The 137,445-nt window shown below is 60.9% G+C and overlaps 2 protein-coding genes across 6 annotated transcripts; one reads left to right on the forward strand and one right to left on the reverse strand.

Annotated features, from left to right (window-relative positions):
- The first annotated feature begins 7,585 nt into the window (after positions 1-7,585).
- IMPDH1 (inosine monophosphate dehydrogenase 1) lies at positions 7,586-93,694 on the forward strand. Of its 5 annotated transcripts, none has more exons than XM_045027201.1 (15): positions 7,680-7,699; positions 50,357-50,455; positions 60,467-60,515; positions 66,173-66,274; positions 66,490-66,564; positions 73,922-74,128; positions 74,989-75,076; positions 75,729-75,928; positions 76,475-76,565; positions 77,554-77,658; positions 78,023-78,166; positions 80,103-80,247; positions 80,441-80,584; positions 81,276-81,359; positions 92,460-93,694. In XM_045027201.1, the coding sequence occupies exons 2-15, from the start codon at positions 50,358-50,360 to the stop codon at positions 92,479-92,481; spliced, it is 1,554 nt and encodes a 517-aa protein (XP_044883136.1). In that variant the 5' UTR covers positions 7,680-7,699; position 50,357; the 3' UTR covers positions 92,482-93,694. The 5 variants fall into 5 exon arrangements, with proteins under 5 accessions (XP_044883151.1, XP_044883136.1, XP_044883143.1 ...); XM_045027208.1 differs by having other exon boundaries at positions 77,563-77,658; XM_045027223.1 differs by lacking the exon at positions 7,680-7,699 and adding an exon at positions 49,518-49,621.
- A 150-nt stretch (positions 93,695-93,844) lies between these two features.
- LOC123375876 (transmembrane protein 53-A-like) lies at positions 93,845-101,945 on the reverse strand. The gene is made up of 3 exons (XM_045027244.1): positions 101,896-101,945; positions 95,820-96,458; positions 93,845-94,912 (listed from the first exon to the last, which is right to left on the reverse strand). Exons 2-3 carry the CDS (start codon positions 96,409-96,411, stop codon positions 94,548-94,550), a joined length of 957 nt encoding a protein of 318 aa, XP_044883179.1. The 5' UTR covers positions 96,412-96,458; positions 101,896-101,945; the 3' UTR covers positions 93,845-94,547.
- Between the last annotated feature and the right edge of the window lie 35,500 nt (positions 101,946-137,445).

Genomic DNA, 137,445 nt, shown 5'->3' on the forward strand with positions numbered 1-137,445 from the left:
TGAGCTCTGCAGCCTGTGGGCAAACACAGGCACTGGGCCGAGTGCCCTGCCAGGCAGCCAGGGGCCCCTCTGCCCCCAGCCTGGGGGGCTCTGGGAACAGGATCCTGCCTGGCTGCTGCCAGCGCTGCCTCCCGACCCCGCCCTGGCAGCTGGAGCGGTGAGAAGGCTGCGGGGGCGGCAGGGCCGGGGCCGGGCAGGGAGGGCAGTTCTGGAGATAGTGGTGCTTGTTTGCACATTGCTGGCATTCCTACTGCCCCGGACTCAGCCGCAGCTGCTCAGGGCAGCTCCCGCTGCAGAAGGCTGGGCAGGGGCCAGCTCGGCCTGGGGGTGTCGGGAGCACAGGCCGAGGGGTTTCATGCACAGTGTTCGCTCTGCAGCTCGTTCAGCCGTTTCTGGGCAGGAGGGTCTCAGCGAGCCGGGCTCTGTGGCCTCCAGGTGGGATCACCACCCAGGGACCCTGCCCCTCCGGCCTGGGCATCACTGCGCGATGGGAGCGTCTTGGGACGCAGCGGCAAAGAGCCAAGTGAGACGATGCCGAGCAGGAGTCCGCGATGAGCGAAGCCAAGGACGAGGCGCAGCCAGCACCATGCTGCCTGGCCTGGTCACACCCTGGGGCCCGCAGGATTTAACGCTGTGGGTTTATGTGAGCCCTGAGTCACTTCTCCTCCAGAGGCTAACAGCCTACTACTGCTATCAGCTCCTGGTGTTCTTCCAGTGATCGTGGGCAGTGCTGCAGGTCCTGGGTTCAAAGTCTGCTAATGCCCTGGGCATCCTGACAGGATGGATTGCACCCTCAGCAAGTTCACAGATGATGCTAAGCTGGGGGGAGAGGTAGCTACGCTGGAGGGTAGGGATAGGGTCCAGAGTGAGCTAGACAAATTGGAGGATTGGGACAAAAGAAATCTGATGAGGTTCAACAAGGACAAATGCAGAGTCCTGCACTTAGGACGGAAGAATCCCATGCACTGCTACAGGCTAGGCACCGAATGGCTAAGCAGCAGTTCTGCAAAAAAGCACCTTGGGGGTTACAGTGGACGAGAAGCTGGATATGAGTCAGCAGTGTGTCCTTGTTGCCAAGAAGGCCAATGGCATATTGGGCTGCATTAGTAGGAGCATTGCCGGCAGATTGAGGGAAGCGATTATTCCCCTCTATTCGGCACTGGAGAGGCCACATCTGGAGTATTGTGTCCAGTTTTGGGCCCCCCACTACAGAAGGGATGTGGACAAATTGGGGAGAGTCCAGTGAAGGGCAACAAAAATGATTAGGGGGCTGGAGCACATGACTTATGAGGAGAGGCTGAGGGAACTGGGATTGTTTAGCCTGCAGAAGAGAGAATGAGGGGGGATTTGATAGCTGCTTTCAACTACCTGAAAGGGGGTTCCAAAGAGGATGGATCTAGACTGTTCTCAGTGGTAGAAGATGACAGAAGAAGGCGTAATGGTCTCAAGTTGCAGTGGGGGAGGTTTAGGTTGGATATTTGGAAAAACTTTTTCACTCAGAGAGTGGTGAAACACTGGAATGGGTTACCTGGGGAGGTGGTGGAATCTCCATCCCTAGAGGTTTTTAAGGTCAGGCTTGACAGAGCCCTGGCTGGGATGATTTAGTTGGGGATTGGTCCTGCTTTGAGCAGGGGGTTGGACTAGACACCTCCTGAGGTCCCTTCCAACCCTGAGATTCTGTGATTCTAATACATTCTTAATTGTTTTAAGGCAAAAAGTTTTCTGGAAAGGGCTTTTTCCTCGTTATTTTACCATTTCCCTGCAGTCCACGGAGGGCAGGGACTGGCCTGTTCGCAGGGCAGGGCCCCAAATGTTGAACTCCTGGTCAGGGGAGAGAGCCCAGCCATGGTCACATGTGGGACCCACCACCGCCTGCCCCAAGGAATAAGGTGCCCGGGACCTTGGAGAGACGGGCAGATGAGATCATGGGGAGAAATCTGAATGCACGACAAGGCTGTGTTGGCGCTCAGACCTCCCAGCGATGGGGCCTTGGAAATACCAGTGAGAGGGGCATGGGCAGAGGTGGGGGTGAGACCCTGACTGGGATAGCAGGGGGCTGTGGGTCAGGACTGAGGGGCAGCAGCAGCGCTGTGCGTGGAGGGAGGCCGGAACCTGTGGGGAGATGGGTCCCAGGGCCTGGCTTGGGGCCTTTGGCAGACCTGGGCGGCAGAACCTGCCCGTCACTCGGCTTTTCAAGAGCAACAAACCCCCTTATTTTAAGGGATCTGCACCCCCGGCCCACGCGAAGCAGGGGGCCCTTCCCTCCCTAACGCTGCGGGCCCTGGGCAGGCCAAGGCGTGGCCGTTCTCCCACACCCTCAGCGTCCCTCCCGCTCAGCGAGCTGGCCCTGGCGAGCGGTCCCCACAGGTACGCACTCTGCTCACGCACCTGCCCCGGTAACCGCAACACACCACACACCCAGCAGGCAGCATAACCCCCACCTGCCACCCCCTCAACACACACCTACCACGCAACACGCACAACATACCCCCACCCCCACCTGCCACCCCCTCAACACACACCTAACACGCACAATATACAAACCACCCCCACCCGCCACCCCCCTCAACACACACCTACCACGCAACACGCACAACATACCCCCACCCCCACCCGCCACCCCCCTCAACACACACCTACCACGCAACACGCACAACATACCCCCACCCCCACCTGCCACCCCCTCAACACACACCTACCACGCAACACGCACAACATACCCCCACCCCCACCTGCAACCCCCTCAACACACACCTACCATGCAACACGCACAACATACCCCCACCCCCACCCGCCACCCCCTCAACACACACCTACCACGCAACACGCACAACATACCCCCACCCTCCCCCCCCTCAACACACACCTACCACGCAACACGCACAACATACCCCCACCCCCACCTTCCAACACCCTCAACACACACCTACCACGCAACACGCACAACATTCCCCCAGCCGAACCTGCCACCCCCTCAACACACACCTACCACGCAACACGCACAACATATCCCCACCCCCACCCACCACCCCCCTCAACACACACCTACCACGCAACACGCACAACATACCCCCACCCCCACCTACCACTCCCCACAACACACACCTACCACGCAACACGCACAACATACCCCCACCCCCACCTGCCACTCCCCACAACACACACCTACCACGCAACACGCACAACATACCCCCACCCCCACCCGCCACCCCCTCAACACAAACCTACCACGCAACATGCACAACATACCCCCACCCCCACCCACCACCCCCCTCAACACACACCTACCACGCAACACGCACAACATACCCCCACCCCCACCTACCACCCCCGTCAACGCACACCTACCACACAACACGCACAACATACCCCCACCTACCACCCCCCTCAACACACATCTACCACGCAATACACACAACATACCCCCACACCCACCTACCACCCCCTCAACACACACCTACCACGCAACATACCACCTACCACCCCTCTCAACACACACCTACCACGCAATACACACAACATACCCCCACCCCCACCTACCACCCCAACACACACCTACCACGCAACACACACAACATACCCCCACCCCCACCTGCCACCCCCTCAACACACACCTACCACGCAACACGCACAACATACCATCTACCACCCCTCTCAACACACACCTACCACGCAATACGCACAACATACCCCCACCCCCACCTACCACCCCCTCAACACACACCTACCACGCAACACGCACAACATACCCCCACCTACCACCCCTCTCAACACACACCTACCACGCAACACACACAACATACTCCCACTCCCCCCTCAACGCACACCTACCACGCAACATGCACAACATACCCCCACCCCCACCTACCACACCCCCCAACACACACCTACCACACAACACACACAGGTAGGGTCTCTAGGCTGGTGGCTCAGGTGGGATCTCTGGGTGAGGCAGGTGGCTCAGTCTGGGGTCTCTGGGCCAGGCTGGTGGCTCAGGTGGGGTCTCTGGGCAGGTGGCTCAGGGGGGGTCTCTGGGACAGGCCGGTGGCTCAGGCTGGTCTCCGGGCAGGTGGCTCAGTTGGGGTCTCTGGGCCGGTGGCTCAGGGGGGTCTCTGGGCTGGGCCAGTGGCTCAGTCGGGGTCTCTGGGCCAGGCCGGTGGCTCAGGGGGGTCTCTGGGCTGGGCCAGTGGCTCAGTCGGGGTCTCTGGGCCAGGCCGGTGGCTCAGGCTGGTCTCTGGGCAGGTGGCTCAGTTGGGGTCTCTGGGCCAGGCCGGTGGCTCAGGCTGGTCTCTGGGCAGGTGGCTCAGTCGGGGTCTCTGGGCCAGGCTGGTGGCTCAGTCGGGGTCTCTGGGACAGGATTTGGTTTCCGGGAGAGGTTAAACAGTAACTTGCCAGGGCCGATGTTGTTGTTGACTGTCCCAGCAGGATTAGCTCAAGGATCCCAAACAACGGCCTATCTCGGCTGCAGTGTAAACTGTGACCTTGGGCTGAGCCAGCGGCTGGGCCGGGAGGGACTCTCTGAATCCCAGAGCCTGGGGCAGAGACCACCAGAGCCGCCTGCACTACGGACAGAACTAACCCAGGGTCTGGCCACTCGCGCCCGCAATGCCCAGTCCTGACTCCTGGCCTGACTCCCACAGGTGAACTAGGCCCCTCCACCCTTAGTGCCGCCCTCCAGTTCGGATTGGATGCAGGAACCTTCTTCACTTCCTGTCCCAAAGTGGCTGTAGCGCTGCTGAGCCTCAGCCAGCGCCCCCAGCCTGCCCAGCAGCTGCACTTCAGGGGCAGGCGCAGATTGCTGCAGGCTCACCCCTGGCGCTGGGCCGGCGTGTGCCACTTGACTTTGCTGGCAGCCTGATCCGAGTCTGTGCAGCCCCGCCGGGGCCGAGACCAGCCTCCCGGAGAGCCCTGTCGCAGTGACGGGCTGGGACTGTGGGACGCTGCAGCTCAGTTCTGTGGGGAGGGCACTTGGCTGGCGGCCCCAGGAGACAGGGCGGCTCCATCTTTGCCGTTGGGCTGATTCCTCGTGGCAATAACGGCAGCGAAGGCGCTGGCAGAGCAGCCGCCCCGGGAGATGTGGGTGAGGGCAAAGCCATGAGCCCCACCCATCCACAGCCCCAGAACGGCACATGCTGGAGCCACCGCCTGGGAGCCTCCCCCGACAGACTTCACCAGCCGTTCACTTGTCAGCCCACCGGGGTGGGAGCCGCGTGTCTGTGCCAGGGGTGGCACCGCGGGGCCTGGGCCGCAGGGGCACTTGGCCACTACGGCACCTTAGCCAATAATCAGTGCGGTACATGGCGCTCGCCTGCTCCCCGAGAGACTAGCCAATGAACTGGTGCTGGCAAAGCGCCGACAGGTCCTGCTTGGAGCCGGTACAAGCAGAGTGGCAGGGCTGGGTGTGGAGTACAGTATTCGAGATGGGAGTTACGGGCCCGACCAGCCGGGGATGTCTGTGTCTGTCTGTCTGAACGAATCGCTCTGGCCTATTATTGTTCAGAGACCTCACCCAGGATCGGGCCCCTTCGTGCCGCATGCTGCCAGGAGAGACAGGCTGTGCCCAAATGTAAATGGACAAAGGGTGGGAGGCCCGGAGAGGGGCGGGGACTGGGCCAAGGCCACCCAGCAGGGCGGGCCAGGACTCCTGCATCCCCTCCCAGTGCCCTCCCGGCTGGGCCATGCTGCTCTCTAGCTAGTGTGTCCTGTTTGCTCCGGTGCCCTCCGTCATCACAGCATCTCCCGCAACCAGCAGCCTCGTCGCCCGTCCATTCTGCAGGCGGGGCACCACCCCCCAGCTCCTCGTTGGTGTGAATCGGGGCCACCAGGGGCCCGGGCTGGGCTGGGGGGTAGCAGGGCAGGGCTCCGCAAACACCCTTCCCCATAGCTCGGAGGGCGGAGCTCCATGTGCACCCCAGCAGGGAGACCTCGCGGGTGGGCTGAGGCAATGGAATTGATCGGTTTGATGGAGCCAAAACGTGTCAGCAGAGGGCAGCTGCCTCTCCCTGCTCTTGGCAGGCTCCGGGGCGGCACAGAAATCGAGTTGGTTCTCAATGAATGGGAGGCGCCTCCTCCAGGGAGGAGTGCGGAGGGCAGTTATGCCACGTGTGCTCTCACCCCAAGGGGATTAGCTCTGGGAAAGGCCTGGCCCGCTGAGCGGTGCAGGCTGCAGGGGCTGAGTGCCAGGGCTCCTAGTTCTGTTCCCAGCTCTGGGAGGGGAGTGGGGTCTAGTGGTTAGAGCAGGGGGCTGGGGGCCAGGACTCCTGCATTCCAGTCCCATCTCTGGAAGGGCTGCGGGATCCAGGCGTTTGAGAAGTGGACAGGGGGTGTAAGGACTCCTGAGTTCTATTCCCAGCTCTCATTGACTTGCCCTGTGATTTGGGGCAACTCACATAACCGCTCTGTGCCTCAGTTTCTCCATATTTAAAACGGCGCTAGGCCGTGTGGGTGGGGCACCAGACTGCCACGTTGAGTTCTATTCCTGGCTCTGACACTGGCCTGCTGGGAGAGGCCGTAGCCGGTCACGTGCCATGCCCGTGACTCAGTTTCCCTCGCTGTCAGTGCAGGGTGAGAGCCCGGATCCCCGGAGGGCTCCGAGGGGAACAGGCTCTACAGGTGCCCGCGTAACCCGCCGCCCCAGCAGGAGCCCCACCGGCGGGCAGCGCAGCCGGCTCTTGCGCTCCAGTGGGGCAGCCCCTCCCTGGGCTCGGCCGGTGTCTCTGCCGCGCTGCTGGAGCAGGACCCCCGAGGCTTTCACGGGGATCGCCTGGGAAATAGACGGGGAGTCCCGGGGGTCTTTCAAATGCGTGAACTCGCCTCTGCCAAGCGGCCCCGCTCTCCCCCTCCCCTCCCCTCCCCCTTCGGCCCGCCCGTCTGCGGCCCCGTCCCCCGCTTTGCCCAGGGCTGGGGCTCCCCCCGCGCCGCTCTCCCGGGCTCAGCGTGGGTGGAGACCGCCCGACCCGGGTGTGCAAAGCGGGGAGGGAGGAGGTGGCGATGGCGGAGTGTAAATCCCCTGGCTCCACGCGCCCTGGACACTCCCAGCTGCGTCCCGGACCTGCCGAGCAGCTGCTGCGGGGTGAAGAAGGAGCTGCCGGGCCGGGCCATGTGCGCCGTTGGGGCCCGGGGCTCTCCCCGCACTGTGGTGGGGGCTGATCGCCGCCCTGTGCCCGGGGACTGAGGACTTGGCACCGGCCCAGACACCCCTCCTCCCCCCGGCAGGAGCTCCCGGGACGCGGAGCCCGGAGCCTGCTGCTTCCCGGGACCGTGCGCCCTGCCGCATCCCTGCGCGCCCCTCCTGGGTTCCCGTGCGCCCTGCGCGCCCCTGCTCGGTTCCCGTGCGCCCTGCGCGTCCCTGCTCGGTTCCCGTGCGCCCCTGCTCGGTTCCCGTGCGCCCTGCGCGCCCCTGCTCGGTTCCCGTGCGCCCCTCCCCGCCAGGCTCCTGCCCGGTGCCCAGTCCCCGCCTGAGCGCTCCCGGGGCCATGGAGGGGCAGCAGCCGCAGCCCGGGAGCCCGTGCCCCGGCCGGGAGCCCCCGCACTACGATTACCGGCTGATCGTGGGGGACCTGCGGGAGCCAGCGCCGCCCGGGCAGCGGCTGCGGCGCCCGGGGACCATGAACGGCTGCGCCCCGCTGCACGCGGGACACGAGACGGCGGCACAGAGGTACAGCGCCCGCCTGCTACAGGCCGGCTACGAGCCGGAGAGGTGAGGGGAGCCGGCTCGGGACGGTGGGGAGGGGCCGGGGGTGCAGACCGGGGCAGGAGCAGAGGCGCTCGGGGCTCTGTCCAGGGAGTCTGTGGTGGGGGGGGGGGGAGGGGTCCCTGCAGCGGGGAGGGGCAGGGCGACCCTGCCCTGGGGGCGGGAGCTCCGTCTCCCCTGTTAAAGTCAGAGGTCAGGTTTCCCAGGGGGGGGGGCAGGATTTCTGCTCTGTTCGCCCCTGCTCAGCCCTGTCCCCCAGGTGGCGGAGATCCGGTGGGGGGCGCAGTCTGCAGCAAGGAGGGGGCAGCTTGGGTCTGGGAAGCACCTGTTGCTGGAGAGGAGCAGCTGTGCCCTGGAAGGGGAGCAGTGTCAGCTTGTGCCTGTCCTGGGAAGAGCAGTGGGGGCTGGGCTAGAGCCCTGGCCTGGCTCTGGGTGGGGGGAACCTCCTGCTGCCCCCCCCCCGCCCTCTGGTGCCCCCTTGGCCAGCCCTGGTTTGCTCCTGAGAGGAGGTTTCTGGGCCCCAGGGTACATGATCACTGCCAGGGAAGATTTACCTGCCCCAGGCCCCCGTCCCTGCAGTGTGACCCTGGGGTCTCACCCAGAGACACTCCCCTGAAATGGGCCTTCACGCGTACCCCAGTATGAGCTGCTGGCTGCCCCGAGGGCTTGGAACCCAAAGGGCCCTTTCCTGGCCCAGGGGCCCAGCACACCTGGCTGCAGCTGAGGCAAGAGGCAGACCCTGGGGGCTGACTCCTCAGGACTCCAGTAGGGCTGCTCAGACCGTTCTGAGATGGGCTTGTGGGTCGGGCTGGTAAAGGTTTGCCATGGTGCTGGATTTACTCCCGCTGCACGTTCTGATGGAGACATTCGCTCCTGGCAGAATCAGGGTAGCCCTCCTTGGGCCTGGGTTCCAGACGGGCGAACTGGTCAGTCTCGCCAAGGAATTGTAAATGGGGCTTTGTCATCCTGTGCGGTGTTTTCAGTGGGGTCTAGGGTGACCAGACAGCAAGTGTGAAAAATCGGGATGGGGGTGGGGGGTAATAGGAGCCTATATAAGAAAAAGACTCAGAAATCGGGATGGTCCCTATAAAATCGGGACATCTGGTCACCCTAGTGGGGTCCCACAGGGAGCTGTTCTCAGCCCAGGGCTAGTCAATATCGCAGCCATCTGGGAGAGCAAAGGAAGCCAGTGTGGGGAAAGCTGGCAGCTGGCACAGAGGTGACGGGAGCAGTGAACAGGGATGGAGAGGTCAGTTCCACCGAGCGATCAGACTCACTTGAACAATGCGCCTTTAATCCCGTTGGACGTAATTTACGGTCCTACATCAAGGACCCACGGACACAGGTCAGGCTGTCAGGCGGGGGCTGTCGTTTGGAGGGTAGTAACTGACAAGGACTCGGGCTCTGATTGTTAAAGGTGCCTGTGCCTTGCTGTGCTCCACATTGAAATGCCAACTGGATTTAGGAGCCCAATCTCATTTTCAAAAGAGACTTAGGAGCCAAAATCCCATTGACAGTCAAAGCGATTAGGCTCCAAAGTGCCTAAGCCCCTTTTACAAATAAGATGTAGGTTCCTAAATCAGTTAGGCACAGCAAGGCCCAAATACCTCTACAAGCCTGGGGCCTTTGAGGTCCTGGTGGGAGCCAAGTGCCACGGAAGCACAGGCCCGGTGCTGGCACCCAGCTCTGGACCAGTCCACCTGATGCCACGTGAGCTTGAGTTTGCTGGGGGGTGTGGTGGCTGAGACAGCTCACACGGGCAGCGACTAGCAAGCGAGGGTTCCCTGCGCGGACGGTCGGCACCCCTGGGTACCGTGTCCAGTTCTGGTGGCCGCTCCTCCGAAGGGAAGTTGGCCAGTTGGACAGGGTTCAGGACGCTCCAAGAACAGTTCAAGGTCTGGAAACCCTGCTTCCCAGAGAGGGACTTACAGCTCAATCTGTTTAGCTTAACAAAGAGAAGGGGAAGAGGTGACCTGATCACACTCTATAAGTACCTACAGGAGGAAGAGATTTCCGTTGGCAAGGGCTCTAATCTACCCCCGGCGGAACAAGCTGCAGTGGCTGGCAGGGGAGAGAGACAGGTCCAGGGAGAAATAAGGTCCATGCTTGTAACAAAAGCAACGTCCCTCAGGTCATTAACCAATGGGCCAAACTGCAAAGGGGCAGGTGGATTCAGGCGTCTCTTTCGAACAGGCACCTGGTGGGTGCGAGGTGGGACTCAGGGGCGGGTTCTCTGATGATGCAGGAGGTCAGATGGGAACAGTCCCTCCTAGCTTTGGAGAGAGGAGCTGGGGCCGCGAGATCTTTTATTGCGCCAACTTCTGCTGGCGAGAGAGACGAGCTTCCGGGCCCCCCAGAGCTCCTGCAGCCTTCACATCCGTCCCTTGCAGCAGAGAAGCCGCCCCTGGCTCCAGCCTCAGTTTGTCCAGCCAGGGCCCAGCCAGGCTTGTCCCTGGGCGCTAGAGTTCTGTGAAACGTTCTGAGCGCTGGCGCTCCTGGCCCGTCCCCTGGGGACGCCCCGGGCTGGACCCAGCCCTGGGAGGAAGGGTTCCTACGTTGGGTGTGAATATTCCTTTTCCTAACCCGACTGCAGCTTGTCTCCCAGGTCCCACCCTACGCGATTCCTCGTCATCCTTAGCGGGCACCCGGCGTTAGCTGGCGCTTGGCCGAGCTAGCGGATGTGAACGCGTCCTGCCTCCCCACAGTCAGTGCCTGCTGCCTTCCCCCCTCCTGTAGTTCCCTGGGGCTGAGCCCAGGGGGGCTGGCGCTCCCCAGCCTGGCAGCATCACGTGTGCCTGGGCCCAGCTGGTGAAACGCGGCCCAGGGCGAATTTGACCCTCTGTGACAGGAGAGTTTTACACACTTTGCCGGGGACACAGGCCCCGTCTTCCTGGTGCCGTTCCCCGAGCCATGCAGGGAGGGACACAGTCGTCCTGCCCCATGAGCTCTGGGCATGGGGCACAGTCACCCCAGGCTCTGGGGGTGGGGCGTGTCCCCCCCACTCCATCCATGGAGCTCTGGGCATGGGGCACAGTCACCCCAGGCTCTGGGGGTGGGGCGTGTCCCCCCCACTCCATCCATGGGGCTCTGGGCATGGGGCACAGTCACCCCAGGCTCTGGGGGTGGGGTGTGTCCCCCCCACTCCATCCGTGGGGCTCTGGGGGTGGGGCACAGTCACCCCCAGGCTCTGGGGAAGGGGCACGTCCCCCCTACTCCATCCGTGGGGCTCTGGGCGTGGGGCATGTCCCCCCCCCCACTCCATCCGTGGGGCTCTGGGGGTGGGGCGTGGCCCCAGGCTCTGGGGGTGGGGCACAATCCCTCTCATTCCATTCACCAGCTCTGAGGCTGGGGCACAGCCCCCCCCCTTTCGCTCCCCAGCTCTGGGGCTGGACGTGCCCCCCCACCCCCATGCACGTGGCCCAGAGTCCCCTGGCTCAGCATTTGCTGCTGTGTCCCATGACAGGGACGAGCTGATTGGCTGCTCACTCTCCCGACCCCCAGCTACCCTCCGCCTGGTCCCGCCTGGGGGCTGTTGTGCTCAGTCCTCGCCCAGGCGACGCTCCCACTGCAGGCCTGGGACTGGCCTGCGATTCTGGGCCCGATCTCTCCTGCCTGGCACCTCGGGCAGGACCCGCTCCCCCCGGCCTGGCCGCGCTGGTGCGAAGGGCAGCGCACGGCAGGGATCAGCCCGCTGTGGGGGTGGGGTGGGGGTGGGGATGTTCTTCAGGCTGCAGCTCCCCGGTGTTTCATGCCCAGATCAGGCCTGTCCTGGGGTCTCTGTCCCCGGCCCCCAGGCTGCTGTGCCAGGCCCTGGCCCTGCTAAGCTGTAACCGCCCTGAGGCCTGCGGGACTGGCTCAGCGCTGCTCCATTGATGTCAGCGCGGCTGTGCCATGCACGTGCCTGCGTCCCCGCAGGATCTGAGCCCTGAGGGCTCCCCACTGCAGTGCCCAGCTCCCCATCCAGTGCTAGGCCATTGCGGGTCCCTGCGGGGCCCACAGCTGCTCCCCAAAAGGCTTTATTCTCTGCAAGGCACTTCTGGAGAGCGGCTTTCAAATGACACTGCAGGGGAATGGGCTGTGGGAGGATGTTTCTTCATCTCACAAAACTCGGCGCGGTTGGCAGACTCTGCTCAGTGGAGGCAGGGGGCTGGGGGTCAGGAGTGAGGAGCACTGGGAGAGCTGGGTTTGTGGGGAGCCTAGGCTTGGGAGAGCAGGGGGGGTTACATGGGACTGGGGGGCACTGGGGGGAGAGTCCAGGGCTGGAATAGCAAGGGCTGGATTGAGGCATTGGCAGAGCTGGGGGTTCTGGAGGACGGGAATCGCCAGGGGACCCGTGGGGCAGGCGGAGGTGTATTAATAGCTCTGAGTGGTGTGGCCTGCGCCGGGTGCTGTTCCCACCGGCCCCAGGAATTCCCGGCTTTCCCAAAAAGCTGATACGCCAGTGGGGTTCTGGTTTGCAGTGCCGGCGTCTGGAGCCGGATCCTAGGCTCAGCCACATGCGAGCGGCTGCTGTGCGGGTCTGTGGCACGGCGTAGTCCCAGCGAGCTGGGGGGTTATTTTTTGGTTTTTAAGCAAATTCTGCCGTCGTACGTGCGGTGTCGGAGCTGCCGGGTCAGCCACCCACATGCCTGGGCTCTGGTTTCTCTCCTGCCTTCGGCCCCTTCCCTCTGTCTGTGCACTTGTGCCATGAAGCTGTGAGGAACTGGGGCTGGGATTTCGATGCTGCTAGAAATGAATTAAAGGCCTAGGCTAAGCAGCCAGGCTATTTTGATTTAATTTTTTTAAGCAGCATTTGCTGTTCTCCATCTGCTGCTGGCAAGCCAGGCCTGCCGCGACCTCGGGGCAAAGCATTTCCTGGGCAGTTAGTTAGCAGCATTTCTGCCTCAGTGTCCAGGGCTCTTATGTAATCACTTTGAAAAGCCTGATGCCAATTTGAAATGGCCACAGCAGAGCCAGAACCAGGGCCACCCCGGGGGCGGGGGGGCAAGTGGGGCATTTGCCCCAGGCCCCGCGAGCCCTGGCCCAGCGGCGGTCCGGGTCTTTGGCCGGCATTTCGGTGGCGGGGGGCCCTTCAGTGCTGCCGAAAACGCAGAGCAACCGAAGGCCCCCCCCCCCCGCTGAAATGCCGCCGAAGACCCGGAGCGCCGCCGGCTGAGTACAAGCGCCGCAGCTCCCCCACTTTGCTCCAGGCCCCCCGAATCCTCTGGGCCGCCCTGGCCAGAACTGGGCCCGGAGGGGCATCAGGGGCTTTGGCCCCAGGAGGGTCGGTGGGAGGTGGGTTTGACTGGCAGGAATAACAACGCGGCAGGAGTAAGTTCTGTTCGTATTTCGATTTCAGGCAAGTGCATTCTTACAACAACCCCGTCAATTCCCACGTGTCCCTAGCCGCAGGGCCGGACCCGTCGCTGGGTCCCCAAGGGCTATGGGAGCAAAGAGCCGGTTACTAACCCCTGACTGCGGGAATGGGACCCTCTCGCGGAAACCCTCAGCCCAGGGAAGCGTCTCTGGCAATTGGGTTTATTGTTAAAATTCCAACCAAACCAGCCCCTGCTACCCGCCCATGGCAGCCCCCTGCCCTGTTCCCTTGGCCAGGCTGAGTGCGAATTCAATGAGATCGAAACGTTCCTGTGTTTTAAGTGGCCTTGGCTGAGTTTTAGTAGGGAGGGTGAAGTGTGGTTGTTGAGATGAGACGAAGGTCTCCCACGCTGTGGATACACACGGGTACAAGCTCACACACACACACACACACACACACAGACGCTGCCTGTTGCTTGCTGCGGGTTCCCGTGCTGTGGCAGGGCAGGGCCTTGCCACGCGGATCTGCCGGTGTCCCCGTCCATTCGCTCGGCGTGGGATTATCGCTCAGGCAGGCTGGGCCGATGACACGATCACGCTAATCCCGGCTGCTCCCTTCGCTGCTCCTCCTGCCCGGCTGCAGCAGCAGGGACAGACCCAGCGTCCTGCAGGTGGAGGCAGAAATTGCATGACGAGCGAGCGAGAGCAGGGAGGGGGCAGGGCCGTGACCCGTGGTAACTGGGCGCTGACTTGGCAAACCCTCTGTCTCCATTACAGGACAAGCCCGTCCTGCACCGCCCCCCCCAGCCTGCAGCCCCCCCCCCCCCCCAGCCCTGCCTGTGGCCTCCACGTGGGGATGGGCTGGGGAGACACATCCTCATCCCCCCGGCTTGGACACCTGCACCAGGCATCCCCCACTTCCCGTCCCTCTGGTGCTGCGGGTGGTTGAACTCCCCCTTCTCCCCCATCCCCCTGTCTCTCCCACTGCCCACCTCTCTCCCTCCCCCACACATAGTGGCCCTGATCCGGAGCAGGCAGAAATCCGGAGCCAAGTCTGCAGCAGCTGTTGGGCCAGGGGAGCACAAGGGGGCGGCGGTGACCTAAGTTCCCTCTAAGCTGCGCAGCTGCCTATTAAGCCTCAGGGCTGCAGTGGGGAGAGATGCCTCTCCCCCAGCATGGACCTGCCCTGGACTTGCTGCAGCAGGGGGAGAGGCGCCCCTCCCCTGACCCCAACCTAGCCCCGGCACAGACCTGCTGGGGCCGGGGGAGAGACACCTCACCCCTCAGCCCAGGTGCTGCTATGGCTGGGGAGAGAGAGCTGGGGGAGTCCTCTCTCCCTGCCATAGCCCCCGGGCAGCCTGCACCCCAAACCCCTTATCCCCGCCCCCCAGAATCTGCACCTCCAGCTGGAGCCCGCACCCCCTGCACCCCAACTCCCTGCCCCAGCCCAGAGCCTCCTCCTGCACCCCAAACCCCTCATCCCCACCCCCCAGAATCTGCACCCCCAGCTGGAGCCCGCACCCCCTGCACCCCAACTCCCTGCCCCAGCCCAGAGCCTCCTCCTGCACCCCAAACCCCTCATCCCCACCCCCCAGAATCTGCACCCCCAGCTGGAGCCCGCACCCCCTGCACCCCAACTCCCTGCCCCAGCCCAGAGCCTCCTCCTGCACCCCAAACCCCTCATCCCCACCCCCCAGAATCTGCACCCCCAGCTGGAGCCCTCACCCCCTGCACCCCAACTCCCTGCCCCGCCCAGAGCCTCCTCCTGCACCCCAAACCCCTCGTCCCCAACCCCCAGAGTCTGCACCCCCAGCTGGAGCCCGCACCCCCTGCACTCCAACTCCCTGCCCTAGCCCAGAGCCTCCTCCTGCACCCCAAACCCCTCGACCCCAACCCCCAGAGCCTGCACCCCCAGCTGGAGCCCTCACCCCCTGCACCCCAACTCCCTGCCCCAGCCCAGAGCCTCCTCCTGCACCCCAAACCCCTCGTCCCCAACCCCCAGAGCCTGCACCCCCAGCTGGAGCCCTCACCCCCTGCACCCCAACTCCCTGCCCCGCCCAGAGCCTCCTCCTGCACCCCAAACCCCTCGTCCCCGGCCCCCAGAGCCTGCACCCCCAACTGGAGCCCGCACCCCCTGCACCCCAACTCCCTGCCCCGCCCAGAGCCTCCTCCTGCACCCCAAACCCCTCGTCCCTGGCCCTACCCCAGAGTCCGCACCCCCAGCCAGGCCCCTCAGCCCCCCCCACACCAATCCTCTGCCCCAGCCCTGAGCCCCCTCCCACGTTCCGAACCCCTCAGCCCCACCCCCACCACATGAATTTTGTTATGAGCACCAATATGGAGGTGATGTGTCACACAGGGTCGTGTCACAGCTCACCTTCCTATTGCTGCACATAACACAATTCCTTCTGCACATGCGTGCGGAGAATTAGAGGGAACCCCGGTGGTGACAGGTGGGCACAGAGGCCGACCCCCTTCCCAGCACCCTGGTCACGTCCGCCTGCTGAGCCAGGCCAGGATGGCGAGGGTCATGGGTCTGCAGCCACCATGACAGAGCAATTGGGTGTCTCCCTGGCATGCCCCGGGGGCCGGGCAGGCTCCGTGTCCCGCAGCGCGGTGGGAGTGGGGGCTGAGCAGACACTGGCCTGGCTGGCAAGGCTAGCCCCCTGCAGCACATGGGCCCCACGGCTAGTGCCGGCTGGCGCTCTCCTCTCGTGGCCAGGTGGCCGCGGTGGCTGTATTTAAGCTCCGGGTGGCTGAGGCCAACACTGACTATTGGTTATTTCAGTCCCCGGGCCGATGCCCACGACCAGGGCATTGAATTCATCTCCCAGCGTAGATTTTGGTCAGACTCTGTCAAGCCGTTTCCTGAAGCCCCCGTGCCACATCTGCCCCCCTGCCCCCCATTCTCCCAGCACACCCAGTAGGTGAACGCGGGCTGCCCACTGCATGGGGCCCACTGCATTGAGCTGCTTTGTCTCTCTCTCTTCACCCAGAGCGTCTCCCGTCCCTTGGCTGGGGGTTGAAGCCAGACCGGCTGGGCGGGATTTCCAGCATCACTTCCAAGCAGACCCGCTCCACGTTCCCTTCCCTCGAGGGCCCCGCGGCCACCCCAGCACCCCGGAAGCTATTGCAGGGACTGGGCAGGTCTTGCCCTGGGGTTCCCTCGCTCGACCGATAGCTCTTGGCAGGGTCCTCACCCCAAGCCAGCCGGAGCTCCGGGGCATCCCGGGGACTGTGGGGAGACTGGTGGGGGGAGCGGGGCAGGCAGGCAGAGCCGGTCCCGTGCTAAGAGCTGCAGGATACGGGGTGGGGACGGTACTAGAGATGGGTGCCCGCTGCAGAGCTGGCTCATGGGCCCTGCGCTCTGGAAGCACCCAGGGGTTGACCTTTATTGGCCTGGGTCCTCCCTTCGGGTCAGCTCTGGGACTCTCGCTCCAGGTGGGAGCCCCGACCCACTGCCCACTGGGGGGGCACCAGAAACCTTCCCCCTCTCAGCACAGCGCCCCCTAGTGACCACCCAACGAAACCTGCAGCGCACTAGTGCCCCCTGGGGCTGAGCAACGGTCCAGCATGTAAGCGATGATTGACAAGTCCTGGGAACGCAGGAATGGCCAGACTGGGTCCGCCCCGAGCTCCAGCCAGCCCAGGGTCCATCTCCGCAGCATCCCCTGCCACACACTTCAGGCCAGCCTGAGCCTGAGAAGGCGCCAGAATTTACCAATGTACATTGCCAAAGAGCCACAGTAATACATCAGCAGCCCCATCAACTCTCCCACCCCCCCACCCCACTCCCAGCGCCTCCCGCCCACCAGCAGCCCCTCCGATCAGTGCCCTCCCCGCAATCAGCTGTTTCGTGGTGTGCAGGAGGCTCTGGAGGGAGAGGGAGGAGTGAGGACATGGCAGGCTCAGGGGAGGGGTCGGGAAGGGATGGAGTGGGGGAAGGTCCGGTGGCAGAGCCAGGGGCTGAGCAGTGAGCACCCCCTGGCACCTTGGAAAGTTGGCGCCTGTAGCTCCAGCCCTGGAGTCGGTGCCTGTACAAGGAGCTGCATATTAACCTCTGAAGAGCCGCATGTGGCTCCGGAGCCAGGTTGGTCACCCTGCTTCATAGTGATCAGGGCCTGGTAAAACTCTCCTGTGGAGAGAGATTGAAAAGCCTGAGACTGTTGCCTCAGGGAGGAGAGAAATGCCGGGCCCTGGTAAAAGGCTGCCTGGTCTAGGGAATGGAGCGTCTGTCCTCCCATCTCAGCACAAGAACAAGGGGACAGGTGATGGAATTCGAAGGTGGGAAATTCACAGCCGCTGAAACCGAAGACTTTTCACACCACATGCAATTAGCCTGTGGAACTCATTGCCACAGGAAGTCATTGAGGCCAAGAATTTAGTATGTTTCAAAGGGGGATGGGGCATTTATTTGGATGCCAAGAATAGCCAGAGTTAGCCTAGTCGGTGCTAACAATAGAGAGACAAGGTGGGGGAAGGAATATCTTTCATTGGGCCAACATCTGGTGGTGAGAGAGACGAGCTTTCCAGCTACACAGAGCTTGTCTGCAGGCCTGGGAAATGAACTCTACACTACAGCCCTCTTTAGGTATAGTGATATCGCTCAGGAGTGAGAAAGCTGCACCCCTGAGGGACAGAGTCACACCGACCTAACCCCTGTGTAGACAGTGCTAGGTCGCCGGGAGAGCTTCTCCTGTCAACACAGCTACTGCCTCTCGGGCAGGTGGATTAACGAGGCCGATGGGAGAGGCTCTCGGTGTAGGAGCATCTTCACTAGCAGTACAACAGCACAGCTGCATGGGTATAGCGCTGTGTGTGAAGACAAGCCCTTGGGGCACTGGCTGAGGTACCCTGCATGTTGTGGTAGGCATGGGTAGGATACCTGGATCTTGAGAGGTGTGTTGGGGGGGGTGTTAATCAGGTTTTGCATCAGGGTCTGGTGCCTGCCACTCCACGTTGGTGTGTTCTGGTCTGTAGGGATCCTGCTTCTGATGCTGAGCTTGGAGGGGCTGGGGGGTCTTTGAAGGCCAAAAGAGGGGGTCCACGGAGTCCCTGGACAATGCTCTGGAATTGCTCCCCACAAAGCCAGGCAGGACTTTGGGGAGCCTCCTCTCCCTTGGAGCAGCCTGTCTGCAGGGCAAGAAGCTCCCACGGCTTCACCTCCTGGGTCTGTCCTTGGAGCATTCATCATCCTCTGCCCCTCCGTGCGCTGCCCACAGCGAGTCCGCCCAGGCAGGGTCCTGGGGAAGCCACAGGGTCCTGCCCCTCCACTGCGCAGTCAGACGTGACTCTCAGCCAGCCAGTAACACAGAGGTTTATTCGATGACAGGAACAGGGTCTAACACAAAGCTTGTAGGTACAGAGAACGGGACCAGGTCCATTCTGGGGGGCAGTGAGCCAGACCCCCACGTCTGCCCTCACTCCCCGTCCCCAGCCAACTCCAGACTGAAACCCCCTCCAGCCCCTCCTCCTCTGCTCCGTTCCCGGGCCAGGAGGCCACCTGATCTCTTTGTCTCCAACACCTTCAGTTGGCACCTTTGCAGAGGAGGGGCCCAGGCCATCAGTTGCTAGGAGACAGAGTGCCAGGCATTTAGGTGCACTGGCCCCTTGCTCTGCAGCAACCACACACCCTTATTCCACCACCTAGATACTTAAGAACTGCAGAGGGGACACTGAGGCACCAACACAGTATTCAGAGCAAACATTAAGAACATTCCCAGTTCGTCACAGGAGGTTCAGGAAAGATTTCTCTCAGGATGGGGTCCCCCTTGGGTATGGGTGGTAGGTGTTTGACGGTGCCCCATCTGAGTTCCAGCGTGGGGTGTAGGTGACAACTAGGGGTGAGCGGTCGGGGTGATGGGGTTATTTCTGTATTGAAGCAGGTTCTGTCGGGGTATGTGGCTGGCCTGTTCCATGATGTGATCTGCTCCTCTGGGGCAGCGTCCTTGTTGGGTGAAGGCGGTTCTGAGTGTGTTACGCTGTGTACCCCGGACGTTCTCCTCGGAGCGTGTTCTGGCGTATCTGAGGGCCTGGCTGCAGAGCACAGATCTCTCGGGGTGGTTTCGGGGTCTGTGAGGGTGGGTGGGGCGATCCGTGGGTTTCTTGTATGTACTTGTCTGTCGGGTTCCATTGCTGAGCCTCCTCCCTGCCTTTCCCTGCAGGCCTGGGAGGTGTTAACCCCTCGAACGGCCCTCGAGAGCAGGGTCTGTTCACAGCTTGTCTCTAGCAGCGCCGGAGGAAGAGCTCTGTGGAGCTCGACAGCTCGGCTCGCTCCCCAATAGAAGTGGGTCCCTGGAGCCGCCAGGGCTGTGACATCCCTGCAAACAACAGCAGCGCCCCTAGGGGTGCTGAACCTCCTGCCTCGGGGCTTCAGCCAAACGGTATCGGGGCCAGGAGGGGAGCCCACCCCCGGGTGCTCCAGCGGGCGGGTGCCTACCCCCTCCTCAGCAGCGCTGGCGCTGGCCACGGGCACAGACTGGCTCCTGGTCTCGGTGGAGCAGGGCGCTGATCCTGCCTGGTGGTTCCATGGGGGGCTGAGGGGCTCAGGGCTCGGCCCCTGGGCGGGACGAAGGTCTGGTCAGTCCCGCTGCTCTCCCCCATCCCGCTCAGTGTCTCCCCTCCCCAGCTGGAACACAAGGCAGAGCGTGGAGCTGTTTTGTTCTCTCCCCCCTGGGGGGTCATTAGCCAGAGTCAGAGCACAGGCAGCAAGGCCCTCCGGGGAGCCCCCGCCCCGCCCTGCCCAGGGAGCAGACGCGGAGAACCCTGCACACAAACATCTCCGGTGCTGATCCAGGCCAGGCTGCATGAGCTCCCTGCCTGCTGGGGGGAGAGAGGGGGCTGCAAGTGAGGTCCTCTGCCCCCCCCAACCTCCACTGACAGCAGTGTGGCGCTGTCCCCTCCCAGACCATCCCCAGACACCAGCCAGGCCTCCCAGCGCCTGGGGGGGGGGAATGGATGGAGTCCTCGGGCGGGGAACCCCACACACAGGGCTCGTCTCGGGGTAGCAGAGGATGTGATGTATCTCAGCGAGTAAGGCTCTGCCTCAGCCCCATGTGACATCTCCGAAGCAAACCTGGGCAATGTGGACTAGACAAAATGACTGAGGGGGTGTCACGGGTGAAGGAGTGTGATGGAGCAGGGGCTGTCTGTGTGGGGGATGGGAGAGCCGGGGAGGACTTTGGGTGAGGGACAGGTGCTCAGCCTGTAACCTGAGCTAGGCGGGGGGAGGGGAGTCAGCACCTTTGCCCGGGGAGCTGGACAAAGGCAGGGAGCCGGCTGGAGAGGGTTGGGTCAGTTTCGGTTTGGGGCTGGGGGGGTGCAGCGCAGGGAACCCCAAGCTGGGAACTAAGCTCCCTGCACCCCCAGAAGGACCAGATTGAGGGGTCCTGGCTGTAAGTCCTTAGTCTATAAGGTGCCACAGGATTCTTTGTGGCTGTGCCTAGAAGCTCTGCTGTAGCCTGCGTTCCTGTTGTCCAATAAACCTTCTGTTTTAGTGGCTGGCTGAGAGTCACTGTGAGTCCCAGGAAGAGGGGTGCAGAGCCGGACTCCTCCACACTCTGTGACAAGGAGCATAATCAGAGCAGCTATCAGTGAGTCAGGCTGGGAGGCCGTATCCAGCGGGGTCCCACAGGGCTCAGTCCTGGGTCTGGGACCATTCAGTATTTTCATTCATGACTTGGATACTGCAGTGGAGAGTAGGCTGATCAAACGTGCAGATGACACTGAGCTGGGAGGGGCTGGAAGCACTTTGGAGGCCAGGATTAGAATTCACAATGACCTTGACTAATTGGAGAATTGGTCTGAAATCAACAAGAGGAAATTCAATGAAGACAAAGTGCAAAGTACTTCACATAGGAAGGAAGACTCGAACGCAGAACCCCAGCCTGGGGACGGACTGGCTAGGTGGCAGCTCTGCTGAACAGGAGCCGTGTTGTACAGACAAAACTACACAGGATCTTTTCAGGGGGCAAGACAAAGATGCCACATTTATTATGATAACAATTTGATTTATGACCAATAACTAATATCTTAATCCTTATACACACATTATACTTAATACCTATAGACACACACACACACACACACACAGTCTCTCACACACTCACACACACACCCATCAGATGTTCTGCAGCTGCTGCATAGTTCCCAGTCCTGGACATAGCTTGAGTTCGGGGCTTGAGTTTGCAGCTTGGGTTCGGAGCTTGTGGCGGTAACTGGCCAGGAAAGCCGGGCACAAGGACGAGCTGGGTCTCTGTTGGGCCTGCACCGATGCCCTTCCATGTTGGCAGCAGAATGTTACCCTCCAAAGTCTCCCATCTCACCCAGCCTTTTTGTAGGCTTTAGTTTGAATCCAGAGTCTATAGGTCTTGCTGTGTCCCGCTGCCTCTGGGTTTGGTGATCGATCACCCTTCAATTGCAGGCGACTTTCAGCCTGGGACCTGGCTTTGATCTTCCTTCTATTGCACCTTTTCTTTTTAGGGTGGACTCTGCTTACTTTGTTAGGGCTCTTGTCTGCAGCTTCGGCCGGTGGGGTTTGAACTCTGTTTCATCAGGACAGGCTGGGGCTGGAGGTTGTCACTGGGCTCCTCCTCCCCCTCCCCCTAGGCCTAGGGGTGGGAGGTCTCGGGGAGCCCTCAGCGGCCGGCTGACCACTCCCCGCGGGGACAGACACTGGTGCCTGCGCTGCATCTGCCCGGCTGCTTCCCTCAGAGACAGGGACCGGTTCATTCCTGCGATCTCCCTCCTCCAGCCGGGCAATCAGCTGGGCCTTGGTGAGCCTCCCTCTGCGCAGCCCCCTCTGCTTGCACAGCTCCACCAGCTCACACTTGCGCTGCGTGGCATACATCTTCCTGCTGGCCGCTCGCAGGCCGGGGTGCTCGCCGCTCCCCACGGCTTCCAGGGGGACCCCTAGTGCGCCAGCCCTTCTTGAGGTCACCACCTCTCTGCCAGGGTCGAGTGGCAGACTCCTCCGCCCCTGGGACTGCTCGCTGCAATCCCCCGGGGGACCCTGTTACTGCGAGAGCCTTCTCTCTGGTCACACACTCCCAAGGGTTAATCGCCCCCTGAAACCATCTCTCTCTGAATCTTCAGCATGCCTGGTCCCCGTCAATCCCCCTTCATTTTACTGCTCCCCAGTCACTTACTGCAAGAAGCACTGTCCACGGGGTGCAGTAGATCCCACCACTGCCACCAGTTGTCACGGAGTCCCCGGGCGCTGCTCTGGAACTGCTCCCCACCAAGCCAGGCAGGACTTTGGGGAGCCTCCTCTCCCTTGGAGCAGACTGTCTGCAGGGCAAGAAGCTCCCACGGCTTCACCTCCTGGGTCTCTCCTTGGAGCATTCAGCATCCTCTGCCCCTCCGTGTGCTTCCCACAGCGAGTCCACCCAGGCGGGGTCCTGGGGAAGCCACAGGGTCCTGCACCCCCACTTCACAGTGAGACGTGACTCTCAGCCAGCCAGTAACACAGAGGTTTATTTAGATGACAGGAACACAGTCCACAACAGGTCTTGCCGGTACAGACAACAAGACCCCCTTTAGTTAGGTCCATCTGGGGGCCCCAGAGAGGCCACCGCCCCGCTGGGAGGCCTGAGCCTCCTCAGGGCTCCCCTCCATCTTCCAGCCAGCTTCCAAAAACTTCCAACCCCCCCCCCCAGCCCCTCCTCTCTGGGCTGTCTCTTTCCTGGGCCAGGAGGTCACCTGATCTCTTTGTTCACCTTTAGCATCCCCTTGCAGGGGGGAAGGGCCCGGCCATTAGTTGCCAGGCGACAGAGGGTCGGCCAGAGCTGAGGGCCCCCCCCACATTATTCAGAGGGAACATTAAAACCAGTCCCACTCAGGGCCACCCAGAGGGGGGGGCAAAGGGGGCAATTTGCCCCGGGCCCCGGGCTCCGCAGGGGCCCCCAAGAGAACAGCGGAGGCTCCCACCTCCGCCCCTCTCCTGGAGCATCAAGCGCCGAGTCTCCGCCGGGGCCCCTGAGCCCCGCCCCGATCCAAGCCGCGTGGTGAGGGGGCGGGGCTGGGAGCTCCAACGGGGCCTGAGCCCCACCCCGCTCAGAGCGGCGTGGGGAGGGGGCGGGGCAGCTGCCTCCGCTCGGCGTGGAGCTCCCAGCCCCGCCCCCTCCCCACGCGGCTCTGAGCGGGACGGAGCTCAGGCCCCGCCGGCCACACGCTGCGGCTGTCGGGCGAGGCGCTGAGACTCCGGGTGAGGAGGGAGCCCGGGGTAAGAGGCTGGGGCCGGGGCGGGGGGGAAGCGGGACCCGCCGCCGAAGCGCAGCCCGGTCTTCGGCCCGCCGCCGAAGTGCCCCGAAGACCTGCGGCGGGGACACCCCCCCCCGCCGAATTACCGCCGAAGACCGGGCTGCACTTCAGCGGCGGGTCCCGCTTCGGCGGCAATTCGGCGGCGGGGGGTCCCGCCGCGGGTCTTGGGGCACTTCGGCGGCGGGTCCCGGAACAGAAGGGCCCCCCGCCGCCGAAGACCCCAGGCCACCGGAATCCTCTGGGTGGCCCTGGTCCCACTTCGCCACAAGCAGCAAAGGGCTTAATCTGCAGTGGATGCTCCTTAGACCTACCCCAGGGTCAGACATGGCTGATCTGATGCACAGGGGGTTGGATGGGGGCAGGGGGTCCCCATGGGAGCAGTAGGGGATGGAAGGGGGAGCGGGGGGCTGCCCCAGGAGCAGGGTTTGGTTACTGTAGTGTGAATCTGGATCCCCTGGTGCAGGCTGCCAGGCCCAAGGGCTGGGGGCACGTACAGAGCTGGAGTAGGGTGACCAGCTGTCCCGATTTTATAGGGACAGTCCCGATTTTGGGGGCTTTTTCTTATATAGGTTCCTATAACCCCCCACCCCCTGACCCGATTTTTACACCTGCTGTCTGGTCACCCTAAGCTGGAGGGAGCACAGAGCACAGCTAGGAGCCTGCACCAGCCACAGCAGCAGGCTGGCTTCAGCCGGTGCGGGCTGGAGATTGTGGAGACCGGGGGAGGAGTCCGGGTGACACCAGCTGCCCACCAGCTCAGCCGTGGCCACCACCGCCCCGCCCTCCATTTGCCAAATGCACAGCGCCCTCGGGCATCGGGGGTACGCAGCGAGTGGGCCTGGCCCTGCCGTGCGCAGTCAGGCCACTGGAGGGCAGCCTGGCAGTGCTGGAGACGGGGCTCCGTGTCTGCCCTGCCCGAGAGGCGGAGGGAAGGGGGGCCGGGCCGGGAGCGAAGCCAGGCATGGGGTGGGGGCCGGGCACAGCTCAGCCCCTGCGGGATCACTGCGGCCAGGGGGCAGAGTGCCGCCTGGGGATCGGGCGAGAGCCGGCTGGGGACGCTGGCAGCTCACCACGCCCCTCGTCTGCCCGCTGGCGTGTGGCCCTGCTCAGCCCCCTCCCAACAGCCCCTGGCCGTGGCCCCGTGGCTAGCCACCCTGGCCGTGGCCCCGTGGCTAGCCACCCTGGCCTGGATCCTGCAGGGGACACTGTTTGCACTCCCCTGGGGGCTCCCTACATTCAGCCGGAGCCGTCCGGGGCGGAGCTCCAGGGAATATTTTCAAACCTGTGGGAGCCCCAGCCCCTCCTGCAGGGCTGAAGCCAGAGCTCCAGCACCCTGCCCCCCTCACGGGGCAGAAGCCCTGCGTCCCAGCCCCCTGCAGCTGAAGCCCAGAGCCCCAATGGGAGAAGGGCAGGGGGCTCCAGGAAATAATCTCTCTGAATTTAAGCCCTGCTCCTGGATCTTTGCAGGCTTCCCAGATTCCTGCCCCATCGGCCTCACTCTGCCACGCTCCAGCCCGCCCTCAGACTGCTCAGCCCCTCTGTGCCCAGCGGGGCCCTGAGGGCACAGGGCGTCCAAGGGGGTTTCCTGGGACTGCACACACGTCCTGGTCAGTAGCGTAGCTGGCGGGATTCAGCGGAAGCAGCCGCTTCCCCTCAGGCCGGCAGGTGCAGAAGCGGTGCTTGCCGGTCGGCATTGCCAGCCACACGGCCGGAGGAGCCGCGGGGCGGCAGGCCGGCGCTGCCAGCCACACAGCCGGAGGAGCCGCGGGGCGGCAGGCCGGCGTGGAAGCCACACAGCCGGAGGAGCTGCGTGGCAACAGGCCAGCGTGGAAGCCGCATAGCCGGAGGAGCCGCGGGACGGCAGGCCGGCGTGGAAGCCGCATAGCCGGAGGAGCCGCGGGGCGGCAGGCCGGCATGGAAGCCACACGGCCGGAGGAGCCGCGGGGCAACAGGCTGGCGTGGAAGCCGCACAGCCGGAGGAGCCGCGGGGCAACAGGCCGGCATGGAAGCCGCACAGCCGGAGGAGCCGCGGGGCGGCAGGCCGGTGTGGAAGCCGCACAGCCGGAGGAGCCGCGGGGCGGCAGGCCGGCACTGCCAGCCACAAAGCTGGAGGAGCCGCGGGGCGACAGGCCGGCGTGCAAGCCGCACAGCTGGAGGAGCCGCGGGGCGGCAGGCCGGCGTGGAAGCCACACAGCCGGAGGAGCCGCGGGGCGGCAGGCCGGCGTGGAAGCCACACAGCCGGAGGAGCCGCGGGGCGGCAGGCCAGCGCTGCCAGCCACAAAGCTGGAGGAGCCGCGGGGCGACAGGCCGGCGCTGCCAGCCACACAGCCGGAGGAGCCGTGGGGCGGCAGGCCGGCGCTGCCAGCCACAAAGCTGGAGGAGCCGCGGGGCGACAGGCCGGCGCTGCCAGCCGCACAGCCGGAGGAGCCGCGGGGCAATAGGCCGGCGTGGAAGCCGCACAGCCGGAGGAGCCGCGGGGTGACAGGCCAGCGCTGCCAGCCGCACAGCCGGAGGAGCCGCGGGGCGGCAGGCCGGCGCTGCCAGCCGCACAGCCGGAGGAGCCGCGGGGCGGCAGGCCGGCGTGGAAGCCACACAGCCGCAGGAGCCGCGGGGCGGCAGGCCGGCGTGGAAGCCGCACAGCCGGAGGAGCCGCGGGGTGACAGGCCAGCGGTGCCAGCCGCACAGCCGGAGGAGCTGCGGGGCGGCAGGCCGGCGCTGCCAGCCGCACAGCCGGAGGAGCCGCGGGGCGGCAGGCCGGCGCTGCCAGCCACACAGCCGGAGGAGCCGCGGGGCGGCAGGCCGGCGCTGCCAGCCGCACAGCCGGAGGAGCCGCGGGGCGGCAGGCCGGTGCTGCCAGCCGCACAGCCGGAGGAGCTGCGGGGCGGCAGGCCGGAGTGGAAGCCACACAGCCGGAGGAGCCGCGGGGCAGCAGGCCGGCGTGGAAGCCACACGGCCGGAGGAGCCGCGGGGCGACAGGCCGGTGTGGAAGCCACACGGCCGGAGGAGCCGCGGGGCGGCAGGCCGGCGTGGAAGCCACACAGCCGGAGGAGCCGCGGGGCGGCAGGCCCGCGTGGAAGCCACACCTGCCAGCCGGTGCAGGCACAGCCGAGCGCTGGGACAGGAGCTGGGGACAGGCGGCAGCGTAGGAGGGAAGGTGGGGGGGGGGTCCGGTCTGGGGGCGTGGCCAGAGGGGGAGCCAAGCGGGGGGCCTTTTTTATGTTTTTTGCTCCCCCTACGCTGAAAACCTGGCTACGCCACTGGTCCTGGCTGCTCTCACTGCTGGTCCCATCCCCACGCTCCCTGTCTCTGCCAGACCCCTTCCTCCGGCTCACCGGCCCCCAGCAGTGCTGGGAGGCCCCGAGGGCAGCTCTGCCTGGCTGGGCTGGGCTGGGCGAGGGCGTCCCCTCGGGGCAGGCTTTGCCCTCGAGTTTTGCTGCGTCGGGAGCACCTGTGTGAACCTCCCAGACAAGGCTGTTTGCCCAGGAGCCGCGGCTCCCCTGGCAGGCCCGGCCCAGCCTGGGGGTCTGATCGGGTCCTGCTGCTGCCCCCTGGCTCAGCTCCTGCCCTGCGCTGAGAGAAGCCACAAGTGCAGCAAACCTCACACTTGTTTTTTGTGGGCCTGGTTTTCCCCTGGCCGGCCTGTGGGGCTCCCCCGGAACTGGGACCAGGAACTCCTCGGGGGGCCGACCGGCCAGGTGCTGGGCACCCCCATTCGTGTTGCAGCTAGCAGGGCTTGGGGTGCCCATCGACAGGCCCGGGGCTCTGCAGGCTGTGGGAGCCCGACGCTGGGACAAACAGGAGCTCTTGGGAAGATGCTGCCATGGCAGAGCTGAGACCCCCGGCTCATCCCGATCGCCCACACGCCCCCCACCCACGCCAATCCCAGCCCCTCTGCTCCCTGCCCAAGGGGGACGAGGAGCCTGGCACCACCTCAGGCTCGGCAGGGACATGCTGCTCTCCTAGGTGCTGGAACTCGGGGTACCGGGGGGCAGCTGCACCCCCTGGCTTGTCCTGGTTTCCATCATATCCAGTGTTTGCAGTTTGGGTCAACGGCTCTCAGCAGTAGGGTTGTCACCTTTGTCAGGGCTGGTAACTTAACCCCCGAGGTCCCGCCCCTGCCCCGCCTCTTCCGCTAGGCCCCACCCATTCTCCGCCCCTTCCCCACTTCTCCCCCCCACGGCCATGCCCCCGCTCTGCCTCTTCCCCCCCAGATGAAAAAGCCAGACATCAGGGCTTGTCAAATGGCATCCGGACACACATGCCGAAACCCGGACTGGCTGGGTTAAAACTGGTGTCACCCCTACTCAGCCCCCGCTATACACGTTGTTCCCGCTCCAGCAGTTCTTGAGATAACAACCATCGCAACCCAGCCTGATGGGCGGGGAGGTGGAGGGGGGGGTTCCGAGGGCTGTATCTCACGGCCCATCCCGGCTCCCCCCGCCCAGTGGGCGCCTGGGATTCCATCTCCTTGTGGGATTCCAGCATCCCTCTCCAGCCGGGGCCTTGTGAGCTGTAGGGTGGGGGCTGGACCCCTGTGAGGGACACCACTGATGCTTTACCATGGCCCCCGGAGCAGCTAGCTACACTGGCTGGAGACCTGAGCCCCGGGCCCCAACACCTTTCTGTGCCCCCCTGGTTTAGTGCCAGCGTCCTTGCCCTGAGACTCTGGCTGGGCAGGAACCCTGGACGGGATCTGGCTCCGCTGTCTGGTTGCAGACCCGTCCCTCCCCGTCTTTCTGCAGCAGCAGCCTGTGTGTTTTTGGGGGGCGGGGGTCTCCTTATACCGCCTGTGCCCAGGGGCTCACACCAGGTCCGAGTGGACTCTCTGTGCTGACGGAGCTGGGAAGGAGCTGGCCTCTGGGAGGCAGCGCGGGCACCTCCTCCTGTGGGACTGTGGGATTCCTCAGCTCTGCCCGGTGCCCTGCAGCAGGAGCGGCCAGCACCCAGCATCCTGTGTGCTGTTCGGTTTCGGGGGCAGCCCTGGAGGATGTGGTTGGCGGCCTGGTATTAAAATGTCGTGGGGCCTTACTCCATGCCAGTCACCGGGGCTATACCGCCATGCCAGCCAAGCGGCAGGTTTAGTGCGGGCAGTGGGGCAGTGCCAGGGGCGCCAGCCCCCAAGGGCCAGAACAGAGTCCCTCCCTGCCCCGGGGGGAGACTCGGGCCCTGAGCCGCATCCCAGGGCTGCCCAGGGGGGGGGCAAGAGGGGCAATTTGCCCCAGGCCCCGAGCCCCACGGGGGCCCCCACCAGAGTTTTTCGGGGCCCCTGGAGCGGGGTCCCTCACTCGCTCCGGGGGGCCCGGAAAACTCTTGCGGGGCCGGGCGCAGGAGCTTCTGCTGCTCCCGGTCTTCGCCGGCGGGGGGGTCCTTCCGCTCCAGGGCGGAAGGACAACCCGCTGGAGAATTACAGCCGAAGACGGAGCGGGACCCGCCGCCGAAGTTCAGCCCGGTCTTCGGCGGCGGGGGGCCCTTCCGTTCCAGGACCCGCCGCCGAAGAGCCCCGAAGACCCGCGGCGGGGCCCCCCTCCGCCGAAGACCGGGCTGCGCTTCGGTGGCGGGTCCCACTTCGGCGGTAATTCGGCAGCGGGGGGGCCCCCACCGCAGGTCTTCGGGGCACTTCGGCGGCGGGTCCAGGAATGGAAGGGCCCCCCGCCGCCGAAGACCCCAGGCCCCCGGAATCCTCTGGGCAGCCCTGCCGCATCCTGCAGGATTGGTTCCAGGCATGAGGCTGCCAACACGGAGGCGGCGGTGGGTCTGTTTTAGAGAATTGCTGCACAGGTGTGAGTGCTGGATTGGCAGCCCCAGAGACCAATGGCCTCTGGTTATTCCCCAGGCTCGCCACATCCTGCCCCAGAGGAGACCCTCTGGCACTGCTCTCTCTGCTGACCCTGCCAGGTGCATGGGCTGTTTGCATGGCCTGGAACTAGACTGAGACGGGCCCCCCGCCCTGCTCACCAGACGCTCTGGCTCCACTGAGCTTGGCTGCACAGGAAGCAGCGACTCAGGGGACAGGTTGCAGGGACGGCTGCTGGTGACAGCATGCGCCTGAGACAGAGCCCCTGAATTGATGGAAGAGTCCCACTGGCTAGGATCCGGCCCTCGCGTGCACAAGGGGAGTGGGGACTGCGGTGAGGGGATTCAGACCGGGCCACGCAGCAGGTCCCTGCTGGAGCCGGGAATGGAACTCAGGTCGCCTTAATGAGTTTATCCTCCTTGAAAGTGGAGGGCCTGGAACTGGGCATCCCGTCCCCATTGAGGGCGCAGCGCCGGATCACAAGCAGCTGATTACATGCTTGTTAGACGTGCCTCCTGGGGAACAAGCCACGTTTCATGTTGTACCAGTAACGTCCCGCATGATTTACGGCTCCCGACCCGCCGGGCATGTTGCGAAACAGCTGCTGAAATCAGAGAGCACACACACCCCTGGTTCTGGCTGGGTAACTTCTGACCACAGCTTGGGAATGCAAAGGAGGCGTTTGTTTGAGAGCGGAGGCCAGAATGCATCTTGTGCTCCGGACCTGGCAGGAACGCGGTGCTGGCGGACCAGCCCCCGCTGAAATGAACCTTCACTTCCCAGCATGGAAACGCAAGGGGATTTCTGGTGATTCAGATGATAAATCCAAACTGCTGGGCTGCTTGTGCCAACCGAATCATTCCACGTTTCTCAACCTGCTGGCAGTGTGTGTTAAATCTAGCCCCCCTGGGTCACACGTGGCAGTTGGCATGAGAAGAACGTAAGAATGGCCACACTGGGTCAGACCAAAGGTCCCTCTAGCCCAGTATCCTGTCTGCCGACAGCAGCCAATGCCAGGTGCCTCAGAGGGAGTGAACAGAACAGGGATCCATCCCGTCGCCCAGTTCCAGCTGCTGACAGCCAGAGGTTTAGGACACCCAGAGCACGGGGCGGCATTCCTGGCTAATAGCCATTGCTGGACCTGTCCAGTTCTTTTTTGAACCCAGTTATACTTTTGGCCTCACAACATCCCCTGGCGACGAGTTCCACAGGTTGACTGTTGTGTGAAGAAATACGTCCTTCTGCTTGTTTTAAACCTGCTGCCTATTAATGTCATTGGGTGACGCCTGGTTCGTGTGTTATGTGACGGGGTAAATAACACTTCCCTAGTCACTGTCTCCACACCAGTCATGGTTAAGGCTACGTTTTAGTCACGGGTACTTTTAGTAAAAGTCATAGACAGGTCACAGGCAGTAAACTATATACCCCTAACTAAAACTTGGGTGGGGGCTGTGGGTGCTCGGGGGGGTGGTCCAGGGGCGCTGTGGGTGCTGGGGGAGGTGGCCTGGGACCCTGCTGGTGTTCAGGGGGGCTGGGCTGTGGCGTGCAGCCCAGGACCCTGGCTGGTGCTGAGGCAGGAGGGTTGGCAGGGCTGCCAGGGGCTCCCTACCCGGCTCCATGTGTCCCTGTAGCTCCTAGGCAGTGGAGAGGCCAGGGGGCTCCGAGCGCTGCTGCCACCAAAAGCGCCGGCTGCGCGACTCCCATTGGCTGGGAACCACAGCCAATGGGAACTGTGGGGGCAGGGCCTGTGGGCGCGGGCAGCGCGCGGAGGCCCCTGGCCCCTCTACCACCTAGGAGCTGCAGGGCCATGCCAGTGGGAGTCGCAGTAGGGGCTGGAGTCAGGGCCATGCCCAGGAGTGGAGCTGGGGGCAGAGCAGGGTTGGGTGTTGCTCCCTCCCCACGCCCCGTGGGGGTTGGCCCAGGCCCTGCTGTGCCCCCCCAGGGGGCGCTCCCCACAGTTTGGGGAGCTATATTTGGGGGAACAGCTCCAATCGGGCCAATGGGGCCGAATGTGGAAGGGCAAATTCCACACCTGCCTGAGGCTTGCAGTTTGGGGGTCAATGACCCCTGCTCCCCCCCGCCCCAGTTATGCCTGTGGTTTTCAGAGAACTCTCCACAATGACTGCAAAATCTTTCTTGAGCGGTAACAGCTAATTTAGAGCCCATCATTGTATATGTGTCGTTGGGATTGTGTTTTCCAATGTGCATTACTTTGCGTTTATCAACAGTGAATTTCATCTGCCATTTTGTTGCCCAGTCACCAGTTTTGTGAGATCCTTTTGTAGCTCTTCGCAGTCTGCCTGGGACGTAACTATCTTGAGTAGTTTTGTATCATCTGCAAATGTTGCCACCTCACTGTTTACCCCTTTTTCCAGATAATTTATGAATATGTTGAACAGCACATGCACCTGGATGGATGGATGGATGGAGTCTCGTTTTGTTAACAGAGCTGATAAAAAATGGAATATTCCATGGAAGTGTCCATAGGCAGAGACAGGGGGAAGGATTTTGGCCCCATTCTGATTCCTAACGTGTGTCTCAGTCGTGGTTCCAGTCCCCTGCAGAATTAATTTCAGAAATGGGGGGGGGGGGTTAGTGATGCCTTTGGAGTCATTCACAATCAGCACAATAAAACGGGACTCAGCCAATCAGCAAAAGTCAGACAGAAGCAAACTGCAAAGCGATACAGAAACGTAGCAGAACCACCTGGCAGGTTGGGGCTGTTTGTGTTTCTATCAGAAATTTTTGAAAAAAGGAGAAATTTTGAAAAAAATCTGAAATGTTTTAATGAAAAATTCTGGTTGGGGGAAAAAAGTCCCGTTTCGGCTAAAACTGTGTTAATTTGAAAACCTCCCGACCAGCTGTTTGGGGTAAGAAGCCCCCCACGTCTGTGGAGTTGCTCCGTAGGCCTCTAGAGGACTTATGATCTAAATCAGATGCACCCAATGTGGGCTTTACTCTGTTCCAGTGCCCATCCCCTGAGTGTCTGGGCACCACACCTGGGATATGCTGTCAGGCGCCCCCGCACGGTAAAGGCCTTTTCCCCATGAGCTGAGAAGCTGTTACCTCAGGGCAGCCAGGGACACCGGAGTCCAGTTGAGGGCTGCTGTCTTGGTGACGCTAAAGACGCCTTTTCTGGCGAGGGGGATGGAGGAGAGATGGGAGCCAAGCTGCAGCCCTGCAGGGAGGGCTGCCCTCCTCCCTCTAGGGGAAGCAGCCCCGCTGAGGGGTGTGTGAGGAAGGCTGGCCCCCAAGGGGCACCCCAGGGACAGGGCAGGGAGAGGGATTCCATTTGGTTTGGTGGAAAAGTGCTGCGGGGGCCCACCCTGGGGCCTACCTTAGAAATAGGGCAGAATAAAAACCCAAGTGAGGAATGAAAACTCTCCCGAGTGGGTCTGATTTAGCTCGGCCCCTGCCCCCCGCCGGGGGAAAAATGCTGCACCTGGCGAGGCAAAGGAGGTGCCTTGTGCCCATGTGACACGTGTGGTGGCTGGCCCCCAAAGGGGGCATTTCTCTGCAGCTCTGACACCCATCACTGGGTGCCAGGGGCTGGCCCCGTTTCAGGTGCCCATAGCTCCAACCTGGACAGCGTGAGCTGGTCGGCACGTAACCCAGGGCCCCACCCGTGTCCTTATGTGCATCACGCTGCTGCCCGTATGGAGCACGAACGTTGTCTGTGTAGCGTCTAACAATGAGCCTCCTGCTCCCACCCCCAGCCACACGGTGAGGCCGGCTCAGCACATGATGCCTCGACATCTGGAGCCCCACCAAGGCCCCTGGTAAAAATCTACAGAATCATCATTTCAGGGCTGTCACCCACTGTAGTGTGGCTGGGGGGGCTCCTTGAGTGGAGGCTGAGGGGCCTTGGTTCAGTTGGGTTCAGGGAGGTGTGTTGTTTGTGGTCACATTCATGGAGCAACTTTGACACAGGGATGCTTAGGTTTGGGGGCCTTGGTTTTCCTCGGCTCCATGGCACACCCCCAGAACCACTCATTCGAATGTGTATCGGTCAAACAAGCGAAAGAACAAAACGTTAGAACAAGCAGTGTAGTCCGGGACCGTGTGCGATTCGAGGGGCGAGTCAGGGACAGAAAATTAATGGAGGTGTCTACAGAAGCTACAGAATCATAATTTCAAAGGTGTCTCCCTCTGTGGCGTGGCAGGGAGAACTCACTGGCCCCCTGGCTCCCAGCTCCAGGTCCACCAGGTGTTGATAATACGTCGGCGATGGGTCGGGTTGGGTTTTAAACTCCTGATTTTTTTTTTTTTAATGATACATTAATCCAGGCGTGTCAGAGATGCAGCCCTCCCAAAGTGAAGCTGTGGCCCTCGACTGACAGTGCTGTGTGATCGGTTAATGCTCAGAGCACATTTTTTGGATGTTACAGATTGCTCTAAATAGAAGGAGGGCTTCGGGTTGATTTGCCATCATCGGCAAAAATAGAAGTGGTTCAGTGGGACTGATTACAGCTAACTAAAGAGTTGTAACGAGTCATGAAAACTATCGGTATGGAGCCAGAAATGACTGGGATCCACCTGTAAAGGGCATGCACGTAGTTACATACCATGATACGGGTGTTCAAAGTCATTCCCAAAGGGTACAGGGCTTGCGAGACCAGTTCCACGCATCAGTGACCTGTGACACATGATGGAGCGCTGCAATCCCAAGCAATTCAATGAGGTTGAATTGGTGACAAAGCCAGCTTTCGGGCTGGTGTGGCGATCCATGACAATGGTGGTGTTGCTGATGGTCTTTATTTGATCTGCTGGGACAGCTCATTGGCCTTTGCTCCTGGCAGCACTGGAGGACATCGCAAAATGCTTTTTGCTGTAGATTTAACCAGCTCTTGTGCGATGATTGCCCGGAACCTTGCTGAGCTCAGAGGTGTAGAAAAGTCCAACCCTGACAGATGGGAGGAATTTCGAAAAGGAAATTGGGTTGGTCAAAGGTGACCAATTCCCCTCTGGGCACTTGGTTCAGATGAAGCCCAAGGCCATGAGAACAGAGCAATGAAAGTCATTGGGGGGTTGGTGGGCGTAACACAGAATCCAAATGTTCTCGCCCGGTTCCCCCCCCCCCCCCCCCGCCCCTGAACTTCATCGAATTTCAAACAAAACATGTGGCTGGAATTCCTTTCCCAGAAGTAACCGAGCCCCTTCTGGACTCATTAGGGCAGCAGTCCCCAACTTTTGAGGGTGCACCCCCCCTTATTCCTGTCTGCATCCCATTGCCCTCATGCTGGACCTGGGGCCGGGAGCAGAGCCGCGGCTCCAAGGAGGGATGCAGACTGGAGTAAGGGGGCCAAGGTTGGGGCCGCAGCTGGGAGCGGGTCTGGGGCCAGGGGTGGGGCCATGGCCAGGGGCTGAGGCTGGGGGCAGGGCCGGGAGCAGAGCTGCACCAAGGCTGGGGATGGGGCCAGGGACAGGAGACGGGGCCATAGCTGGGGGTGGGACCGGAGCAGAACTGGGGGCAGGGGGAGCTGGGTGGCGCTCCCTCTCCACCCCCCATGGGGACTGACCCGGCCCTGCCACAGCCCCCAGATGTTCCTCCATGCCCCACTATGGGAGCGCACCCCACAGTTTGGGAACCTCTGCATGAGGGGCTGTTAAAGGCCAAGAAGTGGCTGTGGCAGGGCCGGGTCAGTCCCCTTGCTGCAATTTAAGCCCATTGCTTCTTGTCCTGTCCTCAGAGGTGTAAAGTCGTGTGGCCGGGGCTCAACCCTCCCTGGGGAGGAGGGGAGCCACACCGGCCTGTTGTTCGTACTCGGGTCCTGCCCTGTTTCCGCAAGGCTGAGCAACAAAGCACAAAGTCAGTTAGGGGCTCAGGCCCTCTGGAGCAGGGGCTGAGCAACAATACAAGTTAGTATATAGGCCCAGGCCCTGGAGCAGGGCGGGGCAGCAAGCTCAGCTCAGGCCCTTCAGGGGCTGAGCAAACAGACTAGTCTTAATGGCCTCCTCAGGCCAGGGAGAGGGGGAGTCTGCCACCCTGGAGAGGGTGGAAGGGGGGACGCAGGCCCTCCCACTCCACTGCGTCCCAGCCCGGGGCCCTAGCAGCGGCTACCACCGCTGGCGGTCAGTGGGGTCCTAACCGCAACACACTGACATAGGTACCGGTAGATCTGCAGCCTGACTGGGGTCGGCTGCCCCCGGGCCACTTCCAATTTCCCCCTCTGGGCCTACCTGGTCTGTGGCGTCAGCTCCTCCGGGAAGTCCCATAGCTTGGGTTCTTCGCGGCCGGGGCTGGGGGGTAGATCCGGCAGCTCCTCCGGGAAGTCCGGCCAGGCTTGCTCCAGGGGTTCCTCGGGGTAACAGCAAGGGAGAGGGGGGAGTCTCCGGCGGCTCCTCCTCGTAACTGGCGCGGGGAAGCTCCGGTGGCTCCTCCCAGTAGCGGGCGCGGGGAAGCTCTGGCCAGTCAGGGCAACTGCCCTGGGCCCCAGCGGCTTCCCAGTCCCGAGCCCTCTCTGGCAGGTCCGCTCCCGACGGTGGCTGGGCTCTCACTGAGCTCTGACTGCCGGCTTTTATGCTTCCGGGTAGCCGCCTGACCTTCTGAGGGGCGGGCTCACTGCTCTGTAGCCCCGCCCCTTCCGGTGTCCAGCGGGGCTCAACCCTCCCTGGGGAGGAGGGGAGCCACACCGGCCTGGTACAGAGATTAAGAGGAACAATTCTTCTCCCTCCTCCTTGTAACAATCATTGATGTACTTGAAAACTGTTCTCATGTCCCCTCTCAGTCTTCTCCTCTCCAGACTGAACAAAGCCAGTTTTTTCAATCTGCCCTCAGAGGTCATTTTTGTTGCTCTTCTCTAGACTTTCTCCAATTTGTCCACATCTTTCCTGAAATGTGGCCCCCAGAACTGGACACAACACTCCAGGTGAGGCCTAATCGGTGCGGAGCAGAGCGGAAGAATTACTGCTCGTGTCAAAGTTAAATGTCTGCTCCTGCCCCGTCAATATCTATCTACTTAACTGTCCTAGGTCTGTCACGTTTGGCACCACTGTGTTTGTGGGAGAAGGGGCTTTCGAATGATACCCAACTCGACCCATCTCTGATGCCATTGTATTATCAACATTTCTACCACCCAGGGGCCCTGGAGCTGGGGGAGGGGGCAGCACGTCCCCCCCCACCCACAGCACAATGGGTGACACCATTGAAATGGTGATTCTGTAGATTTTTATGAATCAAAGGACACAGACCTTCCCTTTCTTTCCATCCCTTGCCAACAGAATGAGATTTGACTACATTATGCCCCAGGCTATTTGTACTGAATCTGGAATTAGTGATTCTGCAAAACAAACATCATTAAAACCTATTCAAGTCTCTTTCCTTTTCCTTTATCTTTTGTTTAAGCAACAACCTTCCTTTGACAAAAGGGAAAGGGTGAATTTACTGTCTGTCCTGAGGGGTGATGGGTATTCACATCTCCAGGTGGAGATCAGATCGGATGGAAAAGAGGGGGGACATACAGCTTTTGTTGATGTCTTGGGAGCACTGGTCGGCTAGTCGGTCACAAATGGACACTTTGGCTGGCAGGTTGATCACAATACCTGGTGCTCGGACCCTGGTTGGGTCACTTGGTTGGGTCCTTTCTCCTTAGGTGGGGTAGGGTTGTGGTTGCCATGCTGATGTAGTGCCGTGGATTTCTGGATTTGATGAAAAGTGGAGACAGAAGGAGAGACAGGAGAGGAGAGAAGGCGGGGTGAGGGATGGGGCCAACAGGTGTCCGCTCCCCCCTCCCGCTCCCTCCTGCCAGGGGCTGAGGCCTGGATGTCAGGATGATTATCAGGAAGGAAGTGTTCCAGTCTGCTCTGCTCCTTCTGTCTGGGGGGCAGACGGGAGGAGCTGGCATGCAAGCTGGGACGGGAGATGAGATTTTTTTTCAAAATCTCTTTGTAAGGGACCCGAGAAGGGAAAACGTGGGTGGCACAGTTCAGGCCTTGGTTATTTTGTCCACCAAGGAAGCCTAATCACCGCCACAGCAATTATGGTCCATTCATTTTTGGCTCCACATCTGTTTTCACTGAGCGTGATTTCCACAGTGTGAACCAGATCAGCAGGTCCTTCTGGGGGGCCTACGCCAGTTTCTCTGTGTGGCTCCCTGGCACTTCTTCATAATATTCATTGCTGAAAGTAACTCGACCAATTTCCCATGGTTCATTTTCAAGCCAAAAAACAGTTCCTGGTCACTGAGACAGCGTTATGAACTCGCACGTCCTTTTTACACTTTGAGACCCAGGAGTCCCACAGGGTTCATCTCACCAATGCTTCCAATTCAGGGTCAGCTGCAGCTTCTTTCTTCACCTGCTTCATTCCTGGAGCTATCACTGAAAGCCAGTTGCAATGTCACTGCAGCACGCCACTCCTCACTGCCTTGCGGGTTTATGGTCCTCCGTCTGATTTCATGCAGGGATGTCATCAGGAAGGCAGAGGCACAATTGGATTGCAGCTAGCAAGGGATGTGAAGGGTGACAAGAAGGGTTTCTACAGGTATGTTAGCAACAAGGAGAAGGTCACAGAAAGTGTGGGACCTTTAATGAATGGGGGAAGCAACCTAGTGACAGAGGATGTGGAAAAAGCTAATGTACTCAATGCTTGTTTTGCCTCGGTCTTCACAGCCAAGGTCAGCTCCCAGACTGCTGCACTGGGCAGCACAGTATGGGGAGGAAGTGAGCAGCCCTCAGTGGTGAAAGAACAGGTTAAGGACTATTTAGAAAAGCTGGACATGCACAAGTCCATGGGTCCAGACCTAATGCATCTTAGTGTTGTACCAATATAATAAAAACCAGCAGGATCTTATTAAGAGGGATAAGGCAAAGATGCCACATTTATTGTAAATACCATAACAAAACAAAAGACAATGTTTTTCTACTTGTTTCTATTACTAATTATTCCTTATACAAACACACACACACACACACACACACACATATTCATTCACACAATCATTCATTCAGGTTCTGTATAGATGTTATAGTTACCAGCCTAGATGTTGCTCATGCCAAGTTACTGGCCAGGTACCTTGGTCATGAGGATGGAGCCGAGTCTGTGTCAGATGCATCTGATGCTCCTGGAGGCTGGCAGCAGAACCATAGACTCAAAGTCCTTATTCTTTAGAGTCCAGTTTTATAGGGATTTTTCCCTATGTTAGTTGATAGGAGTTGCTTCATTCTGCTGTTGCTAAATCAATCAGCAGATGGCTGGCTCCATTCTGTCAGATGCTTGTTTTTCCTTCCTTTGAGGTGTGGTGGGTCATCTGGTTGATCCCACTTGACACCTTCTTCAGCCAACACTGAATTCTTCAGACTGGTAACTCCCTAACCATTCAGTCACATACATTCTCTATCTTAATCACATCTATTTCACTGTTTCTTTACTTTTTGGGGTGTTACCAATTTATGTGAGACTCCCTGTCTTTTAACAATCAAAGATAAAGTGAGATGAAAACTTACAGAGGGTGGGGGTCTCTATCTATACACTATAACAGCTACTGTTTTGGCTTACTTAGAGTTAATTAAAATGTTTAACAAGTTTTATACAAAGTATTTCTTTGAGCAGGCTTCACACAGACACAGCTGGTGGCTTGCAGGTTAGAATCACAAATTTACTTTTAACATAAACCTTAAGTTATAAAGTATTAATTAACAATAAATCAATAAATCATTTCTCATATAAACCATGTTTAATATAAACCTTCTTTAATATCCCTACATTAGGGTGCTGAGGGAATTGGCTGATGTGATTGCAGAGCCATTGGCCATTATCTTTGAAAACTCGTGGTGATCAGGGGAGGTCCTGGATGATTGGAAAAAGGCAAAAAGGGGGCTGGACTCAATGACCTTTCAAGGTCCCTTCCAGTTCTATGAGATAGAACTATGTGTGTGTGTGTGTATAATATATAGGAAACACTATTTCACTAGGAGGGTGTGAAGCACTGGAATGGGCCAGATCAGATGAGAAACAGTCACATAAAAAGAATCCAACACATCAGAAAAGGGCAGACTAATAAACAGGGACAAGTTTTTAAAGTGCTTGTACACAAATGCTAGAAGTCTAAATAATAAGCTGGGTGAACTAGAGTGCCTGGTGATAAAGGAGGATATTGATGTAATAGGCATCACAGAAACCTGGTGGAGTGAGGACAATCAATGGGACACAATCATTCCAGGGTACAAAATATATCAGAAGGACAGAACAGGTCATGTGGGGGTGGGATGGGGGTGGGGTTGGGGAGTGGCGCTATATGTGAAAGAAAATGTAGAATCAAATGAAGTAAAAATCTTAAGTGAATCCACATGTTCCATTGAATCTCTATGGATAGAAATTTCATGCTCTAATAAGAATATAACATTAGGGATCTATTATCGACCACCTGACCAGGACAGTGATAGTGATGATGAAATGCTAAGGGAGATTAGTGAGGCTATCAAAATTAAGAACTCAATAATAGAGGGGGATTTCAATTATCCCCATATTGACTGGGAACATGTCACCTCAGGACAAAATGCAGAGACAACATTTCTCAATACTTTAAATGACTGCTTCTTGGAGCAGCTGGTACGGGAACCCACAAGGGGAGAGGCAATTCTCAATTTAGTCCTGAGTGGAGCGCAGGAGCTGGTCCAAGAGGTAACTATAACAGGACCACTTGGGAATAGTGACTATAACATAACTTTTAACATTCCTGTGGTGGGAAGAACATCTCAACAGCCCAACACTGTGGCATCTAATTTCAGAAAGGGGAACTATGCAAAAATGAGGGGGTTAGTTAAAGAGAAATTAAAAGGTACAGTGACTAGAGTGAAATCCTTGCAAGCTGCATGGACACTTTTCAAAGACACCATAATAGAGCCCAACTTAAATGTATACCCCAAATTAAAAAACACAATAATAGAACTAAAAAAGAGCCACTGTGGCTTAACAACCACATAAAAGAAGCAGTGAGAGATAAAAGGGCATCTTTTAAAAAGTGGAAGTCAAATCCTAGTGAGGTAAATAGAAAGGAGCATAAACACTGCCAAATTAAGTGTAAAAGTGTAATAAGAAAAGGCAGAAAGGAGTTTGAAGAACGGCTAGCCCAAAACTCAAGAGGTAATAACAAAATGTTTCATCAGAAGCAGGAAGCCTGCTAAACAACCAGTGAGGCCCCTGGACGATCTAGATACAAAAGGAGCGCTTAAAGACGATCAAGTCATTGCGGAGAAATTAAATGGATTCTTTGCTTCAGTCTTCCCGGCTGAGGATGTTAGGGAGATTCCCAAACCTGAGCCATCCTTTGTAGGTGACAAATCTGAGGAACTGTCACAGACTGAAGTGTCACTAGAGGAGGTTTTGGAATTAATTGATAAACCCAACATTAACAAGTCACCGGGACCAGATGGCATTCACCCAAGAGTTCTGAAAGAACTCAAATGTGAAGTTGCGGAACTATTAACTAAGGTTTGTAACCTGTCCTTTAAATCGGCTTTGGTACCCAATAACTGGAAGTTAGCTAAGGTAACGCCAATATTTAAAAAGGGCTCTAGGGGTGATCCCGGCAATTACAGACCGGTAAGTCTAACGTCGGTACCGGGCAAATTAGTTGAAACAATAGTTAAGAATAAAATTGTCAGACACATAGAAAAACATAAACTGTTGAGCAGTAGTCAACATGGTTTCTGTAAAGGGAAATCGTGTCTTACTAATCTATTAGAGTTCTTTGAAGGGGTCAACAAACATGTGGACAAGGGGGATCCAGTGGACATAGTGTACTTGGATTTCCAGAAAGCCTTTGACAAGGTCCCTCACCAAAGGCTCTTACGTAAATTAAGCTGTCATGGGATAAGAGGGAAGGTCCTTTCATGGATTGAGAACTGGTTAAAAGACAGGGAACAAAGGGTAGGAATTAATGGTAAATTCTCAGAATGGAGAGAGGTAACTAGTGGTGTTCCCCAAGGGTCAGTCCTAGGACCAATCCTATTCAATTTATTCATAGATGATCTGGAGAAAGGGGTAAACAGTGAGGTGGCAAAGTTTGCAGATGATACTAAACTGCTCAAGATAGTTAAGACCAAAGCAGATTGTGAAGAACTTCAAAAAGATCTCACAAAACTAAGTGATTGGGCAACAAAATGGCAAATGAAATTTAATGTGGATAAATGTAAAGTAATGCACATTGGAAAAAATAACCCCAACTATACATACAACATGATAGGGGCTAATTTAGCTACAACGAGTCAGGAAAAAGATCTTGGAGTCATCGTGGACAGTTCTCTGAAGATGTCTGCGCAGTGTGCAGAGGCAGTCAAAAAAGCAAACAGGATGTTAGGAATCATTAAAAAGGGGATAGAGAATAAGACGGAGAATATCTTATTGCCCTTATATAAATCCATGGTACGCCCACATCTTGAATACTGTGTACAGCGGTGGTCTCATCTCAAAAAAGATATACACCTCTACCCTGATATAACGCAACCCGATATAAGGCGGGTTCGCATAAAACGCGGTAAAGCTCTGACATGCTGCTCTGAGCAGCGTGTTAAGGATGCCGGGCCAGGCCGGGGCTGAGGGGTTGGATAAGGGGCAGAGGGTCTTGGAGGCAGTCAGGGGCTGTGTGGGGCACTTTTGGGGGCCCACAGTCCCAGAGTGGCCCTGGGGATTAGTGGGGGGCCAGGAGCAGCCCGCTCCGCTTCCCTCGCCCCTGCCCCAGCTGTGTCACTCGGGGGAGGGGGCTTGGGGGAAGGGATCCTCCCCACACTCACCGGCGGTGGGAAGCGGAGCAGCCCAGCCCCAGCCAGCTCCACTCCGCCAGCTCCCAGCCGCAACACTCCACTGCCCACCACAGGTGAGTGCGGGACCTTTCCCCAGCACCCCCCCCCCGCAGGGAGCAGGGGGGTTGGGTGGGGGTGGGGTCCTGGGGGTGAATAGGGACAGGGGTCTCTGAAGGGGGTGGTCAGGGAACAAGGAACAGGGAGGGCCAAAGCAAGTTCGATATAACACGGTCTCACCTCTAACGGGGTGAGGTTTTTGGTCTCGGGAGGACCGCGTTCTACCAGGGCAGAGGTGCACTGGCATTAGAAAAGGTTCAGAGAAGGGCAAGTAAAATGATTAGGGGTTTGGAACGGGTCCTGTAACGAAGTGGGATTGTTCTTAATGTTTTCCCTGAATACTGTGGGGGGGCCTCAGTTTCTGGCCGACCCTCTGTCTCCTGGCAACTAATGGCCGGGGCCTTCCCCCCTGCAAGGGGATGCTAAAGGTGGGGGAGAACAAAGAGGTCAGGTGACCTCCTGGCCCGGGGAAGGAACTGAGCAGAGGAGGAGGGGCTGGAGGGGTTGGCAGTCGGGAGCTGGCTGGGGACGGGGAGTGAGGGCAGACGTGGGGGTTTGCCTAGCTGGGCCCCAGAATGGACCCGGCTGTTTAGACCCTGTTCCTGTCATCTAATAAACCTCTGTGTTACTGGCTGGCTGAGAGTCACGTCTGACTGCGCAGTGGGGGGGCAGGACCCGGTGGCTTCCCCAGGACCCCGCTGGCTGGACTCACTGGGGGAAGCACACGGAGGGGCAGAGGATGCTGAATGCTCCAAGAGGTGAAGCCGTGTGAGCTTCTTGCCCTGCAGACAGGCTGCTCCGAGGGAGAGGAGGCTCCCCAAAGTCCTGCCTGGCTTGGTGGGGAGCAGTTCCAGAGCAGCGCCCAGGAACTCTGTGACAGGTCCCATATGAGGAGAGATTAAAGAGGCTACGACTTTTCAGCTTGGAAAAGAGGAGACTAACGGGGAGATATGATAGAGGTCTATAAAATCATGAGTGATGTGGAGAAAGTGAATAAGGAAAAGTTATTTACTTGTTCCCATAATACAAGAACTAGGGGTCACCAAATGAAATTAATGGGCAGCAGGTTTAAAACAAATCAAAGGAAGTTCTTCTTCACGCAGCACACAGTTAACCTGTGGAACTCCTTGCCTGAGGAGGTTGTGAAGGCTGGACTATAACAGTGTTTAAAAGAGAACTGGATAAATTCATGGAGGTTAAGTCCATTAATGGCTATTAGCCAGCCTGGGTAAGGAATGGTGTCCCTAGCCTCTGTTTGTCAGAGGATGGAGATGGATGGCAGGAGAGAGCTCACTTGATCATTGCCTGTTAGGTTCACTCCCTCTGGGGCACCTGACATTGGCCACTGTCGGTAGACAGGATACTGGGCTGGATGGACCTTTGGTCTGACCCGGTATGGCCGTTCTTACGTTCTTACTGGCTTGCCTAGGGAGGTGGTGGAATCTCCATCCTTATTGTTTTTTAAGGTCCGGCTTGACAAAGCCCTGGCTGGGATGATTTAGTTGGTGTTGGTCCTGCTTTGAGCAGAGGATTGGACTAAATACCTCCTGAGGTCCCTTCCAACCCTGATAGTCCATGATTCTATGATTCCAAGCCATGTGACGGCCCGTTCAGTGTCGTTAGGAGAATCAGATGTTGTGACACCTGGTACCAAAGGCTTTCCCCAAATCCTAATGTGACACCGACCTCTCCCCTCCCACCTGCTGAGTTCGCAATCGTAGTTAGGAAGAAAAAGCAGCCCCGTTTCTGACAGTTGGTGCTGTTGGCAGCCTCTCCCCCGACACAGGCTGCCTAGTGCGCACGGCTCCACAATCAGTGGCTCATTTCCTCTCAAGACTTGTTCGATTATTTCCCTGGGAAAAGAAATTAGCCTTCTAGGCACTAGTGCAGTCTAGGTGACGCTGAATTACAGACTTCTGGGACAGCAATGGTCAGCATCACTCTTCTGATACTACGCGGCTCTTCTGCCTTGGGGACCTCTCCGCTTTCCCAGGACCTGTCAACAAGGAACTGTCAGCAGCGCAATGAGTTTGGTCCATGCAAGTTTTCATACGAACGGCCAGACTGGGTCAGACCAATGGTCCATCTCGCCCAGTTTCCTGCCTCCCGACAGTGGCCAGTGCCAGGTGGCCCAGAGGGAGTGAACAGAACAGGTGTTCCCTTCCTTGATGGCTATTGCTGTAAGGCCAGCCTCCCCTCCTAACTAGCTACGTTTATCTTTACTCTTTCTCATGCTGAAAGTGGGTTTAATGAAGGGTTCAGGGCTGTGATGGGATATACAAACCCCACGCTGACCGGAAAGGGTTAATAAGCTGCTGAGAGCAGGCGAAGGGGTGATTCGATCGCAGTCTGTAAGTATCTACCTGGGGAACGAACCTGTGATAACAGCCTGGCAGAGAAAAGTCCAACAGGATCCAGTGGCTGGAAGTGGAAGTCAGGCAAATCCAGACTGGAATGAGCTGTAACACTTTTACCATTGAGGGTAATTAGCCATTGGAGCAACCTCCCAAGAGGGGCGCTGGATTCTCCCTCATGGGCAACCTTTACATCAGGGTTGGCTGGTTTTTGAACCACTCTGCTCTAGTTCATGCAGGAATTAATTCAGGGAAATCCTGATGTGCCTTGTCCGCCACAGGAAAGCCTAGATTCCAAGGTGTGACGAACTGGGAATGTTCTTAATGTTTTCTCTGAATACTGTGTTGGTGCCTCAGGGTATGGCTACACTTGCAAATTTGCAGCGCTGCAGCAGGGTGTGAAAAAACACCCTCTGCAGCGCTGCAAATTGCAGCGCTACAAAGCGCCAGTGTAGTCAAAGCCCCAGCGCTGGGAGCGTGGCTCCCAGCGCTGTCCGTTATTCCCCACAGGGAGCTGGAGTACGGACAGCGCTGGGAGAGCTCTCTCCCAGCGCTGGGGCTTTGACTACACTTAGCGCTTCAAAGCGCTGCCGCGGGAGCGCTGCCGCGGCAGCGCTTTGAAGCGCTAATGTAGCCATAGCCTCAGTGTCCCCTCTGCAGTTCTTAATATCTAGGTGGTGGAATAAGGGGGTGTGATTGCTGCAGAGGAAGGGGCCATTGCACCTAAATGCCTGGCACTCTGTCTCCTAGCAACTGATGGCCTGGGCCCCTCCTCTGCAAAGGTGCCAGCTGAAGGTGTTGGAGACAAAGAGGTCAGGTGACCTCCTGGCCCAGGGAAGGAGCTGAGCAGAGGACGGGGTTGTTAGTCTGGAGTTGGCTGGGGACGAGGAGTGAAGTGCAGACGTGGGGGTCTGGCTCGCTGGGCCCCAGAATGGACCCGGCTGAGGGGTCCGGTTCGCTGTATCTACAAGCTCTGTTTTAGACCCTGTTCCTGTCATCAAATAAACCTCTGTGTTACTGGCTGGCTGAGAGTCACGTCTGACTGCGCAGTGTGGGTGCAGGACCCTCTGGCTTCCCCAGGACCCCGCCTGGGCGGACTCGCTGTGGGAAGCGCACGGAGGGGCAGAGGATGCTGAATGCTCCAAGGAGAGACCCAGGAGGTGAAGCCGTGTGAGCTTCTTGCCCTGCAGACAGGCTGCTCCAAGGGAGAGGAGGCTCCCCAGAGTCCTGCCTGGCTTGGTGGGAAGCAGTTCCAGAGCAGCGCCCGGTGACTCCATAACACAAGGCCAGAAGGGACCACGGTGATGATCTAATCCAGGGGTCAGCAACCTTTCAGAAGTGCTGTGCCGAGTCTTCATTTATTCACTCTCATTTAAGGTTTCGCGTGCCGGTAATACATTTTAATGGTTTTAGAGGGTCTCTTTCTGTAAGTCTATAATATATAACTAAACTATTGTTGTATGTAAAGTAAAGAAGGTTTTTAAAATGTTTAAGAAGCTTCATTTAAAATTAAATTAAAATCCAGAGCCCCCCCCCCCCCCCCCAGACTGGTGGTCAGGACCCAGGCAGTGTGAGTGCCACTGAAAATCAGCTCACGTGCCGCCTTTGGCACACATGCCATAGGTTGCCAACCCTGATCTAATCTGACCCCCTGCATAATACAGACCATCAGACTTCCCCACAGTAACTCCGAGGGCTGTTAGAAAAACAGCCAGTCTTCTTCTGGAAATTGCCAGCAATGGAGAATCCACCATGGCCCTTGGTAAATTGTTCCAGTGGTTAATGACTCTCACTGTTAAAAATATACACCCGAGTTCCAGGCTGAATTTGTCTAGCTTCAGCTTCCAGCCATTGGATTGTGTTAGACCTTCCTCTGCTAGACTGAAGAGCGTATTGTAAAATGTTTGTTCCCCACATAGGTACTTACAGCCTGAGATCACCTCACCCCTTAACCTTCTCTTTGTTAAGCTCTTGGAGTCTAGCACTATAAAAACCTGTTTTCTAATCCTGTGGGCACCAGAACTGGACACAGGATCCCAGCAGCGGTTGCACCAGTGCCAACTCCTCCTTGACATTTCCTTGTCTATGCATCCCAGGATCGCATTAGCCCTCTGGGCTGCAGCATCACCCGGGGAGCTCATGGTCCTCTGATTATTCACCATGACCCCCAAATCTTTTTCAGAGTTGCTGCTTTCCAAGACAGAGTCCCCCAGCCTGTAGGTGTGGCCTGCATGCCTTGTTCCTAGATGTACACGTTTACATGTAGCCAGATTAAAACACAGATTGCTTTGCTTGTTCCCAGCTTACCAAGTTACCCAGATCACTCAGTATGTGACCAGTTCCCTTCATTATTTACCACTCCCCCAATTTCTGTGTCATCTGCAGACTTTACCAGGGATGATTTTATGTTTTCTTCCAAGTCATTGATAAAAATGTTCAATAGCACAGGGCCAAGAACAGACCCCGGGGGGATCCTACTAGAAACCCACCTGTTCATTGATGCTTTACTTTGTGAGACCTATCCATTAGCCAGCTTCTTGTCCATTTAATGTGGGCCATCTTCATTTTGTATCCTTCTAGTTTTCTAATCAAAATATCATGTGGTACCAAGTCAAACCCTTTACAGAAGTCTAAGCATATTACAGCCACACTATTACCTTTATCAGCCACACCTGTAATCTCATCAAAAAAAGATGTGAAGTTAGTTTGACAGGCTCTATTTTCCATAAGCCCATGCTGGTTTGCATTCATTACATTACCCTGCTTTAATTCTTTATCATCAAGTCCCATATCAGCTGCTCCATTTTCTTGCCCAGGATCAATGTCAGACTGACAGGCCTCTAATTACCTGGGTCATCCAATTTACCCTTTTTTAATATTGGCACAACAGTAGCTTTCTTCCAGTGTTCTGGAATTTCCTCAGTGCTCCAAGCCTTATGAAAAGCATCATTAATGGTCCAGCGAGCTTCTCAGCCAGCTCTTTTAAAACTCCTGGATGCAACTCATCTGGACCTGCTGATTTAAAAATGTCTGATTTAGTAGCTGCTGTTTAACATCCTCCTGAGATACCAGTGGAATGGAAAGAGTGTTATCACCAGCACATGATGAGACTATATCATCCGTTCCGAATACAGAACAGAAATATTCATTGGACGCTTCTGCCTTTTCTGCCTTATTATTGATAATTCTGCCATTTCCCTCTGGTAATGGCCCAATACCATGGTCAGGATTTTTTTTGTTCCTAGCATACCTCAGAAACTCCTTATTGTCCTTCAGTCTCTGGCCAGCAGAGTTAAGGACAATATGTCAGACTAGGTCAGGGGTAGGCAACCTATGGCACGTGTGCCGAAGGCGGCACGCGATCTGATTTTCAGTGGCTCTCACACTGCCCGGGTCCTGGCCACCGGTCCGGGGGGGCTCTGCATTTTAATTTAATTTTAAATGAAGTTTCTTAAACATTTTAAAAACCATTCTTTACTTTACATACAATAGTTTAGTTATATATTATAGACTTATAGAAAGAGACCTTCTAAAAACGTTAACATGTATTACTGGCACCTGAAACTTTCAATTAGAGTGAATAACTGAAGAGTCGACACAGCACTTCTGAAAGGTTGCCGACCCCTGGACTAGGTGATCACAGAGGTCCCATCTGACCTTTTAAACTCTGAATCAGCCCTGCCCCCTACACCTGCAGTAGGTGTCAGGCCTGGCGGGAGAGGCTCAAAGGGGAGAACAATCCTGCTGCGGGTGGTGCCCTGCCTGAACGGGGCAACCACCAAATAAGAGACCTTCTGTTTCCTTACGGCCACCTGGGGAACCCAGCAGTGGTTCGTCTCAATCCCAGAAATGACCCAATCACAAGTGTCTCAGATGCCTGGCTTTTGTCATACGTGCTTTTCACAGGGCTAACCTAGCAGGGAGGGAGGGAGAAGTCTGGGGGAAAGGGGTTGATGGGTTTTGCATTCTGGGGAGGATGCTGAGGCGCAGTTTCATGGGCACAAATAAACATGCCTCACTTGGAAGTGCAAAGAACACCTTGGCACGCACAAAGCGGCTAACAACAGAAAACGGGATTTCGGTGAATGCCAGATCTGCACCCAGGCAGGTACAAGCCCATTCCCAAACCAGGCCCTCTCTGCATCTGTGGCTTTCTAAAAACATTCTAGTTTCAAGGCCTGAGAAAACTCCTTTAATCCCTGCAGAGGACAGTGGGGGCCGGCTGGCAGTGCCAGAATCATGTGAGGGAGTTTTAAAAGAGAGTCAGGAGAGGCGGAAAGGGAAAGGGGCAGATAATTAGAAACAAAGCGAGGGATTCAAACCCTCGTGGTCATCATGGCCAATTAACTGTGTCGAATTCCCCACTGGCAGATGACTGGGACATGTCACATGCACCCAGAACATGCCTCTTGGCCGCTGCACTAAGCCCCTGGGGGTTGCTCTGGTCACTGCGGCTAGGGCAGCACGTTCCTGTCTCCTGGGGGCCCGATCCAGGGGGAGTGAGCCTGTATCCAGCATAGCGCTGTGCCCTTCAGTGGGATTGGCTAGCCCAGATCAGCCCAATGGGATCCTCCTGCTGGTTATAGCTCATCTCCAGCCACGGTTCGAGCCCAGTGTCCAGCTGTGCTGGGTCAGACAAGGGGCCATCTAGTTCTCCAGCACTGGGACGGGTTTGACGTCCACCAGCTGTTCTCTGGGAAGGAAGAGCTGGGCCTAGCCACGGATTCACTGCCAGGCTCCATGGAAAACCAGAGGGTTAGTCATTCCCCCAAGCCCACTGTTAGGCCTAGGTGGGTATTTCTATACTGCAAGCGTTCCCCACAGCAGCAAGTCTCAGTGGAGGCCGGCTCAGGTCTGAGATCGGAGCAGGACTCCGGTAGCAGCCGCGGGGCCAGATGCCGTTGCCGACGTGGCCACAGCCATGCAGGCAGCACCATGTCCCGGCAGGCAGCCCAGTGCAGCGGGCGCTGAGGCGGAAAGGGCCGGGGTAGGGCAGGGTGGTCGGTGCACTGCAGGACGCCCCAGTGCCCGGGTTTATCGGCACAGGTTAGGGAGCCGAGTCCCAGGACAGGAGGAGAGCCCAGGGGTGACCCCTCCGCATGGCCTGGGCAAGGCCTGGCCAAATGCAGCGTTCGGGGGCTGGGGAAGGAGGGGGCTCAGGCCGGGCTGCCTCTGGCCTCGCCATCCCGACCAGCCTGCGAGCCCACGGCAGCCCTCCCTGGCCCTGGGGCAGGCCTGGCCCCCGCTCCTTGGCCAGCTGCCAGCGTGGGCCGGGCTGGTGCCTTCTCCTCCCCCTGGCCCTTCCTCCAGCCGCCTTCTCCCTGCGTCCCTCCCCCGCCCGCCAGCCGCCCGCGTGGAGCGAGCCCGAGCCGCCTGGGGGAGCGGCGGAGCCCCAGGCCGAGCCATGGGCGAGGGGGAGCCCGCGAGGTACCGGCTCGGGCGGCGGCAGAGGAGGGAGGTTGGGGGCGCGGGGCGGCGCCCGTCTGCGCGCAGCAAAGCCCGGCCTGGCTCCCCGCGCCCCGGGCGGCGCAAGGGGCCGGGCCTGTGCAGGCGGAGCGCGGGGACCCCGGGGCCAGGCAGGGGCCGGGGGGCGGCCAGGTGCGCGCCCGGCGCGGGGCGGGGTCCGTGCGCTGCGCCCTGCGCCCTCCCCACGGGGCGCGCCCGGCCCTGCGTGTGCGCCGGGAGCAGCCGCGGAGCCGCGGGTCCGCCCTGCGCTCCGCCCCGCAACGGCCCGGCGGGTCCCGGGCCCGGGCCCGCCCGTTGCAGGCTCCGCGCTTCCCCCGCCGCCAAGGTGCGCGGCGCCCCCGGCTGCAGCCCGAGCGCGGGGTCGGGGCTGGGGCGCGGGGTTCCCTGCAGCGCGCCCGGGGTCGCGGCTCGGGGCTGGGGCTCCCTCCCTGCAGCCTCCGGGGCGGGCCGGGCCGGGCGTGCTCCTCATCCCCGCCCCACCCTGGCAGTGCCCCCGGCGGTACCCAGCCCATGCCTGCAGGAGCCGGACTCCCTGGGCCACCTCCCCCAGGTGCCAGCAGGCCCGGACCCCTGCTCCCCCAGGCTAGTGGCGCTGAGACACGCTCGGTGCCCCCGGGGCTGCTAGCGGGGAGGGTGGCCTCCCTGGCCTGTGCTGGGTGCGTGCCCATGCTAACGGTTCTGCCCCTCTCCCTGCAGCATGGCCGACTACCTGATCAGCGGGGGTACGGGCTACGTCCCCGAGGATGGCCTCACGGCCCAGCAGCTCTTTGCCATCGCCGACGGCCTCACCTACAAGTAAGTGGCTGCGGCCTCTCTCCACTCGGCAGGGGAGTGGGCACACGCTGCCCTGCGGGCAGGCACCGGAGCACTGGGCAGCTGGCGGCGCTGAGGCTGCTGCTGCCCAGCCTGGCTCCGGGGCAGCCAGGGTGGCTCGCACGTGGGATCAGGATGTCCCAGCACCGCACTGGCTCCCTTGCTGAGCGCTGGCCCTGCCGCAGGCTGCTCGAGCCCGCCGGGAAAGGCTCAGTACGGCAACGAAGGCCGGGATGCTCCTCACCCCCACTGGCCTCACTAGAAGGGCCTCTCCTTTCTCCCTGGCTGTCCTGCCACCCTCCCGGTGATTCCTAGGCCGGCTAATGCCCTGCCAACAGGCCGGCTGCTCCAGCAGTACCTGGGTCTCCATGGTTCTGATCCCTTCTGATGCGTTTCAGTACCAGACACAAGTGAATTTTTGTCACATTTGGAACATTTCTATGACTGTCCGGTTTCATAACACCTCTGCTTTATTTGAAACATACCTACATGCTGGCCCTTACCTGTCCCTTCAGGCTTGTGTTAGTGATCTGAACAATCAGATGCAGAGAGAGAGACGCGTGCAGCCTATTTGGGGTGTGTCGTGTGCAGACCCACGCTCCAGAAGTGTGTGGAAAGCAAATATCAAATATATTAGTATAAATGATCTCATGGCTACATAGCATAAAATGTATGGTGCTATTTGTCAATATTTATTTATATATAAATATTTATACAAACCCTGATGTTCATAGAAATGTTTTTTAAATTTAAAAAAAAGCAAATGGTTTTTGTCTAAATCATCCCTGGTAATATTTGCCTCTCCAACCTCATTAAGGCAACTGGAAAGTGAAACTGACTGCAAATAAACATGAGACTTAGAGGTCTGGTTTCTGTCTATGCAAAAAGACCCAGGTGTTATTAATGGTGAAAATTAAATTGGATTTTTTAAAAAATGTGATTAGAAAACCCCCCAAAGGTGCTGGAAGTTGAACCTGCAAATAAATTGCAGATTTGACCAAGGAGGGTAACGTAACCGTGGGCGCAGATTCAGTAGCGCTGGGGATGTTCTCCGTCACGTGGGGTGTTTACAGCAAGAGCCATTGCCGTTCTGCAGTACAAGCTCTGGGCACATCACAAGCTGTTGGGCTGGGCGCAGGGACCGTGGGGAGAGATGCTCTGGCTGGGCTGGGCAGGATGATCAGAACGGTCCCTTCTGGCCTTGACGTCCACGAGCCCGACCATGGCCCTTCGCCAGGCCGAGGTTCAGCCTCTCGTTGGATCCTAGCGGCTAGGTCAGTGCCGGCAGCTGAGCGCTGATACTGCAGGTGGTTCTGCATGGAGACGCTTGCAGGGTCGTGCCCATGGGACCTTCCACCTTTGGCCAGGTGGGTTAGTTGCCCTGTCCTGTAGGGCACTTCTGCGTGTGGCAATGGGGTGGGCCCCAATTCCTGTGTCCAGGGGCAGCTCTACCTTTTTTGCCACCCCAAGCACAGGAGGCAGGCTGCCTTCGGTGGCTTGCCTGCAGGAGGTCCCCGGGCCTGCAGATTTGGCAGCTTGCCTGCGGGAGGTGCCCGGTCCCGTGGCATCGGCGTACCCGCCGCCTAATTGCCACCAAATCTGCGGGACCAGGGACCTCCTGCAGGCACGCCGCCGAAGTCAGCCTGACTGCTGCCCTCACGGCGACCGGCTTGCTGCCCCAGGGACGTGGAGTGCTGGTGCCCGGAGCCGCCACTGCCTGTGTCCCCTCCCGCCCTTTGCTGTGTGAGAACTGCGGGGCAGGGGCTGGCTCTGAGCAGTGCCAAGCACAGTGGGGTGCTGCTCTCGAGGCCTTGCTGTGATGCAGCGCGACGCGGTTGCGGATTTTTAAAAGTAGCGATGCATTAACTTTAGAAACCCAGGGCGCTGTTGCCATGGAAACTCCCCGCTAATAGCACCAGCTAATCCAGTAACACAATCCTGCTGGGAGCCTGCAGCTTGCTGGTGGGAAAGGGCAGCTTTTAAACCACTGGAATCGGTCGCTGGAATTCCTCTGCAGCCTGGGTGTCCTGGTGGGCCCCGAGCCTGTAACGGGAGCTGTGGGAGCAGATCCGAGGGATTGCAGGGTCGGGCCGCAGGGTGTGGACGGAGATGGTCCCTTTTCGGGACCCTTTCGGCCTGGGGGTGTCACTTCTGCTCCTTTCTGTGCATGGGGTCCTGGAGGACAGGGGAATGTTCCTTGGCAGGGCAGTGCCTGCTGGGGGGACTGGGCCTTGGGGGCTGGCATGTCCCCTTTCAGTAGCACTCAGTCCCTCCCCCCAAAGCAGAATCTGTGCAGTGACCGGGGGCGGGGATGGCACACGGGGCCCCCTGGCTCTGCCGTGAGACCCAGCTCTCTCTGATCGATGGTGATTATTTTGCCAACTCATCCTTGTTGGCCAGGAGGCTCTGAGCCCTGGGGAGGGATGGGAGGCCTGGGGTGCATGCCAGGGCGGGTCGCTGTCGGTCACGTCTACTTGTCCGACACCGTCTCTGTGACACTGGGAGTCTCTGGTGTCGCTGGACCCCCTGCCCCTGATCCCTGGGGTAGTTGTGACTGGGGCGGGGTGCCCTATGCCTGCTAGCAGCCCCCCGCGCTAAGGAGGGAGCTGAATGGGGGGCAAGCAGCCAGCATGCGGGAGGGGGGCATTACTGTGGGACACCCTGCGGCCTGTCCTCAGGACAGCACCACGCTTCCGGCCATCTCTGTCTGCTTGCAGCATGCCTGCCCTGTCCCAACCTTCCCCCCCACCCAGGCCCCCGCTGCGGCCGCCTGCGAGTGACACCCTCCCCCCCGGTGACAGCCGAGCCAGCCTGCTCCGGGAAGGGTTCGGAGCCCCCGTCTCACGGGCTGAACAGCGCCGTTGGCGAGCGAGGCCTGGACGCTGGCGTGGGCTCAGTCAGCCAATGGAGGGTCCCTGCCCCCGCGCTGCACGGGTCCCGGCTGCCAGCCTCTCTGTGAAGGGCGTGCGTGCCTGGGATACAGCCACGGGGGCAGCCCTGGAATCAGACTGGGCCCTGCAGCCACCCCCCAGGGGTGGATTAGCCATTGGGCTAGTGGGGCCCATGCACAGGGGCCCCGGCCAATTGGGGGGCCCTGGAAAAATGGACACCCCGTCCCCGCTCCGCGGCCGGAGTGCCAGGCAGGGCGGAGGAGGCTGCAGGCAGAAGGGGTGGAGAGGGGTCCCCACTTGCTCTGGCCCAGGGCCCCACAAACCCCTCAGCTGCCCCCTGGGGTGGGGACGGGCTGCAGCTGTCTGGGTGAAGGGCAGGGCTCTGGGGGGGTTGGTGGGGGCAGCGGGTTGCTCGGTGGCCATGAGCCCTGCCCAGGTTTGTGGAGCGGTGAGGGGCCCGAGTGCGAAGCAGTGAGGGGGGGGGTGAGCGCTCCGGGAGCACGCGCCTGCCTGGGATCGTGTGCAGCGAGCTGGGGGCTGCTGCCCTCCCCCACCCCCCGGTGGCTGCACTTCAGTGCGGGAGGGGTGGGTGGCAAACCCTGGAGACCCCGGGCCGGCGTCTCTCTCAGCGGCAGGCTGAGCAGCCGTGGTGCTCACCCACCAGCTGTACCTGAGCCGCTCCCAGCCGCCTTGCCAGCAGCATCAGCAAACAGCAGGGCTGCCTGCCGCCCTCTGCACCGGAGGGCCGGGGGTTAGTCCCTGGCACCAGGCGCCCGGTCTCGATTCACCGCTGCAGGGCCCGGGCGCTGCCTTCCTCTGCATGGAGACAGGGCTGGGCTGGGCTGGGGAGGGGAGGGGCAGGGGGCTGGTCCCAGCCCTTCGCCTGCCCTTCCTCGTCCTGCAAAGGGGCACAGCCTGGGGCGCGAGGACCCTGGCCCGTGGAGCTGCTGGGGGGGTGAGGCACCAACGTGGCTCTAAGAGGCGTGGAAGCAGGATGCAACATGCCGGGGGGAAGCGAGTCCTGCATCTGCATTGCGGGGTGGGTCGCTGTGTGGGGCAGCCTCAGGATTGCGTCTCTGCGCGACTGTCTCCCGCTTTCTTCTCTTCAAGCCCAGGCTCTGCCCCCACCCGCCCTTGCCCCATGGACACAGCTGGGGCTCGGGGCGGGGCTGGGGGGAGCCTGCTGTGGAATGGGGCCGTTCGGGGGCTCGGACTCTCGCTCGGGAGGTGGAGGGGTGCGAGGGCTCCCAGCACGCTCCTTGCACCTGCTCCCGGCGTATCCGTATCCGCACTGGAGCTGCTGGCGTCGGGGCCAAGACGAAGCCCGTTTGGCCCCTGGGAGGAAGCAGGCAGGATTCCCTCCTTGGCTGGGGACCGCCATGGTGCAGTCAGAGTGCAGCTGCTGATGTGAGAGCCAGAATAGCCCCCAGCTGCCTGCTCGTGTGTCTGCGCCAGGACCGGCCCCGGGGCTCGACTGCTGCATGGCGCTGGCGGGGGGTCGCCTGGCTTCCCTGCCCGTGACTTGGCCCTAGCGCTGGGGCGCAAATAGCCGAGCGCTGGTCCCGACAGCACCTCTCAATCCGCTTTCCGGGGGCCGTGCGTGAGGCTCCTGGCTCCGTTCCTCTGCTCAGCATCCTGCCGGTAGCGCTGTGTTTGCAGCGTCCTGTCGGCCCCCAGCCTGGGGAGATGCGGCATTGCCGGGGCAGGACCCTAGAGCTCTGTAAGGGGCAGGGTGCAGCCTGCTGCCCATGAGCCGTGGCCGGTGGGGGCAGGTGCTCCCGGGGGGGAGACGCCCTTTTGCCTAGGGTGGGCTCTGGCTGGCTGCCCGGGTGTGAGGAGGAACCCGGTAGGGGCGGGGGGGGGGGCGTGAGGAGGGGACGGGGTTTATGGCGTTGTCCGCTGAGGGGCTGCACCTTCCCCTGTTGGCTGGGCAGATCCTGGTGTGTGTGTCAGAGAGAGCAGCACCCGTGCAGCCCCCGCGGGCCCCTCATGCTCAGTCGTGCCTTGTTCTTGGGCAGGGAAGTTTAGAAACTCCCCCACCCCCAGGGTCCCAGCGGGGGCTGTTTGGTGGGTTTCGGAGGAAGAGGCAGGCTGCCCCCGCGTCCCTGTGGGGAGGAGACAGGCTGTTTCGGAGGAGCTGAGGCCCATGGGCTCAGGGAGAGATCTGCGTGGTTGCTCTCTGCAGCCCAGCCGGCCTATTCCCTTCCCGCCAGGCCGCAGCTGTGAACAAGGCAGCTGGGACTGCACCATGCTGAGCAAAGGTCGGTGGGAGGTTTCCTCTCTGACCCAAACCACAGCCCCACGTTCCCGGAACTGCTGCTGTCAGCCAGGCAGCGGCTGGGGCTGTGGAGTGGCGCTACCTGCCGCCAGGGGGTGATGGGGAGAGAGACCCAGCCAGGCTCTGATGGGCAGGTCTGGCAGGATTCCTGTGCATGCAGAAAGCCAGCCTGGCCTAGCCCCCCCTGTCCTCCAGGCCCTGCACCCTGGCCCCCCAGGGCTGAGCCTCTCCTTCCCCGGCGGGGTGCAATGGGCAGCGCCCGGGGCTGGTCAGTTCTGGGTGAGTCACCGAATCGCTCTGGGCCTCGGGTCCCAGCTGTGAACTGGGGGCGAATCCTTCCGTTCCCTGCCCGGTGTCGGGCTCTCGGGGCCGGACAGTCAACAAGGGCTCGTCCGCACTACGGCTGCTTTGCCCGTCCAGCTGTGCCGGCAGAGCCCCCTAGTGGAGACACAGCGTAAGCTAAGCACCTCCCCGCCTGAGGGTTGCATCTACACTGGGGATTGAGCCAGCATAGCCACAGCGGCCAGGGGGTGGGATTCACGCTGCTAGCCGACAGCTGTGCCGGCAGAACAGTGCAGTGTAGACGCGGCTTCACTTAGTCCCGCTGTAGTTACACCAGTGCGGCAGCCCGGCGTGCCGGCGGCTGTACCAGTGTAAAAGTGCCTGCCCCAGTACGGCTGTTCCAGCGTGGAAGGGGCGTAAGTGCTCCTATTAGGGGGCACCAGTGCGGCTCTGGAGCCGCATCTGCGGCAGGGCTTTGGCCGATCAGAAGCGCACCCGGGCCCGAGCTGACATCCCACGACCCTGACGTGCCGCCAGGCCCTCGGCGCAGCAGGGCCCTATCCGGGCGCTGTGTGCGACCCCCATGGCGCTGGGGCGGGGGCGTCTGCTCCCTTCGCTGGGTTGCAGGCTGACTCCTTGTGGCAGGTGTTTCAGAGCTTTCCCCCCAAGCTCTGAATCCCTGGTAATGGGAGATTTGTGGGTGATTCACGGAAGCCTTCAGCCGCCAGGGCTCTGCCAGGCTGCCCCTCCGAAGGCTGGGTTCCAAGTGGGGCGTGGTGGGAATTAATGGCAGGAAATGACCCACTTCCTAGGCCCTGAGCCTGTGGGCACTAGTGGGCAGGGGCAGGGTGGCCGCTGCCCGGTCTCTGTGCTCGTTCGGGGGGTGCCCCGTGGTGTAACTGCAGTCCGGGAACTGAAGCATTATGGTCCTGCAGGCACTGGGGGCGGAGTTAGGGGCGTGCATGCCAGCTCGCTGACGGGCAGCTTTCGGGTGTGGAGTTTCCTGCCCTCTGTGAAGGAGAGGAAGGAAGTGAAGGACGCCCAGGCTCTCGACTGTGTGTGAGCTCCATGGACGAGACTGCTGCTCTGCATAGCATGGGCACTCGGGAGGCTGGCAGACCCTGCTCCCTGCCCCTGCCAGCACACGGCATGGGGAGCGGGTGAGTGCCGGCTCATTCGCTCTCTCTTCCAGCGGAGCCGGTGCTTTGAAAGCTCCTGTTGGCCAAGCCCAGGCAGCAGGTTGGCACCGTTCAGGGAAAGCAGGGCACGGGGCCTGGGTGCTCCCTGGACGTTCGGGGTGATGGAGCCAGGGTGGGGGCCTGCACCCCTGGGCTCCATCACCTCCAGGACTGCGGAGGGGACGACTGAGCCCTTTCCTCTCGAAGCCGCTGGCTCGTAGCTCTGTAAGGTCACTGGTGACTGACAGTGGCCCCTGTCCGTGGGAGCGTGGGCTGTTTTCGGGAGTTCGGGGGGGAGATGAGCATTTGACTGGCCACAGGGTCTCCTGCCACTGGCACGAGGCAAGTCCCATCCCCGCGCAGTGCCTCAGTTTCCCCCATTGGTTGATGTCTGGTTGCAGCACTCTGTCTCTGTGCGGGATGAGTTGGAGGCTCAGGGCTGGTTCCCGGCTAGCGGAGGTCAGTCGCTGTCGATCTAGGTCAGGGCTCAGCACAGACAATTTATTCCTCACTCTGCTCCGAGCCAGTGACCGTGACGAGTTGCTGCTTCCTGGCGCTCCTGTACTACCGCAATTGGGGGGGACCCTGGCTGCTGTGCCTTCCTCCTGGGCGTGGGCGCCCCGGGTGCTCTGCCCTGCTGGGAGGGGCAATTCAGCCCCTGGGCTGCCAACTGACACATGCCAAAGCCAGGGCAGGGTGTGAGGCCTGGCTCCCCAGCGCGTGGCTCCCAGGCACACCCTTAGCAGGAGCACCGTGGCACAACCATGCAAGGAGCGGGCAGGGGCACAGCGGCACCAGCACCCGGGCATCCAGTTACGGGGCTGTGGGGACCGTAAGTTGTGAGTTGCTGGGCGTTGGGCGTTCCTGTTCTCCGCCGGAAGCTTGGCCTTGCTGCAGGACCCTGTCACGGGCGGAGGAGACGGGTGCCTCTCCCTGGCCTTTGGCATCTCGAGATCTTGCTATCTAGGAACACGTCCCCGAACCTGGGAGGCTGGGTGCCGTGGGGTAGGCGGCGCGGCAGGCTGGGCAGCAGGCAGCTGTAGCTATGGGCAGAGGAAGAGATGTCCGGTGTCTGGGATGACGCGGTCTGTGGGCCGAGGGAGGTGCAGAGTGGGACATGGGGTGGGGAGAGGAAGGCACAGCCCCTGTTGGAGATCCCAGAGGAGATGGGCATGACCCACCTGCCGGGGTCGGATGCGCCCGGGACAGCTCGGTGTGTCACTAATTGGACCCGTGTTTGCGTTTTACACATAGCCCTGACCCGGGGAGCTGGGGTGGGGGGTGAGGGCTCTCCCCAGCAAGGGCGCAGGCCGGGGGGGAGGGGGGTCAGACTAGACTGGGGCTCTTAATCTTTTGCCTTCTGAGCCCCCCTCCTCCCCCGCAACATGCAATAAAAGCTCCACGGCCCACGGGTGCCACAGCAGCTGCTTTACTGCCTACAGAAGCCAGGGCCGGCGTTAGGGGGTAGCGAGCGGGGCAGTTGCCTGGGGCCCCACGCCACAGAGGCCCCCACAAAGCTACATTGCTCAGGCTTCGGCTTCAGCCCCAGGCGGTGCGGCTTGTGCTTTCTGCCCTGCCCCGGCGAGTCTGCGTCTGGCGGTGGACCCCCTGAAAGCTGCTCACGGCCCCCTAGGCCCCGGACCCCTGCTTGAGAACACTGGAGTAGCCATCCCCGTCTGGCCTGGGCTCCAGGAATCTCCCTGGGGAGGAGGGGGGGGATGGGATGCTGCCACACTGCGCCCTCACCCACATGGAGAGATCCTGTCCCTCCCCCCATTGGACCCCTGTGCGCTGGGATGGGGCAGGGGCTCCGGCGCCAGGCTGCAGGGGGGCGTCGCTGGCCCCTGGGTGGGATCTGGGTGGCTAGAGAGGTGCTGGGTCCTAGTTTTCGGGGGGGCTGGGGAGGTGTGGGCTCCCCCCCCCCGCTCTGCCCAGGGTTGCTGTTTGCAGCTGCTACAGCTGCTTCTATTTTTAGCAGCTGCCTCCCCCTCCTGCCACATCTGAGCGGGAGCCAGGCAAGCGGGGAGGAGCAGGTGCCTTCCTGTAGCTGGGGAAGGAGGAATTCAAGGGGGCCTGGGCGGAGCCCTGCCCCCCCCAGGTCCCTGCCTCTGGGCTCCGCACCCTGTTGACCCCCAAAGGGGCTGGGGGAGCATGCCCAGGTCCCCTCCCCCCTAGCCGACGGAGGGGCCAGTGGGGTGGCATGTCCCTGGCAGAGCTTCATCCATCCTGGACAGGCTGCAGACGGGCCTGCCCCCCTCCCCCAGCTCAAATGCCGCACTGTGCCGGCTGGCGGCCCCCTGTGTGTCGTGCCCGCTGCATCGCCCCCACTCCCTCCCCGCCCAGCACCCTGGTGCCCCCGATGGCCCTTGTGCCCCTGGCTGGCGCCCGTGAATGCAACTGGCCATTGCCGTGAGGGCTCCAGGCCGTGCATGTCCCCCCCACCCCGGCCTTGCCCACGCAGCCCTGCAGGGATGCTGAGCCCCGGCTCTGCCAGTGGAGTGGGGAGCGCGGCCAGGCCCCCTGCAGCGGGCTAGCCCCGCAGGGGTTTGCATCGGCCCCGCCAAGCCAAGCCCTGCCCGGTTCACAAATAGCCCTGGATTAGCAGCTCAGCCAGGGCAGCTGGGCCTCCGTAATCCTGCCTGCCTGCAGCCGTCCTGCTGTGCCAGCCAAGGGCTTCGTAACCTGCCTGGCTGGCTTCCCAGGGGCCCGGCCCCTCAGCCCTGCCTTAGTGCTGGGCAGGGGCTGCCCCGCTGGGCTGAAAGGGGGGCAGGGTCCTGGTACCTGCCCAGCCCACGTATTCAACCCCTCGCGCCGGCCCTGCTCTGTTTTCTGCCCTGTCCTAGGATGTTTGTTCCTGTAGCTCCAGGGGCCGGAGGTTCGGCCAGCGCCAGCTCTCACGGGGGGTGGGGGGAAGGGTTGGGCAGGGCAGGGCGCTGGCTCGGACAGGGGCGACAGGCGGGACACCGGCTCTATCTGGGGGGGGGGTCAGGCCAGGCGGGGCGCCGGCTCTATCTGGGGGGGGGGGGTCAGGCCAGGCGGGGCGCCGGCTCTATCTGGGGGGGGGTCAGGCCAGGCGGGGCGCCGGCTCTGACGGGAGCAGGCAGACATGGGACGGGAGCTTTTCCCTGCTCGCCGGTCCCCTGCCCATCCTGTAAAGCCATCTGGGGCCTGGCCGTGATCACTGCCACGGCCCCATGCCATGGGGACGGCTTGGGGGGAGCCCAGCCTGCCCTCTCTGTGCAGCTGTGGCTGAGCGTGGGCCGGGCTCCAGGGGCGCGGGGTCCCCGAGGGGTGCGGGGCTGAGTGGGGGCCGCAGGGGAGGCCCAGCTGCCGTGTAATCCTCTCCCCCTCTCTGTTTCTGCAGCGACTTCCTGATCCTCCCAGGCTTCATCGATTTCACGGCGGATGAAGTGGTGAGTCGCGCTCGCCGGGGTGTCCGCTGGGCCGGGTGCTGATGGGTGGCATGCCAGCCCCTTGCACCCTGGGGTGGGCAGTGCCTTGCTGCTGGGCACGGGGCCAGGGCAGCACCAGAGCTGGGGGGTGTTAACATTATGAGCCACCTTCCCCCATGGGCAGGCCCCTCTGCCGTCCGCTCACACTCCCGCTAGGTCTAGGGGGTCCCATTGGGCTGGCGTGCAGCCCCCCAACCCGCCCGTCCGCCTGGGAGCAGGGTCCCTGGGGCCCAGCAGGGATGGTGCGGGGTAGAGCTGAAGGAGGAGACCGGGGAAGTGGTGTCCCCGCCATGGGGCCTGCAGGACAGCCTGGGGCCCGAGACGAGCCCGTTGGGGTTCCCTGCACGGCCGTGGGTCTGGGCTCTGCGCTGCATGGGTGATGCATTTGCCCTGTCCTCCGGCTTTCAGGCCCCTTGCCTGCCTGGCCTAGTGCCTCAGGGAGAGGGGTGTCCTCCAGCACCCAGGCCAGCTTCTCCCTGACCCCGGAAACCTTCGCGACCTGCAGCGCCAGCGCGAGGGGCTGGGGGGATGGGCAGATGCTGTGCCAGCTCTCAGCACTCCCTGGCAGGGAGCTGGGCTGAAATGGGGCCGGTGCCCTGTGCGGGGAGCTGGCCTGGGACTGGGCTCTGAGCAGAGAACTGCGCTGAAATGGGGCCGGTGCCCTGTGCGGGGAGCTGGCCTGGGACTGGGCTCTGAGCAGGGAGCTGGGCTGAAATGGGGCTGGTGCCCTGTGCGGGGAGCTGGCTCGGGGCTGGGCTCTGAGCAGGGAGCTGGGCTGAAATGGGGCCGGTGCCCTGTGCGGGGAGCTGGCTCGGGGCTGGGCTCTGAGCAGGGAGCTGGGCTGAAATGGGGCCGGTGCCCTGTGCGGGGAGCTGGCTCGGGGCTGGGCTCTGAGCAGGGAGCTGGCCCGGGGCTGGGCTCTGAGCAGGGAGCTGGCCTGGGGCTGGGCTCTGAGCAGGGAGCTGGCCCGGGGCTGGGCTCTGAGCAGGGAGCTGGGCTGAAATGGGGCCGGTGCCCTGTGCGGGGAGCTGGCTCGGGGCTGGGCTCTGAGCAGGGAGCTGGGCTGAAATGGGGCTGGTGCCCTGTGCGGGGAGCTGGCCCGGGGCTGGGCTCTGAGCAGAGAACTGCGCTGAAATGGGGCCGGTGCCCTGTGCAGGGAGCTGGGCTCTGAGCAGGGAGCCTGGCACAGGTGCGGGGAAGCCCCCGGCCCGGCACGGTCTGGGCCTGGCTTGACCTTTGCTAGGGCTCCGCTGGAGGTGAGGCAGAGCCATGTGGCCTGGGGCTCGTTTCACGCCTGAGGGCATGTGGCTCCGTTGTGCTTGGGGTGGGGGGGTGACGCGCTCTGGCGCAGCCAGTAACGGCTCTAAGCACCTGCCTGCGCCGTCAGCCTCTCTGGCTTCCCGCGCTCGGGCCTGGCCGTGCCAAGCTGCCCTCGTGTTCCCCGGGCGAGGCCCCTCCCTCACCCAGCCGCACTGGAATTAGCGAGCGGGTAGCTGGTGAAGCAGACGGGTCAGTTATGGGCCTGCCCTTCCCATGCTGTGCCCGCCAGCTTGGGGCCGCAGCTGGAGATACAGAGCCTTGGGGAGCCGCGGCTGTTCTGAATCAGACTGGGAGGGAGTGGGGTGTAGTGGTTAGAGCAGGGGGCTGGGACCCAGGACTCCTGAGTTCTGCCCTGGCACTGTCACAGCGAGTCCCTTCCCCCCCCCCGGGCTGAGGTGACGTCTGGCGGGCAGTAGTGTGGAGTCGAACTGCGGAGCCCAGTGGGGGGAGCCCTAGAAGGGGGCGACTCCAGGAGCCTTAACTCCAGAGCACCACGTCGGGTCTCTGCAGCCTGCGGCTCGAGCCCTGTGACCAGTGACTGCTGCTAGCCGGGGCCAGGGGCCCCCAGGGCTGGACCATAGCCTGGCCCCCTCGTCAGTCTGACCTTAATCCCCCCTAGTACACATGGGTGGGGAGCTGGCAGGCAACCCCATGATGCAGCCACAGGCCGGGGGGTGCTGGGACCCGCTTAGCATGCAGCTTGGCCAGGCAGTGGGGGGGCCTGCCAGCCGGTGCAGATCCCGAGTTACCCCCCCACACGCAGGGTGTTTCCTGGCAGCCGTGGGGCGAGCGGGGGGGCTGTGTCTGATGGACCCCGTCCCGTAGCAAGCTGCAGTGTTGCATGCTGGGAGCGGGAGTCCCTGCAGGGGCCCCACTGGTCTGGCTGGCTGGGGTGGGACCCCCGAGCTGGGTTCCCTGGGGTGCGTCGGAGCCTGGCTGGGCCCCGCGCCCCATTTCCTCTGCAGAGCCAGGCAACAGCTCCCAGCTGGGAACCTAGCTCTGGGAGAGCAGCATCTCAGGGGAATCAGGCTCCCAGCTGGGCTCGGCTAATCTGCTGGGAAGCCCGGGAAGGTCAGGCCTGGGGCTGGGAGGGAAGCAGGGAGGGTGGGAAGGGAAGGCCAGCTGGGGCGGGAGAGCCAGCCTCCGTGAGCTCTCCTAGCACGGGACACGGGCGGCTGGGAGCTGCCCCGTCTGAGCTCCCCCAGGCAGGGGGCAGGGCCCAGCGCGCTCCGAGCTCTCCCAGGGTGGGGGCTGGGTTGGGGGTCGGGACCCAGCGCGCTCTGAGCTCTCCCAGCGTGGGGCTGGGTTGGGGGTCGGGACCCAGCGTGCTCTGAGCTCTCCTAGTACGGGACACAGGCGGCTGGGAGCTGCCCTGTCTGAGCTCCCCCAGGGCAGGGGGCAGGGCCCGGCGCTCTCTGAGCTCTCCCAGGGTGGGGGATGGGTTGGGGGTCGGGGCCCGGCGCTCTCCCAGGGTGGGGGATGGGTTGGGGGTCGGGGCCCGGCGCTCTCCGAGCTCTCCCGGGGTGGGGGCTGGGTTGGGGGTCGGGTCCCGGCGCTCTCCGAGCTCTCCCGGGGTGGGGGCTGGGTTGGGGGTCGGGTCCCGGCGCTCTCCGAGCTCTCCCGGGGTGGGGGCTGGGTTGGGGGTCGGGGCCCGGCGCTCTCTGAGCTCTCCCAGGGTGGGGGATGGGTTGGGGGTCGGGGCCCGGCGCTCTCCCAGGGGGGGGGGTGGGTGGGGGGTCGGGGCCCGGCGCTCTCCGAGCTCTCCCGGGGTGGGGGCTGGGTTGGGGGTCGGGTCCCGGCGCTCTCCGAGCTCTCCCGGGGTGGGGGCTGGGTTGGGGGTCGGGTCCCGGCGCTCTCCGAGCTCTCCCGGGTGGGGGCTGGGTTGGGGGTCGGGGCCCGGCGCTCTCTGAGCTCTCCCAGGGTGGGGGATGGGTTGGGGGTCGGGGCCCGGCGCTCTCCCAGGGTGGGGGATGGGTTGGGGGTCGGGGCCCGGCGCTCTCCGAGCTCTCCCGGGGTGGGGGCTGGGTTGGGGGTCGGGTCCCGGCGCTCTCCGAGCTCTCCCGGGGTGGGGGCTGGGTTGGGGGTCGGGGCCCGGCACGCTCCGAGCTCTCCCGGGGTGGGGGCTGGGTTGGGGGTCGGGGCCCGGCACGCTCCGAGCTCTCCCGGGGTGGGGGCTGGGTTGGGGGTCGGGGCCCGGCACGCTCCGAGCTCTCCCGGGGTGGGGGCTGGGTTGGGGGTCGGGGCCCGGCGCTCTCCGAGCTCTCCCGGGGTGGGGGCTGGGTTGGGGGTCGGGGCCCGGCACGCTCCGAGCTCTCCCAGGGTGGGGGCTGGGTTGGGGGTCGGGGCCCGGCCCTCTCCGAGCTCTCCCGGGGTGGGGGCTGGGTTGGGGGTCGGGGCCCGGCGCGCTCCGAGCTCTCCCAGGGTGGGGGCTGGGTTGGGGGTCGGGGCCCGGCCCTCTCCGAGCTCTCCCGGGGTGGGGGCTGGGTTGGGGGTCGGGGCCCGGCGCTCTCCGAGCTCTCCCGGGGTGGGGGCTGGTTTGGGGGTCGGGGCCCGGCGCTCTCCGAGCTCTCCCGGGGTGGGGGCTGGGTTGGGGGTCGGGGCCCGGCCCTCTCCGAGCTCTCCCGGGGTGGGGGCTGGGTTGGGGGTCGGGGCCCGGCCCTCTCCGAGCTCTCCCGGGGTGGGGGCTGGGTTGGTGGTCAGGGCCCGGCGCTCTCCGAGCTCTCCCAGGGTGGGGTTTGGGATCCAGCACGCTCCGAGCTCTAGGGCCGGGACCCTGTGCACGTGGGACGTGCTTGTATTAGCCACCAGACCGCATGAGCCTCCCTCATGGGTTGCAGAGTGGAGCGGCCGGGCTCCCTTGTGGCTCGGGCAGTGGGGTGGGACCCAGGAGCTCTGGGGTCTAGTCCTGGCACTGCCTCCGTGTTGCCAGGGCCGTGTCCCTTCGGCCTGCGCGCTGTGGTGCGCCCACGGGGAAGTGCTGCGCTCGGCCCAGTGCCTGGCACCGTGCCACCTCCCACTGCCGTGGGCTGCAGGACAGGGTCGGGCGTGGCCCTCGGGTGCTGTGTCCATCACAGGCCCCTGCCATGATGCTGCTCCCCGGCCAGCTCCCTGCTGTGTCACCCGGGGTGGTGGGCTGGCGCTGAGGCGTGCCCAGCAGCTGGCTGGGTGGAGGCATGAAAAGACCCCGTCGCTGGGGAGCTCAGCGCTGGTGGGCCTGGTTGTAGGGCAGGGCCTGAGCTGTCCCTGTGGCGCTCAGCCTGAGGGGGATGGGCTGTGGGGGGCCGGGTGTCCCGTCGAGCCGGCCGGGCGAGCCTGGGGGTGGTGAAGAAATACAGCCATTGGCGCCGTGGGGGGAATGCTGGGGGCCGTACGCTGGGGCCTGCAGAGAAGGAGCCGTGGGGCGGGTGGGAGTGTGGCCTGCTGAGTATGTGGGGCAGGGGCAGGAGGGCTGGGACCCTCTGTGGGGCTGAGCACGGAGCCCCGGGGGAAGAGGGGGCTTGGGGCAGGGCTGCGTCCTAAGGAAGCCCTGTGTGAGCTCCAGGCCCCCATCAGGCCGTATCTAGGGGATAACGCCTGGCGAGCCACAGGCACTAGGGTGGGGGCGTCTCCCCCGTCCGGCCAGGCGCTGCTGGGTAGGAGGGCGGGGCTGCAGCCAGCGCCTGGCCCAGCCTGGGCATCTCCTGGCATCGGGCCTGGCAGCTGGGCAGCCCTGGGCTAGGGCTGGTGTTGGATTCACAGCTCTGCCCCCCCTCCCCTGCCAGGGAGAGTCAGTGCAGGGGGTGGGGGGCTGAGGGGCTCAGGGCTCTGTGTCTCTCCCCCCTCCCCATGGAGAGTCAGGGTGGGAGGGTGGGGGCCGAGGGGCTCGTGGCTCTGCCTCCCCCGGGGAGGGTTAATACGGGTGGGGGCCGAGGGGCTCGTGGCTCTGCCTCCCCCGGGGAGGGTTAATACGGGTGGGGGCCGAGGGGCTCACGGCTCTGCCTCCCCCGGGGAGGGTTAATACGGGTGGGGGCCGAGGGGCTCACGGCTCTGCCTCCCCCGGGGAGGGTTAATACGGGTGGGGGCTGAGGGGCTCACGGCTCTGCCTCCCCCGGGGAGGGTTAATACGGGTGGGGGCTGAGGGGCTCACGGCTCTGCCTCCCCCGGGGAGGGTTAATACGGGTGGGGGCTGAGGGGCTCACGGCTCTGCCTCCCCCGGGGAGGGTTAATACGGGTGGGGGCTGAGGGGCTCACGGCTCTGCCTCCCCCGGGGAGGGTTAATACGGGTGGGGGCTGAGGGGCTCACGGCTCTGTACCCCCAGGACCTGACCTCGGCGCTGACCCGCAAGATCACCCTGAAGACGCCGCTCATCTCGTCGCCCATGGACACGGTCACTGAGTCGGACATGGCGATCGCCATGGCGGTGAGAGCTGGGGCGGGGGGGGGGGGGGTCCACAGCTCTGATGTCAGTGGCCCCGGTTCCCCTCCCTAAGCCTCTCGCTGGAGACTGACCCAGCCCTGAGCGTCAGGCAGCTGGGCTGGGCGCCTCGTGAGCACCCTTCCCCTGCGCCGCCCCCCCACGGGGCACCCCCATTGCTCCGTGGAGCCGGCCGAGGCTGACACGCTCTCTCCCCGCAGCTGATGGGCGGCATCGGGATCATCCACCACAACTGCACCCCGGAGTTCCAGGCCAACGAGGTGCGCAAGGTGAAGGCAAGTACCAGCCGCGCCCTGGGGCAACCCTGGCAGCAGGGGACTGGCTCTGGTCAGACGCGGGGTCCAGCCTGCCCTGCCCCTCCTCGCCCTGCACCTCTGGGGACCCTGGTCCTTTGTGGGCCCCCACCCCAGTGTGCGCGGCGCCCCCGGGGAGCCGTTCCCAGCAGACGCCTGTGCCGGGCCTGAGCATCCAGCTCTGACGGGCTTCCCGGCTGCAGGGAGGTTAGCGCTCCACGGAGGGCGGGGGGGGGGGTCTGAGCCAGGTGGAGACACCTGGTGCTGCCCCCCTTGGGCCTGCTGGGTCGTTCCCAGAGCCCTGGGGCATCCGGGTGGCTGTGGAGGGAGAGATCTGCCCAGCGCCCTGGTGCCAGCAGGCCTGGGGATGGAGCCGTGAGCTCCTGGCACCCGCTGCCTGTGTGCATGCTGTGGGGAGTGCCGGGCTGAGTGAGGTGTCACCCCCCAGGATCGTGGGGCATTAGCAAGGCCAGAGTGCTTGGGATGAACGGGCGTTGGGTGGGGCGCTGTGGGGTACGGTCCCTGGAGAGCAGGGCTGTGCGGGTCAGTGGGGAGATTGGCGCGCCCCGGGGAGCGTAGGGGCAGGGTTGGTTTTCATAACACTGTGACGGGGCGGTTCTGGCGGGACGCAACTGAGAGTGCCAATTCAGGACAAATCGCTCAAACAGGGCAGTCACAGCCCTAGGCTGGGGTTTTTCCACCTCTAAGGCAAACCAAACCAGCCAGACAAAAAGGACTTCGGTCTCACCCCACTGGCTAACCACAAGTCACACAAGCAATTTCCTTAGGCACTCCAGTCTCCCAGTATCACCACCAGTGCACTCGTCCTGGGGATGAATGGTTATGAAAACCAACACCCCAATAAAAGAAAAAGGTTCTCTCGATCCCAAAGGACCAAGCCCCAGACCCAGGTCAATATACACATCAGATCTTACCCACAAATCACGCTGTTGCCAATCCTTTAGAATCTAAAATCTAAAGGTTTATTCATAAAGGGAAAAAGGTAGAGATGAGAGCTAGAATTGGTTAAATGGAATCAATTACATACAGTAATGGCAAAGTTCTTAGTTCAGGCTTGCAGCAGAGATGGCATAAACTGCAGGTTCAAATCAAGTCTCTGGAACATCCCCCGCTGGGATGGGTCATTCAGTCCTTTGTGCAGAGCTTCAGTTTGTAGCAAAGTCCCTCCAGAGGTAAGAAGCAGGACTGAAGACAAGATGGAGATGAGGCATCAGCCTTTTATAGGCTTTTCCAGGTGTAAGAACCTCTTTGTCCTTACTGTGGAAAATTACAGCAAAATGGAGTCTGGAGTCACATGGGCCAGTCCCTGCATACTTCGCTGAGTCATAAGGCGTGCCTGCCTTCTCTCCATGGGTCAATTGTGTAGCTGATAGTCCTTAATGGGCCATCAAGCATGCTAAGCAGAGCTAACACCAACTTGTCTGGGATGTTTCCCAGAAGCACAGCACCAACTTGAAATACAGACAGTATAGAGCCAATATACATAACTTCAGCTAAAAATGATACATGCACCCAGACAGCATAATCCTAACCAGCAACCCATAACCTGGTCTTAGACACCTTATATGACCCCCTTTACCTAAGATTTGGTGCCACTACAGGACCTTGGTTGCAACCCATGTTCTATATGGTCCCAATTTATATCAATAACGTCACAGCCCCAACGCAAAATTGATGCAGGAAGGGATGTCACAAACATCGCTGACTGCATCCCAAGAGCCCCCTTCCTTGGGTCTGTCTCACTACAGCTAGTGTTGGGCTAGAGGCCGTACCAGCGTATAACAGAAATGGTTTATTAAAGTTATGTTCAATAACATGACTGAATCTCTTTACAAACTTAAGGTAGAACTTGGTTTGAACAACAGTGGATTGGATCTGCTTTTGCCTAACAGAAGTCACTGGCTGAAGGGGTGGGCTCTCTGTGCCAACAGCTATTAGCAAAAAGAACAGGAGTACTTGTGGCACCTTAAAGACTAACAAATTTATTTTAGCATGAGCTTTCGTGAGCTGCAGCTCAGTCTTTCTTCTCCCTGCCAGCCAGGTAATTTGCATCAACACAGACACTAGCTTTTAACTTCTTAGCTGCTATGGATTCCAAGGCTGGACTTTGTCTTACAGAGATACCACACAAATCCAAAGGGTCTGAGGGTGAGAGCTGGCTTGCTCTCCCCTGCCTCCTCAAGCATTCAGCCATAAAACTGTTCTGCTCTGAAACACCAGTAACTGAATCTGTCCTCAGATCCTGAAGCACAGACTGCTCACTCACAGAATCAGCATGGAGACATTCCTGTTCCAACACCATTGTCTTTCCAACAAGCTGGCCCCACACAGCCACCTGGTTATAGGGCTGCTCAACTTTCTTAACAGCTTTTACTCCATCTGAGACCTTTTCAAAGCTGCCCACACTGGATCTCTCAAAAGCAAAGTCAGTGGATCCATTCACAACCGAAAATTTCTGGCTGTTAGGAACTAAAACTTTCTTGATTAAATCACTTCCACACCCTTCAGTTGCAGCAAATTGCTTGCACAAATTACCAGGAGGATTCCCTTCCCTAGGAGCTTTTCTAAGCAGCAATTCACCCCTCACAGCAATTCTGTCCTTCCCTGCTTCACTTAGGGCTTGCTCTAAAGGAACACTTTCCTGAGCAACCACAAACTGTTGCTGGGTCTCACTTACATTTAGAATCACCTCTGGCCCATCAGGCAGATTTCTACACAATCCCCTTTCAGGCAAACGTACAGACTTTCTAGATAACAGGTCAGAAGCAGTCTCCTTCCCTTGGCCATGAACAAGTTCAGGAATCTTTTCCTTCTTGCTACAAGTGGTCAAACGGTCAGTAGGTAACACAATTAAATCACCTTTCTGCTCTCCTTGTGCCCTGGCTAGGGTATCACCCTGATCAGACAGAGTTGCTACACCCTTTTCCAGCCACCCATTAGCAACTGGCAAACTACAAGCACCAGAATTGTCTGGTCTCTGGGAATTTGCTATGACACTAACTGGATGCAACCTAGTTACAGTGCCATTCTCCCCAGCAGACACAAACTCAGGACCATTCCCTTCCTAGGCTTTAGCTGTATTTACAACCAACTCCGAGACAACTGAATCACCCTCAACCATCACAGACTGAAAGGCACCTTCTATCTGCTCCACAGACACAGAAGAGCCGGAGACACATTCTCCTTCACCAGACACACAGCTTGGGATCTCATCTCCCTTGTCCCAGCACACAGGGCTGTTCACAGACAACTGCTTGGAGATTGGGGTAACTTCCTCCATAGGCAAGTCAATACCCCTGACAGACACAGGCACATTCCCTTCACTGTCACATTTCTCCACACAGGAAACAGGTAAGGGATAGGGACACTCATTTTCCACTATCCCTCCCTTCCCAAACTGCTGACTGGACAAAGCCATCAGCTCACAAGGCTGCCTAGGCCCCTCCAAACTTTCCCTACCAGGCACATTGCCACTCCCAACAGGTAAGCTGCTGCTTTTTTCACTACACTGAGCTACTTCCAGCAAATCACAGTTACCCATTTCAGGTTCACTTTTACAAGCTGCACTAGCCACCAATCCATCACCCATTACAAATCTACCCTCTCCTTCCTCAGTTAGGGCTTCCACCTGACTATTTACTTTAATTTGCTCCTGAGAAACATTTTCCTCACCCACGAGATCTTTTTGCTCTTGATCTAACTTCAGATTCCCTTCTGAGACATCAGACAAACATTCAGAAACTCCACTCACAGACACGCTGCTTTTTGGCACAGACAAACCTTTGGAGCAACCCACCTCAGGCAAATCATTGCTCACAATAGACACAGGTTTAAGATTATTCCTCTCCTGTGACTGGCTGTCTGGACTGAACAAAGCTTTAACAGTTTCCCCAATTAAAAGATCTTTAGGCAATAACTTCCTGACGCCAGCTATCACTTCATGCTGAGCCCCATTCCACTCAAGGTGGATTCTGGCTAAAGGCACACGGACAGTAAACTCACAGAGGATCACAACATTCACACCCTGATTTGGTAAATAATCTTCCTCTTTGACCAGATCTGCTCTAACAAGAGTGATGTTAGAAGCCATAATTTGCCCTAAACAGCTTTTACCATTGACTTTTACACTCTCTATGAATTTTCCATTCCCACTCCCATACATAGCACTGGCACAATTTATGGGGCCACCCTCTACTGAACACACAGTAACAGCATTGACATAAAGGTGGCATTGTTGGGGTACATTTGGTTACCCCCAGACAACTGCTCAGAGTTATACAACATACCAACATTGTTACAAACTGGACTTTCAAGAGGATACAATTTTTGCTGTTCTTCCATTGCTTTTTTGACTTGAAGCTGAAGTCTGGCAGTTTCTTGTTGCATCTTGTGAGTCTCCTGTTGCATCTGTCGAGTTTTCTCCTCAGCAGCCAGCAGCTCCAGACGCCTCTTACGAGCTTTTTCTTCTCTCTCAGTAGCTTCTTTCTTTCTCTCAGCAGCCTCTTTCTCCATTCGAATTTCTGCCAGTTCTTGCTCATAATCAAACTGCAGGCTGTCTCTCAAGGCTTGCAGTTTCCTTGCTTTTCCTGATGCTTTCTGTCTCATGGTCACTGATCTTTAACCAACCAAACTCTCAATCCCAAATTTAAAATTTGGATAGCGTGGGGTTCTGACCCAAAGCTTAATTGACCTGGTTCTGTGGATCCAAGCACGACTACGCCACTGTGACGATGCGGTTCTGGCGGGACCCAACTGAGAGTGCCAAATCAGGACAAATCGCTCAAACAGGGCAGTCACAGCCCTAGGCTGGGGTTTTTCCACCTCTAAGGCAAACCAAACCAGCCAGACAAAAAGGACTTTGGTTTCACCCCACTGGCTAACCACAAGTCACACAAGCAATTTCCTTAGACACTCCAGTCTCCCAGTATCACCACCAGTGCACTCGTCCTGGGGATGAATGGTTATGAAAACCAACACCCCAATAAAAGAAAAAGGTTCTCTCGATCCCAAAGGACCAAGCCCCAGACCCAGGTCAATATACACATCAGATCTTACCCACAAATCACGCTGTTGCCAATCCTTTAGAATCTAAAATCTAAAGGTTTATTCATAAAGGGGAAAAGGTAGAGATGAGAGGTAGAATTGGTTAAATGGAATCAATTACATACAGTAATGGCAAAGTTCTTAGTTCAGGCTCGTAGCAGAGATGGAATAAACTGCAGGTTTAAATCAAGTCTCTGGAACATCCCCCGCTGGGATGGGTCATTCAGTCCTTTGTTCAGAGCTTCAGTTTGTAGCAAAGTCCCTCCAGAGGTAAGAAGCAGGATTGAAGACCAGAGGGACATGATGCATCAGCCTTATATAGGCTTTTCCAGGTGTAAGAACCTCTTTGTCCTTACTGTGGAAAATTACAGCAAAATGGAGTCTGGAGTCACATGGGCCAGTCCCTGCATACTTTGCTGAGTCATAAGGCGTGTCTGCCTTCTCTCCATGGGTCAATTGTGTAGCTGATGGTCCTTAATGGGCCATCAGGCAGGCTAAGCAGAGCTAACACCAGCTTGTCTGGGATATCACCCAGAAGCACATCACCAACTTGAAATACAGACAGTATAGAGCCAATATACATAACTTCAACTAAAAATGATACATGCACACAGACAGCATAATCATAACCAGCAACCCAGAACCTGGTCTTAGACACCTTATATGTCCCCCTTTACCTAAGATTTGGTGCCACTACAGCACCTTGGTTGCAACCCATGTTCTATATGGTCCCAATTTATATCAATAACGTCACAGGGTCAGTGGGGAGATTGGTGCCCCCCGGGGAGTGTAGGGGCCGGGGGGGGCGCTGTGGGGCAGGGTCCCTGGAGAGCCGGGCTGTGCGGGTCAGTGGGGAGATTGGCGCCCCCTGGGGAGTGTAGGGTCAGGGTGGGGCGCTGTGGGGCAGGGTCCCTGGAGAGCAGGGCTGTGCGGGTCAGTGGGGAGATTGGCGCCCCTTGGGGAGCGTAGGGGCCGGGTGGGGCGCTGTGGGGCAGGGTCCCTGGAGAGCCGGGCTGTGCGGGTCAGTGGGGAGATTGGTGCCCCCCGGGGAGCGTAGGGGCAGGGTGGGGCGCTGTGGGGCAGGGTCCCTGGAGAGCAGAGCTGTGCGGGTCAGTGGGGAGATTGGTGCCCCCCGGGGAGGGTAGGGGCCAGGTGGGGCGCTGTGGGGCAGGGTCCCTGGAGAGCAGGGCTGTGCGGGTCAGTGGGGAGATTGGCGCCCCCCGGGGAGCGTAGGGGCAGGGTGGGGCGCTGTGGGGCAGGGTCCCTGGAGAGCAGGGCTGTGCGGGTCAGTGGGGAGATTGGCGCCCCCTGGGGCGCTGTGGGGCAGGGTCCCTGGAGAGCAGGGCTGTGTGGGTCAGGCGCCCCCCAGGGAGCGTAGGGGCCGGGGGGGGCGCTGTGGGGCAGGGTCCCTGGAGAGCCGGGCTGTGTGGGTCAGGCGCCCCCCGGGGAGCGTAGGGGCCGGGGGGGGCGCTGTGGGGCAGGGTCCCTGGAGAGCAGGGCTGTGTGGGTCAGGCGCCCCCCGGGGAGCGTAGGGGCAGGGTGGGGCGCTGTGGGGCAGGGTCCCTGGAGAGCAGGGCTGTGTGGGTCAGGCGCCCCCCGGGGAGCGTAGGGGCCGGGGGGGGGCGCTGTGGGGCAGGGTCCCTGGAGAGCCGGGCTGTGTGGGTCAGGCGCCCCCCGGGGAGCGTAGGGGCAGGGTGGGGCGCTGTGGGGCAGGGTCCCTGGAGAGCCGGGCTGTGCGGGTCAGTGGGGAGATTGGTGCCCCCCGGGGAGGGTAGGGGCAGGGTGGGGCGCTGTGGGGCAGGGTCCCTGGAGAGCAGGGCTGTGTGGGTCAGGCGCCCCCCGGGGAGCGTAGGGGCAGGGTGGGGCGCTGTGGGGCAGGGTCCCTGGAGAGCCGGGCTGTGTGGGTCAGGCGCCCCCCGGGGAGCATAGGGGCCGGGGGGGGCGCTGTGGGGCAGGGTCCCTGGAGAGCAGGGCTGTGTGGGTCAGGCGCCCCCCGGGGAGCGTAGGGGCCGGGGGGGGGCGCTGTGGGGCAGGGTCCCTGGAGAGCCGGGCTGTGTGGGTCAGGCGCCCCCCGGGGAGCGTAGGGGCCGGGGGGGGGCGCTGTGGGGCAGGGTCCCTGGAGAGCCGGGCTGTGTGGGTCAGGCGCCCCCCGGGGAGCGTAGGGGCAGGGTGGGGCAGTCGCGGGGTTGGCACCCGGGCGGGCGCTTGCGGGAGGCTAACCCTGGTCTGTGCTGCAGGCGCCCGGCTGGTGACTCCCCCTCTCCCTCCCCTGCAGAAATTTGAGCAGGGCTTCATCACGGACCCGGTGGTGATGAGCCCCACGCACAACGTGGGAGACGTCTTCGAGGCCAAGCTGCGGCACGGCTTCTCGGGGATCCCCGTCACCGAGACGGGCAAGATGGGCAGCAAGCTGGTGGGCATTGTCACCTCGCGGGACATCGACTTCCTCACCGAGAAGGACTATGCCACCTACCTCAGCGAGGTACCGCCCGCCCCCGGCACGCCTGGGGCCCTGCCCCGGACACGGCCTCCCCTGCGCCCCCCTGTGCCGCTCAGTGTCCGGGCTGGGCCCGCTGGGGGGCGGCTTGGAATTCGCTGCCCTCTGGTAGCTCAGCCCCCTAACATGGTGCTGTGAGGCCAGGCACCCAGTTCTGTGGGGTGGGGGTGCACAGGGGGTGGGGACATTGGGGCAGGGTGACCAGACAGCAGGTGTGAAAATCGGGATGGGGGTGGGGGGTAATAGGAGCCTATATAAGAAAAAGCCCCAAATATCAGGACTGTCCCTATAAAATCGGGACATCTGGTCACCCTATTTTGGGGAGAGGGGCAGGGGGCGGGGCAGGGGGATAGAGGGGGTGGAGCTGTTGGGGAAGGGGCAGGGGCAGGAGGAGTAGAGGGGTGGGGCTGTTGGGGGAGGGGCAGGGCACTGGGGTGGAGGGGTCAGGAGGAGTAGAGGGGGTGGGGCTGTTGGGGGAGTGGCAGGGCACTGGGGTGGAGGGGTCAGGAGGAGTAGAGGGGGTGGGGCTGTTGGGGGAGGGGCAGGGGCAGGAGGAGTAGAGGGGTGGGGCTGTTGGGGGAGGGGCAGGGGCAGGAGGAGTAGAGGGGGTGGGGCTGTTGGGGGAGGGGCCGGGCACTGGGGTGGAGGGGTCAGGAGGAGTAGAGGGGGTGGGGCTGTTGGGGGAGGGGCAGGGGCAGGAGGAGTAGAGGGGTGGGGCTGTTGGGGGAGGGGCAGGGCACTGGGGTGGAGGGGTCAGGAGGAGTAGAGGGGGTGGGGCTGTTGGGGGAGGGGCAGGGCACTGGGGCCCCTCTGGTTGCGCTGCCATGTGCCGTTTGGCCCCGCAGGTGATGACGAAGCGAAACGACCTGGTGGTGGCACCCGCCGGGGTCACCCTGAAGGAGGCCAATGAGATCCTGCAGCGCAGCAAGAAAGGTACCAGGGGCCTTGCGCCGCCTGCCCTGTCCTGGGCACTGGAGAGAAACGGCTCCGCCGGCGCCCCTCATTCCTGGCCCACAGCCCCTGCCAGCCCAGCCCTGGGCGCTGTGAGCTGACGGGGGGGATGGCAGGGGAGAGACTGAGACGCTGCCAAGCCCATGATGGGTTCTTTGCTGCCCCAGGGCTGGTGCCCCCTGTGCCCGGGCAGGAGGCCAAGTGGGACCCCCTGTGCTCTTTAACCCGGGCTCCCTCTCCTTGCTGACTCTGCGGGTGGTTCTCCGGGGCATGGAGCAGAGCGAGCTGCAGTGGCAGTGCCTGGCCCGGGCGCTAGAGGTGGACAGGGGCGTGTGGGGCAGCCCCACGTGCTCGGAGTGGCGGGCAGGGCGCTGTGGCCGAGGTTCCAGTGTCAGCAGCAGCTGACGTTTGAGGAGGGGGCTGCCAGGACTGAGCTGGGCTGCGGGCACTGGCTTGTCTCCGTGCAGGTCTCGGATGGGCTGAGCTGGGGGTGGTGGGGCTGTTAGCCAGGGTCAGCGTTAAAGGCCAGTAACCAGCCACGGCCCCACCATGGAGCCAGCCCCACTGCGCGTGCGACTGTGGCCGCGGGGCTCTGCCAGGTGCCCCCCTCACCACCGTGCCCTCCCCGTGCCAGGGAAGCTGCCCATCGTGAACGACAGCGACGAGCTGGTGGCCATCATCGCCCGCACGGACCTGAAGAAGAACCGCGACTACCCGCTGGCCTCCAAGGACTCCCGCAAGCAGCTGCTGTGCGGGTCAGCCATCGGCACCCGCGAGGACGACAAGTACCGGCTCGACCTGCTCACGCAGGCCGGCGTCGACGTGGTGGTGCTGGTGGGTACCGGGCTCGGGGGGGCTCCCTGCTGCCCCCCGGCCCAGCAGCCTCCCTGACCCCCGGCACAGCGAGGGTTAAGGCCCTGAGCTCCTTGCCTGGCCAAGCCAGATGCTTGGCACCTCCCTGCCCGGGTCAGATGACCCCCACCCTGCCCCAGATCGGATCGTCTGCTGGGCCTGGTGTCTGCCACCCGGAGCAGGGCAGCTGGTGATGGAGCAGGGTGTGCATGGGGCCAGTCTCCCAGCCTGAGGAGCTGGATCGGTCCCACATCGTTTCAGGCTCGCCGGGATACCAGCTCGCTCTGCATGGGCTCTGCCGCCTTAGGGAGAGCTGCCAGGCCAGGTGTGTGCTGGTGGGCGGGGAAGGAGCCAGGATGCCCCTGGGCGGAGCGGGGCTTGGCGATGAGGGCTGGGGATCTCCCTTCCGGGGCTGGCTGGGCCCATTAGCAGTCACGGCGGGGGCTGGGGTCAGTGTGGGGGCAGGGCCAGAGCGGTCTCTCCTGCTCCCTTCCTGCTCTAACTGTGGTGTCATCCCCCCGCCCCCAGGACTCCTCCCAGGGCAATTCCGTGTACCAGATCGGCATGATCCATTACATCAAGCAGAAATACCCTGAGCTGCAGGTGATCGGTGGGAATGGTGAGTCTCTGGGGGCCGCAGCCCTGGCTGGCGGGTGCAGGGTGGGGCACTCACGGGGCCGTGGCTCTGACGGGCACAGCACTGCTCCAGCTCCAGCAAGGGCGGTGTGGAGCTGCGTGTGGGGAACCACTGCCGGAATGCCCCACGTGGCGCGTCTGGGCCCAGGGCTCTGCTCGCTCCCCGGCACGGCTCCGGTGCCCGGCACGGCTCCGGTGCCCGGCACGGCACATCTGGGCCTAGGGCTCTGCTCGCTCCCCGGCACGGCTCCGGTGCCCGGCACGGCACGTCTGGGCCTAGGGCTCTGCTCGCTCCCCGGCACGGCTCCGGTGCCCGGCACGGCGCGTCTGGGCCCAGGGCTCTGCTCGCTCCCCGGCACGGCTCCGGTGCCCGGCACGGCGCGTCTGGGCCCAGGGCTCTGCTCGCTCCCCGGCACGGCTCCGGTGCCCGGCACGGCGCGTCTGGGCCCAGGGCTCTGCTCGCTCCCCGGCACGGCTCCGGTGCCCGGCACGGCGCGTCTGGGCCCAGGGCTCTGCTCGCTCCCCGGCACGGCTCCAGTGCCCGGCACGGCACGTCTGGGCCCGAGGCCCTACGCCAGGGGCTCCCCCCGATGCTGAGGGGGGCCCTGCCCTGTTCTGGGCAGCTGGGCACCACGCTGCTGGCCACAATTGCTGAGCTAGGCGGAGCTGGAGCGAGTGCTCACCGTGATGGGATCGGAGCAGTTTCCTGGCCCCTCTGCGACCCAGTGACCCGGAGTTGTACCAGATCCTGCCTGCCCAGACTCGTGGGAGCAGCCCTGCCAGAGCCAGCAGTCTGCCAACGCCATCCTCCCCTGCTCTGCCCGGTCCAGCCTCCCTGCTGCAGGGGGGGGGGGGGAGGGAAGATGTGGCTGGGATTCCCGGTCTGAGTGCAGCCCAGGCGGGGCCCTGGTCTCTGCCCCGGGCCCAGTGACCAGGTATTTCATGGCTGCCTTTGCTTTTCTCTCCTATTGGATCCACAGTGGTGACAGCGGCGCAGGCCAAGAACCTGATTGATGCAGGGGTGGACGGCCTGCGTGTGGGCATGGGCTGCGGCTCCATCTGCATCACACAGGAAGGTAGGGGCGTGCTCTGGGCATCGCGGGGGGCCCTCGCAGCCCCAGGGCCGGCCCCCATGGGGGTCAGCAGTCCCTGGCGGGGCAGGAAGGGCCCAGGTCAGTGTCCCGCCGGGCAGAGGTGTAGCTGAGGTTATGTGGGGGCTGCTCCGCCCCACCACCTCCTTCCCCCCCACCCTGCTGGAGGACTCCAGGCCCCTGCTCAGGCCAGGCTGGCGCTGCAGGGAACAGCTTGCTCCTGTGCGCTCGGCTCTGGGCCTTTGTCAGCATGGCTGACACCTGCAGCTGGCAGAGGAACCCAGCCTCACGCGGTGCCCAGCGTGTCAGTGGACTGCCCCGGCGCTGACAGTCCTGTCTCTGGCTGCAGTGATGGCGTGCGGCAGGCCCCAGGGCACAGCGGTGTACAAGGTGGCGGAGTACGCCCGCAGGTTCGGTGTGCCCGTGATCGCCGATGGCGGCATCCAGACCGTGGGGCATGTGGTGAAGGCGCTGTCTCTAGGAGCCTCTACGGGTGAGTGAGCCTGTCGCCGTGGGGCCAGCCTGCCTGTCCCCAGTGCATCCACCCCGTGCTGCTGGGCGTAATGACACAACGGAGAGTACCAGTTCAGGACCAATTACTGGGAGCAGGGCAGTCACAGCCCAAGGCTGGTGGTTTTTTCACTTCTAAGGCAAACCAAACCTGCCACACAGGGAGGACTTTGGTCTCACCCCACTGGCTAACTACAAGTCACACAAGCAATTCCCTTAAACACTCCAGATTCCCAGTATCACCACCAGTCCCACTCGTCCTGGGGACGACTGGTTATGAAAACCAACACCCCAGTAAAATAAAAGGTTCTCCCGATCCCAAAGGACCAAGCCCCAGACCCAGGTCAATATACACATCAGATCTTACCCACAAATCACGCTGTTGCCAATCCTTTAGAATCTAAAGGTTTATTCATAAAAGGAAATAAATATAAATGAGAGCTAGAATTGGTTAAATGGAATCAATTACACACAGTAATGGCAAAGTCTTGGTTCAGGCTTGTAGCAGTGATGGAATAAACTGCAGGTTCAAATCAAGTCTCTGGAACATCCCCAGCTGGAATGGGTCATTCAGTCCTTTTCAGAGCTTCAGTTTGTAGCAAGGTTCCTTCAGAGGTATGAAGGAGGATTGAAGACAAGATGGAGGGGTTTCCAGGCCTTTTATATTCTCTGCCCCCTGGAAGGACCCCTTTGTTCATTCTGTGGAAAATCACAACAGCAAGATGGAGTCTGGAGTCACATGGGCAAGTCACATGTCCATGCATGACTCAGTTTGCAGGCGACGCCATTGTTTATATGTTAGTTTGAACATTCCCTGCTCAGATGTGGGTTGGCATCTCCCAAGTTCATTGTCAGTTAAGTGTTTCCTGATTGGGCACTTACTGAGGCCTGGTCTGCTCGGGGGTGGGAGAGATCGATCTAAGATACGCAACTTCAGCTACGAGAATAGTCGATGTATCTTAGATCGAATTAAAATTACTTACTTCGCATCCTCGCGGCGCTGGATTGACGGCCACGGCTCCCCCCGATGCACTGGGGACAGGCAGGCTGGCCCCGTTGCTCCGTCGACGGGAGAGCGATCGGGGATTGATTTATCGCGTCTACACTACACGGGGTAAATCGATCCCCGATAGATTGATCACAGTAGTGTAGACGTACCCTGAGACTAGTCCCTTCTCAAGAAACTGACCAAATGCTTCACAGAGGCTACTTAGAATCAGAACACGTTGAGAGACACGTCCATAGCCAGTATTTATAGCTGCAATTACCAAAGGATACACACATACAGACAGCATAATCATAACCAGCAAATCAGAACCTTTCCCTAGACACCTCACTCGACAACCTTTGTACAATATTTGCTGCAAATATATAACAGTGGTTCCAACAGTGATCTATACGGTCCCAGTTTGTCAATAACGTCACACAGGGATCCGCCGGGGCGCTCTCCCCTTGCAGTCAGTGCTGGCCTCAGTGCCTGGGGTGGCACTAGGGGGCGCTGTACTGCAGGAAGTGGGGCGGGGGCTCAGCAGGGGGTGGTCTCCCCCCCAGTTGGTGCTGGCTCTGGGGTGCCATGGCTGGCTGCATGAGATACCATGTGCCTTGTGGTGGTGGATTCCACAGGTGAATTCCCTCCGTGCTGGCCCCAGAGGGTTCAGCAGATGCCCTATACCTGGCATCTCCTGTGCCCCCAGACGGCCACATTCAGCCCTGACGCGGTGCTTGCTGCAGGGGCTCAGAGGCCGGCAGACGCGCTGCTGCCTGAGCCAGGCGGGACGGGGGGCGCGGGAGCTGTGCACGCTTGGGGTTCGGGGGCTGTGGTCGTGCCCAAGCGTGCCCCTGGGGAACACGTGCAGGCTGGTCTCTGCCGTGGCGCTAACGTCCCCCGTTCTCTGCCTCTCTCCCTGGCACCCGGGCAGTGATGATGGGCTCCCTGCTGGCAGCCACCACGGAGGCTCCGGGCGAGTATTTCTTCTCAGACGGCGTGAGGCTGAAGAAGTATCGGGGGATGGGCTCGCTCGACGCCATGGAGAAGAACAGCAGCAGCCAGAAGCGATACTTCAGGTGTGGGGCAGGGACCCCTTGGTCCAGCCTGGGCCGGGGGGCGGGAGCCGGGGAAACAGCCTGCCAGGCAGATGCTGGGCACAGCTTGGCGTGGGGCCCAGAGGGAGTGGGGCAGCTGGAGGGGGTGGGAGTGGGCAGGCTGGAGTCAGGAGCAGGGCCCCCCCGTAACAGCCGCCGTGTTCTCCCCCCACAGCGAAGGGGATAAGGTGAAGGTGGCGCAGGGCGTCTCCGGCTCCATCCAGGACAAGGGCTCCATCCAGAAGTTCGTCCCATACCTGATCGCGGGGATTCAGCATGGCTGCCAGGACATCGGGGCCAGGAGCCTCTCCATCCTCCGGTGAGGGGCGTGGGGGCCGAGGAGAGGCTACGGTTCTCCGTCAGCCCTGGGCAGGCTGGCCTGGGAGGGGCCTGCCCTGCCCCGGCAAGATCCTGGGCTCTCCCCTGCCTGGGAGGGTGGGGACAGATGGCATCTGAGGGGTGGGGAGCCGAGCTGGGGGCTGCAGCCGTGCAGCCGAGCATCCCACCCCAGAGCTCATCCCCCCCGACCGCGCTGAGGGTGTCTCACACGGACAGCGGCCGCAGTGCCCGGGGGCGCCACAGGACGGGAGAGGCCATGGGGCGGCTGACCAGGCCGTGGGCCACGTGGGGGCTGCTCCAGGGCCCCGTTAGGTGGGCAGTTACGTCACTGAGTCCCGGGCTCTGGTAGCCTGGCCCTGGGTGGGGTTAGATCCTTGTGACATGTCCCAGTCACTGCCTGGGGCCGTGGCAGGGCTGACACAGCCGGGCAGCGTTGTCGTGGCACCTGTGTGGGGTTGCCGTGGTGAGGATGGCGCAGCCTGGGTGGGCCTGGGCCAGGCCGGGCTGCCATGGCGGGGCGCCGGCATGGGGCCTGGCGGGTTGCTCTGGCAGCTGCTGCTGCGCTCTGGTGTGCTGGCTCTGGTGCGAGTTCTGTCCTTTTCCCCGCGTGCCTCCAGGGCCGGGCGGGGGGTGTCTGCCGCACACCTAGCCACGCTCTCTCTGCTTGCCAGCTCCATGATGTACTCGGGCGAGCTGAAGTTCGAGAAGAGGACCATGTCGGCCCAGATCGAAGGCGGCGTCCATGGCCTCCACTCGTAAGTGCCCGGCTGCTTCTCAGCCCCGCCGGCTCTGGCTGCTGCTTGGCAGCGTGTCGTTACCCAGGAGGCGGTGCGGTGCCCTGGGGTTGCTGGGCTCTGAGCTCCTGGGGGCGTCCCCGCTTCCCTGACTGCCTGGGGGGCTTGGGGCAGGCAGGGGCCCTCCTCTGACCCTGCAGCCCCACAGGCAGCCAGCAGCAGCTACCATCCCACAGGTTCCTGCCCCCTTCGCCATGTGTCGACCAGGATCCTTCTCTTCCCACCCTCTCCTGCCCCTGCTCTCACTGCTGTGACCGTCTGACATTGGGTGCGCTGTGGTAACGCTGAGGTGTCCATAGACTCAGAGACCAGCGCGCTAGGTGCTGTACAGACACAGAGCGGGAGGGTGCTCCTCGCCCCCAGGAGCTCAGCATCTCCCTGTGAGACAAGAGACCCCAGGAGGATACAGGCAGGGTGGAGAGGATGGGTCTGGTGGTTGAACAGCTGCCTGGAGCTGGGTTCCCTGCTGGAAATCCCAAATGTTCTCCTCCCCTTTGGGGGGCAGCAGAGGATTTCTCTGGGGGTGGGGAATCTGTGGAGCTCCCTGGGCCCACTCCTCGCTCTGGGTGGGCAGCAGTATTGTCACTGGGGCAGGCAGGGACCCTCCTCGGAGAGCCCCCCCCACTGCCACCTCTTTGCTCGCTCCACGTGGTGCGCTGGGAATGCAGCTAGTCTGGGTGGAGAAGGGGCCTGCAGCCTCGCTCCATGAGGCCTGGGGAGCTAAGGACTCCCAGCCTGACCACAGATCCCTTCTCCGCGCTGGGGGGCGGTGCTGCCGTGCCCGGCGGGGGGACAGCCAGCGGCCGATGGAGAGCGCTGCGCATCCAGTATTCCGGCACCGAGCCCCTCTCGGTGACACAGCTCAGGGATGGCAGCCAGTCACTGCACGGCTGTCCCTGCCATCCCATGCCCATGCTGATCTGCCCAGCCCTAGCTAGCTGGGCCGACCCTGGCGTCGCCAATCTCCAGGACCCTGTCCCCACTGGGCACCCGCTGTGCTGGCAGCGGCTGAGTCCGCGCTGGGGTCTGTTCTGACAGGCGAGAGGGGTGAGGGCGGAGGTTGGTAGCAGTGTCCAGCTGGCCAGGAGGAGGTGTTACCAGAGCAAGAGAGAGAGAGCTTCTCCACACGTCACTGACCCCTCAGACGCCCCAAGAGGCCAGGGCTGGCCTGTCCTGGGGCTGGGCGAACAGCCGTTCCCATGCAGTGCTGGGGACTGTCGCCGGGCAGTGTGCATCTGACAGCCCCCTGCACTGTCTGCAAGGGAGCAGATCCCCAATGCTCACCTGGCTGCTGCCTTCCTGGTTCTCCCCTTCACAGCAGGGCGATGCTTTTGCTCCCTTCTCCTGCGTCTGCCCCGGGGTGTGGTCTCTCTCTGAGCACCGGTGGGACCCCGAGGGGCTGGGTTAGCAGCCCCCTGCCCATGGGACTGTGGATTGTAGCTTGGACGCTTGGAGCCATCACGGCATCACCTGCCTGCTGTTGTAACTCATGTTTATTCCAGTAGTGCCTAAGGACCAGCTGAGATCAGGGCCCCTTGCACTAGGCACTGTACGAACAGAGGGTCTCTGCCCGAAGGAGTTTACAGTCTAACTAGACCAGATGGCTTTGGTGGGTGAGATCCACTTGCCAGAGCCATCGTGAACAGGCCTGTGGCCATCCACCCTGCATACAGAGGGTGCAGCCTGCAGTGCCCGGCACGCAGAGCCCTGCCTTGAGCCCGGCCCCCGAGGGCAGCGCCTGGGCACTCAGGCTCGGAGAATTCTGGAGGCTGTTTCTGGCCCAGAGGCTGCATGGTCACGTGCCAGCCCGCCCCAGTTAACATGCTGCCAACAGACAGCTCCCAGGTCAGGCAGCACAGAGCAAGCACCAAGAGAGACCCCATGTTTTACCCTGACTTTGTTCAGCCAAAGCGATCGGCCTGCGGTGCGATCTCAGCCCCGCGCTGAGCACTCTTGGGGCGTGGGGGGCGAATCAGGCAGCGTATCCGGGGGATACAGGGCGTGGCCCGGAAACACCAGCATCTTTCATCTGTTGGCCTGTGGGAAGGCTGCGGCCTTTGATTCGTTCCAGGCAGGAGGAGCGTTCAGTTTCACTCACTTGGTAAAGTCTGCACGGGCACAGCCGGGACGTGGGGGGAGCAGTGGAGGGACCCAAGGCTGGGGGTCTGGGTGTGAGTCCAGGCTAGCATTCAGGCGGGGTCTGTGGGGAGCAATGTCCCGTTGCCAGAACAGACACTGATCACTTCGTCGGAGGTAGCGTCAGACGTAGGCAGAGTCCTAGGCAAAAGGCTGCCGAACGTCTGTTCAGGGACAGGCCCGTCAGCGAACGCTGCGGCTTCTCAGGGGCGCGCTCAGCCTGGCTGGAGCGTGGCCGGCTGATTATGGGATTTTCTCTTTGGCTTTCTAAGCCCTCTCTAAGCGAAGAGCTCCATTTTCCTCTCCCGCGTTCTCCCTCCGGTAACTCAGGCTTGTAAGGACGGGCCTGATGGCAGGGCTGCGACCGGGGTGTGGGTGTGTGGGGCAGGGAGAACGGGCTGGATTCGTGGCCCAGACTAGCCCTCGAGCCCGGCGTGCGGAGAGGCTAGCACTCTGACGGAGCAGGCTAGAGAATCCACTCAGGCCCTTCAGGGCATGGTCTGTCGCACCCAGACAACCCGGGCACACTGGTGCCGTGGGAGCGTCCCCAGGTAACCAGGGACGTGCCCGTGGCCTGGCTGTCAGCAGCTTTCAGCCTTCGGCGTGGGGGGGTTACACCTCAGGGCAACTGGACCCATCTCCCCAGACCCCTCCCAGCAGGGAGGTACCAGGATGCCCCTGCCCGGATCGTGACATCAGCACCTTCGCAGATACTCCCTAGTGCTGCAGAGGATCATCTTGTGCTTAGGTGAGGCGGGGCTTGTGCTGTAGCCATGCTGGTTGGCTGGCTGGCCTGTCTATCTTCCCATTCCTTGCTCATTGGCTGAGACTTGAATTCAGCCCCTGCCCTATCTGGGGGATTAGAGCGGATGGCACCGGCTCAGCCCTCTGCTGGCGTTAACCCACGTGCGCTGTCCCCTCCCCTCGCCGGGCCGAGCTCCCTGCCTGGGGGGCTGCTGGCGCTCGCATGGGATGATGCGCGGGGGATTCCTGTGGCTGGGGGATCGCTGTGCGGGTCCCATTTCTAGCACCTCCTGCGCAAATCAGGATCTTCGGCTGCGCCCGCACCCTGTTCTCATCCGCCCTCCCACCCGAGGGCAGAGCAGCCCTGGCAGGCCCTCATCCCCCTCTGACCCTCCACGGCAGCGAGATGGAGCCCAGCGGCGCCTGCCCACTCCCCTGTGGCTCCCTGCAGTCGTGTCCACTGATCAGCTGCACAGGCGTGACCAGACGGCGGGAGTTGGTGGCAAAGGAGAGATGCTGTTCTCTCAAAGCGAGCAGCCAGGTTCCCCCAGTCACTCCGCCCCGGGCCTGCTGGCACTTGGAGATTTCTGCCCTCCCCGGTTAGCCGTTAATCGAGGCTCTGCTGTAATTGCCAGTGGGGGTTTAGTTGAGGAACACTCTGCTGTCAGCTCCTTCACGTGTTTCTTGGTTTTATTTCCTTCCCCTGACTGTTCCTGGTGCCGCAGGCACCTTCCGACCTCGTGGCCAAGCCAATCTCCCTGGCTTCCCACCATGCCTGTCGCGTGCTGAACTTGCGCCGTTTCAGGTTGGGCCCCGCCAGGGTCGCTTCCTTGGGGTGGGAGCCGTGTCCTAGGCTGCTGGTCCTTCTCCGCCAGAACCCGCCCGTCCGGGGATGCTCCCGCGCCCTGTAAGTAGGGACTCCCTGCTGGAGACTCCTATTGCTGGTACCCAGAAAGTGTCTGCAGCCGTCCTTGGGCCTCCAAACAGTTTGGCACCAGCTGGGAGCTTGGCACTGGAGCCCAGGACCGCCTGCACCCCACCATAAGGGCAACCCGCAGTGCAGCTCCTCTTTCCCCAAACAGAGAGACCAAAGAAATTGAGTTATGAATGAGTATGGAATGGCAGGTCGCCCCTCAGTCCTGCCCGGCCCACAGAACGCACAGGGGCTTGGGCCCAGATGCACACATCTGCGATCAGACAGCAAAACCCTGTCTGAGCGTTGGGTCACGTGGCACCAAGCACAGATGTGACACCGCTTGCCAGAGGTCACCTCCTCTCTCTGGGATGGACGCTCAGCTCCTGGGCCTGACGGCTGGCCGAACCCCAGGCAGTCTACAGAGGGAATCAGGCCCTCCTCCCAAGGGGAGTGATTGCAGATGCCCAGAAAGAGTCCTGACCCCATGTCAATGGGCTGGAAGTCAGGGCAATTGCATTGGCTGCAGAACATTCCTACAGTGCTGAAAGGAACCAGGCTGCAGATGCGGACGGACGGCCCCTCTGTGGCAGGCAGGGGTACCCACTGTCAGCTGCTGATCCAGCAGGGGAGGAGGGACCGGCTGCATGGAATACATGCCATGGCTCTCCTCCTCCCAGGAGTACATCGCAATCTGGGCAGACAGTGCTGAGCCAAACGTGTGTCACTGAAGGACTCCTGTGTTCTCGGACCTGTGTTCGACAGACGGGGCAATAGACTGCTCACCCCCAATAGGAACAACGGACACCTTCTCTTCTGCCCCAGAGCACCAGCCCAGGGTCCCTCCGGGAAGCCTGCCCCATGCCCTCTATGCCTCCCCACCCCCAATGCCCAGGGTGGGAAGGAAGACGAGGCAGGATGCAGTCGCATGCGTAGCCCCTTAGCGGGCCAGCCAGCATCAGCTAACAGACCTGCTGCAGCTGCTCCCGTCCATACAGGTACTGACCTGTCACCAATCCCTCAGCCAGACCCAGCGATTGTACCGCTGATGGCGTGGAAGCTGGCAGAGCCCTGCAGCCGCGGATAGCTCTAGAGAACCATACAAGAAAGCCACACACAGGACGGGAGGCCCCCTACGAGATCAAAGTGGCAAAGATTTTTTATCTGGCTTGACAGCCTGGTTTCACCTATCAGGACCCCTCCCACCCTCCCGCCTTTCCAAGATTTCACACTCCATCCTTCAACTCCAGCTATCCGGCCTCACCGTGGGATCCGCTTTGCTGCAGACAACCTTCCACCATCCAGGGCGAGTTCCCTGAGCCCACTGGTTCAGACGCTCTGAAAGGACTGGCCCAGGCCTGGTCCCCGATTTGTGAGCCCTGTGCTCCTTGGGCCTTGTGGACCCTCTCCTCTGAGCCCTTGGCTAAGGGTTCTCTCCACCATCCCAGTCGGTAAAACACCTTCCCGGCGGCTATTGCCTGTGGCAGCAGTTAGCTGGGTCCCAGCACCCCAGAGGCAGCGGATTTTTCATTGAAACTGAGTAATTGACCTTGTAACGGGCTCAGGACTCACCACCACGGCACCTCCTGCGGGTTGCTCCAGGAATTCGTTCATTCCAACCTCAGAGCGCCTCCTGCTGGGTGGTGTCTCACCCCTTGTCTGCTCTGCTGTGTTGTCTCCACCACCGGGACACGCGTCGCTCTCTGGACCGCGGTGTCCTCTTGAGGGCGCTGCCCTCCAGCCGTGCCCACTGCTCCATTCTCCCCCCTTCCTGGGGTATATCAGCACTCCTAGTCCACACCTGCCACCCCAAAGTCTAGCCCCTTACCGCAGGGACAAGGTGCAGTCCACAGGCCACGCTCCCTCATGGCAAGGTGCAGTGCAAGGGGGGACCCAGCCTGGGGACCTGCGAGCGGCAGCCACTGCTGCCTTCCTCCACTCCCCGCCACTGCCTGTCTCCCCTGGGCCACTTCCCCCTAGCCCTAGCCCCCACTCAGCCCTTGTTTCAAGGCCTGCCGTCTGGCAGGGTCAGCCAGAGCTCCCACAGCCCTGCTTAGCACTGCTCTGTCCAGAGTCCTCCTCCCTTGCTGGTCTCCCCTCTGTGCTGCAGCCTTTATATAGGGCTCAGCCTGACCCTGATTGGCTGCCCGCAGGCCCTTTCTGATTGGCTGCCTGTCTGCACAGCCTCTCTGGCCTACTTTAACCCATTTTCTGCCGGTGGCTAGTTGGGCAGGTGGCTCACTCCAGCAGGGGGTGGGGCAGAAGCAGCCAGGGAGGTTGTGGAAACCTGCTGCTAATTAGGATGAGGCTTGTTAGGAGGCAGCTGCGGGGGCAGCCGGGCTATAAGGAGCTGCCCAGCGGAGCAGAGGGGCGTCTCTCCCTGACAAGCCAGGGAGGAGGACTGGCTCCCAGGGACAGCACCTGAGAGAGCGCAGTGCTGGGGGAGCTCTGGCCTGTTACCCTGCCAGAAAGGGCCAAGAAGGTGCCAGGCCCAGGGGAAGTGCCCAGGGGTGATAGGCGGACAAGGGGAGAGAAGCAGGGCAGAGAGGCTGCCGCTAGAGGGTCCCTGAGTCGGGACCCAGAGTAGCGGGTGGGCCTGGGTCGCCCCCTTGCACCGCACCTGGCCATGGAGGTGCATGGCCAGTACAGACTGCAACTTGCCCCTGAAGTGAGGGGCCGGACTTTGGGTTGTGGTTGGCCCCTGCGGCGGGAGCAAGCCACAGGACGGCTGTGACCCCCGGCAGGGGGGTGGGAAAGAAGCAGTGGGCACTGCCGGAGGGCAGCCTCCTGAAGAGGACACCGCCGAGCAGGGGAGCAACGCGGGTCCCAAACAGCGGAGTGGAGCGGACAACGGGCGAGACACCCCGTGCAGAGGCGCTCTGGAGCTGGACTTAGCTAATTCCCGGAGCAGCCAGCAGGAGGTGCCTGCAGGGGTGAGTCCGCGCCGTTACACCCCCCCCCAAACCAAGCTCCACGTGTTGCGGGGTTTGCAGACCCCTTGTTTATCACTCAGGCCAAAGCCATTCCGGAAATCGCCCCGTTTTTTCGCAGCACTGGGGGAGGCTGTGAAAGCTCCGGTGCTGCCTCCCAGAGGGAGCCACGTGGATCACTCTGTGCGGTGCAGTTTGTTACCAGCGCGCAGAGGCGGCCGCCTTCCCCCCAGCGTCCAGGCTTGCTCAGCGCGAGGCCAGGCAGCCTCGGCACGCTCGAGAGATCCCTGCCAAGGGCAGGGCAGGCACGCGGCACGTGCCTTTACCAGGCACGACGCGCCGGCTGCGGGGATCAGGTGCCACTTTCAGGAGAGCTGCTAGGACTCCCATGGAGCTGCCAGCTGGTCACCGGGATGGGATCCAGGTGGACAGTGACTGTGGGTCTTCAAGATGTCCTGTCCGTGCGGGTCCCGCCCGCCAGCCCCTCTTTCCAGTCCCTCTCTGCTGGGAGCGTGGATTCGGAGGGGACTGGGGGCGGGCTAGGCTGCTCTGGCTGCGCCCCCGGTGGGGGCAGGGGAGGTGATGCAGGGCACTTGCATGGCCCCAGGGGACCTTGTGCATGAGGCGTGCACCACACCCCCGTGAGTGGGGTCCACATGGACAAAGGCTCATGAACCCACAGAGACGGGGAGGGAGGGACCCGTTCGGCAGCCGGGCTGAGGTAGCTCTGGCTGGGCTAGGGGAGCTTGCTGGTTGTGGTGGTGGGTGCTTTGTGGCAGTGCCAAGGGTCCGTTCGGCTGGGTAGCGCCGCGCTGCTGGTGCCAGGGGCCCCGTTCGGCCGGCTAGCGCCGCGCTGCCGGCGCCGAGGGGCCCCCTTCGGCCGGCTAGCGCCGCGCTGCCGGCGCCGAGGGGCCCCGTTCGGCCGGCTAGCGCCGCGCTGCCGGCGCCGAGGGGCCCCGTTCGGCCGGCTAGCGCCGCGCTGCCGGCGCCGAGGGGCCCCGTTCGGCCGGCTAGCGCCGCGCTGCCGGCGCCGAGGGGCCCCGTTCGGCCGGCTAGCGCCGCGCTGCCGGCGCCGAGGGGCCCCGTTCGGCCGGCTAGCGCCGAGGGGCCCCGTTCGGCCGGCTAGCGCCGCGCTGCCGGCGCCGAGGGGCCCCGTTCGGCCGGCTAGCGCCGCGCTGCCGGCGCCGAGGGGCCCCGTTCGGCCGGCTAGTGCCGCGCTGCTGGTGCTGGTGCTGGTGGGAGGGCGGCCGGCCAGGCCGTGCTCTCGGCGGTGGTGGGATCTCGCAGCTGCAGTGCCCAGCGGTGTGGGGAAGGGATGGCTCCCTGCTGGCCGGGGGGCGGGCAGAGGGTCCCATCTCACTGGAACACATTGTAACCATCTCTCTCTTTCCTGCCCATGCCTCCGCCCGCCCGTAGCTTTACGTTTCTGCCATGTAAGTAACCAGCTCCTTTCCTTTCCGTAGTTAGTTGTAGAGCGATGACTGGGGCGGGGGTCTGGGTCTGGGGGGCCCCTCTGGGTTTGGGGCCCAAGCTCCCACAATCCAATTCCCCTGGCAGAGGGGGGCTGTTCCTCTCTGTGGGGCTGCAGGGGGCAAGGGGGCGCCGTGACCCCAGCTACAAACGCTTCCATCCAGAGACGGGGCCGAACCGACTGCGTGCCCCAGGCTCTCCCCCTCTGTCACTGCCTCACCGGGCCGGGGGTTTAACGCCCTCTGCATGGGCCGAGGACCCCCGGGGAGATGGGGCTCCTGCCTCAGCCTCTTGAGCCACGAGCTGCAATGGCCCTGCCATGAAATCCCACCCGGCCTGCCCCAGGAATGGGGGAGAACCCAAGCCCCCTGCCCATGGGGACCCCGATGTCCTGGCTCCCAGCCGAGGACCCTGTTGGGGGGGGGGAGGGAGCTGAGCCCTGCCGGGGGGGCTGCCTGGGCGTTGGGTCTGGGCAGGAGTCGATGGCCTGTGGGGATGGAGCTCGGCTCTGCCGGGGGCCTGTGGACAGGGTTTGGGGGAGGGGATGCTAATGGACTGAGAGGCTACTGGGGTCCGTGCACCATAGGGCTCCTGGGCTGGATCCATGGGGCGTGCGGTGCCGGCTCTGTGGGGTGGCTTCCGAGGGCGCAGGCTCCGAATGGGGGAAGGGTCAGGCCCGAGGGCTCGGTGTGGCTGGGGTGCCGGACAGGACGGCCCTGCCCTGGGGTGTACTGGGAGGGACTGGGGCCGTATGGGTGGTGGAGAGACTCCACTGGGGTCGGAGGCAGATTCCCTGGCCTGGCCAGGCCTGCCCTGGAGGGGTTGGGGTCCTGAGCCGTTAGCCCCTGTGCGAGGGCAGGGCCTGGGCAGGCGAGGGCCCCTGACTGGCGGGGAGGGAGGGAGGGGCTGTGCTGAGGGATGTAAGGGCCCTGCAGCTGTACTGGGGGTGGGGTGGACACCCTGTGTGGTGGGGGCAGCCTGTGCCCGCTGCCTGTGAGTGGGGGTCGGGCACTGCTGGCGTTCACAGTAGTTGGCATCGGGGCTGAGCTGACGCTCCTGCAGCCGCGCGTCCCTGGCCCCGCAGGGCCGTGCACCCAGCCCGCTGACTGGCTTTCTCCTCGGCGCGCTGGGGCTGGCTGGCCCTGCCGCTGGGCGGGCGGGTGCCTCCGCAGGAGCATGGTCCAGCGGGCGTGTCTGTTAGAAACACAAGCTCCAGCATCGCCAGCCCCGCAGCGGGCGGGCAGGGCGCAGAGGGCTTGCAAGGCAAACCCCCAGAGAGCCACAGGGCCAGCGCCCCATGCTCAAGCCGATAAAGCGGGGGCCAGCTATGAGTGTGATGCTCTGAGGCGTAGTAGGCTGAGGGGAATGATGAGCCAGGACTCCTGGGTTCTTCTCCCAGCTGGGTCCCTGGGTGAGCCCTGTAACGTGGGCAGTGGTTCTGTGAGGAGTGGGATCCTGTCATTCGCACTGGGGGGCCGTTCAGGGAGCTGACTGGGCTCCGAACTCCTCTGCTGGGCGCCAGGCCAGGCCTTGCTGGCTTTTTGCGCCTGGCCTCCCTGGGCTCTGGAGGAGCTGGCAACGTGGTTTAGGACGGAGCAGTTACCCCTCAAGGGGGAGCGGGGGGTCTGTCTCAGTGCTCTCCTCTCCTCTCCCAGCTGCTGCTCAGAGGTTGGAATGGGGCCTGGTTCTGAGCTGGGAATAAATATCACTCCCGCCCCCCCGGCCTGTGTCTCTGACTGCGTCCCCCATCCTGTAGGGCAGCCCAGGCAGGACCCGAAGGTGGGACGGGAGGGGCGAGCAGGGCTGTGTGAGACGAGGGGGGAGCACTCGCCTGGGGGAAGGTGTCTGCCGGGCCTGGGGGGAACTGGTTGGTTTTACACCATTAGGTGGTCAGTCTTGCCACCTCCTGACGGTTAGCCAGCTCCCCACCCCCACCAGCCCACCCCCTCCTGTACAGCGTGACCCTCGCGGTTCTGGTGCTGCCCCGCTCCCCCGATGGGAGTCTCCCTCTCTTCCTCCTAAGCGGCTCGGCGGACAGAGCGAGTCCTCGGCCAAATGATCTGGTGCTGGATCTCCAGTGAGCCCAGCGGAGCTGCAGCAGCAGAGGGTTTGCCCTGCTGGGTGGCGCTTGTGAGCTAGTGTGAGCAGATAGCACGGGGTCAGCGTGGGAGCCGTGTTAGTCTGTATCGGCAGAAACAACGCGGCGCGCCTGTGTGGCAAAGCGGGATGGCGGGTGGGGTAATAGGACTGTCCCTATACAATCGGGACCTGTGGTCACCCTAGGGTGTGCGCCTGTGTCTGGGAAGCGCTTTTGGATCCTTCGTGACATGAGGCCACTTCGCGGGAGCCTGGGTAGTGGCTGCTGTGGCATTGCCCGTGCGAGGCGGCCGGCCAGTGACCACCACGTGCCCTGCAGGTGCCAGCCCAGGGCGTGAGCACTTCCTGCTGGGGAGCCAGGGCTCTGCCGGCTTTTGCCATTCCTCTGTGTGGGGCTCTGCTTAGCCCGCCAGCATCAGCCACTCCCACCGGGGGGAGGGGGGCGCAGGGGGCAACCCACCAGCCAGGTCTGGTTCAGGGTCCTGGCTGCTGGTGCCAGGCAGGGCTGGAGATGGGCTGCACCTAGCCCCTGGGAGGCGGAGGTGCCGCAGCCGGCCCAGCTGCGGGTCAGGGCACCAGCGGGTGTCGGCATGGTGTGTGAGGGGGCTGGCCTGGCCACAAAGTCCTGCCAGCAACTCTTCCCCTCACCCTCTCAGCCAGCCCCCGGGGCCGGCCCGGGGCTCCTGACCACGGGCGATCACAGCCCTGCCCAGGGGCGGGCGCTGTCGGCCCCGCGCTAACCCTGCCTCTCCCTCTCCCTCTCCCCCCCAGTTACGAGAAGCGGCTATACTGACGACGGGCTCCGAAGCAGCAGCCAGCGCGCAGCTCCCAACGTCCCTGCCCCGGTCGCCGCCCGCCGCCTGTAGCCCAGCCCTCCCCTCCCAGCGCCGGGACAGCGCTCCGACCTCGCCACGCAGGGATGGATTTGCACTACGGCCAAGAGCGTCTCGCCTGCCCGGAGCCACCTTTGGCCAGGACCTGGCCCTGGCTGGACGTCCGGCAGCCAGGTTTCCCCAGCGCCTGGGGCTGGCCTGGTGCCAGGCCCCGGGAACCAGCCCCCTGGACTGGGCAGAACAGAGAGCAGGTGCTGGCAAGAGCTGCTGGGGGGGGCCACTGCCGGCTGGGCAGGAGCATTTCAGCACTTAGCACTGAGCAGTGCCCCCAGCTCCTGCCTGCTGCATCTTCACGGGCAGCCAGGGCCTGGCTGGAGCCTGCATCCCCCCCCACTCCACCCATCCTGCTCCGCTACACTCCCCACCGCTGCTGCCCTCCATGGACACTGCTCCCCCAGCACCAGCGGCGTGGCCCGTCCCCCCCCACCAGAGCTAGTGCTGCAGCGGGGCTCACTGCTGGGCACAGGCCAGGGGGGGGCTGGCCCTGCAGCAGGGCAGTGACGGGAGACCCAGGGATCTTGCTGACAGCCCGGGCCTGGCTCCGGCCCAGTAGCCCCTGGGCTTGAAGGGATTTTATAAACTTGTACAGGAGGCTGAGCCTTGCCTCGGCTATTAACCCTCTGATGCCCAGGGGCTGTCTTACCCTGCCCCCAAGGCTGTTCGTTAGTCCTGGACCAAACACATGGACCAGCCACCTCCCCTCCAGTCCTTGTCCCTCTCTGCAGAGCCCCCGGGGTGTCAGCCCACTGCACGCCTGGCAGCTGCTCTGGGGCTCCTGCAGCTTGCCCAGCCACAGGGTGACGTCCCTCTGGGACAGCAGCTGCTCTCGGTGAGGCAGGGGGCAGGAGTGACCCCCACAGCTGGAATGGGGCCTGGCCACCCCTCTGCAGCCCACCTCAGGCTCTGCGGGGCTGGCCAGCTGTTTCCTTCACTCGGTTTCTGCCAGATGAGTTTAAATCTCCTTTTTCTGTCACTGCAGCTACTGGCGAGTCCCGGCCTCTCCCCCTGCAGCACCGACCCCCCTACTCATTGGAAGGCTTTAACTTTGCACATCTGGGGTCCAGTGTTTGTAATTGTGTATTGAAGAATAATAATAAAGTAATACAGCATCGGGGCCTGGCACCGGCTGGTGGGGTGGAGCATGCTGAGCTGGACTCCAGCTCGCCTCGCTATGGCAAACCACCAGCCTTTTGGAGAAGGGGGTGTAATCCCCTCCTCGCTGGCCCGCGGGCCTGCCTGAGCAGGGCTAGGGCACGGGGCTGGAGGACAGTGGCAGCTGCACTGTGGAATCATGGCAGGGCAGGATCCTGTGTCCGGGGGGATTTCAAACCCATTTACAGATGGGCTTAAAAAAAACTCTGTTGAAACTAGCATGAAATACTCCCCAGAGCCCCCATCCAGCCTGCTCCCTCCCTCCCTGCTCAGCCTGGCCATTCCCCCAGGCCCTGCAAGGGGCCTTCGCTCTGTGCTGGGAGGGGGCAGGTGCACAGCGGCAGCTGGGTCCTGGTGGGAGGTGGAGCCGCAGCCACCAGCAGCCTGTCCCAGTACAGCCCAGGGCAGAGGTGAAACTGGGGGAGGGGAGGGCTGCAGCAGCTGCCCTCCCCCCCATCAATCCCCCTGGGGGAAATCTGCCTCCCCCCACCCACACCACTCAGCCCGGTGGGGCTACAGCGGGCAATGCCCATCATGCCTCCCTGGGGCAGAGGACTCAGTGGCTTCCCCCCTCCCCTGGCCGAGGTGTCCATGGTGCAGCAGCTGTTACCTTGCTCTGAGGCCACCCAGTCGGGCAACGTGCCCATGGCCTGCCCGGCAGGGCCAGCACAGGAAGGTGACTGGCACAGCTGGATGCTGTGTGATGGCAGGGGCACCCTGCCTGCCAGGGAAGAGCAGGGCTCTGGCTGCAGCAGCAGCTGCATGTCACCCTGGCCGGGTGAGAGGGGCTCCTGGGCCACCCCAGCCCCAGGTGCTAGAGCCTGGCTCGGAGCAGGGCCATGTCCAGCTGCTCCAGGAAGCCCTGCAGCACCTGCTGGTACTCCTGGGGGTGCTGGCGCAGATGGGCTGCATGGCGCGAGTCCTGCCAGCCCTGGGCCCGCACCAGGATCCCCGCCCCCCGCCAGCTCTCCAGCAGCTCCTGCACCCGGGCGGGGTCGCTCAGGGGGTCGTTGCAGCAGTAGAAGACCAGGACGGGGCAGCGAAGCGGCGGCCGGAAGAACACGTCCTGTGCTGCTTTGTAGTACCGCACGGTGCAGCAGCGCAAGAGGCTGAAGTAGAGCCTGGTGCCTCCCCTGACGAGGGGCCGGAGGGCCGCGGAGCTGCTCATCTGAGCCACGCCTGCACAGGGCAAGAAGGGGGTCAGCGGGCAGGGGAGCCGCCAGCCAGACGCAGCCCCGCCCTGGGACTTCAGCGGGCTCCCGCCTGCTCCCTCAGCCCTCGCTGGGCCGTGACTCGCTGCCCGCTGCCCCGTATTCCCCTGGGTGTCCCTCTGTCAGCCCAGGGTACGGCCCAACCCTTGCCAGGACCCTGCTGTAACCACGGGGCCCAGGCAAGGGCAGCTCTCGCAGGTGCCACCCTCCCAGGGCTGTCTGAGCAGCTCCTCTCCCTGCCCGGGGGCAGTTCTGGGCCAAACCCAGCCTGAATCCAGCAGGAGCCTGGGAGGGAAGGACCCAAGCTGCAGATGGAGCTGGGGCAGCGTCTGCAGAGGGGACAGCCAACCCAGCCAGTGCATCGCCCCCCGTCCCAACGGACAGGCGCTAAGAACAAACCCGCTAGCCCTGTGGCACGCACTGCCGGGGCATGCTGGGAAGGCCAAAAAATACAACCCGGTTCCAAAAGGAACCAGACCCGCTCCTGGCGGAAAGGCCCAGCAATGGCTATTAGCCAGGATGGGCAGAGACACACCCCTGTGTTCTGGGTGTCCCTAAACCTCCGCCTGCCAGCAGCTGGCACTGGGTGACAGGCTGGATCGCTGATAATTGCCCTGTTCTGCTCCTGCCCTCTGAGGCACCTGGCCCCAGCCCCCGGCAGAGATGGACCATTGGTCTGACCCAGGGCGGCCGTTCTTACCCTCACACCCTGCCCCCGCCCCGCCCCGCATCCTGCTGCAGAGCCTGGTGATCTCTGGGCTGGAGGGCTCCAGCACAGCTGGGGCTGGAGGAGACAGTGAAAGCTCTGTCCTCTCCCCCGGGCTCGTGCCTGGAGAGGGGGTTTGCCCCACGGGACCTGCCCAGACCCCACTCACCCAGCGCCATGTCCCCCAGGCTGCCCATCACCAGGCTGTCGTAGATCAGGCCCCGGATCCTCTCTGCCAGCTGCCGGTGCCGCTGCGGCTCCCGGCTCATGTGCACCATCATCTGGGCGAAGGTGTAGCCGCCGATGGAGAAGGCGTGGACGAGCAGCGGGCGGGAGCAGAAGGGCTGGCTGCCCTGCAGCAGGCCCAGCACGCAGGTCGCGTAGGCCAGCCCGTGCCGGGGCCAGAGGAAGTGGCTCAGGTCACTCTCCACCACCAGCACGTCCAGGCCGCGTGGCAGGTAGAGCTCCAGGTACCTCGCAGTGGAGCGGAAACGGGCGCCAAACCAGGGCAGCAGCACCACCAGGGGCCTGGAGGGGGCGCTGCCCCCAGGCACAGGGCTGCTGTACAGGCGCATGGTCCTGGAAAAGGCCGTCACCGTTGCTGCCCCGCCAGGGGCAAGAGCGAGCTCCGCAGGCTGCAGCGCCCACGATGGGGCGGGCTCTGGGCCCCCAGGCTGCAGCACCCGCGATGGGCTGGGCTCTGGGCCCCCAGGCTGCTCTAGGGGGGCAGCCCTGGTGCCTCCAGCCTGCTCCATCTGCATCCAGGCTGCTGTGGCCACGCTGCCTCCAGCCTCCAGGCCTGGGAGCCCTGCAAGAGACACACGGGCAGGCTCAGGCGCCACTGGAACCAGCATGGGCTATCACAAGGGCAGAGGAGCCAGGGCTCCCCCACCACCCCCAGCAGCAGGGGGTGCTGTGCCCCCAGGCTGGGGGGAGTTCGGGGAGGTAAACTGAGGCACAGAGCAGGGACTATCCTACCCCCAGGTCACACAGTGAGCCAGTAGCAAAACGGGGAATAGAACCCAGGAGTCCTTGGGTCCCAGCCCCCACTGCTCTAACTACTCCAGCCCTCTGCTCCCGGAGCCAGAACCCAGGAGTCCTGGCTCCCAGCCCTGCCCTGCCACAACAAATCCATCCCCCTTCGCCAGCTCCAGAAGTTTTCTTCCCAGAGGGTGGAGTTGCAAAGGGGCCTCAGCCCCACGGCTAGAACATTGCAGCCCCGGCAAAGGGACAAGAGACCCTCACATGCCTGCCCAACTGGGACCCTGCTGCTGTGACCAGCCCTGTGGGCTCTGCCCCTCCCTGCAAACAGCCCCCCAACAAGTCCCTGCAACTGCCAGGCAGGGCGGGATGGTCACACTGTGTCGGCTAGCAGGGCCCCCCACTAGCCCAGGTGGGGAATACACCTGCCCCATTTGGCTTGGGGTGTCGGACCCAGTGATACCAGACACCTCTGTGTTCTTGGGGAACCAGGGTGCAGTATCCAGCCTGACTCATGAAAGACACCCCGCCTCCAGCCTCTGCTTAAACCAAAACCCATCAGAGGAAAAAACTTGCAGAGAGCAGTGAAGGGCGTTGGGAGACACACCTAGACCCCTCCTGACAAGGGTGACAAGATTAAGACATCCCCATTAGCATTCAGAATGGAGAGCACAGATGACTCCCCTAGCCTCATCTGCATGAGAGATGGGACAGGGAGACATCTCCATTTACATACAGAATGGAGAACAGAGAACCGCACTGAACTCTGGGACCAGAAAAGCAGGGAAGCACTGCATCATGGGGGATCTCTGCTCCAGATGCTAATGAACCTAGTCTGCCCTCACCCAGCTCAGCAATTATCAGACCAATTCTAGTAATGAATCCCTAATTGATATCCAAATAGTGAAGCCTCCTAGTTGCATTGTGAGCTCCCTGGAAGAAAACATCACCCATAGCCAAGAGTGATCAGCTCCTATTGTCTAGTCTAAAGAAAACCCTTGAGTTACCAGCCTTACTTATAAACAAATCTAATCTTCTCCCTTGAACCATTGTATTTTCTCTACAAAAATCCCTACTCACCCTCCAGTCAGCGTTCTGATGCTTAGAGCCAAACTAGGCATCAGTTCCACCAGGACTCCATCTTCTCCTGACTGATTGTGCTGGGGACTCTGCCTGTCTCCTGCCCTCAGGACCCTCGGCTACCAGCATCACCTGGGAACCCCGACCAGTTCAAGCGCCAGGGAGCGGTGAGATCCCCTTCTCTCTCTCTCTCTCTCTTCATTTTTCCTTTCTACCGTAGTTATTAACCTTTAATAATTTAGGTTATGTTGGTTTAGGCTCCTTGTGCAGTTATCACCAGTATTCAATAAATAACTTTTATGGTTAAGCTGGTTGCTTCTCTCTCTCTCTTGCTGGACTTTACTCTTTTGTGTTTTTAGCTTCCCCCAGTCACTCTGCAGCAACGCTGCTTTTACCTAAGCTAAAGATCCCTGCAGCACCCAGAATACTGTGGGGTTTGCTCATCAAGTAGGTTCCTGCCAGTACAATTGTGTTGTGAAGGTGGGGATAGGGACGTGCTGAATCTGGGACACATAAGGGTAACAGCTTGAAAGTGCTGCTTGACCCACTCCATGGAGTCCAGGGACATAGAAGGGGTCAGCTTGACAGTGCTGATTGACCTAGTCCACTCAGACTTGCTCTGTTAATGTATGTGTGGGTGGGTGGGTGCTCATCCGGTTCTGGGGCTGGAGGAACCCAGCCCTGGGGAACCTAGGTCCTGCAGGAGAGCTCCATTGGGAGGGGACGTGCAGAAGGGAGGAGTAGAGCTCTGTATGAGAACACACATGACACAAGCAGCACATTGATAGAATTACAGAATCCCCTTCCCCAGAAAAGTGACCCGAATGGGCAAATCTGGTAACACCAGAGGCGAGGACCCAGACCCAGGGTTGGCAGGGGCTCGGCCCCAGCATTGTCCTGTTCTGGACTCCCAGTGCTGAGCGTGAAGCCTGGATTTTTGCATAGCCCCTGACTGGTAGCTGGGAGTGGGCGTAGTGGCAGGGCCTGGCTCTTGGCAGGAGGGCTGGGCTCCGAGTTCATCCAGTCCAAGGCCAGAAAGGGCCACATGCCATGGAACCACCCAGAACTCCTCCCTTGAGACGAGCTTCAGGCAAACATCCAGCCTGGACTGAAAAACGACCAGCGATGGAGAAGCCACGGCGCCCTGTGGCTCCAGTAGCTCCTCCCTCTCCCTGCCAAGCACTTGCACCTTGTTCCAGGCTGAGCCTGGCTAGCGGCCGCTTACAGCCATTGGACCTGACAGACAGGTGGCCTGGCCGGCAGCCACGGGCATGGGAGACGGGCACGGTGACGGGCCATCACAGGGACAGCGTGGCCACCCGGGGCATTAAAGCCAAAGATCCTGCAGCGCCATGCTCTCCCTGCCACCAGGAGGCGCTAGGACCGTGGGCAGAACCACGCCCCCAATTCTGATACCTTCCTCTCAAGCAGCTGGCTGGCCAGGGTGGACACCGGAGACCAGCCTAGAGGGACCCCAGGGCTGCCCAACCTGGCCGCTCCTCTCTCAGCCACCAGGGAAAGGTGCCCAGTGGGTGTGCGAGGGCACGCTCTGCCCGGCGACAAGCTGTGGCACCAATGGAAGCTTGTCCAGCCTGCACAGCTCCTGCCTTCGTGGCACTGCCAGCCGTTCGCTGTGACGCCTGCGGGGGAGACAATTCCCTGGGGCTCGGCCCCGCACTCCTGCGTGCTGATGGGGCACGGGGGGGGGGGCATATTTCACATTCCTCTGCTTACTGGGTCTTTGTGCTCAGGGCAAACTGTGATGTAGCTCTGTTCCCTGCTTCTCTCCCAAGTTAACCCTCAGGACCTCAGCCCAGGCAGGGCACCCACCCGCTGCACGGGGGCCCCCCCAGGCCTGCGAGGGATGAGACGGATGGCAGCCCGCCAGCCCAGGAAATGGAGTGTTCTGGGACGGCCCAGCCATGGCTACATAACAGATTACACAAGGCAGGGCTGGCACCGCGCCCGCTCTCAGCCAAGGGCAGCAGAGACGCTACGTGCGACTAGGGAAGGGGCCTCCTGCCTCCCACCCGCTGGCCGCCCGCCAGCCAAAGGAACAGCGTGTTCCCTTGCTCCCCGGGGAGGGTGAGATCTCCCTCACCCTCTGCCCCCTCCCCTGCCCTCCCACACCCCCACCGCAGCGCCTGGGCTCCCCAAACCCACCGGCACCAGCCCCACACACGTCCCCACCCTGCTGGCCAGGGATCTCTGCTCCCTGCACAGACCCCCTGCTCCAAACAGTCCCCGGAACACTGGGCTTCTGGTGGGGAGCCTCTTGTAGGAGCTGTGCAGGCTGGCGGAGGCCCCACAATCTAATCCAGGCTCCAAGGGTCTTCCCACCACACTCACCGCCGTACCTGAGCACCTCCCCGTCCTGCACTGCGCACCTGTCTCGTGGGCTCCTGCTGTGTCCCAGGGAGAAGCAGGCAGGTGGAGCGTCGCACCGGGGTGGGGCACCGGGGGGGGTATATAGCCAGGTGCTCTGTGTTCATATGGGAGACGGCGGCTCAGAATAACCCGCCGTGCACTGGAAGAGTGGTGCTGTCTGGGCCAGCCCTTAGCTCCTGTTCACCTCCGGCTGGCCCAGGTACCCAGCCCAACCCTCTGGAGACCGGGGTCCCTGGGCACCGCACAGACAGTCCTTGCCCCCGAGGGGCCGAGCGCCTGCAGCCCCCGCTGCCTGGAGCACTGAGAACTCCCCGCCCATCTCTCCCCCAGGGCCCGAGAAATAACCCCTCCCCCTCCCTCCCCCCCCAGGGCGGGACCCTGTCAAGCACCTTTTAAAGCTCTACAGCTGCATCCCAGTCCCAGGATGGGAGGGGGGCAAGGTCCCCTTTGGGGGTTCCCCATGCGACCACACAGCTCGGGGAGGGGGGGGCTGGGCTGCATTCCTGTATAATCCTATTAACTAGCCACTCCCAGGCCCTGCCAGTGACCCCTCAGCTGGAACTGCCCCACTCAGCCCCTCACTCCCGCTCCCCTGCGGGGAGCGAATCCCAGCTGGGTCAGGGCCCGGGCATCGGTGCCAGGGTGCCATGGCAACACTCACTAAGCATCCAGATAAAGAGCGTCTGATTCAACGGCATAGGCCACGTGCCAGGCAGCGTGTGCGGCAGGCTCGGCCCTGGGGACCCCGGCTGACACTGGCACATCTCCCCAGCAATGGGCAGCGCGTGGCACCTCAGGGGAGCCCTGCCGCCTCTCTGAAAGCAGGGTGCCCCCCACCCTCCACTGGCAGCAGTTCGATATCTGCCTCCTTGCGTCCTCAGCTCCCTGGGCCCCCCCTTCCTCTGGCCAAGGCTGGGCTGCCAGCCCCCAGCCCCAACCACTGGCGCAGTCCTTCCCCTCCCCCGGTTGTACCCCCGGCCTGGGGGACACCAGGCCAGGCTGCAGACACTGGGGCTACCAAGGGTCTCCAACACGCCAGGGTCTCTCTGGCTACGGACCCTGCCCTGGGGACGCGAATTCGGCCCATGCTCAGCAAGCGGCTTGGGGCTGCCCTGGCAGAGTTCACCGCCTGGCACCGGGCAGATCCTCAAGCCTCTCGCAGGCTGGCAGCAGAGCACCGGGGGGCAGCAGTGGGCAGGCGCGGGCACAGCTCCAGGCAGCATTTCCCCTTCTCCACGGCTGGCTCCAGCCACTGGGGCCCCACAAGTGCAGCCAGCTCTGGGGTGGAGCAGGGCTGACACACAGCCCCGTCCCGTGACAACCCGGCTGGGGTTAGCCCCGTCCCCATGGAGAGCGCAGCGGGGTCTCTAGATCCACAGAGCAGACGGGGCCTTCTAAGGGCTCATGCCTCCCCCCACACCTCCCGCTGCTCCCTACTGCACATGTACCCCCCCCCGCACGCGCCCCCCGCTGCTCCCCCCCTCCCCGCACGCAACCCCTGCGCCCTACACCCCCGCTGCTCCCTACCCTCCGGCCCCCACGCGCCCCCCGCTGCTTCCTACCCCCCCCCCCCACGCACCTCCCACTGCTCCCTACCTGGGCACGCGCACCCCACTGCTCCTTACCCCCCCCACACACACACGTGCCCCCCGCTGCTCCCCACCCCCCGCTGCTCCCCACCCCCCCGCACGTGCCCCCCGCTGCTTCCTACCCCCCCGCACGCGCCCCCCGGCGCCCCCGCCCCATCCCGTCGCTTAGCCGCTGGTGCCGGCCCGGTGCCCGCGGGCGCTACTCACCCTGGCGGCGCCGCGTCCCAGCGCGCTCTGCCCGGCCCGGCCCGGCCCGGCTCCGCCCGGTGCCCCCGCCTCCCTCCGGCTGGTCCAGCCCGGCTCCCGGCCCCGGCCCCGCGGCACAGGCCCCGCCCCCTCGAGGGACCGTCTACAAATTACCAGCCGGCTGGAGGGGGCCATAAAGTGCCAGGGAACTGTCCCCCCCCCCCCCGGGCAGATCCGTGCAGCGGGGTAGCTCCCCCCCCCCCCGCACTGGGGCAGCCCCACCCCGAGCCCAGCAGAAGGGAGGGGGCAGGGGAGCAGGTGCGCCCAGCGGCGGGATGGGGGCCGGCTGTTGGGGGGGGGGGGGGGCTCCTGGCAGTGCTGGCTACGCGGGGGGCAGCCCCAGGGCTGCCCAGAGGATTCAGGGGGCCCCTTCCATAAAAAGACTTGCAATACTATAGAATCCTGTATTCTCGTGGGGGGGCCCATTGCCCCAGCCCAAGGAGGGGCCCGGCCAGGCGGAGGAGAAAGTCTGGGAGCACCCGGCAGACTCCAGGCTGCTGCTGGCAGCGCAGGCCCACAGGGCTCCTGGATGGGACACTGTCCCGCGCAGACAGTGTCAGAAACCCTCCCCATAGCGCCATGCCGGGGATCGGCCCCACTGGCAGCCGGGAGGCGGGGGCGGGGGGAGGGGGGTTTTCATAGTTATTTCCAGAAGCTGCTCAAGACAATCTGCAGCTGTGGGGAGTGGATTAGTGCGCTGCCCCCACCACCACCCCCATTAGAAGCTGCAGAGCTGTAGCTTTAATTCAAGAAAGAGGAAATTACCGTAAAACACCTACCACGTGCAGGACAGGATAGTTTCTAGGGATGCAAAGGTTTTTCTACAAGTTACATCACATTAAAATTGAAGTGGTCTAAAGTGCCCCAGGGCTTCTGTGTACATCAGTTGGCTCATAGAATCACAGAATCTCAGGGCTGGAAGGGACCTCAGGAGGTATCTAGTCCAACCCCCTGCTCAAAGCAGGACCAAACCCAACTAAATCATCCCAGCCAGGGCTGTGTCAAGCCTGACCTTAAAAACCTCTAAGGAAGGAGATTCCACCACCTCCCCAGGTAACCCATTCCAGTGTTTCACCACTCTCTGAGTGAAAAAGTTTTTCCTAATATCCAACCTAAACCTCCCCCACTGCAACTTGAGACCATTACTCCTTGTTCTGTCATCTTCTACCACTGAGAACAGTCTAGATCCATCCTCTCTGGAACCCCCTTTCAGGTAGTTGAAAGCAGCTATCAAATCCCCCCTCATTCTTCTCTTCTGCAGACTAAACAATCCCAGTTCCCTCAGCCTCTCCTCATAAGTCATGTGCCCGAGCCCCCTGATCATCTTTGTTGCCCTCTGCTGGACTCCCCCCAATTTTTCCACATCCTTCTGTAGTGTGGGGACCAAAACTGGACACAGTATCCAGATGAGGCCTCACCAGTGCTGAGTAGAGGGGAATGATCCCGTCCCTCGATCTGCTGGCAATGCCCCTACTTATACAACCCAAAATGCCCTTAGCCTTCTTGGCAACAAGGGCACACTGCTGACTCATATCCAGCTTCTCATCCACTGTAACCCCCAGGTCCTTTTCTGCAGAAAAGGCTCAACTCGGGCCTTGCTCCACCACAGTAGGTTGGCCCCTAAACCCCAGACATAAGCCCCCGAGTCCCAGTTGAGGCTAGCCCATCAGAGGCTAGCAGGTGTGCAGGGCCTCTGGCCAGGCCCTGGTCACCCAGCTAGCAATGCCCCTTTACAGCTCCACAGAAGTTGCACAGGGATTCTCATTGGGTGTATGTACAGAAACCAACTATAACGATGCTGCCTTTGCTATGACACCACTGGGAGTATCAGTTCAGGACAAATTGCTTGGAGCAGGGCAGTCACAGCCCAAGGCTGGGGTCCTTTATTATTAAGGCACCAAACCGGCCAGACAAAGAGGACTTCGGTCTCACCCCACTGGCTAACCACAAGTCACACCAGCAATTCCCTTAGACACTCCAGCTTCCCAGTATCACCAACAGTGCCACTCGTTATGGGGATGACTGGATATGAAAACCAACACCCCTGTAAAAGAAAAAAGGTTCTTCTTCGAGTGATTGCTCCAATCCATTCCAGTTAGGTGTGCACACCGCGCGTGCACGGCTTCTCCGGAACTTTTTCCCTAGCAACCCCGGTGGGCCGGCTGGCGCCCCCTGGAGTGGCGCCGCCATGGCGCTAAATATATACCCCAGCCGGCCCGTCCGCTCCTCAGTTCCTTCTTACCGCCCGTGACGGCAGTTGGAACTGTGGAGTGCTTGATAGCCCTTCACGTCCCTAGCTTTCTCTAGTTCTTTGTTGTACATAGTTAGCATAGTTAGTTATAGTGGTTAAGTTAGCATAGTTAGTGTTAGTTAGATAGGCTAAAAAAGGGGGGGTTCCCCCTTTTTTTGCCTTAGCCGGTGCGGGCTCATGCCCAAAGCGCCGGGCTTTAAGCCCTGCTCGGGGTGCCAGAAACCGATGCCCGTAGGAGACCCGCACGACGCGTGTCTCCGCTGCTTAGGCGAAGGGCACCGAACTGACAAGTGCCAGATCTGTTTGAAATTCAAGCCGCGGACCCGCAAGGATCGAGATAGTCGCTTGAAACAGATCCTCATGGAGGAGTCCCTCCAACCACCGGCACCGCCCGCGCCGCCTCCGCGGCCTCCTTCCGTGCAGGACACACCGCCGGCACCGACTGCGGCACCGCCGGTGAAGAAAGCGGCTGCGAAGACTCGGCACCGCTCGCTCTCGCCCGCCAGGAAACAAAGGCTGGCGAAGGCTTTGGCTCAGGCTCGCGTGCAGGACTCCGCCAAGGCGACTCCGCAGCCTGCAGCCCCTGTGGTGCCTCTGCACAAACAGTGCATTGCACCTGTGACTCCGGCGCCGCAAGGGCCGTCGAGTCCGGCGCCGCCTCGCTCCCCGGTGCCGTCCGTGGTCGAGGCTCGGCGGCCGTCGACGCCGGAGACGTTCGCCTCTGCGCGAGAGCTGATACAGCTCATAGAGGCTCCAGGCCTCCGGCCCCCGGCACCGCCGGCGCGGGCTGTCGTCTCCAGAGGAAAACCGGCAGCAATGGTCCGGCCACCCTCCATGGAATCAAGGCGTGGACGTCGGTCACGGTCCCGGTCTCGCTCCCGCACCGTCGACAGCTTGCCGTCCCGCCAATCGCGTTCCCGGCACCGCACCCCATCGCGGCACCGATCGCAGTCTCCTCGTCGGTCGAAGTCCCGGTACCGCTCCTCTTCGCGGTACCGATCGCACTCCCGACGTCGCACCAGATCGAGGTCGCCACCAACTAGGCACCGCTGGTCTCAGTCCCGGCACCGTTCCCGGCGCCGCGACTCCCGCGGACGCTCCAGACGTCGCGATTTGCGCTCTCGGTCGAGCTCCCGACACCGGTCGAGCTCCCGGCGCCGCGGTGACCATGGTCGGTCTCGGCATCGGAGATCTTACTCCCGGTCGAGCTCCCGGCACCGGACCAGCCCCCGGCACCGGACCAGCCCCCGGCACCGGTCGAGCTCCCGGCACCGGTCGAGCTCCCGGCACCGTGAAGACCGTCGAGCGAGGTCGCCTTCCCAGCGCCGAGGGGAAGAGCATCCCCCGGCGGTGTGCCCTGGACCCTCTTTGGCACCTCCCTGGCCTTCCCGCCCTGAGTCGGTCGCCTCCGGCGCAGAAGCCTATGGGCTCCCGCCTCCAACGCCACCAGCCCAGCCTAGCGGGGCCCAGCAGTGGGGTTTTTGGGTCCCATGGGCGCAATATGAGTCGGACGCTATGCCTGCTCCGCCGAGGCCTCCAGGGGCCCACCGCGGAGTCCCAGAGGCGTCTATATCTCGGCCACCGCCATCCCCACCGCCAGCCGTTCCGGTGGTGCCAGAGTGCCCCTCCGAACCCCCAGCCCACCACGCAGTGGACCCCTCTTCGGCTGAGGTCGTTCAGGAGTTATCCTCCTCATCCTCTCCCGATGAGGCAGTGGCCGGCGCGGCATCAAGAGAGCCGCCCCCCGTTGATGCGAAGGCGCATCAAGACTTACTCCGCCGTGTGGCGACGGCTATGGACCTCCCTATAGAGGAGGTAAAAGAGGACGAGGACCCCTTCACAAACGTGGTGGGGTCAGACGTGCCACTCCGGGTTGCGTTACCTTTTGTGCGCACGGTCCAACGGAACGCCACCACCATTTGGCAAACGCCCGCTTCCGTGCCTCCCACAGCCAGGGGAGTGGAAAGGAAGTACTCAGTCCCTCCCTCGGGCTATGAGTACTTGTACGTGCATCCAACTCCGGACTCCCTGGTGGTACAGTCAGTTAACGATAGGGAGCGTAACGGCCAGCCGGCCGCTGCCCCAAAGGCGAAAGAGGCACGACGGATGGACCTTCTCGGCCGAAAGGTCTATTCGGCAGGGGGCCTGCAGATGAGGATCGGTAACCAACAGGTCCTCCTGGCCAGATACGTGTTCGACATACTCACGTCCCTGGCCAAGTTCACTGACCTCCTGCCGTCAACATCCCGCCAGGACTTCACCACAATGTTGGAGGAAGGGAGGCGGTCCTCTCGCTCCTCCATTACAGCCGGCCTCGACGCGGCGGACTCAGGGGGACGGACCTTAGCAACAGGGGTCACGATGCGGCGCATCGCCTGGCTCCAATCTTCCACCCTGCCTCCAGAGGTCCAGTTTACTCTCCAGGTTTTGCCCTTTGACACCAAGGGGTTGTTTTCGGAGAAGACGGATTCGCGGATCCAGTCGCTCAAGGACGGCCGGGTGGCGATCCGCACACTCGGGATGCAACGTAGACCTTTCCGCCCGCAGCCCTCCCGCTATCAGTCGCGGTACCGGCCCTACCCGGCTCGGCGACCGGCCCAAAACCGCCGTCGCCCGTCGGGCAACCGCCGAAACCGGGGCCAGGCCACTTCCAAAGCCCCACAGGCGGCGAAGCAACCCTTTTGATGGGACGCACGAGGGCTGCACATCACTCTCCCCTACGGATCCTCCTCGTTTATTTCACAACCGCCTCTCCCGTTTTTTTCTTGGAGTGGTCCCGAGTAACGTCGGACAGCTGGGTGCTCAGCACGGTCCACTCGGGATACCGTCTTCAGTTTGTTTCGCCCCCTCCTTCCCACCCACCTTCCCTGTCCCTCTTCAGGGACCCCTCTCACGAGCAAGTCCTCCTACAAGAGGTCCAGACTCTGGTGAGCGTGGGTGCCATAGAGGAGGTGCCTCCCTCCAGGCGGGGCAGGGGATTTTACTCCAGGTATTTCCTCATCCCCAAGGCAAAAGGCGGGCTACGTCCTATCCTGGACCTTCGCGGGCTGAACAGATACCTACTCAAGCCCAAGTTCCGCATGGTCACCTTGGGGACCATCATTCCCTCCCTGGATCCGGGAGACTGGTTTGCGGCCCTCGACATGAAGGATGCCTACTTCCATGTCGCTATTTACCCCCCTCATCGGCGCTACCTTCGGTTTGTGGCCAACGACGCCCACTACCAATTCGCCGTGTTGCCATTCGGCCTTTCGACCGCCCCCAGAGTATTCACCAAATGCATGGCGGTCGTCGCCGCAGCACTGAGACGGAACCAAATTCACGTGTACCCGTACCTGGACGACTGGCTCATTCGCGGTCTGTCCAGGCAGCTCGTGGAGAGTCAGATAATAGAGGTCCTGGCTCTCTTTCGGCGCCTCGGTCTTCTTGTCAACACCGAGAAGTCAACTTTGATTCCGACGCAGCGAGTCGAATTCATTGGGGCGGTCCTCGACTCCACGATGGCCAGAGCCTGTCTCCCTCGCGCTCGACACCAGACGATGGTCTCCATCATCCGAGACCTCGTCAATTTCCCGACTACGACGGTGCGGTCATCCCTCCGCCTCCTGGGCCACATGGCATCGTGTACATACGTCACCGCGTACGCACGACTTCACCTTCGTCCGTTTCAGTCCTGGCTCGCGACGGTGTACCGCCCGCACCGCGACGCCATCGACATGGTGGTCACAGTCAACAGGACGGCTCTCGACTCCCTCCGCTGGTGGCTCGACCCGGAGGTCGTGTGCGCCGGAGTCCCGTTCCACCCTCCTCGGCCATCGGCAACGTTGACCACGGACGCCTCTGCGCTCGGATGGGGGGCTCACCTGGGAGACCTCCACACTCAAGGCCTCTGGTCAGCAAGCGAGCTCACACTCCACATCAATGTCTGCGAGCTCCGAGCAATCCGTTTTGCGTGTCACACCTTTCGGACCAACCTGCAAGGCCGCTGTGTGACAGTATTCACGGACAACACAACAGCAATGTTCTACGTGAACAAGCAGGGCGGAGCCCGCTCGTCCCCCCTCTGCAGGGAAGCGATCCTCCTGTGGGAATTCTGTGTGGCCCACTCCATTCACCTGGAAGCGTCCTTTCTTCCGGGAGTGCAGAACACGCTGGCCGACCATCTCAGCAGGTCGTTTCTCTCCCACGAGTGGTCCCTCCTCCGTCCCGACGTTGCTCACACGATCTTCCAGAGGTGGGGGTTTCCCCGGGTCGACCTCTTCGCCTCCAAGGCGAACAGGAAGTGTCTCCAGTTCTGCTCGTTCCGGGGGCACTCGCCGGGCTCTCTGTCGGACGCTTTCCTGTATCCGTGGCACACTCACCTCCTCTATGCCTTCCCTCCGTTTCCACTCGTGCACAGAGTGCTCCAGAAGCTTCGGAGGGACCGAGCCACCATGATACTCGTGGCTCCAGCCTGGCCGAGGCAGCATTGGTACACCCTGCTGCTCGAGCTCTCCATTCGGGAGCCCATCACCCTCCCGTTGTGGCCGGACCTCATCACGCAGGACTTCGGCAAACTCCACCATCCGAACCTGCAGTCCCTCCATCTTACAGCCTGGTACCTGCATGGTTGACCCACGCAGAGAGGGGCTGTTCGGCGGCGGTGCAGCAAGTCCTGCTTGAGAGCAGAAAGCCTTCCACTCGTACCACCTACATGGCAAAATGGAAGAGGTTCGCGCTCTGGTGTGACCAGCAAGGGCTCAACCCATTCGTGGTACCTGTCCCTACCATCCTAGATTACCTATGGTACCTTAAGGAACAGGGTCTGGCGGTTTCCTCCTTGCGGGTCCACCTCGCATCGCTGTCCGCCTTTCGTCCGTCGGTGGAGGGTCGAACCATCTTTTCCAATCCGATGGTCTCCCGCTTCCTGAAGGGCCTCGACCGCTTGTACCCGCGAGTGCGTCGCCCTGCCCCGACCTGGGACTTGAACCTCGTCCTGGCCAGGCTCATGCGTCCACCATTCGAGCCTATGGCCACGTGTTCTCTCCTCTACCTCTCCTATAAAACGGTCTTCCTGGTTGCCATAACATCGGCGAGGAGAGTCTCGGAGCTCCGAGCGTTGACGGTGGGCCCCCCCTACACCATTTTTCACGCTGATAAGGTGCAGCTTCGCCCTCACCCGGCCTTCCTACCAAAGGTGGTCTCGGCCTTCCACCTTAATCAGGACGTCTTTCTCCCGGTTTTCTTCCCGAAGCCCCATGCTTCGCCCCGAGAGCAACAGCTCCACACTCTCGACGTCCGTCGGGCGCTGGCGTTTTACATCGACCGGACAAGGTCCTTTCGGCGTTCCACCCAACTCTTCATCGCAGTCGCTGATCGCATGAAAGGCGAGCCGGTCTCTACCCAGCGCATTTCCTCCTGGGTGACTCAATGCATCAGGTCATGCTACGAGCTGGCTCACGTGACACCATGTCGACTCACCGCTCATTCGACGAGGGCGCACGCCTCGTCAGCCGCCTTCCTGAGCCATGTCCCCATCCAGGACATCTGCAGAGCGGCCACCTGGTCTTCGGTCCACACCTTCGCCTCCCACTACGCGTTGGTGCAGCAGTCTAGAGACGATGCAGCCTTCGGCTCTGCGGTATTGCATTCTGCCACGTCTCACTCCGACCCCACCGCCTAGGTAAGGCTTGGGAATCACCTAACTGGAATGCATTGGAGCAATCACTCGAAGAAGAAAGAACGGTTACTCACCTGTAGTAACTGTTGTTCTTCGAGATGTGTTGCTCCAATCCATTCCAGACCCGCCCTCCTTCCCCACTGTCGGAGTAGCCGGCAAGAAGGAACTGAGGAGCGGACGGGCCGGCTGGGGTATATATTTAGCGCCATGGCGGCGCCACTCCAGGGGGCGCCCAGCCGGCCCGCCGGGGTTGCTAGGGAAAAAGTTCCGGAGAAGCCGTGCACGCGCGGCGCGCACACCTGACTGGAATGGATTGGAGCAACACATCTCGAAGAACAACAGTTACTACAGGTGAGTAACCGTTCTTTCTCCTGATCCCAAAGGACCAAGCCCCAGACCCAGGTCAAATGATAACTTAGATCTTACCCAAAATACACACTTATAGGCAATTCTTGTTAACTAAACTAAAATTTATTTTAAAAGATAAGAGAAAGAGAGTTGGTTGAAAGATCAATATACAGACAGGCTTGAGTTTAATTTCTTGAGGTTCAGATACACAGCTGAGATGGTGAGTTTGTAGTTGCCAAAAGTCCTTTTAGAAATAGTCCAGAGGTTACAGTCCAATGTCCATATTCAGGGTGGCTCCAGTCAGTGACTGGGGATCTCAATCCTTATGGCTTAAGGTTTCCCCCTCTTGAAACCCAGAGCAGATCTGAGATGAAGCAGGATCGTGTCCCAGGGTTCTTATATGTTTCCAGCAGCCTTTAGCCTGAGAAAACAATAGGCTTAACTCCTTCTCCCAAACAACCTGGCAATTAGCACAGGGTAATTTATCCCTTAAACAGTTCAGATACAGGTTATCACAACCTTCAACCTTCACAGAGACAGAGACAATAATACTATTTCCCTTAAGTGTCTTCCTAAATGCTCCTTTTTTGATCCTTGAATTAAAGCCATAGTAATAGACAAGACTTGTTTGCTGACCTCCCAAGACCTGAGCAAACACCTCCCCTTCTACCTCTAACACTGCAGGCTGCATTTCAAAGCTCTGTTCATTTACAGATCTTCCTAATGAGTCTCTAAAGTTGGCCATGGGTCAGGTCAGTCTGGGAGGTAATTAACTCTTTCTGGCCCTGTCACCTTTCAATGAGATATTTTATTATACTCAGAACATTACACCACCCCACAGAGGTCACATGGGGGACGGGAGTTCAAGACCTTAAGGTGCCTAGAGGCATTGTCAATAGGATCTGAGGGTGTGCCGCATCCGGCACAGTCAGGTCCTAAATGTCCAGGTTCTGTGTAAGAATCTGACGCTGATGCCAAAGAGAAACAGGAAGCCAATGAAGGAGCTTTAACAAAAGAAATAACAAGAAAAACAAAACCAATAAAAGATTGAATAATTTTCAAGAGATTGGACACTGACTAGGGGAATTGCCAGCAGACCAGGGACCTGTCCAGTCCAATAGTTATGGAAGCAGGACACACAGCAAGATTTTAGTTGCATCAGTTGTCAGGTAGACGGACTTTGTCCCAGCAACGAGGATTGTTCTACATTACTAGCAAGGGGATTAGTTATAACAACATAAGTCAGGAGCATAACTGATGTTTAGAGAAAAAGGTTTGAAAAGATTCCTCTTGCCCCCAAAAGCAGCCCTGATGAAGATTACAAAACGGTGCCTGTTTTAACTCTTTTCCTGAGTGAACTCTAGGAACCAGCGGGCTTCTCCATCCAGCGCTTTAGTGGACAGCAGGAGGGATGTAGCGGGGTGATCACCTGCCCGGAGGGGCTAAAAGCAGCGCTGGGGAGGGCTGTGGCTTGGAAAGGCTGATTGGGGAAGCAGCCTCAGCTGGGGCCATGCCCCAGTCAGGCTGCAGCTGGCCCTATAAAGGGGCTGCTACGTTGGCTCTTAGAGTCTCTCTCTAGCTTGCTAGGAGAGGAGGGCCTGGCTGCTGGGAGCTGAACTGGGTACCTGAGTGGAGCAGGGCTGGGGTAAGGCCGGGGGAGCTGCAGGCCTTCCTAAGGGCTGGAAAAGGTACTGGGGCTGCAGGGGGCAGCCCAAGGGTAGGTGGAGGCAGCAGGTCCAAACCGCCCTTGCCGGTGATGAGAGGCCATTACACTGCAGTCTGCCCCAGTGAGCGGTGGCTAGACGGTGACTGGCGGTAGCCCAAGGCTGAGGTGAGGGGGGGTCCCCTGGGAAGGGGGACCCAGAGGGCTGAAGAGGTTCTGCCAGGGGACAGCACCCAAGGGAAAGGGGCACGGGGCCAGCGACAGGTGAGACTTGGGCCTGCAGAGGGTGCTACACAGGCTGGAGAGCTGATTCCCTGGACAACCAGCAGGAGGTGCTGTGCTGGTGAGTCATCGCCTCCCTCCGCTGGAATGTAAACACGGCTCAGCAGCCTGCTGCGCATTAAGTGGCTGTGTCAGCCCTGCTGATGCACATGGTTGTATGAATCTAGGTGGAATATATGGGCCAAAAAGTCAAAGGTGTTAACTTGACCCTGTCGCTATCCAGCACTAGACATTTTAAACAGGGTTTGGGGGTTGGTATATCGCAGCGGCTTTGATCTTTTCTTTTCATTTGCAGAACCCACTACAATTTTTTGCCTAGAGGTGTGGACCCCTTGTGACTGTTCTGAGTGTGATAGCCTATCTCATTGAAAGGTGACAGGGCCAGAAAGAACTAATGACCTCCCAGACTGAGCTGACCCATATCAGTGAGATATTTATAGCCAGTACTCCATACCAGAAACACACCGGAGGAGCAGAACGTGGGGGCAGCCCCATGCCGACAGCTCCTCTGGTGGGGCTGGACCCGCCCTCAGACCTTCCACACAGCTGCATCTCCTGTCCAGCAGCCCCACCGGAGGACAGAGCTTGGGGTGGTACAGCCTTGCTGGAGGAGCTGCCGGCTGCCCTACGTTCTGCTCCTTTGGCCGCTGCAGTTCCCAGGAGAGCCCTGAGATTCAGAAGTCTCTGGTGCAGTAGCAGGAGGACAGAGACCCCCCCCCCCCAAGTTAACATGGGATGGATCATGGGGAGGGGACAGGGAGAGCGCAGGGGCCCCGGGCTGGGGGCAGGAGGAGTAGCATGGGGGGAGGGCACATGCCCCCCTTTAGCTGGTGCCCCAACTTCGTGTCCCTCCCATGAGTGCAGCGTGCCAATAAGAAATTAGTTCTACTTGCATCACTTTTAATATACATGCGCAAGAGGGCCAAATTAAGTTTGCACAGGTTAACTTAATTCTGGCATTTCCTAATTTGAGTGTAACCCCCAGGCTTTATACTGCAACATTTGACTGTTTCTCCAGGGGATGGGAAGAGAAATGGATTTTAGCTAGATACTCTGTCTTTGCACATCTGCAGAAAGCAAAGTAAGGCAACTCAGAATGACCAGAAACTTCCAGAACAGAGTAACCAGACATGCTTAGTAGTTGTTCTGATGCTGTACGGGAAGTTTTCATTGTGGGCAACCTACCTTGCAGTTCATATCCTATTTACTATCTGTGAATTGAGTCAGTCAGTGGGTGTGTGATGTATACAACTTTTGATACAGATTTCTATTTCACCAGCAACTCAGATTACTAGTTAGCTCTTAACCCAAGGGCTGAAATGCTGCTACCTCTGGAGATCCCCAGATTGCTTTTTTCTGACAGGTTCTGAAGCATTTGAGAGGACTGATATGCTACCATTCTCCTCAAACTTGGAGAACACCAGGTAACAAACGTTACATATGATTACACTATAAAGACTGAGAAATCATCCCTGAGGGGAAAAAATCAGAGGGGAATGATAGTATTGATATTTATTATAAGTATGCATAATGTTATGTATTTGCATATTGTGGATTGCCACGGACTCGCAGGGGCGAAAGAAAATGCAGGCCTGTTATTTACCAGGCTGCACGTGGCAACAGACTATATTGGTAAGGGATGCAAGGAGAGTGTGGGTCACGATGCAAACTGCAGACACACACACACACACTAAACTTAATCAATTTAAAAGTTTTATTGGGGATAATTACAAGGGGTAAGGGAGCAGCGTATGATTAGCTAATAGAGTTAATGAAACTTAAAACACACAATGACTAAAATATCTACTAACAATATTTATAAACAAAGATGCAGCATTTAGTAATAACTGATACTTACAAATACAAACCAACGCATAACGACCGGCAAACGTAGAAGCTCTGTTTGAAACACGTGAGCTGAGAGAGAGGCTTCGAGGTGATCAGGCTCGGTTACAGGCATACACAGGACACACGGGTATACACAGGACACACGGGTATACACAGGATACACGGGTATACACAGGATTCGTTTTTCTTTCTCCTCTCCCTGCCTGCACATGGCAGGCAGGCCATAAAGTACCCACTATGACATCATAGAAGTGTCATAGGGGACGGGACCCAAAACCTGTTTGTGTTCGTTTCTGATTGGCACAAGCAAAGTTTACACCATGTAGGGGAGCAGGTGCCTTAAAGTCTGGCTTCGCCCCCAAAAGGTGAGGAAATGCATATTGGTTTAGAATGCGTTCAACACTGAATGACAAAAGAAGAGGCCAGGGCAATACTGGTATGGCAAGTTCTACAGGATGCAGACAGGAACTCATCTCAACACATATTTGTAACACAAACAAAAGAGGGAAGTTACTGTAAGGAAGAGTAGATCTATTGTCTAAAAGCTTTTGTTTAAAAGCTATTCATAATATTCCAAATACTATTTACAATGTGTTGTGTGTGTATTACGTGTTTTACTAAGAAAGTTTATGGTACTCTTTGAAGTTGACTGGAACTATTAACATCCATTTATCAGGGTTTTACATACAATAGCTCAGAGGTTAAATTCTTTGTAATGCTTTTTGAAAATCCTGGAAAGACAAAACTGTGGTCAGTGCCTCAGCAAAGTGTTAAGCTCTGAAGCAGGAGGGAGGAAAATATCATAGATGTGGACAGAATAGCGTCTGACCATTCCCTCTTCTGTTACATGCACACTTGGCTTTGCAACCTTAATGTTCTGTTAATGTAGGGTGTTTTTTTTTCTTAATATAAATTAAAAATAAAATAAATAAATAAATAAATAAATAACCTAGACAAATTAGAGGATTGGGCCAAAAGAAATATGATGAGGTTCAACAAGGACAAGTGCAGAGTCCTGCACTTAGGACGGAAGAATCCCATGCACTGCTACAGGCTAGGGACCGAATGGCTGGGCAGCAGTTCTGCAGAAAAGGACCTGGGGATTACAGTGGATGAGAAGCTGGATATGAGTCAGCAGTGTGCCCTTGTTGCCAAGAAGGCTAATGGCATTTTGGGTTGTATAAGTAGGGGCATTTCCAGCAGATCGAGGGATGTGATCATTCCCCTCTACTCAGCACTGGTGAGGCCTCATCTGGAGTACTGTGTCCAGTTTTGGGCCCCACACTACAAGAAGGATGTGGATAAATTGGAGAGAGTCCAGCAGAGGGCAACAAAAATGATTAGGGGGCTGGAGCACATGACTTATGAGGAGAGGCTGAGGGAACTGAGATTGTTTAGTCTGCAGAAGAGAAGAATGAGGGGGGATTTGATAGCTGCTTTCAACTACCTGAAAGTGGGTTCCAAAGAGGATGGATCTAGACTGTTCTCAGTGGTAGAAGATGACAGAACAAGGCGTAATGGTCTCAAGTTGCAGAGGGGGAGGTTTAGGTTGGACATTAGGAAAAACTTTTTCACTAGTAGGGTGGTGAAGAACTGGAATGGGTTACCTAGGGAGGTGGTGGAATCTCCTTCCTTAGAGGTTTTTAAGGTCAGGCTTGACAAAGCCCTGGCTGGGATGATTTAGTTGGGTTTGGTCCTGCTTTGAGCAGGGGGTTGGACTAGATGACCTCCTGAGGTCCCTTCCAACCCTGAGATTCTATGATTCTATGATTCTGTGACCCATGGCAGAACTTTAGAGACTCACTAGGAAGATTTTAAATGACCAGAGCTTTGAAATGTAAGTCTTGTTGCGAATTATACCTGTAGGCCACGCACCGTTCATTTCTAGGCTGAGGCACAAAAACCAAAGATTTACAGTGTGTCCAAACAACAAAGTTTTATTGCGCAAGGTTCAAACAACGTTCGAACCTGGTGTCCCCCTGCTAGTCAGGGAGAGACCCAGGCTGCAGATTACATAGAAGTTATATTCCTTTTTAGGAGTGCATGCTGCCCTCGTGGATCGGAAGCCTTAGCCAATAAACAAGCCATTTTCTTATCTTTAGCCTATTACAATTAATCATCGTCCTCATGCTGGCTAGTGCACAGTCCAGCTGTTACCTTGCATACTAGAATTTTTCCTTAATTATGCTGTTGCAGCTGTTTTCCTATCCTCTTTCCTGTTTCTGGCTTTATCTTTCTTTAATGCTGCCCTTGGGAGCTGTGTACGTGATGTGCTCGCTTTTAGTTAATGATGGATACAAAATAGGGGAACTTACAAAATGGAGTCGCTCATGCTAATTACCCTTAACAGTCTGCATTGTTAGAGGTAGAAGGGGAGATGTTTGCTCAGGGCTTGTGATGTAAGCAAACAAGTCTTGTCTATTGCTATAGTTTTAATTCAAAGATCAAAAAAGGAATAGTAACATTTAGGAAGATGCTTGAGTGAAATAGTGTTATTGTCTCTATGTCTCTGTGACGGTTGTGGTCACCTGTATCTGAACTGTTTAATGGATACATTCCCCTGTGCTAATTGCCAGGATGTTTGGGAGAAGGAGAGTTAAGCCTATTGTTTTCTCAGGCTAAAGGCTGCTGGAAACATAAGAACCCTGGGACACGATCCTGCTTCATCTCAGATCTGCTTTGGCTTGGTCTGGGCAGGGTATCTCTCTGGATTAGGAGGAAGATGGCCTGGAGGAGAGGGTGGGAATGGCAGCCAAGATGAGGAGAAACCACTTTATTAGCTAGTAACTGTTTTCTTTCCTCAGTGTAGGCTCAGGTTCATGTTTCATGATTGTTTTGTAGCGTAGCCACTTGTTTCCATCGCTCTCTCTCGTTTCACCCTACTCTTGTTTTGAGACATCTTCCTAGCTGCTGTGCGGTTTGCAGGAGCAGTGGGTTCAGGTAAAACTGGCAAAGGGGGTACACAGCTCCTTTGGGGGCAGAGGATGCAGGATTTCTGTGAAGAGCCAGTGGCAGGGGCTGGAGATCACACGGGAACAATTTAGAGGTGCTTGGGGGGCTGGCATAGCCCAGAGGAGAGGGTGTGAGCAGCTGACAGGTGGGTGGTGTAACAGAGCAGACGCCCAGCAAGATGCCATCACACTGGAGGGAGGTGGGTGGGTGTGTCAGACTCACAGTCGTGCCCACTCCTGGCCCTGTATGGTCAACGTGGGGGTCCACTCTTGGGGGTTAAGCCCCTCCGCCTCCTGGAACTGCACCTCTCTGAGCCTTAGCACAGCTGTCTCTCACCGTGAGCCCCCCCAGGAGTCCACGCGCTCTGGCCCCCGGGGCCTCCACTCCCAGAGGGAATAATGCAACCCTGGTCTCTAGATGGGTTTAGTGAGCATCTGAACCCAGCACAGGAAACTCACTGGGCCTCAGGCCTGGCTTCCTTCAGCCCAGCACATTCCAGTCTCCCCTGCATCCAGGTGGGCTCTGCCTGCTCCCTCTCTCCAGCCCACAGCCCCCCTGCTTCCCAGCTGGGCCTCCGATATCCCGGACACAAGCCCCATCTCTGTCCATTGTCTTCTCTCCAGGTAAACAGGGTCGCCTGGGCTTCCTCTTCTCTCCTGTCCTCTGGGCCCCTCTGGCTGGAACCGGCTGGTCAGGTCACCGGGGTCCTCTCCCCACAGCCCATTGTTCTCCCACTGGCCAGAACCAGCTGTGACTCCTGAGTCGGGTCTCTGGGTCACCAGGTCGCTGGGGTGTCCATTCTCCAGGCCATTGGCTGGGGTACCAAGTTCCCTTGCTGGTTCTCTGTAACAGCAAACTCCCTCTCCCATCACCTCGTTAAACTCGTAACACCCAGAAAAACTGAGTCCCACCCCCTCTGCATGCAAACCCTTGGAGAAACCAAGAAACCCCCCCACTTCATCACAGGGGGATAAGGTGACTGGCAATCCCGGGGTACCCTGACAACCCTCCCAATTACCCAGAACAGCCTGCAGTTCAATCTCTGAGACACTCAAGAGATCTGTAACTAAACACCAGGGTTCCATGGCCAAAGCCAGTAACCTTGGTTGGATGGTTGATGGATATTTTACTTGCAAATGTGAGCAGCAAAATGATTTGGAATGAATGACCCTGCCCTGTGGCCGTCTCACCATTAGGGAATTCGAGGTACCCACCACTGCAATACAAATGGTTGCAGGCCCGTTTCTGGGACACAACAGCGTTTGGCTGGCTATGTATTAGTGCCCGGCTGGCCAGTTGGAAGGGGGCAGGGCCAGGAGATGCTCAGCCATCACCACCTCCGGTGAAATCACAGGGGAGTGAGGGTGCTGAGCTGCAAGGCCCTGGCAGGATGAGGCCCGAGGAGCGCTGAGGACTGTATTGTTCCTAAAGAGACTCAGCCAGACTGCCCAGTTCCTCAGACCCTCCCGAACGAGGAGAGCCCCGTGTCACACGTTTGTGCAAGGTTCACTAGGGATATTGTTCTCCTGCGCTAACTCGGCCCTGGAGCTAAGAACTGCCCTACATCTGCACTCATTCCTACACCAAGCCCCGTGTCATCCCCTCTGGAGGGGCCAGCCTGACCTCCCCCCACCCCCTGGAGCCCCTGATTCCCCACCCCCAGCAGCCCGACTCCCCAGAGCCCTCCTGGAATCCCTTCCCCTCTGGCCCTGATCCCCCAGCAGCCTGACCTCCCACCCCTTGGCCTTCCACCCCCCATCAGCCTGACTCCCCAGACCCCTCCTGTAAACCCCTCCCCTCCACCCCCCAGAGCCCCTGCTCCCCAACTCCCTGGAGCCCCCTCCCCTCAGCCCCTGGAGCCCCTGACCCCCCCACCCTCAGCAGTCCATCTGGCCTCACGGCAGTGGAGACCCCTGGACCCTGTCCCTCACCGGCGCATGCAGTGTGTGCGGGAGCCGACCCGCTCTAACCTGCTGTCATGGGCCAGGGGTGAAACGGCCGCTTGGGGAAGCCAGCTCCCCAGCCCACCTCTTCTGCCTGGGGCCCCGCCCATACGCCACTCCTGCCCCGCCCACTCTGCCCAGGCCCCGCCCTGCCCCACTGTTTCCCTCCCCCTCCCTTCCAGCCAAATCCCTGAACCCAAATGAAGCAAATGACATTTGAAAAAAACACTCTTCTGAAAATTTTCTCTAAAGAAAACAGAGCTTGTTTTCCACTGCATGCCAGACGGTGAAGACTGGACATGCAAAAGGTACCTAATTAAAAGCACTAAACTTGGGAATAAAAAATGTCAGTCACAGGTTTTTTGATATGTGCTGAAGTTTGTCAGATTTATTTGCAAAAACTCTGTAGTAAGGGCGAGTCAGCTGTCCTGCTGAATACAACATTTAATTATTATGGAATACAGTAACTCCTCACTTAGTCATCCCGGTTACCTTGTTTCATAGAATCAGAGAATCTCAGGGTTGGAAGGGACCTCAGGAGGTATCTAGTCCAACCCCCTGCTCAAAGCAGGACCAAACCCAACTAAATCATCCCAGCCAGGGCTCGTTGTTACGTTGCTGATCAATTAGGGAACGTGCTCGTTTAAAGTTGTGCAATGCTCCCTTCTAACATCGTTTGGCAGCCGCCTGCTTTGTCCATCGCTTGCAGAATTGCAGCCCGTTGCAAGCTAGCTGGTGGAGGTTGGAACCAGAGTGGACTGGCAGCCCCCCACCAGCTCCCGGTTCCCCTAAGTTCCCTGTGCGCAGCCGCCCAGCAGGCTATCAATTGCCAGGCAGTTCAGCTGTCCCTCCTCCCATTGCCCTGTGCTGCTCCTGCCCTCTGCCTTGGAGCTGCTCTCGGAGCCTCCTGCTTGCTGTGCGGGGGGAGGAAGGGGGGGGGCTAATGTCAGGGTGTCTCCCTCTCCCCTGCTCCTGCACCCAGCTTACCCGATCCCCCATAGAGCAGGGGGGACACAGGACAGAGGGAGCTTCCAGGCAGCTGCAGTGAGGCAGGGGCGGCTCTAGGAATCCCGCCGCCCCAAGCAGGGCGGCGCGCCGTGGGGCACGCTCTGGCGATCGCCGGTCCCGCGGCTCCGGGGGTCCTCTTGCAGACATGCCTGCGGAGGGTCCGCTGGTCCTGCGGCTCCAGTGGAGCATCCGCTGGCATGCCTGCGGGAGGTCCACCCGAGCTGCGGGACCATCGAACCCTCCGCAGTCATGACTGCGGAAGGTCCGCCGGAGCTGCCTGCCGGCAAACTGCCGCCCCAAGCGCGCGCTTGGCGTGCTGGGGTCTGGAGCCGGCCCTGCAGTGAGGTCTCAGCTTGCTGATCTAATTAACAAGGCAGTGTACTTCTGATCCCACTCTTCACACTTAAAGGAGAAATGTGCATCACACACACACACACATCCTCTATCCCTGTCTGCCCTCCCTCCTTTCCTGCTGCCTTATAGAGTGTGGGAGTTGCACATTTTAACCTCAAGGGTTATTTTAGACAAGGGTAATTTTTTTTTAAATAAATCCTTCAAAAGACCATATGTCTGAAGAGCCAAGCATTTAAGGCTAAAGATGATTGTGCATCTAAAAATCTATGCAAGGATTTTTCAGAGATGTGATGTTATAATTTTCAGCAACTCACTAATATTTTTAAAGCAAATTTTAAGCTAAGGACAGGTCCTGTACATAAGAACATAAGAACATAAGAAAGGCCGTACTGGGTCAGACCAAAGGTCCATCTAGCCCAGTATCTGTCTACCGACAGTGGCCAATGCCAGGTGCCCCAGAGGGAGTGAACCTAACAGGCAATGATCAAGTGATCTCTCTCCTGCCATCCATCTCCATCCTCTGACGAACAGAGGCTAGGGACACCATTCTTACCCATCCTGGCTAATAGCCATTTATGGACTTAGCCACCATGAATTTATCCAGTCCCCTTTTAAACATTGTTATAGTCCTAGCCTTCACAACCTCCTCAGGTAAGGAGTTCCACAAGTTGACTGTGCGCTGCGTGAAGAAGAACTTCCTTTTATTTGTTTTAAACCTGCTGCCTATTAATTTCATTTGGTGACCCCTAGTTCTTGTATTATGGGAATAAGTAAATAACTTTTCCTTATCCACTTTCTCAACATCACTCATGATTTTATATACCTCTATCATGTCCCCCCTTAGTCTTCTCTTTTCCAAACTGTAGACGAACGTGTTCTGAGTAACTATTGACGCACAACTGTTTTATGTCAGTAAATTCAGAAACTGACCGTCTATGCCTGGGGGTTGGCAAATGCCTGTTACATGGCTTCATTACCCCTTGACTGGCTCTTTAACAGTTTCAATGTTGTGCTAATAGGTCTGGCGGGCTGGAGGCTTTTCACTTTTCTGTTACTAGATCCCTCCGGAGGAGGAGGGCTCACCCGGCTACAGCAGCCAGCTGGGGGAGCCTGCAGGAAGGGTCAGAACAGGGATAGGAAGAGCCAGGAGGGTGGACATCAAGATCCAATGGTGCCCCGAATTTTCAGGTGCCCTACGCAGCCCCGTATGCTGCACATGCCTAAGGAGGGCCCTGGCTCTGGGCAGGGCATTAGCCGGGCGGGGGCTGCAGCCTGGAGGCTGGAGCTGCACAGTACCTTGCCCTGCGCCACACCCAGGGACGGAGGCACTGGGGTGTGCAGAGCCTTGGCCCCCAGCAGCACAGGGAGAGGTTCTTGCAGCTCTCTGGGCCCCCAGCGCCCCCACTCCTGTGCAAAGCCCCAGCATCAGAGCTGCGGCTCGCCTGCGTGCAGGCCGGTTTGCAGGGCCACAGCCGGGGAAGGCACGTCCCAGATCCTTCCCTGCCTGCTGCCATAGGAAGAGCCTGAGCCGTAAGCCCATGTATCAGAGGCCTGGTGTGAGGCCTGAGGCCTGAACTAAAGTAGTGCTCAAAACGTTGCCAATATGGAATAACAGGGTCGCCAACCCTCCTGATTTCGCCGGAAGTCTCCCGGAATCAGGTTCTGTCTCCCGGACGCTGCTGCAGCCAAACCGGGAGACTTTAGGCAGCTAACAGTCTGGTGGTGCAGCGGGGCTGTGAAAAACAATTGTGGGGAGGGGGGGGAAGCTCCCTTTTATGGACACCCAGCCAGCCAGTAGCTATAAAATCCCTGTTAGCTGTTCTCTACCTGCTTTACCTGTAAAGGGTTAACAAGCCCACAGGCAAAAGGAAAGGGGTGGAATGGGCACCAGACCAAAAGAGCCAATGGAAGGGCTAGAACTTTTTAAAAGCACGGGGGGGGGGGGGGGGGGAAGGAGACTTCCTCTTTATCGGTCTGTGGTGTTCTGCCAGAGAGCAGGGACCAGGCTGGAGCTAGGCTGTGAGAAACCATCAGCTCATACCTAGAACCTACTCCTTGAAACCCCAGCTAGGGAAGGAGATCAGGGAATGTCTAGGAAGATGCGATTAGCTTGTGGATTCCCAGGTGCTCCTGTTTAGCTTGTAACCCTTAAGCTGGACCTCAAGAGAGCGATCTTAATGCTTAATCCTTGTAACTGGTTTGGGTTTTTAATCTAGAAAAGAGCCTAAATTCCCGATGTATTTTCTTTTGTTGTTAATAACAATTACCTATCAATAACGTCACCTAGGGGTGGGGCTTTGGGGAAGGGGCAGAGCAGAGTATGTGGGTTTGTGCAATTAGACAGTTGGCAACCCTAGTGTGGAGCCAACTGACCTTCAGACCCCGGTGTCCCCTGTCCTGGTTGGGGTCCCTGCAGGTGCTGCTGAGGATGCCCTGGCTGACTCTGCTGCTGGGAGAAGGGGAAATGTCCCTGTCCCACTGACCCGGCCTCCGGCCTGACCTGCCTGTCAAGAGCAAACTGGCTGGGGCCTGAGTCTGCCCCCCCTAACCAGACCTGGGCCCCGCAGAGGGTCCCCTCTGCCCTTCCCCTGTCTGCATGCAGGTGGAGGAAGCGATTTCACAGATCGCAGCTTCGTAAGTGAGCTGGGAGCAGCTTGGCTGCGCCCCTAGTCATGGTGTTAGCGTGGAGAGGGTATGGGCCAAGCCGGTCCCTACACTGCCCTTGTAGCCCTGAGGCAAGCTGGGTGTGAATGGGATCTCCCCTGACATCTAGTGGTGAGCTGGGGAAAAGGCTTCCCGACCAGACCATATTGACCGGAACACACCTGCTCTGCCGAGGGATCCAGCAGACAGAGCTGCGGTGCCAAAGGCAGCACTTTTGGCTGGTGCTGGGTTACAAATCCCCACTGATTGCGGGGTAATGACAGGTGGGTGTCCTGATTGCACCAGTAAAGGGCAGCAGAACTGTGCCCAGCTGGCCCTGACTGACGGGTCACCCCCCACACTGCAGGGGCTCAGAATCCCACCCTCGTGCACCAAAAGCTGAGGACCACATGGAGAAAGTCAGGAAATGGCCACAGGGCTTGGGAAGGGAGCCGCCTTGGCCCACAGGGGCCCCCCTGGAAGGGCCACGAGCCGAGGTCGCTGTGAGGATCGAAGGACAGAACATCAAGCAGTGCTTGACTCCAGGTCTCAAGTGACCATCATGCTTTGGTCCTTTTACTGACAACTTCTTAGGCACCTGCTGATACACCACTGGCAGGACGTGGCCCATGTGGCCTCGCATGGAGGAAGACCCCTACCGAGGGCATGTCGTAGTGCACCTGGAATTCCCAGAGGCGGTCGCTGGGGTAAGACGAGGTGACACAGCGGCATTATATGCCCTGACCCTAAAGGAACCTCTGAGGTGTCTGTGCCGATAGGGACCAACCCCAGTCTCCAAGGTACTCGCGGATTACTACAGACGATGGGCTGGGGACCAATCCCTGATGATCCCTACGCTTTGTGCTGAAGCCTATAGGAAAATTGAGAGCACTAAAAAGGAGACATTTGAGCTACTGATGGGTGTAGGCGCCGACTCCATGGCTGCTCTGCACGACCCCCCTTTGTAGTGCCTGCAAGGACGGAGCAAGAAGTGCTTGTCACGAGTACCTGCCTGAAAGGCGGTAAAGGGGCATTGGAAATGGTAGAGCAGCCAGCTGAGGGAGGGCTCCCTGAAGGTCCTCAGTGGAGTCGTAGCCCTGCCTGCTGGAGCCCAGGAAAAGGTGATCATGCTGATTGCTAATGACACAAGCCGGGATGTTGTTGTGAAGCCAGGGCAGAAGGTAGCAGGCCTCTTTGAGCCTGAAACCATCATGAGACCCCAGTGTGCAGCTGAGGCTCCATCAATACACCTGCAAAGTTTGACTTCGAGGATTCTCTGGTGTCTGAGGAGTGGAAGAATCACCTGAGGAAGAACCTTTGTGGAAGTCCCAAGGAATTCTCACTCATGGGATGCCCAAAAGGAGCGACACACAACATCCGACTACAGGACTTCTGGCCAATTGGGGAAAGATCTGGGAAGATTGCCTTCTCTGAGACGGAAGACCTGCAGCAGCATCTTCAGGAGCTGACGGCGAAAGGCATCATTACAGAATCCCGCAGCCCATACGCCTCCCCCACTGTGGTGCTCTGTAAAAAGAATGGGAAAATCCGGATGTGCATTGACTACCACACCCAGAACACCGTACTGTGGGTGACTGGTACACCATGCCTTGAGTATAAGGTGCCTTAAGCTGTTTGCTGGCAAGCCAGTGGTTCCTAGTATTGGATCTTCAAAGGGGATAATACCAGATCCCTCTGGGAGCATAAGATAAGGAGAAGACAGCCTTCATCTGCCCATTAGGGTTTTATCAGTTTGAACACATGCCCCAAGGGATTTCTGGAGCACCTGCCATATTTCAACATCTTATGGAGAAAGTTGTGGGAGACATTAACTTTTCTCGAGCCTTAGTTTATTCGGATGACCTGATTGTGTTTGGAAGAACATGAAGTGAGACTTCTTAAAGTGCTTGACAGGCTGGAGGCCTATGGACGGAAGCTTTAGATTGATAAATGCCAGTTCCGCAGAGCATCAGTGAAGTACATGAGTCACGTCGTGTCCCAAGAAGGTGTGAGTACTGACCCAGATAAAATCGAAGCACTCACTACATGGCCATGCCCAAGTAATTACAGAGAACTCAAGACATTTCTCAGATTTAGCAGCTGCTATTTGCAGGTTTGTGAAGAATTATGCTACTATCATAAAGTCTCTGAATGACCTCACCAGGCCTATTTTATCCAGGTCAGTATTCACACCTTCTTGGGACACGATGTGACCCACGTACTTCACTGCTGCCCATCCAGCAAGAACAATCTAAAACCAAGAGCCAGGAGAGGTCGCCAAAGCCTCCTGAGCAGAAATGCTACGGCCCTTTAGAGCTCTTTGGGCCTTGATGGGATGAGAGATGTGAAAGGGCTTTTTTGAGAAATCGTTAATTGCTAAACTCACGCTCCCATCCTAGTCTTCGCTGACCCAAGCAAGCCGTTTCGATGCCAGTTTGGAGGGCTTGGGAGCCGTCCTGTACCAGGAAGTGGAGGGCAAACAAACCTGTGGCCTTTGCCAGCTGAGGACAGTCTGCTAGTGAGACTCGCTACCCCACTCGCAAGCTGGAGTTCTTGGCCTTGAAATGGGCCACCACGGAGAAGTTTTGAGACTCTTTGTATCGGTGACGAAGTGGGGGATTTACTTAATGATTTGTACGAGTGCTGTGTGTGTCCGTTTCCCTGTGTGCTGCGTGTGTAACAAGGTGGTGGGAGGGTGTTTGTTGTTACAGAGAACCAGGTGTGACCTCACCTAGAAGTCGGAACCCCGACAACGGCCTGGAGACGCGGGTGCCGACACTTGGAGTGCGGGAAGTGTGGCAGTACCCCCGGCTTCCATTGGCTTCCATGACGTACAGGTTAGTTCAATGGATCACAGTACCCCCACTGTACAAACTGTTCCAGCCCCGCTGCCTGGAGATCGGGTACCCTAGTGACCAGCAGGCCCACCCCAGGGCTAGCACACGGACAGGGTTACTGCCAGGGGCCGCCCAGAACCAAGCGAGCATGGGGCCTGTGAGTCCATGACAGCGTGGTGTGGACAATCACATGGGGGCTGACTCTGTGGGTGCTCTGGGGCTGGAGCACCCACGGGGGGGGGGAAGAGTGGGTGCTCAGCACCCACCGGCGGGCCCCACCAATCAGCTTCTCCCCCCAAGGAGCTTTGCAAAGAGCCCCAAGGCACAGCACAAGGTGGGACGTGCCATCTCAACAGTCCTAGAGTCACAATGAAACTGGGAGCCAGGACTCCTGGGTCCTGTCCCCCCGCCCCCTTTGTCAGCTCTTCTAGCACCCGACACAGCGAGGCCCGGAGCCTGGCTGGGGGGCTCTAGGGATCGCCCTGGCGGGTGGCGAGGTGCTCAGGGGGCCGGACAGCTGGAGAGGCATGGAGGTGAACAGACAGGATTTCATACCCCAGCATGAAAAACGAATTTCCACATGATTTTCCCCCTTTGACCTGCTGCTGCCAGGCCCAGCCTGGATGAACCCGGGTTCCCTGCCTGCCTCTCCCCCAGGTGTGGCCCAGAGAGGCCATGATGCTGCTTAGCCACTTGGTGGCACCAACGCTCAGACATGGGACCGCACAGCAGCTGGTGCTGCTTTGGGGATGCGGACTGAGGCCCCCAGCAAAGGCTGCTAGAAGCCAAGGGGGCTAATCTCCCCCTTCCCCCCAGATCTGTAATACAGGCTCAGCTCTGACCTCTGATCTGGGGGGCAGGGAGCCCTGGGCATTTATAATGCATCTGGTCCCCAAGTCTGAACTAGGTCTCTCCTCTACCGGGCAGCCTGTGCATTGTGCACACACGTGGGTGTGCATTTTGTGTGTGTGCACGAGGGTGTGCGTTTGGTGGAGTGGTGGGTGGGTGTGTTTTGCATGTGTGTGCACGTTTTGTGTGAATGTGCATGTGTGTGGGTGTGCACATGCGTGTGTGCACATGTGCATGGGGTGTTTGCATGTGCAGCTGCAGCTGGGCGCCAGGGAGAGGCCAGCTCTCTGGCTGTGAGCACAGCCGCAGGCGAGGGGGGGCCGCTGGGCCTGGTGAGGTGTCTGACCCAAGTGCGGAGCATCCTGCTCAGAGCACCTGAGTGCTAAAAGCCAGAGCCCCATCCCCTGCCAACTCCACACCCAGGGACGTGCCAGAGCGGAAACCTGGCCACAAAGGGGGCATGAGAGGGGACTGACCCACCCCCATGGCCTGGCAGCCGAGGGCACCAGCTCCAACCCCCAGCTTGAGTGAGCCGAGCAGGGTCCCGTGTCACCGCCAGGCCGGGCTGCAGGGCAGGATGGGGAACAACCCCAGTACCAATGCCAAGGCCCTGCAGGGGGGGGCCGGTGTGGGGCAGGCCCGCCCAGGCTCCCGCCCCCGAAGGCAGCCTCTCCTGCCCCAGGGAGCCCTGCCCGTTGCCTGCGGTGCCCTGCTTTGGCTGGCACGCCCCAGGGGCATGGTCCCGCCCAAGCAGGCGTCCTGGCATGGGGCGCAGGCTGGGCACTGGGCAGTGATCGCTGCCAGAGTGCGGCAGCTGCAGAGGGCCGCGTTCTGCCGGGAATGCTAATGAGGGCACAGCCGCCGGCCGCCCATTCCCAGCCGTCCTTGGCCCTGCCCCCGCTCCGGCTGTGGGGGCAGCTGCTGCCAACCCTGCCCGGGGGCCTGTCCTTCCCTGCCCCAGCTCTATCAATTACCCGGCGACTAAGAGCCCCCAGCGCGGCTGGTGTCCCCTTATCGCCATGGGAATCCCCTGCTGCACCGGGCTCCCGCAGAGCGGAGCTAATGCACTGTGAGAAGGGCGACCCCCGTTCCCACAGCCTGGCGGGCGGGAGGCAGAGTCACCGGGGGGGGGGGAAGGGGAGGATTCAGGGCCGAGACACGGTGGGGGGGGCATGAGGACAGCGTGACTGAGTGGGAGGTGGGGGCCAGGATCACTGGGTGCAGGTGATGGAGTCACTGTAGGGGGGGCAGCTGGGGGGTGGCCCTGCTGAGTTACTGCCCCATTGTGCCCCCCTCCGCAGCTCCCCCGCCCTGCAGCGTCACAGGCCCCCTGCCCCCCAACTCTCCCTGCTCCCCACCCTGCTGACCTACCGCCCCACTGTGCCCCCCTCCGCAGCTCCCCCGCCCTGCAGCGTCACAGGCCCCCTGCCCCCCGTCTCTCCTCACCCCCCCATCCCTGCAGCGTCACAGGCCCCCCTGCCCCCCAACTCTCCCTGCTCCCCACCCTGCTGACCTACCGCCCCACTGTGCCCCCCTCCGCAGCTCCCCCGCCCTGCAGCGTCACAGGCCCCCTGCCCCCCGTCTCTCCTCGCCCCCCCATCCCTGCAGCATCACAGGCCCCCTGCCCCCCATCTCTCCTCGCCCCCCCCCCCACCCCGCAGCATCACAGGCCCCCTGCCCCCCAACACTCCCTGCTCCCCACCCTGCTGACCTACCGCCCCACTGTGCCTCACTCCACAGCTCTCCCCGCCCTACAGCGTCACAGGCCCCCTGCCCCCCAACTCTCCTCGCCCCCCCACCCTGCAGCATCACAGGCCCCCTGCCCCCCATCTCTCCTCCCCCCCGCCCCCCACCCTGCAGCGTCACAGACCCCCTGCCCCCGTCTCTCCTCCCCCCCCCACCCTGCAGCATCACAGGCCCCCTGCCCCCACCTCTCTCCTCACCCACCCCCCACCCCCCACCCTGCAGCGTCACAGGCCCCCTGCCCCCGTCTCTCCTCCCCCCCGACCCTGCAGCGTCACAGGCCCCCTGCCCCCCCTCTCTCCTCCTCGCCCACCCCCACCCTGCAGCATCACAGGCCCCCTGCCCCCACATCTCTCCTCACCCATCCCCCACCCCCCATCCTGCAGCATCACAGGCCCCCTGCCCCCCATCTCTCCTCACCCACCCCCACCCTGCAGCGTCACAGGCCCCCTGCCCCCGTCTCTCCTCCCCCCCCACCCTGCAGCATCACAGGCCCCCTGCCCCCCATCTCTCCTCGACCCCCCGCCCCCCACCCTGCAGCGTCACAGGCCCCCTGCCCCCCATCTCTCCTCCCCCCCCGCCCCCCACCCTGCAGCGTCACAGGCCCCCTGCCCCCCATCTCTCCTCGCCCACCCCCACCCTGCAGCGTCACAGGCCCCCTGCCCCCCCTCTCTCCTCGCCCACCCCCACCCTGCAGCGTCACAGGCCCCCTGCCCCCCATCTCTCCTCGCCCACCCCCACCCTGCAGCGTCACAGGCCCCCTGCCCCCCCTCTCTCCTCGCCCACCCCCACCCTGCAGCGTCACAGGCCCCCTGCCCCCCATCTCTCCTCCCCCCTGCCCCCCACCCTGCAGCGTCACAGGCTTGCCAGCTGAAGCCTCCGGAGACCCGTCTCCGGTGTCGCCCTTGGGGCCTGACTCTTTTCTGTGACTCCAGGCTCAAGCTACAGGGTTTCTCCTGAGTCGCTGCTGCTGTGGATGGAGCAGGCGCCAGGCCTGTGCCGTGGGAGCCGACAGGGCAGCTGGCGCGGTGGTGACCTGGTGAGCGCTCGCTGCCGCTCAGTGTGGCAGGCGGGTGCGCTCCGAAGGGCTCAGCAATGGGGCTGCCAGAGGCCTGGTGCCCAGTGGGGCGAGAGGGTGGCTGGCACGGCCCTGGCACACAGACCTGCGCACAGCTCCAGCGCTCAGGGGCCACGGCACCCTGCTGTGCTTTGGAGCCGCAGCACGCTGCTCACTGCGCGGCCCGTGCAGCCCTCGCACCAGCACGTTGGCTGACGAGTGTGTAACACCAGGCCCCGTGCGGCGCCGGCTCCCAGGCCAAGGCAGCCGTTGTGAGAGACGTGGGGCAGGAGATGCAGGGCCGCAGCCTGCAGCAGTGGGGGCTGAGCCACCCTGGGCTGGGGGAGCAGGCGTGGGGAATGTTGTGGGGTGGGGTAACACCACCCACCTACCCATTCCCACCCTGTCCCCACAGCCTGGCGTCAGCCTGGCCCCTCTCTACGGCCTGAGCTGCTGGGTCAGATGCTGTGTGAGCCGCTCTCAGCAGAGCCCTCGGGGAGAGGGAGGCCAGGGCCTTGCCCCTAAACCGTGTCCCCAGGACATCGCCCGGGGCAGGCGGGGGCCGGAGGTTGAGGTTGACGGCACTATGGGAGATGTCCCCCCCTCCCCCCCCGTGTTGGAGGAAACCAGAGGTCCTGGGTCATTGGCACCTGATAGCTGGCACCAGCTGGCGAGGTGTCCACGGCTGGGGTGAGACGAGTTGGCAGGTCTCAGCCATGGCGGCTCCATGTCACAACTGGCCTTCCCCGCGGGAGCTGCCAGCAGAGGCAATGGGGCCCTGGGGGTGCCCTGCTGCAGCGTGTTCCCATGCTGACGCCTCCGCCCCCACCACCCTGAGGGGAGCTGCTCCTCTACCGCTCCCCCGCTAGGAACAGCTCCCTAGGAGCCTCCATCTTGGATGGCTCCCGTGGGGAAGCACCTCAGGCAGCAGCTGTCCCGTGCCGTGGGGCGAGGGGCTCCCAGCCCTGCCAGTGCCCCTGTTAAGTGCTGTCAGCCCGAGGGGCGTCCAGCTGGGAGACTCCAAGCTGCCACCTCCTTCCAGCACGTTCCCGGTGTCTGCTGTGTTCAGGGTGCCCGGCTCTGGCCTGGATACAGCTCATTAGTGAGTGCAGAAGCACTGGCCTAGTTCCCCGCATCCCGCAGAGCCAGCGCGCTCCCAAATCAATGCCCATCGACCCTGTGCTCAGAGCCCGAGGGGTCGCTCGCGCTGGCCTGCCGAGAGATGCTGGATCCACGCTCAGGGCCAGAGGCCCAGGGACCAGCACAGCTCCCTCCCGGGGCCTGGAGCCGCCCTGTGTGATGCCTGCTGAGGATCTGGCCCCATGTGCTCCCACAAAGCCGGCCTACAGCAGCGCCTAGCTTCCTCCAGTGCCCTCAGAGCCAACGAGTTGTAACGTGCGTGGTTGCACCTAGTGCCACATACCCAACGGTGCCCAGGATAAGGGGCCCCTCCACTCTGCAGCACTACACAGGAGGGGTTGGAAGCGCTTTGTGGGACAGGAATAAAATTCAAAGTGATCTGGACAAACTGGAGAAATGGTCTCAAGTAAATAGGATGAGATTCAATAAGGACAATTGCAAAGTATCATAGAATCTCAGGGCTGGAAGGGAGCTCAGGAGGTATCTAGTCCAACCCCCTGCTCAGAGCAGGACCAACCCCAACTAAATCATCCCAGCCAGGGCTCTGTCAAGCGCTCCCCTTAGGACGGAACAGTCAGTTGCACACATACAACATGGGAACTGACTGCCTAGGAGGGAGCACTGCGGAAAGGGAGTCAGAGGGGATCACAAGCTAAATAGGAGTCAACGGTGTGATGCTGTTGCAAAAAAAGCCAACATCCTTCTGGGCTGTATTAGCAGGAGTGTTGTGAGCAAGAGACAAGCAGTAATTCTTACGCTCTGCTCCGCGCCGATTAGACCTCCGCTGGAGTGTTGTGTCCAGTTCTGGGCACCGCGTTTCAGGAAAGATGTGGACAAATTGGAGAAAGTCCAGAGAAGAGCAACACAAATGATCAAAGGTCTAGAAAACGTGAAACGTGACCTCTGAGGCAGATTGAAAACGCTGGGGCTGTTTAGTCTGGAGAAGAGAAGGCTGAGGGGGCATGAGAACAGTTTTCAAGTACAAGGAGGAGGGAGGACAGGACAAGAAGCACTGGGGTTAAACTGCAGCAAGGGAGGTGTAGGTTGGACATTAGGAAAAACTTCCTCACTGCCAGGGTGGTTAAGCACTGGAATAAATTGCCCAGGGAGGTTGTGGAATCTCCGTCATTGGGGATGGTTAAGAGCAGGTTGGACAAACACCTGTCAGGGATGGGCTGGATAATCCTTAGTCCGGCCCTGAGTGCAGGGGACTGGGCTAGCGACCTCTCGGGGCCCTTCCAGGCCCACGGTTCTAGTGGGAAGCCCCCCTGCAGCTCCCAGCTCCCCCACCCCCTCTGGAGCTCCGCCAGGGCTCAGAATACAGGCCTAGGCCCTGCGCAGTCAGTCCTGCCGGGGGTGGGGGGGCGTATGTGACCTGGGAACAGCCCCCAGTCCTGTCCATGACAGCACTTGTCTCCTCCAGATCTCCGGGGGCCTGCCCCCCCGCCCAGCTGCTGGGGCCGGAGTTCCCATACACTCCCCCCCACCCCCCCACACACCTAGGTTCTGGTTACCACGGGGCCAGGTGGGCATGGACCCCAGACCGCACTCTGCCCGCGGGTGGGAGGGGGTCCCGCTCCGTGCCCAGGTGGGACTGATGCCGGTGGGTGAATGGCAGGGTCAGGCCCTCGCTGTTATTGCAGGCACCCAAACCCCTAGGAGCAGGTGTGGACGGCTGCCCCCCGTCCGCGCTCACTGAACCCGGCTCTCAGGAGCCCCCCTCCCAGCGGCTCCAGGAGCTCCTTTCAGGCTCGCCAGGGCTCCCTGCCCCCCTGGCTCGGCGCACAGGGCGTCCCCAGATGAAAGTCCTCGGCGCGCCTGAGGGGTGAGGTCACCCCGGTCCCTGGGCAGCCATTACCTCGCGGGCCTGGCTCAGGAGCTACCCGGCCCAATCGTGCCGCCCGGCCCCACTGTGGGACTTCTACACGGGCGGGGGCCCAGGGCAGACCCTGGAGCTGGGTTTCCCTCCTGGGCGCGTCGTCTCGTGTGGCCCAGCCAGGGAGCCCGGGGCACTAAGCAGGTGACTGTACGCGAGGGGCTGCTGGGCCTCAGGAACTGGTGGTGGCGCTGCAGTAGGGGGCGCTCTCCCCTCTGAGTCAGTGCAGACGCCGGTGCTGCCGCTAGGGGGCGCTGTGCTGCAGGGAGGGTGGCTCACTAGGGGGCGCTCTCCCCTCTGAGTCAGTGCAGACGCCGGTGCCGCCACTAGGGGGCGCTGTGCTGCAGGGAGGGTGGCTCACTAGGGGGCGCTCTCCCCTCTGAGTCAGTGCACACGCCGGTGTCTCCGTTAGGGGGCGCTGTGCTGCAGGGAGAGTGGCTCACTAGGGGGCGCTCTCCCCTCTGAGTCAGTGCACACACTGGTGTCTCCGCTAGGGGGCGCTGTGCTGCAGGGAGGGTGGCTCACTAGGGGGCGCTCTCCCCTCTGAGTCAGTGCACACACTGGTGTCTCCGCTAGGGGGCGCTGTGCTGCAGGGAGGGTGCCTCACTAGGGGGCGCTCTCCCCTCTGAGTCAGTGCAAACGCCGGTGCCGCCACTAGGGGGTGCTGTGCTGCAGGGAGGGTGGCTCACTAGGGGGCGCTCTCCCCTCTGAGTCAGTGCAGACGCCGTTGTCTCCGCTAGGGGGCGCTGTGCTGCAGGGAGGGTGGCTCACTAGGGGGCGCTCTCCCCTCTAAGTCAGTGCACACACTGGTGTCTCCGCTAGGGGGCACTGTGCTTCAGGGAGGGTGGTTCACTAGGGGGCACTCTCCCTTCAGAGACCACACTGGCCCCCGTGCTCAGCGCAATGGTAGGGTGCTCGGCTGCGGCTGCATCCCAGTGAGAAGTAAAGCAGGGCCCATCCTGCTGGGCCATTCCAGTGCCCCTGCCGCCTTTCACAGCAGCCGGGGCATGAGCTCCAGGGCCCTGCGCACAAGGCTTGGGGGGCTTTGCACGCAGCGCCTGGGGCAGGGTGCTGCCCTGGCCCCGTGTCCCTGCAGCACTGCACCAGCTTCACTGTGGGGGGACTTCAAAGCGAGGGGGTTAACGGTGCTGAGCCCAATGTGGACACGCGTGGGTCAACACCTGAATCCACGGAGGGCAGGTTTGAATCGAAGTCAGGGTGTCTACACAGGAGTTTGTTTAAAGCTAAACCGGTGCTGCCTTTTCCTGTCCTAAAGTGCTGTGTGGTGGTGGGCCCATTGCCACAGGATCACATCAGTCCCGTGCCCTACGGACATGCCTCCCCCGCGCCCTGCACGTCAATCCTGATTGACACTGGGCAGAGCGAGGCGTCTGGCTCCGCGGGGTCACTCCCGATTGACACTGGGCTGAGCGAGGCGTCTGGCTCCGTGGGGTCACTCCCGATTCACACTGAACCGAGCGAGGCGTCCGGCTCCGTGGGGTCACTCCCGATTCACACTGAACCGAGCGAGGCGTCCGGCTCCGCGGGGTCACTCCCGAGTCACACTGAACCGACCGAGGCGTCCGGCTCCGTGGGGTCACTCCCGATTCACACTGAACCGAGCGAGGCGTCCGGCTCCACGTGGTCACTCCCGATTTACACTGAACCGAGCGAGGCGTCCGGCTCCATGGGGTCACTCCCGATTCACACTGAACCGAGCGAGGCGTCCGGCTCCGTGGGGTCACTCCCGATTCACACTGAACCGAGCGAGGTGTCCGGCTCCGTGGGGTCACTCCCGAATCACACTGAACCGAGCGAGGCGTCCGGCTCCACGCGGTCACTCCCGATTCACACTGAACTGAGTGAGGCATCCGGCTCCACGGGGTCACTCCCGATTCACACTGAACCGAGCGAGGAGTCCGGCTCCGTGGGGTCACTCCCGATTCACACTGAACCGAGCAAGGTGTCCGGCTCCGTGGGGTCACTCCCGATTCACACTGAACCGAGCGAGGCGTCCGGCTCTGCGGGGTTACTCCCGATTACACCGGGCTGAGCGAGGCGTCCGGCTCCGCGGGGTTACTCCCGATTACACCGGGCTGAGTGAGGCGTCCGGTTCCGTGGGGTCACTCCCGATTGACACCGGGCTGAGCGAGGCGTCCGGCTCCGCGGGGTTACTCCCGATTACACCAGGCTGAGCGAGGCGTCCGGCTCCGCGGGGTCACTCCCAATTGACACCAGGCCGAGCGAGGCGTCCGGTTCCACGGGGTTACTCCTGATTCACACCGGCTGAGCGAGGCATCCGGCTCCGCGGGGTTACTCCCGATTGACACCGGCTGAGCGAGGCGTCCGGCTCTGCGGGGTTACTCCCGATTACACCGGACCGAGTGAGGTGTCCGGTTCCACGGGGTTACTCCTGATTCACACCGGCTGAGCGAGGCGTCCGGCTCCACGGGGTCACTCCCAATTGACACCAGGCCGAGCGAGGCGTCCGGTTCCACGGGGTTACTCCTGATTCACACCGGCTGAGCGAGGCGTCCGGCTCCGCGGGGTTACTCCCGATTACACCGGGCTGAGCGAGGCGTCCGGCTCCGCGGGGTTACTCCCGATTACACCGGGCTGAGCGAGGCATCCGGCTCCGCGGGGTTACTCCCGATTGACACCGGCTGAGCGAGGCGTCCGGCTCTGCGGGGTTACTCCCGATTACACCGGGCTGAGCGAGGCATCCGGCTCCGCGGGGTTACTCCCGATTACACCGGGCCGAGCGAGGCGTCCGGTTTCACGGGGTTACTCCTGATTCACACCGGCTGAGCGAGGCATCCGGCTCCGCGGGGTTACTCCCGATTACACCGGACTGAGCGAAACGTCCGGTTCCACGGGGTTACTCCTGATTCACACCGGCTGAGCGAGGCGTCCGGTTCTGCGGGGTTACTCCCGATTACACCGGACCGAGTGAGGTGTCCGGTTCCACGGGGTTACTCCTGATTCACACCGGCTGAGCGAGGCGTCCGGCTCCGCGGGGTCACTCCCAATTGACACCAGGCCGAGCGAGGCGTCCGGTTCCACGGGGTTACTCCTGATTCACACCGGCTGAGCGAGGCGAGCGGCTCTGCGGGGTTACTCCCGATTACATCGGGCCGAGCGAGGCGTCCGGCTCCGCGGGGTTACTCCCGATTACACCGGGCCGAGTGAGGCGTCCGGCTCCGCGGGTTCACTCCCGATTACACCGGGCCGAGCGAGGCGTCCGGCTCTGCGGGGTTACTCCCGATTACACCGGGCCGAGCGAGGCATCTGGCTCTGCGGGGTTACTCCCGATTACACCGGGCTGAGCGAGGCGTCTGGCTCCGCGGGTTCACTCCCGATTACACCGGGCCGAGTGAGGCGTCCGGCTCCGCGGGTTCACTCCCGATTACACCGGGCTGAGCGAGGCGTCCGGCTCTGCGGGGTTACTCCCGATTACACCGGGCTGAGCGAGGCGTCTGGCTCCGCGGGTTCACTCCCGATTACACCGGGCCGAGTGAGGCGTCCGGCTCCGCGGGTTCACTCCCGATTACACCGGGCCGAGTGAGGCGTCCGGCTCCGCGGGTTCACTCCCGATTACACCGGGCCGAGCGAGGCGTCCGGTTCCGCGGGGTTACTCCTGATTCACACCGGCTGAGCGAGGCGTCCGGCCCCCAGGAGATGGGGCTGTTCCACCAGTGCAGACCCCCTGGAATGCGCTGGGGACACCTGGTTCCCCTGGCAGAGCTGTGACCAAGTGGCTGCACCAAGCCCATTGCCTTTCCCCCGTCCCCCGTGAGGAGAGAAGGGGCGTCCAGGCAGTGGAGCTCTGGTGCTCCCAAACTGCCTGTCCCCCTCAGCCCGTCCAGATGCTCCTGGTGTGCAGCCGGCAGGGACCGAGTGCTCCCTGCCCCCCTCTGCCTGTCCTGCCCTCGGGGGTCCCTGCCCCCCATGCTGACGCGGTTCTGGCTGCCGTGGTCCCTTGCGGGAGCTGCTCTAGCCCCTCCTAGCCCCACTCAGCCTCCGGTCGGGGCTGTGGCCGGGTTGTGGGTCCTACGGCTCCGGCCTGGCAGCAGGGCATGAAGCGGAGCAGCATCTGGCCATTGCAGCCTGTGGCCCTCGGCTGGGAGCAGCCATCCACCCCCTGGCTGCATTCCCAGCACGGGGACTCCTGTTCCCTCTGCTCCTAGCTGCTCCCTGCGCTTCTCCCCAGCGTGGCTTGAGCCCCAGTGGCCTCAGGAGTGTGTCCGGGGGACCCTCTGGAGAGCCCTTCCCCATGAGCTCAGCACTGCTCGGGTCCGTTGCCTCAACTCTCCTCCCCATCGAGCCACACTGTGTCCTGGGTGCGCGGGGCTCCGGGGTCCTGGCCCGGCGGTTTCCAGCCACGAGGACTTTCAGCCTCTGACAGCCTTTGGGCTAGAGTCAGGAAAAACAAGAAAGAACCAAAGTAAAGTCCCCAAGAGAGAGCATAGTGCATCGCCTCACTCTGTGACCCAGCGGGCTGCTGCACAGTGCCTGGGCGGGCTCCTGGTCCGGTCAGAGGCGCAGAGCGCAGCAGAGAAAAGGCATCCGAGGTTCGCTGGTGTCAGATATAAAATCTCTCTGCCTCCCCAGGAACTCTCCTCCTGGGCTCTGCGTCCCCTGCACGGCAGTGCTGACTGCTTGTGCTGCACAGAGCAGTGTGTGTGGGGGTGAGTCAGAGCAGACCCCACTGCCCCAGCGTGGCGTGAGGGGCACTGTGCTGCAGAGAGCCAGCTGGGGGGCTCAGGAGGAGGCGCTCTCGCCTCTGGCACCAGTGCCCCAGCTCGGATGAGATGGACAGGCTTGGTCCTTACCTTGGTGGCCAGGAATGATCCCCTGGCACGATCTGCAGGAGTCTCCGTGAATTCCCTGGTATCCTGGCCCAGTTCCGGCTCCTGCTGCCTCCCCATGTGCCCTGGCAGTTTCCTAGACAGCCGTGAGTGCCCCAGCCGGAGCTGCCTGCAGCAGGAGGGGCCTGGCACACAAGGTGTGACAGATTGGGGGGGTTTCTTGAGGTTATTTGTGTGTTTTCCAGTGGGT

Source organism: Mauremys mutica, chromosome 1, assembly GCF_020497125.1.
Source record: "Mauremys mutica isolate MM-2020 ecotype Southern chromosome 1, ASM2049712v1, whole genome shotgun sequence".
NCBI lineage: Eukaryota > Metazoa > Chordata > Testudines > Geoemydidae > Mauremys > Mauremys mutica.

Excerpts from the sequence above, each read along its gene's own strand:
- IMPDH1 (XM_045027216.1), top strand. The coding sequence starts at position 7,608 with ATGAACGGCTGCGCCCCGCTGCACGCGGGACACGAGACGGCGGCACAG. Across the intron at positions 50,456-60,466 it reads GCCGACGGCCTCACCTACAA|CGACTTCCTGATCCTCCCAG; the intron begins GTAAGTGGCTGC and ends CTGTTTCTGCAG. Across the intron at positions 75,929-76,474 it reads GCGTCGACGTGGTGGTGCTG|GACTCCTCCCAGGGCAATTC; the intron begins GTGGGTACCGGG and ends CCCCGCCCCCAG.
- LOC123375876 (XM_045027244.1), bottom strand. The coding sequence starts at position 96,411 with ATGCAGATGGAGCAGGCTGGAGGCACCAGGGCTGCCCCCCTAGAGCAG. Across the intron at positions 94,913-95,819 it reads CCTGGGGGACATGGCGCTGG|GCGTGGCTCAGATGAGCAGC; the intron begins GTGAGTGGGGTC and ends TGCCCTGTGCAG.